Consider the following 121896-nt stretch of genomic DNA (forward strand, 5'->3'; position numbering starts at 1 on the left):
AGTAGAATGTCAGTCGCTGTATACACAAGCTCATGTTGGAGTTCACGGGGTCCTATTGAGTCACTATGAACCAGATGAAGATTCCTTTTTCACTGCATATCAGTCAAAGGAAAAATAAATCCTATTTCTAACTTTGTGGAAGTCAAAAGTGACTTCATCCGTAACAGTAGATCGTTGTCGTAGTTAAATGTTGGACTAAATAATTCCTACCACATCAAAGAGCTCAATATATAATATAAACCATTTATAAGCTCGAAATGACTATTCATTTTGATTCCATTACAGAAATGTAACACTTTCCATTTGAAATGAGCCAATGCCTCTGCCAAAATGTTCAAGCAAGGAATATCATTTGAATTAATCATCCATTAAAATCAACATTCATTTCCAAGATTATACCAGTTATCAGCTTATATTTTCTGATGGAATCATTAAGATGCACACACAGTTTAAAGATCACAAGTTGAAGATGCTTTCACCAGTAAAATTCTGTGAGTAAGCTATAACTTTATTCATTTCCTCCAGATATCCTCTCAAAGTATGGGAATAGTACAATAAAAAATCACAGCACATTAGTATCAGCTCATTGAATCAGATTGCTCAAGACCTCCTGTGAAACAACAAGGAGTCTTTTAAAGGCATTCCACTGCTAGGTTATAAACACATTATTGAAGTTAGCTATAGATTCTTATAGATGCTATGGGAAGTGGGGAGGAGTGCCTTCTGAGAACTTCCCTCCTGCCTTTGATACTGATTGCCTAGCAATCCTCTCCTGTGACCCCCCCCCCCCCCCCCCCCCCCCACATCCCCAAGATGACTTACCTGCGCCTGTCATTCCAGCAGCAATCATGGCCTCCTTGGTAGCATTGCTCAGTACAAGAGCTGCCAACCTCAGATTGACTGACAGCTCTCGCGAGGCAAGACTTCCGTTTCAGGTGTCTTGATTCCAGGGGAGGTCTGCCACCAGCCTTTCCACTGTCTGATTTGTGTGTGGTTCAGCAGGCCTTCCCAAAAAGAGGCAGCCCGGGTCTCTTTCTGACTCTCCTTCTGTCAGGCGAGGCACATGAGGCTTCGAGATTCAGCCCATCAGGTTGGAAGTGCATTGAAATACATGGTGCTATTTAAATACTGTTACCGTCACATATGTTGCTGGTCTCAGCGAACTAGTTTTAAGAGATAAAACTTTTTTAAAAATCTATAACATACTTTATAACCTTGCAACTCATGTGATTACTATCAATTACAATGAAGAATCTGAAATTTGGGAAACTCACATAAAAGAAGCTACCATTAACTGTTTCATTTAGCACCTTAGTTGAGAACTGCTTTTGTCCATTAAAATGAGACAGTGAGGTTAAGTATCAAGAGTATGTGGCCTTCTGACTGGAAGTCAAATGATCAGCTGCCTAAAGTACAATGTTACCATTAAGTGACATTTTTTAAACAATAGTAATATTTGCTATTCCAGATTGCCATATAGTCATTTTAAATGAAGCAGACTCATGTCCTGAATGGAACTTTCAAGATGTTGCATTTATGTTAGCCTTGAGGAAGGCATTATACTTCATAGATATAACAATGCTAAATATTAAATCATCAGCAATGAGATCTCTTGCTGTAGAATCATATGTTAGACCAAAATTTGCTGGAAAAATAATGGCAAGTCAGTAGTATGTAAATTGTCCATGCACTGTTCCGTCGTCAGCCTCACAAAATGCAATCTCAAAATCAACCTTTAAGTGAGTTTCAAGAAGTTGCTGTATTTTCACATGAATTATTAATTAAACACAGCTCAAGAAGTTGCATCTGGTACTTAACAGCATAAGGAGACTTTATAGTAGAGCTTTATATTCCTGCAATGCCATTTAATCTCACCAGCCAATAAGGGAACAATTGAAATTGTGGATTATCATTTCTGCAGGTTGTAAATTATTAGATTTTTTTTTCAAACCAATCTATTTTAAATTATTTTATTTTGATGTTGTGTCCTTTTTCTTTCTCTCAAACTAATCTTTCTTGCCCACTCTTTTTCTTTCTGTGCCTGATTTGACTTTAATTTGCCATGTTTCCTCCTCTGTCATTCCCTTTTTTCCCCCTTTAATCCTTAAATATCATTGGTTAAGGAAATACACTGTTGGCCCCATCATTCACCATGGCCATGTGGCATGTGCCACTATCAACTGGCACATATGGCAGTTTTTGAGCTGAAGAGTGAGAGCAAAAGTTGAACATTAGGGCAAAGCTGTCAGATTCTCAATCCTGCAAATTCTGGACCATTGAGTCTCTAGATTGTCCCCTTGCCCGGCATCTAATCACTGCACGAGTTACAGAAAATACGCTGACAGACACGAACCTTTGTACAATATCTCACACCAGAAAATATTACATTTTATAATTGATTTAATATGTGGACTGAAAATAGGAAGATCCCGAATGGATAGGAAAGCAACACTGTTAAATGTTAGTCATGTTCAAGCCAAAGGAAAAACTGTTTGATTTATTTTCATCCAGTCCTGGCACAGCTCTGACAGGGTCCAACAAATAATTTTTCCCAACACAAATACAAGTTTGAGATTATTCTCAGTTGCTCTTTGTTTCCTTTCCTTGCTTTTACTTTTCTGTGTTTCTTGCCCCGTTTCTTGTGGCTAGATTGATGAGTGCTACACCTTGTGCTTCTATTCAACTGCTATAAGATAAAAGGAAGATAACAAGTTATTCAGTATCTTTATGGGTAAAGCAGGAATTACATTTTTGATGCGAGATGAAAAATACTGTAAAGTCATATAAACTTTGAATCTACAGTGTAGGAGTTGCCAGAAGTTAAACCCGAAGTGCCGAGTGGATGATCCATCAGCATCACGGATGCCAGTCTTCAGCCAATTCGATTCACTCCACATGATATCAAGAAATGGCTGAAGGCACTGGATACTGCAAAAGCTATGGGCCCTGATGATATTCCGCCAATAGTCCTGAAGACTTGTGCCCTAGAACTTACCGTGCCCAGAGCCAAGCTGTTCCAGTACAGCTACAACACTGGCTACCGGGCAATGTGGAAAATTGCCAAGGTAGGTCCTGTACACAATTACCGCCCTATCAGTCTACTCTTGATCATCAGCAAAGTTACGGAAGGGGTCATCAACAGTGCTATCAAGCAGCACATACTTAGTAATTGCCTGCTTATGGAATCTCAGTTTGAGTTCCGCCAGGCTTACTCAGCTCCTGATCTCATTACAAGCTAGGTTCAAACATGGACAAAAAGCTGAATGCCAAAGGTGAGGTAAGAGTGACTGCATTTGACCGAGTATGCCATCGAGGAGCCCTAGAAAAGCTGGAGTCAATGGGAAAATAGGGGCGCAATTTAATGGCCTCGTCACACCTGACTTGGTGTCAGTACAAGGCCATTGACTCTCGCGAGAAGCCTCTTGCGAGATTTGCATCGACTCAAAACGCCTCACCAGATTTAATGGAGTCTCGCGAGACATCATTGGGCATGATCCAGATCAGCATATTTAAATGAACCATTAGGCTCATTTAAATATGTATTCGCAAGATTCCCTTGGCACTCTGGGACCTAAAGGCCATGCCTGGGAGACATCGTCAGGGTACCATTTAATATTGTTTTCCACAACTGTTAACCAGTGGTAATGGCATCTGGGGGGGTCTACCAGACCATTAGAGTCCACCGAGTGGTCAGGGACATGGCAGGGTGGCACTCCAGAACTTCCTCTTGCACTCCAGCACCTTGGTGCTACCAGTCTGCCCAGAGTGCCCGAGTGACCCTGCCAGACTGGCAAGAGCACTGCAGTGTGCTGAGATGGCAGTGCCAGAGTGCCCAGGTGCCAGGTTGGCATTGCCAGGGATTGGGCCTTGGGAGGGGGGGGGGGGGGGGATTACCAGGTGGCAAAGGGACAAGAGGGTGTTCCCGGGGCCTCGTCATTGTTGGGAGGGGGTTGAAAGGGGGAGTCTGAAAGGGGATGGAAGATCGGGGGAACAAGACAAAAGGGTGCCCCAATCTGTGAGGAGCCTTTCCTGCTGGGCTCACCAACAGAAAATGATTCTAAGTGCGACCTAGGTGGAGAGAAACTCCCCAAGGCCAAAATAAACGGCAAAGTGCCGCTGAACAGCGGGATGTTTCACGGCGCTGCAGCCACCAAGAAGAACCATGCTAAATGTGCCCAAAACCAGAGATTCTCTCCGGTTAAATTGAGCCCCTTGAGTCAGGGGGAAAACTCTCCAATGGTTGGAGTCATACCTGGCTCAAAGGAAGATGGTTGTGGTGGCTGGAGGTCAATCATCTCAACTCCAGGCCATCTCTGCAGGAGCTCCTCAGAGTAATGTCCTCAGCCCAACCATCTTCAGCTGCTTCATCAATTACCTCCCTTGCATCATAAGGTCAGAATTGGGGGTGTACGCTGATGATTGCACAATGTTCATCACCATTTGCGACTCCTCAGATAATGAAGCAGTCCTTGTTCAAATGCAGCAAGACCTGGACAACATCCAGGCTTGGGCTGATGAGTGGCAAATTACATTCATGCTATACAAGTGGCAGACAATGACTGTCACCAACATAGAGAATCTAACCATCGCCCCATGACATTCAATAGCATTACCATCGCTGAATCCCCCACTATCAATATCCTGGGGGTTACCATTGACCAGAAATTGAACTGGACTAGCCATCTCAATATTGTGGCTACCAGAGCAGGTCAAAGGCTAGGAATCCTGTGGTGAGTAATTCACCTACCTGACCCCCCCAAAGCCTATCCACTATCTACAAGGCACAAGTCGGGAATGTAATGGAATACTCTCCACTTCCCTGGATGAGTGCAACTCCAACACTCAAGAAGCTCGACATCATTCAAAACAAAGCAACCCGCTTGATTGCTACCCTTTCCACAAATATTTAATCTCTCCACGACCAACAAAATGTGGCAGCCATGTGTACTATCTACAAGATGCACTGCAGGAACTCACCAATGTTCCTTAGGCAGCATCTTCCAAACCTACAACCACTACCATCTAGAAGGACAAGAGCAGCAGATCATAGAATGCAAATAATACAGTGCTGAAGGAGGCCATTTGGCCCACTGATTCTGCACCGACCCCCTGAAAGAATATTCCACTCAAGCCCACTCCACCGCCCTATCTCAATAACCCTTTAAACTAACCTACACAACTTTGGACACTAAGGGGCAATTTTAGCACGGCAAATCCACCTAACCTACACAATGGGCTGGTTTAGCACACTGGGCTAAATCACTGGTTTTGAAAGCAGACCAAGGCAGGCCAACAGCACGGTTCAATTCCCGTACCAGCCTCCCCGAACGGGTGCCAGAATTTGGCGACTAGGGGCTTTTCACAGTAACTTCATTGAAGCCTACTCATGACAATAAGCGATTTTCATTTTCATCTGGGGACTGTGGGAGGAAACTGAAGCATCCAGAGGAAACCCATGCAGACACGGGCAGAACGTGCAAACTCCACAGTCACCCAAGATCGGAATTGAACCTGGTCCTTGGCGCTGTGAGGCAGCAGTGCCTCCCTCCAAGTCATTCACCGTCCTGACGTGGAAATATATCGTCGTTCTTTCACTGTCGCTGGGTCAAAATCCTGGAATTCGCTTGCTAACATTGTGGATATACCTACATCTCAGGGGCTGCAATGGTTCAAGAAGGCAGCTCATCGCCACCTTCTTAAGGAAAACTTGGGATGGACAATAAATGCTGGCCTATCCTCACATCCCGTAGAATATTACATACAAATGTACAAATTAGGAGCAGGAGTAGGCCGTATGGACGTTTGAGCCTGCACTGCCATTCAACAAGATCATGGCTCTTCTAATTATAACCTCAAGTACACATTCCTGCTGACCCCCCAATAGCCTATCACACTCTGACTCATCAAGAATCTGTCTACTTCTGCTTTAAAAGTATTCAAAGATTCTGCTTCCACCACATTTTTAGAAAGAGTTCCATTGACTCATAACCATCTGAGAGAGAACAAAATTCTCCTCATATCTGTCCTAAACGGGCAACCTCTTATTTTTAAACAGTGGTCCCTAGTACTAGATTCTCCCACAAGAGGAAACTCTGCAAATTGACCCAGTCAAGACCCCTCATGATCTTATACTTTTCTATCAAGTTGCCTCTTATTCTTCTAAGCTCCTTCAATTACATGTTTTTAATTCATTGAGATAGATGAGGAAAGTCATGCATCTTAGTTTGTCCACTGAGAAAAGCCCTGATATCAGGACATATTTTGGTGAATTTGTGGCTCAACACAGTATGGTTAAGAGTAATGGTGAATGGGGCAGCACGGTGGCCTAGTGGTTAGCACAACCGCCTCATGGCGCTGAGGTCCCAGGTTCGATCCCGGCTCTGGGTCACTGTCCGTGTGGAGTTTGCACATTCTCCCCGTGTCTGCGTGGGTTTCACCCCCACAACCCAAAAATGTGCAGAGTAGGTGGATTGGCCACGCTAAATTGCCCCTTAATTGGAAAAAATAATTGGGTAATCTAAATTTATAAAAAGAAAAAAAAAGAGTAATGGTGAATAATAGACTCATTTCACCTTGGCATTGGCATTTCTCGATCAAAATGATCAAAGCCAAGCAAAATAAAACTTGTAGGGTTATCTCTTTGCAAACAAAATGCTTATTCAAACACCTAAGACACACAATACTGCAATCTGTATTTCCACAGCAATCAGTCCTCCAGTAAAACAAACACAAGGGTAGGTTTTCATCCAGGCCTATTTTTGGGCCTTATCCATGTATTCAGGACAAGCTGCACAACTCGTTCAGCAGCAAAAACACAATTTCCAGACTTCAGCCTCATCAACCGCAGCCGTCAGGTAAATCACAGGAGGAGGGTTGGTGTGGATTCCATCGCGAGGAGTAAATCACGGTAACAGTGGAAATGGGGGAAGTGCAGCTGCTCTACATAGCTCTAGGGGGAAGTTATTTTAATCAAAATGGAAAGAAAATTGACAAAATCTTACATTTTGTTGGGGGTCATGTGAGCCTGCGAGCAGTGGGTGCAACATTAGACAGATTGGTGTGTGCTGTACTTTTTTATATGTCAGAAAATGGGAGCAATGTTCGTCAGTGTCAAAAGCTGCTGAACTGTGGCCAGTTTTTGGGCTGTATTCCCATCATTACTAACAACTAAATTTAGAATGCTTATGCTGATTGGGAACTAATCATGGCAGGATTAAAGAGGACATGGAATAAATTGACTGCATGTAAAGAGGGGGGGATGCTGAGGCTGGGGAAGGTAGAATGGACCTGCCTATCCAACCTAGAAGTGCAATGACAAATAGATCTAATAGTACAGATCAGCCAATCAGTTCACTGCGGCAACATCTAAGAACAACTTGTCTTCAATATATGCAGTATCAAAGACAAGTACTAAACTTATCAACTTAGCTTTAGTATTCTGGCACAGGCCTACTCATATTTGCACAGGAGCAATAAAAGCAGATTGTATGCTATCATGGAGTGTGAATGTGTCAAATCTGTCAGGACCTTTTTTAGTTGTCCGAGGCCGCTGCCTAAAATAGGCTATAGACCTCTAATTTCTGTAAATTGAGTTATGGGGTTGGGGGTGGTGTGGGTGGAAGGGGCAATAGTTGTGCAAATAAATGCCTGCCAAAGGGCCCCTTGCCAAAATTGCCTTTGGGAACAGATATAGAGCCTTCCCGCTCAAAATTCATCAGTGGTCTCACATCCACTAATGAAAGGTATAAAACTTTCCTTTTGTTTTGTTTAAAAAAAACTTGCTTTGGAGCTAGGAAGTGCAGATGTGCTTCCCTGACTCTAGTCATTGTGATCAGCTTCTCTCGCTGGAAGCCAACCAATCTACCTCCTGGGATTTACTTGAGGGCTGTAGTTGGTGAGGCTGGAAATTGAAGAGCTCTGTTTAGTGAGCTGCAGCTTGTCTTCAATAAATATATATATACTAAACGATGCCCAAACATAGGCCTGAATGAAAATCTACAAATCACAAAACTTTATTTTATTCTTTCCTGGAATGTGACATGGACAGCATTCATCGCTTATCCCTAATTGTCCTTGAGAAGGTGGTGGGCCACCTTTTTATACCACTGCAGTCCAACTTGTGCAGGCAAATTTATAGTGCTGTTAGAAAGGGAGCGCCAGGATTTTGACCTCGTGACAATGGCAGAACAGCAATCTTGGGTGGGATTCTCCCATACTTGGCGGGGCAGGGGGTCCCGCACCTTCAGGGGCTTGGCCGGTGCCGGAGTGATTTGCGCCCCGCCGGCTGGCGTGGAAGACCTTTGGCACCACACCAGCCGGGGCCGAAGGCGCTCCGCCGGCCGGCGTGAGTCCGCGCATGCGCGGGAGCGGGAGCGGCTGCTGACGTCATCCCTGTCCATGCGCGGGGGGGGGGGGGGGGGTCACCTACGTATTGGCCATCCCGGAGGCTGACACGGCCGACACGTAGGAAAAGAGTGCCCCCATGGCACAGGCCCGCCCACGGATCAGTGGGCCCCAATCGTGGGCCAGATTGCCCCACACACCCCGCAGGACCCCATAGCCCGCCCGCGCTGCCAGATCCCGCCGGTAAGGGACCTAGTCTAATCTACATCGGCGGGACTGGCAAAAAATCAGCAGGACTTCGGCCCATCGCGGGTCGGAGAACCGGCAGGGGGGCCGCTGTGAACGGCCGCCGACCGGCGCGGCACGATTCCCGCCCCCGCCGAATCTCCGGTGCTGGAGAATTCGGCAGACGGCAGGGGCGGGAGGGGGGTCGGAGAATCCCGCCCATAATTTCCAAGCCAGGATGGTGAGTGGGCTGGAAGTGGTGTCATTCCCATGCATCCACTGCCCTTGTCATTCTAGATGATAGAGGTCATGAGTTTGGAAGATGCTGCTCAAGGAGGGGTGGTGAGTTGCTACTTGTAATTTTTAGTGTGCCTTAGATGGGTTCCTGGAGCACAATTCCAGCTATCTTAGAGCCAAGAGCTGGGGAAACTCAAAGCTAAGTGCACATGATAAATTTAGATAGAGAGAAGTCAGGTGTGATTGGCGGACATGATGGGAAGAGACAGGACAGGAAAGCGTCATAAGGAATAAATGTGCTAATCAAAAGAAATGTGCGTATTCACAAAACTTTTAAGATATGATGATAGATAGAGAGTTGTTACCAACCTGGTGCACTTTGTTACAATGACATTTTATTACAGATTCCATTTGGTTACTTATTTTACACAAGGCTGAATCTATGTCAGTAGTCGCAGTGCAGTTGACTTGACCTTTTAGGAATAAAGTCATACAATAAATTGACTGAAGTATCTTTTGCTCCTAAAACACAAAAGTAGAAAATATTCTTAGTTTAAAATTTATTTTAATAGCTATGACACTATGAAACATTTCACTGTCCTCTAACACCTCTCCCTACTGGTCCAACTCCATCAACCCCAAATCTCTCAGTTACAGTCCTACTTGTCTCGATGCAGAAAAAGGGTAGAGTCAGGTGAGATGTCAAAATTTAAAAACATCTCAAACCCCACCTCCCAACCCATCTGCTTGTGGGTTGAACCGAGGCAGGAGCAGGTGCTGGGCAGCCAACCCACTCCCAGGAGATGGGCTGGCTATTTACAATTTGTAATGAGGGACAAGGCCTAATCATGTTTAACTTGTCTTCCAGATTGAACACTGGGAAATCAGACATCTGCGACATGAGATGTCTTTTGGCTTAAAGGAGGCAATAGCCTCCGATGTAATCTCCGCTGCCTTTCCACCTCCAAAATTGGGGGTCAGTTGCCCTCGGATTTGGACATCGACCCCCACCAGGATCAGAGATTGGAAAACAGGCCATTCAGAGATCAGAACCCACCTGTCCTTGGGCCAATTGTGGCCTTAGATGGCCAATTAAAGACCACTTAAAGGCCTCATCCCAGCCCTAACAGTATTTTACCTCTGGTAGGAGGAGGTTCATGTCATCTGGCAAGCCTGGCAGCTTAGGTTGTGTACTGGTGCAAGTGAAGGTGGAGGGAGCCCCATTTGCTGATCTTCTAGTCACTTACAAGACATTCTCCAAAGGTTAACCCTCCCTTTAACTCTTCCCCCGCCTCTTGAATCTGGCCCCACCCCTTCACCTCCATCATCCACTCACTTCCTCATCAGGATCGCTGAAACTGGGATTACCTGGGCTCCTTGGCGGGTTGGACTGCCTGTAGGCTGGTGCTGGGATGTTAGAACTTCTAGAGCTACAGGCCATCTGATTAGCCAGAAGCTCCCTAAGGCAGGACATCCTCCTGAGATAGGGCAGAGGTCTCACCTTAAAGCAATTAATGTTGTTCACAGTGTTGCAGATGTTGTGATTGTGAGCAGGCTCCCCTCACCTCTGTATTCATGTGTGTGAGTGTTTGTGGGGCGGGGCATGGAGGGGGGTGGTAGGTGCAGGGAGATTGGGACCTTGGCACCCTAGAAAATCCAGCTCTTAATATCCAAGGACTAGGTAGTCATCTTCAAGGCAGGTAGCAGGAGTAAGGACATTTCCTGGTTCGGTGTGCCTACCTGGGGAATAGTGTCAGCAAAAGCCGGGCGTGGGTGGGGGGAGGGGAGGGTTTTGAATTGCAGTCAGGTCAGCTAACCATGAAAAGAGGTCGGAGGCAGCCACAGGAGCTGCCGGGTGCCAAGGCAGGCTGTGAGAAAGGCCCCCTTCAGTACCCTGTGACATGTCCCAGTTATAATAGAAACAGTTAGGCCCATCCATGCCAACACATGTCCTTACACCCAACTCCATGATCTTTCATACCCCCGTGCCAGGCTATGGCATTTCCATGCACATTCACCCACAGTATTGTACCAATTAACTTTATCGTGACAATAGGATGTGTTTAAAAAAAAGTCATTCATAATCATCCACTTTCTTGAAAAAAAAATCCTTTTGCTGCCGGCCAATATAAGTGTTTTAAACCGAACCCTTTAAAGTATAATTAACTGAAATTGCAAGCACTTGCAAACTCTTTTTAGTGTGTAAATATAAACATTATGCAATTGACAGAAGAGATCAGAGAGCCAAAACTGCTAAGCAATCAGTATTTCCTCTAGGATTCAGTTGTTTCAAAAGTTTATTGGATGCCTGGGCTCTCAGGCTTAGAGAGGTATGGTACTTTTTTGGATATTGTCCCAGGAATCCTTTGGAACAGGCCAGATACTCTTTTGTAGATGTAATGTTCCCTTTGGGATCTCTAAAATTAGACATGAATGTGTGTAAAAAGTGCATATATAATTGGAACTATCAAGCTCATTAGAACTGCCAAGAACTGTTGCGTTATCAATCATTTTAAATATATTGCTATCTTGCCCATTATATATTAGGAGGGGAACTATATCTGCAATATATTTTTTAAAAGTGCGTGCTTTTTCTCTCTGTTGATATAAGTCTGACGTCTGTCATTACAGGATCTGTGCTGCACGATTGATTTCACAACCTGTCAATATCACACTGGGGTCCCTATTAGTTCACAGTTTGATTGACAGCTCCATGTGGGTATGAACTCTTTGAAGAGGGACTATAAATACAAATGCTTGTTTACATATGGGATGGAGTGACGTTTGTGTAGTGAATGGGTTTTTATCAGTGAGAATGTTTTTGTTTGAAATAGCGAACTCATTAATAAACACTTAAAGAACTTTATTTAAACTCAACATGGACCTGCCATAGGTGAATACTGGGTGAGTTGGCATGGAAGGTTGAAGTGCAAAAGGTCATGGCTGGGATATGGTTAGCATGAATTGGCACTAAGTTGGCATGGGGCAAAAAGGACCATGCGGTAGATGAAGGATCATAGGTTGGCTTGGATGGGGCATGGGAGTGTGTGAGAGGGCGAGGGGCGTGTGAGGGGTGAGGGCTGTTTCTTGCTTTATTGATTTTGTTATATCACCGACAAAATGTTGAAGCACCATGTAGATTTTCCTCTCAATCTGCCTCTGTCCCTGGCAGCCTCCAAACTCTTTCCAGGGTCACCCTAACCCTATTGCTGCATCCCCTCTGCCAATGGATGTGATGTCTCTGGCAAGACCAGCATTTGTTACCCATCCCTAATTGCCATAGAACTGACTGGCTTGCTAGGGCCATTTCAGAGGGCAGTTAAGAGTCAATCACATTGTTGTGATTCCCAAAAGATATGTAGGCCTGAACAGATGGCAGATTTTATTTCCTCAAGGACATTCATGAACTAGATGGGTTTGTAACACCATTTAATGAGAATTCCATGGTCAGCAGATAGTATCAATTCAATTCAAATTCTACCATCTGCCATGGTGAGATTTGAACCCATGTCCCAGAGCATTAGCTTGGACTTCTGATTTGCCAGTTCAGTGTCATTACCATCTCCCTCTGTCTCTCCGTCAAAGGCATGGGTTGACATGGAGGGAATGAGAAGCCATGGGGGTTGATGGAGGAGCATAGGTTGGCAAAGAGGTTTTGAAGGTTCGTGAGGGAATGGCTGGGAGGCATAGGTTGGATGGGGTTGAAATGATTGGGGCATGGAAAGTCTGAGGGGTGAATACTGGAAGGCTGTTTTCCATTTCATTGTTTTCGCCACAGTTGAGACAAAATGACATAGCACGGAGTCAGGCCTTTCATCCCAGCCTACCTCCATACCTGACAACCACTGTGCTACCTTCATACCGTTTCCAGTTTCATCCACCACAACTCCTAATTCACCCGTTCCCCCTCGCTACCCAGAAAGTGGGCTGTACCAGGGCAATTTTCCTGGGTCGGGTTTACAGAGCCAGGAATTCTCCTGACTCTGAGCTCTGACCCCGGGTGAGAATTCATGTCTGTGTTCTTAATCAGTTGAATCTTCCTTCAGCTCAGTATCAAATACTGAGATAATTGAATTCAGCTCGTCAATAATGTCAAACTCCCACCACCAACTACACCAACCTTTCTGGCTAATTCCTTGGACTGAGCCTGATGGTGCACAACCTCACCTGTTTTCTTGACCCCATGCTTCATTGTCATGACAGTCTAGTCACAGCTCTGAAGCATCCCTCGCTTACACCCTACTGCACCCATTTTATACCCAATACTGTCACTCATGCCATTAAATCAGTAATCAATTTCTAAATTGTTTTGTACACTAAGCTCTCCACTGCAACCTTTCATAAACTTCTGCTAACCTAATGGCCTAAATTCTCTCCCACATTAAGTCTCCCAACACCTCCATTGTCTCCCTAAGCTCCCATAAACTATTTTAAATCCCATCCTCGTATTTAAGTCTCTCCATGGCCATGCCTCACCTATTTTGGAAATCCTCTGTAGCCATTAGGTGCCCAGATTATTGCTTGTCCTCCTTCAGGCCCAGCTGTAGACTGATCTTTCGTTCATTGCCTTGGAGTTCTTTTTTTTAAAGTACTTTGCCTTACAAACTGTCTCCCTGCCTTCTAAAGCCCTCTGAAATCTTCACTCTTGGACCACCATTTCAGTCTTCTCCCTTTAAAGCAACTTGAGACACTATTTTACACAAGCAATACCATATCAATCCAAGTTAATCTTTAGGAAATAGAAATATACATCTATTAAATATCCTAATGCAAATTCCCATGGATAGGTGGTGGAATAGGATATTGTTACTGGACTAATAATCCAGAGGCCCAACATTACTAGGTTTGAATCCTTGATAATTATAGAATATTGAATTAAGAGTCAAATGATGACCATGACATTGTTAATTGGTTGATCTGGTTTACTAATGGCCATCAGGGAAGGAATTGCTGCCATCCTTACCTGGTCTGGCCTACATGTGACTCCAGATCCACAATCATAGAATAGAATCATAGAATCATAAAATCAGAGAATTTACAGTGCAGAAGGAGGTCATTCGGCTCATCGTGTCTGCACCGGCCCTTGGAAAGGGCTCTCTACTTAAGCCCACACCTCCACCCTATCCCTGTTACTCAGTAACCCCACCTCACCTTTTTTGACACTAAGGGCAATTTAGCATAGCCAATCCACCTAACCTGCACATCTTTGGACTGTGGGAGGAAACCGGAGCACCCGGAGGAAACCCAGGCAGACACAGACACAGACTCCGCTTAGACAGTGACCCAAGCCGGGAATCGAGCCTGGGACCCTGGAGCTGTGAAGCAACAGTGCTAACCATGTGCTACCGTGCCGCCCTGAACAACCGTGTGGTTGACTCTTAAATGCCCTCTGAAATGGCCAATCAGGACACTCAGTTCAAGAGCAATTAGGATGGGCTGTGCTGACCCGGCCAGTGATGCGCACAGCCAATGAATTAAAAAAATGTTCTTTGCATTTAAAATAAATCACCTGCGTGTTTCGATTACAGTATTCAAAAGAATGAATGGAGTTGTTAAGTGAGCCAATGCAATGGAAAGCAACTGTTAAACTGTACCTTATTTGATCGACAACTAAACATTTTTGGGTGCTTCAGCATTTCATTCTTTTCAGAGATTCCAGTGATATTTTTCTGCAATCAATGATAGGACAGTGTAAATCTGGTTATTTAATTTAATATTTCATAATGTTCATAAAATCCAAAAACTATGTACATACTAAGCTTCTTAATTCATCAAACATGACTGCTTTATAATTCTCTAGGATGACACCAATCTTGCACTTCTTCCCTTTGCACTTGCATGTGACTGAAGGCATCAGCAGCAACAGCAGAACAACACTGGTCACAAGCCTGGGACAAACTAGAGGAAAGTAACACAACAAGAAATGGTCATTTTCAAGACAGTACATAATTATCAAGGATTCTAATGCACATGCACACGCTTGACAGCACAGAAAGAGGCTATTTACCGCGTCACACCAGCGGTGGTGTTAATGCTTCAACTGGAGCTATTTATCCTACTCTCATGTCCCCGCTGTTGTCCTGTAAACTTTTACATTTTTCCTTTTCAAATATTTACCCAATTCATTTGAAATCTGGCAACGGCTTGCATCCTTACAAAGACGTTGTGTGGTTATTTTTTAACTTTATGTTGAAAATATAGAGCAGAACATACAAAGTAGATTAACCACCTTGAAATCCAATCTTTGAACACTACCTTTGCAATGAGTAAAATGAGATTTGAAACCAGTAAACGAGGTGAATGCATTCCTTTTTCATAGGATCCACTTGCAATTTGGATGGTATGCTAACCACAAGATCATAAGAAATAGTAGCGATAGTAGGTCATTTGGCCCATTGTGCCTGCTCCACCATTCAGTAAGATCATGGTTTATCTGTGGCCATAAATCTACTGTCCTGCACCCCCCCCCCTCCCACAGACCCCAAACCGCCTCCGAATCTCTGCCTTAAATAGGAGACTTCTTATTCATAAAGTGTGCCCCCCTCCACCTCAGTTCTAGATTGCCCCACAAGTGGAAATGTCCTCTTAGCACCTACCCTGTCAAGCCTTCTCCGAACCTGATATGTTTTAATAAATGCAACTCTCATTCTTCTAAACTCTAATGGGTATTGGCCCAACCTGCGTAACCTTTCCTCATAAGACAATTTCTTCATTGCAGGAACCAGTGCAGTGAACCTTCTCTGAACTGCTTCTCTAAAATAACCTAAGCTAATTCACTGTATGTACCTGCTACACTTCTTAATCAAGGCCTCTTCCCATTAGTTGGAATAAGATTGTAGAGCCTAACTTCCTTCATGTCCGAAAAAGACCAAGGGCGCAATTCTCCGACCCCCACGCCGGGTGGGAGAATCGCGGGAGTGCCGGGCGATTCCCGCCACGCCACCCTGGCACCCGCATGCGATTCTCCCATTCCCCCCCCAAAATGGCGTGCCGCGTTTCACGATAGGCCGCTCGGAGAATCGGCGCTCGCCCCACAGGCGAGCGGCGATTCTCCGGCCCGGATGGGCCGAGCGGCTTGCCCAATATGATGGGTTCACGCCGGCGCCAACCACACCTGGTCACTGCTGGCGGGAACAACGCACGAACGCTGATGGTGCGGCCTGTGGGGGGGGAGGGAGAATATCGAGCACCAGGGGGGTGTTCAGTAGGGGTCTGGCCAGCGATTGGTGCCCACCGATCGGCGGGCCGGCGTCTCTAAAGGACGCATTCTTTTCCTCTGCCGCCCCACAAGATCAATCCTCCATGTCTTCCGGGCGCCCGTGGGGAGGACGGCAACCGCGCATGCACAGGTTGGCACCGGCCAACCTGCGCATGTGCGGGTGACATCATTTACGTGCCGCTGGCCACGTAAATTGTGCGGCGCGTAATTGACGCGGCGCCGCTCCTAGCCCCGTGGGGGAGGGAGAATAGGGGGCGAGGAGCTGCCTCCGACGCCGGAGTGAAACACTCCAGTTTTCACTCTGGCGTCGGCACTTAGTCTCCTGATGGGAGAATTTCCAAATACCTTGATCTCATAAAAAGAAAATTACACTATAATAAGAAATAAATATTGCCAGTGACATTAGTCAGACTAACATGATCGTATCATAGAATTTACTGTGCAGAAGAAGGCCATTCAGCCCATCGTGTCTGCACAAGCCCTTCAGAAGAACACCCTATCCCGTTAACACAGTAGCACCAGTTAACCTTTTTGGATACTAAGGGTAATATAGCAAATCCAATCCACATAACCTGCACTTCTTTGGACTGTGGGCGGAAACCAGAGCACCCGGAGGAAACCCACGCCGACACGGGGAGAACGTGCAGACTCTGCACAGACATTGGCCCAAGCTGGGAATCAAACCTAGGACCCTGGAGCTGTGAAGCAACAGTTCTAACCACTGTGCTACAGTGCTGCCCTATTTATTCAGCTCAATATTCTCAGATAAGCATCAAATGTGTGGCTCAAACCCACCACTCTGGGATTAAGAGTCTCATGTTCTACCGACTGAGCTAGCCGGGCTAGTTCCTCTCCCCATATTAACAAGGACATTAATCTAATTGGCTCAATTAAATAGCAGACAATGAATGTTGTATGAGTGCTTTAAACATTTGCCCAGTAATGTCACAAGTAATACATCCTCACACTGTTTAACAAAGGGTACATTATTAAAACAAAAAAGCAAGTTCTGTTGTAAACATTAATGCTTAAAACCTAAAGAAATAAAGAGTGTTAGGATCCTAACATGTCAGTAAACTATTTGATCTTTACTTGTTGTATTCCATACATGCTTAACTATTTCTCATTGTAATACCCAATAAAGAAAAAGAAAACAAGGAATCAGTGTAATTTCCAGTTAAACACCCCTCTATGAAACAACTTCTCTATGCTCCAGCAGTTAGGTTAAAGCAACAATTGACAAACAGGTACATATTGCTGTAAGTAGTTACCCTCTATGAATCAGTGGACATGCTAGATTATTAGAATAACTTGCGGTTTCGTCAATTAGCTCTCATCCTACTATAATATGAATACAATTTGATTTATTTGACCAGCCAAACATTGCTTGGAATATGCGAGTGCCAAATATCCTTCCTGTGGCATCTGAATGGCTGAGCAGGTGGTTCGTTACTTCAAGTTCTATTTGGTCACCCCAGCTCACATCTCCAAAGTTTATTGTGATGGCAATGTCAGAGCTGTGATCTGAGTAGGAAACTGCTGTCATAGCTTCCTGTGCTAAAAGCAGTTGGTACATCATATTTGCTCCGAATCTCAGAATGTGTGTCAGTCAGTCTTCACATGCAAGGTAAAGGACCGAATATAGCATGTGGTCACAAATTCAATGAGTTGGGGTAAGATCAACGAATGTGCCATCTTCTGTTGAGTTTTATAGCAACCATGGGCTTAAAAGGGGATATGTGTTTCACTAACGCTTTTATTCCAGAATTATAAAAATGAAATAATGGCTGAAGAGTCCCAGGAATTTTCTATCATCATGAAGTTGGAAAGTGGAAATGGTTGTCATAGAGTGGTACTTAAGTCTAACATTGAAAATACAGAAAAATGTCACATTTGAAATATGGAAGTCTGGCAATATCTGGTCTTGAGAGGATACAGGGAAAGATCCCACAAAAGGTTAATAGCAGCTGTAAAGAGTAGGATTATAAAATGCAGATTATTTCTCACAAGCAGCCTTAGCAAACACACAGGATCCTTGTAGTAAGCTAAAACAATGGCTCACACCTTCATTAAATGTAACTATTTTAGGAAGTATCTGGAAAAGCATGGATGAGAGTTTCAATTGAATTAAGTGACGAATGTTTAAAACAGGCAGGTTTCAAGTCATAACCAAGTGAAATTTTAGCATACAGCTAAAAGCAAAGGTTTCACACCTTCACTGAAATTAACTCTCTTAGTAAACAGCTGGAAAGGATGGATGATGTTCAGTCAAATTTGGTGTTAACTCGAAGTGTGAAATTCTACTAACATCAAGTCAATTAAAAGAAAATTGGAGACGACCTGTCTACAAGAAACATAATTTAAAGTCAAAATCAAAGGCAAAGTTATGAGCTGGGGACATTTGGAAAATTAAACAATTCGAAATCACAGAATTAAAAGTAACACCTCTATTAAAAACAAAGGAACTTTGAACATCACAAAGGACAATGTAATCAGATCTGAGAGGTGAGGCCATGCCCAAAATAAATACTTAGTTGTATTAGAATGTTTACATCAAAGATACTTTTTAACAATCATAAAGTGAAATAAGTTAGTTTACAGTAAGGCTCTAAAAACTTAATAATTGGTAGAAAGAGAATATAAACCCAGGGAACAGAAGCAGACCAGCAACAGGACAGGAGGGGAGGAGAACTCAGAGAGAGAAGAGAAGCATATACAGCTCGGTCATGGGAAAGACAAGACAAGCAGCCGAGTTTAAGCAGCTATACATCTAAGGGAGACAAGAATTTAAACAGGAGTCAGAGTCAGCTGAGAGATAGCTAGCAGAGCCAGCTCTTATAGTTCAATACATGGATCGACAGGACACAAAAACCAAGCTAACCAGCGAATACATCTCAAGAAGACCAGACTTTAAAGAAGATTGATTGTCAAGGTGGGTCTGAAGGTCCCTTCAACCAACCAGCAGGATCCAGAAGCAAGATCTTTTTACCTTTCTGTAAAGAAAGTGTTTGCAGCTTTTAAAAGAAAAAATATAATAATAAAATAACTTAACTTAACCTGAAAAAGTGTTTTTTTCCTAAAGTCTACTTTACTTACTTAGCAGTGCAGGACCCAGGACATTGATGCTACCAAGTGGTAAGTAGATAAAAATCTTCGGTGAAGGTATGGGTTATACCGGGGGATAACTTGAAAATATAGTTTGACCTGAATAGCACCCACCGAAGCCTGCATCGGAGTCAGGGAGTGAGAATCTCTGTTCACCATTTAGAATGTCGGCCCTTTTTTGGTATAGGGGGAATTCTAAGAATAGTGGTGAGTTTTTAAAATCAAGTCCTATCAATGAAATGGATTCATCAAGCAGGCAATGCCAGATTCTGTTATCTATACATAGATCTGAGAATGGAATAGGAATCCTTTGCACCTGTAGTTGAACAGATTGTCTGTACAGCTTTGTGAAATGATAGTGCGGTTGGACACCTGAGGGGTTAACCTCTGGAAAATTGACCTTAATCATATCAATATTTTGGCCACGGTTTCCATTGGGAATCAACATGAAAAACTAGTTTTTAAAGCCTTGCCTCACAGCAGCCAGTAAAGGTTTATTATAAGTATCCCAAATGCATGCAAGTGCTATATTAAGCAGAAACACAGATTGGTATTCCCACAAGTCAACAGTTAAAATACTTGATTTTTTGTTACTACTGTTGCACTACTGACAAAAATAATTGAACAATGCAAATCATGCTTGACTATCCTTTTTAAAATGTATTTTATTTGCTCTCAAATTGAAAATGCATTATCCAAAGCTATATACAATTAATGCGCCAGAAGTGATTTAAGTAAGTTCACATAAACATATTTGACTCCAGCTGAGTTTCTTACTAAGAAATAATAAGTTGTGCAGTCTGAAAGACATCTGTGTTGTGGATTGTATTTGCTTTCAACTAATGCCAACAGATGAAATTTGAATCAGGGAAATAACATTTTTCACAATCATGCTAACTCTATCCCAATTTACTGTTCTGTTGTGTTACTTTGTTGCTCAAGTTTTGTGGTTTCCCAGTGTCTAGATAAACCATTTGATAAATTATTTGGATAAACCCAATTTTTACTTGTACAGAGTTCAGTTATTGGGCAGTGTTTGCAAGAACAACTTGGATTGTGTTTATAAAGCTGTAGTCAAAACAGACTTGCATTTTTGTCTCAGTGTACATACTGTTACACAGCAGTCAGTGCACGACATAAACACAGAACATTGAAAAAGGCGCAACATGAAACAACTGAGATACCAAACCTCATTGGCTTCAAAATGTTTTCCAACACTGTGAAATGTTTCTTTTAAACAATTTATTCGACTTAGTACACAGCAACAGGAGTAGGCCGTTCACCCTTTTAAGCCTATTCTGCTATTCGATCATATCATGGCTGATTTATACCTCAACTCCATTTACTCACCATTAATTCATATACTTTGATACACTTACCCAACAAATATCTTTCATTGTTGGTCGTGAAATTTTAATTAACCCAGCATCCAGTCTTTTGGGAGAGAGTTCCAGATATTTGCTACCCTTTCTGTGGAAAAAGTGTTCTAATTTAACAATTGTGCTCCCCTTGTTCTAGATATCCCCAGAAGAGGAATTGATTTATCTATATCTACCCTATTGATTCCCTGTATAATGTTTAACACCTCAGTTAAATCGGCATTGTAGACTCAAGATAACACAAGTCAGATTTATGCAACCTGTCTTCATAATTTCATTTTTTTATGCCCTGGTGTAATTCTGATAAATCTAAGCTGCACCTTCCATGAGGTCAACATATACTTCATGAAAAAATGAATGCGGTACTCCAGATGGGAACTAACCAAAGCTTCTCCCTTCCCCACTTTTTATTCCATCCCTTTTGAGATAAAGGCCATCTTTCCATCAGCTCTACTGATTATTTTTTGTACCTTTGTGCTTTTTATGATTTGGGTAGATGGACATCCAAATCCTTTTGCTTCTCCATAGCTCCTATTCTTACATGATTAAGAAACTTTTGATTTATTTCTGTTGGATTCAAATTGAACGGCGTCTGTTAACTTCATCTGCTACAGTTTGCCTCACTGACCTAGTCTGTCTATGCCTCATTGAAACTTCTGCTCCCACTGATATAACAAACTGCACTTCCTAACTTAAAGTTATCTCCAAACTTTAATATACAACCCGACTGTTTCACCCAAGTCATTAATACAAAAGATGAAAAGTTGAGGCTACGGTACAGATTCCTGGGGAACATCAGTTGTCACGTCTACTAATCAAAGTACATTCGATATATCCTATTGCTTGGCACTCAAATCCTAATTAATTACCAACACATATCACAAGGCTCCTCCAATACCACATACATTTGCTAACAATTTCATAGGGAACTTTATCAAATATTCATTTGATGTCTTTAAGTTCATAGCCAATAATAAGAAATAAAGTCAATTCTAGATTATGAGAATGACTTCCAAATCTTAGTGCATAGAAACTCAAGACATTAATCACATGATTTATTTGGCAATATACCCTCAAAATTAAGAACTGGATTGCAATTAAACCTGTAAGATGCAATCACGACATTAGCTCTTAACTCTTTGTTTCAGTTATCACAGAAACTCTCTAAATGGTTGTCCTCTGGGAAATATAGTAGTACTATGCAACAATTAAACATATTTTTGAAGTTTTATTTGGAAACTAATGATGATTAACATACTTGGTAGTGGGGTCAACATGATAGCAATAGAATGTAGCGCAGCAGGTGAATTACATAATTTGCATGTGCTACAGATCACACATGGAGTTTGAGTTGCTGTGGCAACGTGTCCTTTTAACATGCCTGTTGTAATGTGAAGGTGGACGTACATATACATTAGTTGAATGCCTGGCCGGAACTGACTTTGTTCAGCAACTGTTCTGAGATTGTAGCAACAAAATCAATTTTAGCACCAAGTTTTATACTCCCTGCATTGAGATCAAATTTTGATTGCCAGGATAATGTTCTGCACATCTGTACCTAGACATATCCATTTATATATCCATGCAGTTAAATGTGCACTGAGACTCGCCATTCACTGCTGAATTTTAAACACGCAGATTTGCAGCAATACCAAATTAGCAGTATATCTGGACCCAAAAATGCCACTGTATCTTTAAATATATAGGATGGTGTGGATAACATCCTCCTTATGTATCTGAAGATACTGTGGCATATTTGGATCCAGATATACTTTTAAAGAGGGAAATTCCACCCATGTGCTTGAAGACAGCATAAAAGATCCGATAAAACAAAAACTTGAATAAACTAAAGCTGAAACTCACAATTAGAAATTAGCTTCATCTGCCTTTAATTTTATGTTGCAGTGTTGTAATTTCTTTGGCAATAGGCCTTTTTAGTTCAGCTTTTTAACTAGAAAGACATGTTTTCAAAACCTACTTTGATTTACATTGATTCCCACATCAAATGCAAACCTGAACTTGCAAGTTATTGATTGAGAGATACAGGTAGCTGCCAGATTAAATTATCAATTAATAATAAATATACAAGCAAATCACATCCTTCCAAAGAAGAAACTCAATTTCTAAAAGTAAAATTAGACAGAAACTCAATTCCTTTGCTTACCATTTAGCATGGTATACTGAATAATCCACAATACCGTAAATCGAAGGTCAAGAAGTAATTACTGATCATTGTCAAGCTTCTCTGATGCAAAAGTTTCACTTCCACATATCCATGTCCCTTTCACACCAAACATGCAATTATGCAGATCATTGATACATTGATTAATTCTCTTTAGTAAACTTCATGCTGAAGCACCCTTGATCGCTGTTTCGCACTAAGTGCCATGACCAGAGAGACAGAATTGCCTGCTTACCCTCGATTTCATTCAGCTCAAGCTTGATTAACTTCAACAAACTTCCGTGACCGGTTGCCAGACTTTCACTTTCGTCAAATAAAAAAAAAACTTGCCACCACATTCTTCAACAATTCCTTGGCAAGCATTTTGAATTGTTTATCTGTAATGTAAAACCACCAGTCATGGGTACATTGGAAACTGCTTCTGTCAATTGATCTGATATTTTACCCATTAACTAATCAACACAATCTCATGATTTTAAAAGTTTTAAAAACTGAAAACAACAATGATTTTAAAAGTTTTAAAAACTGAAAACAACAATGTCACATTGGAGTTGAAAACAGGACTGAACATTTAACCATTCAAGTCAAAATATATTGCATTTTAAAAAATTATTTTTGAGAAATACTGCATTGAGCAATGAATTATGTTTGAATTATTGTATATAAAGATTCAAACTTTAAAGTGCAATTGTTATACAATGGCTACATTAAAACTTTTGCCAAACAGTGCAAATTACTTTTGGGCTTGGACCACCACAGACCCAATATATGTGCACACTAGGATCAAACAGGGCTGCGTCATCGCACCAATGCTCTTCGCCATCTTCCTCACAGCAACACTCCACCCATGCTACCCTGAAGCTCCCCGCTGGAGTGGAGCTAACCTACCAGACAAGCGGGAAACTGTTCAACCTCCGACGCCTCCAGACCACAACCAAGATCACCCAGCCTCTGTCATTGAGCTGCAGTACACAGATGATGCCTGTGTGTGCCCACACTCATAGGCCAAGTTAGAAACCAGCGTCAATGCATTCACCCAGGCATATGAGAGAATGGGTCTCAGACGAAACATCTGGAAAACAAAGGTTCTCTACCAGCCCACTCCTGTCCCCGACCATCAAGATCGACAGTGAGCCCTTGGACAATGTGGATCATTTCCCAAACTCGGGAGCCTTCTCTCAGCGCGAGCAGCCATTGCCGACGAAATCCAACATCGACTCCAATGCGCCAATGCAATCTTCAGACGCCTGAGGAACAGTGTTTGAAGAAACATGTACAGCATACAGAAGACACCTCAAAACCCTGGGGAGATATCACCAACATTGCCTCTGCAAAACCCTGCAAATCCACTGGCAGGATAGGCGTACCAATGTGAGTGTCCTCTCCCAGGCCAATCTCCTTAGTATTGAGGCCCTGGTCATGCTTGACCAGCTGCAAAAGGCGGGCCACAGTGCCCACATGCCTGACACCAGACTCTCAAAACAAGTGCTTTACTCCAAACTCCACAATGGCAGGCAATCACTAGGAGAGCAGAGGAAAGGCTACAAGGACACTCTGAAAGCCTCCCTAAATAAATGCACTAGAATGCACAAGAAAAGGCGCCAATCACCTTGAGCGTCGTAGGGTGGAGCACATGGAGGCCAAGCGTAAACAGTGGAAGGAGAGCGCAGAATACAGAGTGTCCCACCCACCCACCTCATCAAACACCACCTGCAAACCTATGGCGGAGTCTGCAGATCAAGAATTGGACTATTCACCCTCTGCAGAACCCACCTCCCCGGCGTGGAAGCAAGTTATCTTCACCACTGAGGGACTTCCAAAGAAGAGAAGACACCTGAACAGAAATGGGATCTATCCCTGCAAGCAGCTCAACTAGTGTTGTGAGGGAGGGGTTAAACTAACTTGGCAGGGAGTTGGACGCAAAGATGTAGGGCTGGATTCTCCATTATTGGGACTATGTCGCCCTTGCCGGCATCAAAACGGTGGAGGTTCACGCCAGAAAAAAAACGTGTGAAAGGGCCACTAATTCCGGACGGCGGGCGGGAGGCAGCCGCACAATGGAGGGCTCCCGTTCGGGAACGGCATTTTCGGGGCTTTAAGCCTGGTCCCAGGGTCCACGGAGGCAGCAACAGCAGGGAGAAGGCACAGTAAAGGAAAATGCCGAGGGTGAGCCAAAAAAACAGCCGTAAAAAAAACAGCTGAAGGCCCGTCGGGGAGTGGAAAGGTCACCGCGGGGTCACCAAGGAAAATGGAGGCTGGAGCACCAGGGGAGGCCGCATTGCTTACGGCTGAAGAAATAACTAAGGTGATGGCTGCGGAATTCGAAAGGCAGTTTACAAAATACATGGAGACAATGAGGAAGAAGATGAGGGAGGTTTTGAGTGCTGGTGGAGGAGGCGATTTCCCCGGTGATGACGGCGGTGGCGAGCGCAGTGGCGGAGGTGCGGGAGCAAGGGGAGGCGCAGAAGGAAGTGGAGGAGACATTGCAGCACGGTGATCAACTTACCTCGATGAGGAAGGAGAAGCGGAAGATGATGGAGATTAACAAGGATCTGCGAGGAAAAATGGAAGACCTGGAAAACAGATCCAGGCGACAGAATTTGAGGATTGTGGGGCTGCCCGAAGGAGTTGAAGGGCCGAGGCCGACTGAGTATTTTGCCGCGATGCTGGCAAAACTATTGGGGGAGGGGGAGGATCCCTCCCGATATGAACTGGATCGGGCTCATCAGTCGTGGAGGCCTGTACCAAAGGTGAGTGAGCTGCCAAGAGTAGTGACTCTGTGTTTCCGTAAGTACAGTGTAAAGGAGAAGGTCCTGTGCTGGGCCAAGCAGAAGCGGGTGGTGCAGTGGGCTGGAGCTGGTATACGTGTATACCAGGACTTTACGGTGGAGCTGGCGAGGAGGCGGGCTGCTTTCAACCGGGTGAAGAGGGCACTGTACATTAGCAAGGTGCAGTGCGGCATTGTATATCCAGCGAAGCTGAGGGTAACTTACAAGCTCAAGGACTTTTATTTTGGAACAGCGGAAGCAGCGGAGGAGTTTGCGAACACAGAAGGACTGTGGCAGAACTGAGAAATTGAGAAATGGCCATGTGCTGATGTAACCTCATGACTGTATTTTCTTCTTTTTTGTTTCACTGCGTGCGGGTGTATGGGTTAAGGGAGCCAATGTTGTATATATTTGGGCAAGGGAAGTGATGGGACTTTCACTCGAAGTGAGGGCTCTTTGGGGTGTAGGTGGATATGCGGGGTTTGTGTGCTAAAAGGGGATTTCTGGACTTTCCTAGGGCCGGGCAAGGGGGAAAGGGACCCGGGCGGGGGCCTCCACGCTGGCCGGTTTAACCGGCCAGTGAACGGGAGTGAGGTGGGGGGAGGGGCTGCAGCCATTGGAGCCTGGCAGAATAGGGTCTGAGTGGTCTAGCCGGGGTGGAAAGTTGGGGGGAAGGAACCGAGGTTGGGGGGAGGAGTTTTACAAGAGGCAGTGGACAGGAGGAGTTGGAGAGGGGGGGGGGGGGGGGGTGTTTACAACTCTTGGGTATCATGTACGGTACTCTTTCAGAGGTTGGACAGCGTTGGGCGTGGGGGGGGGGGGGGGGGGGGGGGGGGTGCGGAGTGGACTCTATGGTGACCATGGGCGGTCCCGGACTCCTTTTTCTTTTTCTCTTTTGTTTTTTTGTTTCCACCGTGGGAGGGTTTGTTTTATTGGATGCATATATTGACAGGTGGGCCGTTGTTTGGGGTGGTGCGGAGGATGGGATCGTTGTTATTGTTAAGGGGATTGATTTTGTATTTGTTACCGTTTACTGTCTGTGGGTGGGGTGTAAGTTTTGAAGGAAAATGTGTAAATGGAGAATAAAAATATTTAAAAAAAAAGAAAGGGCCACTAATTCCAAGCCCTGCAGGGGGCTAGCAGGGACCCAGTGTAGATCTCGTAGCTTTTGCTGCAGATACGGATCCCTGCACTTCCGGGTCGGAGGCTGCGCATGCGCACGGCGGCGACCTCCAGCAGACTGGCCGTGCTCCATGGCGGACTCGGACTGCGGAGCTGGACCCAAAAAAGAAACCCCCGATCGGCCACGTGCACGACTCTCAACATTTACCAGCCACCTATAAGGCCCCCCACCCACTCTCCGATCGGCCCTCCCCCGACCAGGGCGGCCGCGGACTGAGTGCACAGCCGCTACCCGAGTATCCGACCGGCTGGAGCACATTAGTTCCATGCCGTCGGGACTTCGGCCGGTCAGGGGCGGAGAATGGCAGAGCGCACCTCTGGCAATGGCCCCAGGTAGGTCCTAGGCGGCTCGCAGATTCGGGGAACTGGTGCCGGTCCCAATTCTTGGCGGGAAAATGGATTCTCCGCCCCGGCGCCAGCTGCGATTTCGACATCGGGGTGCGGAGAATCTAGCCCGTAGTATTAAAACCTAGGTGGAGGTAGGATGGGGAGAGAAGGGTATAATTAGAAATAATATAGAATTAGATGGGGTTATTGAAAATACAAAGAGGTTAAAGTTAGATTTGGAGTGCATCAGGAATTACTTCAAGCCTTGGAGAGGGTACAGAAGGGATTTACTGGAATGGTATTAGGCATGAGGAATTATAGTTATGCAGAGAGTCTGGAGAAGCTGGGTTGACTCTCCTTAGAGCAGAGACTGTTAAAAGAGGATGTTATGAAGGTGTTCAAAATTCTGAACATTTTTTATGGAGTAAAAAGAAACTGTTTCCAGGTAACACAACATAGATGTAATGTGGTAACTGAAAGGAAATGAGATGGCATGACAATTTCTCTTTCATGCCGTCATGATCCAGAATCCAAAGGGAGAGGAAGCAGATTCAATATTGTCGCAAAATGGAATTGTGAAATTTTTTTAACAGGATGACGTGAATAGAATAGGCGAACAAGACTTATTTGATACCTCTACCAAAGAGGCAGCACAGGTGTCATGGGCCGAATGTCCTCCTTCTGTGTCAGATTGTTCTATGATATCTGAAAGTAGATAATCAAATTTGGAACAAAACATTCATGCCATTTAAGCAGATTACGGCTATCTTTAATAAAAGCAAAATCTTCAAGTTTGCCTTCTCATATATTGTTGGTACATGAAAGTGTGCAGAATGAATGCAATTCTGCAACTGCATTTTTGTATTGATCGAGAAAAACAATCCGCATGTCTGCTATCCAAATGGCATCAAAAGTGGAAAAGCAACAGCATAACAAAATATCGCTTGGCATTGAAAATGGCAAAGGCTTATCACCTGCAGCACTGATCAACTTGGAGCAGCCCATGGAAATACCAGTTCTGAAGGGAAAACATTAGGATGGGAATCTCACTCAGGGACTAGGTGGTGAATTTCTGAGTCAATGCAGAAAGTACATATCTGCACATCTTGTGTGGATTTCATATTTCGCTCTGTTACGTGAAGTTTTTCAACTTGGAATATGTGGGCTCACTATACACTTTCTCACATTTGTTTGGTGTTACATTATCAATCTTATTAATTGTGCATGAAATGTGCACTGCAATTGTTGAAGTGCTGCAATTGTAATTCAAAGTACCAAGGGAAGAACTAACTTACTTGACTTCAGAAGGAAAACTGGTTGTTCTCAAAAAACCCATATTCCAAGACCAGGACCATATCTTTTTATTAAAACAGTAAAAAATATATACTTTTAAAAAATAAATTTAGAGTACCCAATTAATTTTTTCCAATTAAGGGGCAATTTAGCGTGGCCAATCCGCCTACCCTGCACATCTTTGGGTTGTGGGGGTGAAACCCACGCAAACATGGGGAGAACGTGCAAACTCCACACGGACAGTGACCCAGGGCCGGGATCGAACCTGGGACCTCGGCGCATGAGGCAGCAGTGCTAACCCACTGCGCCACCGTGCCGCCCTGTAAAAAATATATATAAGGCCAAATGGTACAGACACTAATTTTGTGTTGGAGAAACAGGGTATCCTCCCCATAGTATCAACATACGGGAGGGGGGGGGGGGGGGGGGGGGGGGAGAGATACTCGGATTATTAAAACAGTTCACAACACAGTTACATAGAACAGTACAGCACAGAACAGGCCCTTCGGCCCTCGATGTTGTGCCGAACAATGATCACCCTACTTAAACCCACGTAACCCATATACCCGTAACCCAACAATCCCCCCATTAACCTTACACTATGGGCAATTTAGCATGGCCAATCCACCTAACCCGCACATCTTTGGACTGTGGGAGGAAACCGGAGCACCCGGAGGAAACCCACGCACACACGGGGAGGACGTGCAGACTCCACACAGACAGTGACCCAGCCGGGAATCGAACCTGGGACCCTGGAGCTGTGAAGCATTGATGCTAACCACCATGCTACCGTGAGGCCCCAGTTGTATAAAAAACAAACAGCACAAGCACTGAACTTTGCGCTGGAGAGACCAGATACCCTCTCCTCTGTACCAATAGAAGGGAAAGGAAGGTGGGGTGGTGGGGAGAGAGGGGAAAGGAGGATGATGGGGAGGGAAGGAGTCAGGGTGTTGGTGGAGGGGGGCCCAATAAGACACTGCCTGAACTATCTACGGAGGCATAAAAAAAAACATTCAATTATGATGTGCCAGATTCCGGGAGTCCCCCAGAGGGGGTGAGGGGCGACACAGTGTCAGGCACGAGTGAGCCCTGCACCCCACTGCAGAGAGCCTCATGTGCACCCTCCGCAAGAGTTCCAGATTTTGTTTTAGGAGGGCTGGCGTTTTACAATCTGAACAGGCAATAATGAAGCATAATTGCTACTTGCTTTCGCATTCATGATGCTCCAGTACTGGCTTGCACTCCAATAAATATCATGAGGTGGAACATCATTTAATACAAGCACTGTGCATTTAAATGCCAAAGAGGAGCCGGTTCACTTAGTTGGAGATGCAGCATGCTCATTCTGTACACAGCTGCTGGAATCATTTGCTGACAAAGCTGTCTTCCCCCACGGCAATAATATTCAATCATAAGCTGTGGAGTCACTATTGGTGATTGAGCAAGCTATTGGTAGACTGTAAGCATTTTGGAAATGTTTCCGGCAATGTAACTATATCCATATTCCATTATTGCTCATAATAATTACACGCAATATTCCACATAACATACGCAGGCTGCATAGGTAAGTGTTCTCTGTATAAAGGCAAAGTCGCCATAGTCCCAAATGACCATAGGCTGCTTTTTTTGAGGGGGAAGAGCTTACTGATGGTGGTTTAACCTGAGGATCACCACCCACCTCAGGTGAGGGGAGAAGTTGAGGCCTTCATGAATAATCTCAGCTGGTCCGGGAATAAGGGGCGGGATGTACTGGCTGATGACCCTGACGGGAAATTCTGGTCCCACGCCGGCGCAAGGGTTTCCCAGGGACGAGGGGTGCTGTCAACGGAAAATCCCGTTGACAATGGCGGGACTGGTAGATCCCGCTGGCCAGCTGCCACCGAAAATCCCACCCAAGGAGTCTGAAGAAGTAACGAGTGGTGCATCAGCCAGGTATATTGCAAGAAGCTAATGTGGATGTACAGGTTTAACTGCAGTATGGTGTCAATATTGTGGTTTAGTTTTGTGACAGGGTAAGATGTGTCCAGTGATTTCTACAAACTGTCTGATATCCTAGTCAATTTTAGCCCCTTACACATTGGCCTTCAATGGATCCATTGATTTGTGACACCTGGGTCTTGGTCAACTTCTAGTGATCCCAACACAAATTTGCCCCCTTATCTGAGCACATGTATGTTTTATTCAATTCATGGGATGTGGGTATTATTGGTTGGGCCCACTTTTATTGCCTATCCCTCATATTTGTGACTGATCTTACAGAATTTGGTAAGACAACTTTGGAGATAGAATTTGAATTTGCAGTGCAGAAGGAGGCCATTTGGCCCATCGAGTCTGCACCGGCTCTTGGAAAGAGCACCCTACCCAAGGTCAACACCGCCACCCTATCCCCATAACCCCATCCAACACTAAAGGCAATTTTGGACACTAAGGGCAATTTATCAGGGTCAATCTACCTAACCTGCACATCTTTGGACTGTGGGAGGAAACCGGAGCACCCGGAGGAAACCCACGCACACACGGGGAGGATGTGCAGACTCCGCACAGACGGTGGCCCAAGCCGGAATCAAACCTGTGACCCTGGAGCTGTGAAGCAGTTGTGCTATCCACAATGCTACCGTGCTGCTCGATACATGGGAACTGAGCATCTGAAACTAGTAGTGAAGCATTTCTCATGCCAATGCGCTTCTCCATCTTCCTTGCAGCAACATTCCACCCCATCACCCTGAAGCTCCCCGCTGGAGTGGAACTAATCTACTGGACAAGCAGGAAACTGTTCAACCTCCGACGCTTCCAGGCCAGAACCAAGACCACCCCGACATCTGTCATCGAGCTGCAGTACACAGATGACGTCTGTGTGTGTGTGCACATTCAGAGGCCAAGTTACAAATCAAGGGGCAGCATGGTAGCATGGTGGTTAGCATAAATGCTTCACAGCTCCAGGGTCCCAGGTTCGGTTCCCGGCTGGGTCACTGTCTGTGCGGAGTCTGCACGTTCTCCCCGTGTTTGCGTGGGTTTCCTCCGGGTGCTCCGGTTTCCTCCCACAGTTCAAAGATGTGCGGGTTAGGTGGATTGGCCATGCTAAATTGCCCGTAGTGTCCTAAAAAGTAAGGTTAAGGGGGGGGTTGTTGGGTTACGGGTATAGGGTGGATACGTGGGTTTGAGTAGGGTGATCATTGCTTGGCACAACATCGAGGGCCGAAGGGCCTGTTCTGTGCTGTACTGTTCTATGTTCTATTGTCAATGCATTCACCGAGGTATGAGAGAATGGGTCTCAGACTAAACATCTGGAAAACAAAGGTTCTCTATCAGCTCTCTACCATGCAAATGCCAATGTAAAAACAATAACTGATATCTAGTAACCAAGTGGTCACACATTCAACAACATAAATAAAATCATATCTGTTAGCATAAGGCTATTAATAATAAAACATAAGTATAATATTATTGAGATTTGCTTTTTTGCTGATCCATATTGCTCAACTCTTCAGTTGGAAGTTTGGTGTTCATTTGATTTGATTAGATTTGTCATGTGGACCGAGGTACAGTGAAAAGTATTGCTCTGCGTACAGTCCAGACAGATCATTCCAATAATTAAAAACATAGGGGGCGGGATTCTTCGACCCCCCGCCGGGTCAGAGAATCGCCGGGGGTCGGCGTGAATCCAGCCCCAGCTGGCCTCTGAATTCTCCCATCTCCCCAAAAATCCACGCCGCAGCGTGAATCGCGCCACTTGCCTCGGCGAATGGCGGGGACCGGCGCGACTCAATGGGTCCCGGGGCCGCCTGAATTCTCAGCCCGCTATGGGCTGAGTTCCCACCTGTTTTTGCCGGGTCCCGCCGGCGTAAATGAAGATAGGTCCTTACCGGCAGGACCTAGCTCCGTGGGCGGCCTACGGGGTCCTCGGGGGGGAGGCGATCTGGCCCTGGGGGGTGCCCGCACGGTGGCATGGCCCGCGGTCAGGGCCCACCGATCCGCAGGCGGGCCTGTGCCGTGGGGGCACTCTATTCCTATGCGCTGGCCGTGTAGGCCTCCGCAATGGCTGGCGCGTAGGTGAACCCCCGCCCCCCCCCCCCACCCCCCGTGCATGCACGGGGATGACGTCAGCAGACTCTGACGCTCCCGTGCATGCGTGGACCCATGCCAGCCAATGGAGTCCCTTCGGCTGGCACGGCATCAAAGGCCTTCCACGCCGGCCGGCGGGGCGCAAACCACTCCGGCGCCGTCCTAGTCCCTTTGGGGAGGTCCGACGCCGGAGTGGTTCCCGCCACTCCACTGCGCGTTTCTGCCCGCCCCTCAAATTCCTGGAGAATCCTGCCCAGGATATACGATAAATACACAATGTAAATACATAGAATTAGACGTTGGGTGAAGCATACAGAGTACAGTGCCACTTAATAGAGGTGTGTGGAGGGATCTGTTCAGTCTATGAGTCTGGTAACAGCAGTGAAGAAGCTGTTTTTGAACCTGTTAGTGCGTGTTCTTAGACTTTTGTAGCTCCTGACTGATGGAAGAGGTTGGGTGGGAGTGGTCTTTAATTATGCTGCCCACTTTCCCAAGGCAGTGGGAGATACAGACAGAGTTGATGGACAGGAGTGGGTTCGTATGATGGACTGGGCTGTGTTCACGACTCTGTAATTTCTTACGGTTTTGGGCCGAGCAGTTGCCATACCAGGCTGTGATGCAGCCAGATAGGATGCTGTCTATGGTGCATCTGCCATGAATCGCGCCGCATGCCTCGGAGAATGACGGGGATCGGCGTGACTCTATGGGCCCTGGGGCTGCCCGAATTCTCCCGGGCGGATGGGCCGAAGTCCCGCTGACGTAACCATGGGTCACGTCGGCGTAAATTAAAACACCTATTTAACAGCGTCAACCAGTTCCGACGGTCAGCGCGGAGGTAGGTCTTGGCATAGGGTGGCCGCAGAAGTGACAGCGCGGCCGCAGTCGGTGTGGAAGGGGGTGTGTGGGGGGGGGGGGGGGAATGTGTGTGTGTGTGTGTGGGGGGGGGGGGGTGTGTGGAGGGTGTGTGTGTATAGAGGGTGTGTGTGTATGCGTAGACGGGTCCGTGTATGGAGGGGTGTGTGTGTATGGAGGGGTGTGTGTGTGTATATAGAGGGGTGCGTGTATGGAGGGGGGGGTGTGTGTGGAAGTGGGGATGTTTGTGGAGCGGGGGGGGGGGAGAAGAGTTGGAGGGGAGGGGGCGAGTGCCGGGGAGGGAGGAGAGGGCGAGTGCCGGGGAGGGAGGAGAGGGCGAGTGCCGGGGAGGGAGGAGAGGGCGAGTGCCGGGGAGGGAGGAGAGGGCGAGTGCCGGGGAGGGAGGAGAGGGCGAGTGCCGGGGAGGGAGGAGAGGGCGAGTGCCGGGGAGGGAGGAGAGGGGCGAGTGCCGGGGAGGGAGGAGAGGGCGAGTGCCGGGGAGGGAGGAGAGGGCGAGTGCCGGGGAGGAGGAGAGGGCGAGTGCCGGGGAGGGAGGAGAGGGTGAGTGCCGGGGAGGGAGGAGAGGGCGAGTGCCGGGGAGGGAGGAGAGGGCGAGTGCCGGGGAGGGAGGAGAGGGCGAGTGCCGGGGAGGGAGGAGAGGGCGAGTGCCGGGGAGGGAGGAGAGGGCGAGTGCCGGGGAGGGAGGAGAGGGCGAGTGCCGGGGAGGGAGGAGGGGGCGGGTGCCGGGGAGGGAGGAGAGGGCGAGTGCCGGGGAGGGAGGAGAGGGCGAGTGCCGGGGAGGGAGGAGAGGGCGAGTGCCGGGGAGGGAGGAGAGGGCGAGTGCCGGGGAGGGAGGAGAGGGCGAGTGCCGGGGAGGGAGGAGAGGGCGAGTGCCGGGGAGGGAGGAGAGGGCGAGTGCCGGGGAGGGAGGAGAGGGCGAGTGCCGGGGAGGGAGGAGAGGGCGAGTGCCGGGGAGGGAGGAGAGGGCGAGTGCCGGGGAGGGAGGAGAGGGCGAGTGCCGGGGAGGGAGGAGAGGGCGAGTGCCGGGGAGGGAGGAGAGGGCGAGTGCCGGGGAGGGAGGAGAGGGCGAGTGCCGGGGAGGGAGGAGAGGGCGAGTGCCGGGGAGGGAGGAGAGGGCGAGTGTAGGGGAGGAGAGGGCGAGTGCCGGGGAGGGAGGAGAGGGCGAGTGTAGGGGAGGAGAGGGCGAGTGCCGGGGAGGGGGGAGAGGGCGAGTGCCGGGGAGGAGAGGGTGAGTGCCGGGGAAGAGAGGGTGAGTGCCGGGGAAGAGAGGGTGAGTGCCGAGGAAGGGAGGAGAGGGCGAGTGCCGGGGAGGGAGGAGAGGGCGAGTGCCGGGGAGGGAGGAGAGGGCGAGTGCCGGGGAAGGGAGAGAGGGCGAGTGCCGGGGAGGGAGGAGAGGGCGAGTGCCGGGGAGGGAGGAGTGGGCGAGTGCCGGGGAGGGAGGAGTGGGCGAGTGCTGGGGAGGGGGGAGAGAGCGAGTGCCTGGAGGAGAGGGTGAGTGCTGGGGAGGGGGGAGTTGGGGAGGTTGTCCGCCTGGTGAGTTGCCAGCTTCCAACAGTCGCGACCATGCAGCCCATGGCACCTGGTTTTGGGGGGGGGGGGGGGGGGGGGGTTACGGGCAATGATGGCACCTCGTCCCCCACCCCCCCCAACCCCTGCAGGCCCTTATGTTTGCTGATCAGCCAGCGATGTTGGCCGCCGTGGCGGGAGCTGCACTTCTACATGTTGCCCAGGGGGAGCAGGAGCATGCCAGGGAGGCGGCGGAGGCTGCCGCAGAGGAGCATGCTGCAGAGGGGCAGGTGGCAGCTGCCCAGGCTGGAGTGCTGCCCGCCTGACAGGACAAGGAGCACGAGGAGGGGGAGGAGGAGGAGCACCACACTTTAAGGCTGTCCCAGCAACACACCAGCCACATTTCGTAAGTCACTAGGAAGTGATGGCTGTCAAGAAATCCACCTCCAAGTTTTCAGACACCTCCCTGGGGTGACTGCACAATACTAGCCTATCACTCTGCAGACTTATCTTCAGAGGGAATAAGAGATGATTGTGCCCAAGTAGTGTTGACGTACTATTCAGATAGTTGTCCCTAATCTACATTGTTAGTGTTGTTGCTTCCCTCGCTTTCATTAGATTGTTGTGGCTGATCCCTCCAGAAACAACATTGGATGCAGAATTCACTGGACAGAGACCTCCAAATGCATTTGAGCAAATAAACCAGTTCCATGCAATTCATCATAAAACTAGCATTTTAAGATTTCTGCACTCTTGCACTTTGGACTAGCTCAATAGCAATACAATCCTGCATCATTCTTTTAAATTATTACACTTGCATTTTGCTACACATCTTGCTACACATTTCGGCGTAAATATGCATGCAATGACTATGTATGAAAATAGCATTCCGAATTGCTAACAGGCCCTTGATTTAATCTTTATTTCAAATGGTTCCACAACAATGCACAGAAAATGATCTACCACGCAATTTAGGAAAAGTTAATTGCATATAGGAATCATGACTGCAGCAACTGGAAGGCAGCATCAAAATGCCTATCCTCAAATTCAACACAATTTGACCTCTATTTGGGATAGCATAATTTCATGTCAATATCCTGAATTAAATACTTGAAGTCAGAGATGAAACAATTTATATGGAGTCCCATTTTCTCTTTGAACTTTATTAAAAAGTATTCAGACTGAATAGGCTTACAAGTCCTTTTACAGGTAACATGGTAATTTAAACAACTTGCTCGGACAACAAATACATATATATGATTTTCTCTGGACATTTATACACATTTCCTGTAGCAACCTATTTAATGTTATACTTTCTATCTTCTCTAACAGTTAACAGCTATGACACCTCAACCAGCATCAAATTATCAGTTAATAAAAATATAGTATTCACTGGTTAATAAAAGTTGGATCTTGCTCATTTTTTTATGGTACTGTACACAACATAGAAATCATGCCACCCAGGAAAAAAATCTTGGATAAATTACATGTAACTAAAACAATGCAGATACAGATTTCCACACTGAAGTACAAATCTATTCCAAAAAAAATAAAAAAAAATGTTTAGACACACCAAGATCTTCAAACAGAATTTCAAAATGTATTTTTGATTTGAGCAGCGACAAGCATAAGAATCTCTCCAATCTTTCTTTGCCAGTTCTTGATGTCTTTTGATACTTCACACCATAACTCTCCGTGTCTTGGCTCTGCATTTTCACATCGCCGTTTCACATCCTCATGCTGTTCCTGTACAGGGAATAGAAGAAAGTGCATTTGAACCTTTGATTTATTTTGTTGAAAAAGCCACTCAAATATGACACATGATACGTGTGGCCTTACTTGAAAGTTGTCATCAAATCACAGAACAGTTTTGACCCAACACTAGTAGCAGTAGTATATTTTTTTGTGAGCTAGATTTTGGTTTGCTCTGAAGGGGGAGTTTTGGATTACAGCTATCCTACGTTAAACCGAAGAACATTGAACTGCAAAGTTATGCATCCTCTATCTTAAATTCACCAAAATCCATTTTAAATAACAATCTCTTACAGAATCAGGGATCACCAGCTATTTAGAATTGTTTTTTTATGAACACCATTCATATTTTACATTGTTACGATACAGGATCATAAGACCAGAAGGTATAGGAGCAGAATTAGGCCATTTAAGGTAATATTTGGGGTTTCAGAGAAGCTGGAGCTCATGGAGAGGAGGCCGATGTCCTGGCCTTCGCCTCTCTGATTGCACGGCGGCAAATGTTGCTGGAGTGGTGGTCGGCATCGCTACCGGGGGTAGCGGTTTGGTTGGATGACCTGTACGACTTCCTGCGATTAGAGAAGATAAAGTATGAGTTAAGGGGCTTTCAAGGGGCTTTGAGGAAAGATGGGGGATGTTTGCGACTGTGTTTGAGGGGCTGTTCGTCGCAGGGGGGTAGGGGTACAGTGAAAAAGGGGAAAAATCTGTATCGTTGATTGTTGGGAAGTATGTTGCCCGGGGTGTTTGTTCACTGTAAACTGTTTTGATACATATTTGTAATAAAATACATGTTTAAAAAAGAGAAAAAAATAATAATTTGGCTGTTTAGCCCAACGAGTCTGCTCCGCCATTCAATCATGGCTGTTATGTTTTTCATCCTCAATCCCCAACCTCCACCCCTTATTAATGAAGAACCCATCTATCTTTGTCTTAAAGGCACTGAGTGATTTGGCTTGCTTCTGCCAGTCAACCAATCCTCTATCCATGCCAGGAACATCATGGGCTCTTATCTTATTTAGCAGCCTCCTGTTTGGTACCTTGTCAAAGGCCTTCTGGAAATCCAAATAGGTCACATCCACTGGTTCTCCTTCAGCTAACTTCCTTGTTACCTCCTCAAAGAACAAATTTGTCAGACAGAACTCTGCCCTATTTTACCATGCACTTCAAATACTCCGCAATTTCATCTTTAATAATGGACTCTAAAATCTTACCAATAACCAAAGTCAGGCTAACGCGGCCTATAATCTTCCGTCTTCTGCCTCCCTTCCTTCTTAAACAGGGGTATTACATTAGCCATTTTCCAGTGCTCTGGGACCTTCACCGACTCCAGTGATGCATGAAAGATCACCACTAATGCCTCCACAATCTCCTCAGCTATCCCTTTCAGAACCCTGGAGTGTAGTCCATCCGGTCCTGGTGATTTATCCACCCTTCAGACCTTTCGGCTTCCACAGCACCTTCTTCTTAGTGATGGTCACTCAATTACCTCTGACCCGGACTATCGAGGCTCTGGTATGCCACTGGTGTCTCCCATTGTGAAGACTGATGCAAAGTACCTATTCAGTTCCTCTGCCATTCTTTGTTCCCCATTACTTCTCCAGCCTAATTTTTCAGTGGTCCAATGCCCATTCTTACCTCTTATAGAAAAAAACCTCTTGGAACCATCTTTTATATTACTAGCTAGCTTACACTCATATTACATCTTCTACGCCCTTATTGCTTTTTTAAAACTTGTCCTCTGCTTGCTTGTAAATGCTTTTCAATCCTCTGGCTTCCCACTAATCCTAGCCACATTGTATGCTCTTTCTTTTATGCTGATCCTGATTTCCCTTGTCAGCCTCGTCCTCCCCTCAGCATATTTCTCCTCCTTGGGATGAATTTCTATTGCCCCTCCCATATACCCCCCAAAAACTCCTGCCATTGTTGTGACACTATCTTCCTTGCTAGGCTCCCCTTCCAATCAGCTCTGGCCAGCTCCTCCCTCACATCTAAAACTATTACATCAGATTCCAGCTTCACCCTCTTGATCTGCAGGGTGAATTCTATAATATTGTGGTCACTGCCCCCTACCAGTTAACATAGAACATAGAACGATACAGCGCAGTACAGGCCCTTCGGCCCTCGATGTTGCACCGACATGGAAAAAAAAAACTAAAGGCCATCTAACCTACACTATGCCCTTATCATCCATATGCTTATCCAATAAATTTTTAAATGCCCTCAATGTTGGCGAGTTCACTACTGTTGCAGGTAGGGCATTCCACGGCCTCACCACTCTTTGCGTAAAAAACCCACCTCTGACCTCTGTCCTATATCTATTACCCCTCAATTTAAGGCTATGTCCCCTCGTGCTAGCCACCTCCATCCGCGGGAGAAGGCTCTCGCTGTCCACCCTATCTAACCCTCTGATCATTTTGTATGCCTCTATTAAGTCACCTCTTAACCTTCTTCTCTCTAACGAAAACAACCTCAAGTCCATCAGCCTTTCCTCATAAGATTTTCCCTCCATACCAGGCAACATCCTGGTAAATCTCCTCTGCACCCGTTCCAAAGCTTCCACGTCCTTCCTATAATGAGGCGACCAGAACTGTACGCAATACTCCAAATGCGGCCGTACCAGAGTTTGGTACAGCTGCATCATGACCTCATGGCTCCGGAACTCAATTCCTCTACCAATAAAGGCCAACACACCATAGGCCTTCTTCACAACCCTATCAACCTGGGTGGCAACTTTCAGGGATCTATGTACATGGACACCGAGATCCCTCTGCTCATCCACACTACCAAGAATTTTACCATTAGCCAAATATTCCGCATTCCTGTTATTCTTTCCAAAGTGAATCACCTCACACTTCTCCACATTAAACTCCATTTGCCACCTCTCAGCCCAGCTCTGCAGCTTATCTATGTCCCTCTGTAACCTGCAACATCCTTCCGCACTGTCTACAACTCCACCGACTTTAGTGTCGTCTGCAAATTTACTCACCCATCCTTCTGCGCCCTCCTCTAGGTCATTTATAAAAATGACAAACAGCAACGGCCCCAGAACAGATCCTTGTGGTACGCCACTCGTAACTGAACTCCATTCTGAACATTTCCCATCAACTACCACTCTCTGTCTTCTTTCAACTAGCCAATTTCTGATCCACATCTCTAAATCACCCTCAATCCCCAGCCTCCGTATTTTCTGCAATAGCCGACCGTGGGGAACCTTATCAAACGCTTTACTGAAATCCATATACACCACATCAACTGCTCTACCCTCGTCTACCTGTTCAGTCACCTTCTCAAAGAACTCGATAAGGTTTGTGAGGCATGACCTACCCTTCACAAAACCATGCTGACTATCCCTAATCATATTATTCCTATCTAGATGATTATAAATCGTATCTTTTATAATCCTCTCCAAGTTCCTTCACCTAAGATCCCTAATCAACTCTGTTTCATTACACATCATCAAATCTAGAATTACATGCTCCCTGGTGCTCCAAAAAAACATATAAACATCATTCCACAAATTCCCATTCTTAGGATCCACTGCCCACCTGATTTCCCTAATCAACCTGCATATTGAAGTTCCCAATGATTATTGTAATATCACCTTTCTTACAAGCCTTTTCTATCTTCTGATTTATTTTCTGCCCTACATCCTGACTACTGCCAAGAGGCCTGTACATAACTCCCATCAGGGTCCTTTTTCCTTTGATTTCTCAACTCTACCCACACACATCCTGCACCTTACCTATCACGCTTCTTGCTACCAATTTAATTTCATTTGTTACTAACAGTGCAACCCCAAACCCTCTGCCTATCTGCCTGTCCCTTTGATAGGACACATATCCTTGGATATTTAGATCCCAGCCCTGATCCCCCTGCAATATCGCTGTGATGCCTACAACATCGTACCTGCCAATTTCAATGTGTGCTACAAGTTCATTTAGCTTGTTTCGTATACTGCGCACATTTAGGTACAACATACTCAATCCTGCATTGACCGTTCCCCCTTCTCATAGATATCCCATTATCTGCTGTGCCTGAAGTTAGATATCTGCTACTTTCCATACTCCGTTCCATTACTTGTTCTTGAAACTTTACTGACCCCTCCCAACTAGTTTAAAGTCCTCATCATTAACCTGCATCCCTACCATCTACTTTCACTTTCTAATTCTCCATAAAACTGAACCTGCCCTCTATCCCATTCAGTTTAAAGCCCCATCTATAACATGAACCGAGGTCTCCAGTGTGTTACCCTTGGTGTCTGCTTTACTAGTCCAACAACTGCAATAAACTATTATGCAAAATTGTTATTTTAATATTGTTCTGGCTGAACTGAGATCAAATATTTTATTATAATTGTATTGTTTTGGGGTTGTTTTTCATTGCCCCAATCTCAAAGAAAGGAGTGACGCAAACTCTATTATAAATTTTCAAAGGGCCATTTGAAATCAAACACTCCCCGTACACCTTGATTGTTGCATGTTTCAAATTTAACATCAAACAAAAAGATTCAGGATTCAGTTCAGCCAAAGACTCAGCTTCATTGCAAGCTGATCTTTTAAAAATATGTGGCAAAGAGAAGTTTCAAATATATCTCCAGTGTTTTTTTAAGGAAGGTACATTCTCTTGAATTTACGAGGTTCATTTCCTCACCTGTGAAACATTTGGGAATTGAGTAGTGAATCCAAAGAGAAATGACACAAAACAACCTTTGTTGGTAAATACATCTCTACAAGTTTTTCCAGAAAATTAAACCCACCAACCTAGTCAGATCAATCTGACAGTAGAACCTCTCATTCCGTACGAACATTAACATTTAAAATAGGAATTGTTAAATTGACATTGAATGACAGTACACAGGGCAGTCACCGAAGTTAAACATACCAAAGTGCTGCCACATGACTCATGTGGCTCTCCATAGGGCCAGTGGAAAGGTACAAAAGAAATCTTGCGACAGTTCTGGAACTAAATGTTGATCATCTTGAACCCCACCCCCCCATCTTTACCCACTCCAGCACAGTCATGAGATCTTTTTTGTTGTTGCCCCAGGTGAAGCCGCGTGACGCTCAGCGGCTATTTTCTCTAGCTCCCTAACCCACTCGCTCACTGCTGACTTCCAACTTGCAGCTTCTGTCTGGAAAGGGAGGAAACAGTTTAAAATGGAACAGGGGTCTACTGTATTGGGACTGAGGTGCTCATTGTTCAGTAGGTGGTTACAGCTTTTTAAAAAAAAAGTAAAATCAATGTTTTCTAAATCTCTTGACTGATTTTTCATATTGGAAGAGCAACGGCTGCAAAAGTCAGTTAAGCGGTGAGCATTGCCAGCTCTGATGCGTATCAGAGAAGATGATTTGTTTTTGTCACAATGAGCATAATGTGAAGAAATCCTGGATGAACCGAAAAGTTTGTGGTAGGGACGGTGGAAGAGTTAAACAGGAAAGAAAATGAAGATTTAAGTGTTAAGCCTGTTTACAGCCTTGATAACATTAGACGGATTTTCAAGACTTACAGTAAGGATGGAGACCAACAAAGCTTCCACGAGCAGTAATTAGCTATCCACTTGTGCTACCATGCGGCATTGCATATGCGCAAAACAATTCCTGCTTAAGATTGAAGATTCCTGGCTCATGTCTATTCCTGAATGTTTAAGTTCATGCATATTATTTATTACATGGTTATTGTGTTATACATGGTTATAGATAAATATTAAAACCCCACTGGAGACCATATACTACATTCACTTTTTAGTCCATTACACCACTGCTATGTACTTTCACCTGCACTTCTGCAGTGCTTGAGAACCACTCCTTTTGCTGTCAGATTAATGACCCCTGCCCCACCCTTCTTTTAAAGTTCCAAGAACTTTTGCTGGGGCCTGGGTCTACTTCAGCACTTATTTAATTGTACGAAAACCTATTCGACAAAATTGTACCATGTATGCACAACATCTACCCTATGCACCCCAGAACTCCAAAACATCATACAGGAAAACATGCACAACGTACCAACATGGGAGTGTGCGTGTGTAAGGTATGTTCAGTTAATTATTCTCAATTTGGTAAGCCATAGTTTTGTACAAATACAAGTTTAGTGCATCTTCACCATACTTTCAAGCCTCTATCCTTCAGGCATACTGATTTCCATATCCTATTTTCGCAATATTACATAACCAAAAGGCTCTTTTGACTGGATAATATAGTAACTTACTGACAAGTTTTTGAATTTCCGGAACTTCCGGTGTGCACCATGGAGTGAGCGATCACACAGAGGCAGCTCCTGCCCAAGGTTACAGAAAATAGCTCTTTTTTAAGCAACACGGGTTGGAATTTCGATGAAAAAGCGTAAGTGAATGTTGGAGGAGTACTTTCCCCCAGGAATAGTACGTTTCTTGGTTATCAGACCCTCAGAAACAGTGCAAGATTTGGCTGAAGCAGCAGCAGACAAAGCCTCTGCAAGCATGCAGGCGGGGGAAGGGCCAGCTTAGAGGCCTCAAGCTGACTTGAGGGCCTTTATGAAAGCTGAATTCTAGCAGCAGAGGGAAGAACTGTGAAAAGATCTCACCAAGGCCATTGAAGAAGCAGGGACGGACCTCCGGTTGCGGTGATGCGAAGCTAAGCCGCACGTTCAGTGGCTCCCGCTATTTTCGGACTTTGGGGCTCTTTTAAGGGCTCATAGTGGTGCTGTTTGGACTTTTCCCCGTGTGGGAACACTCCTTCTCAGATTCTCCACCGGTGGATGGCCTGGAGTAGGAGTGGAGCGGCCAGAAAATTGGCTTTGGAGACTTCTGGTTGTGGCTATGTGGAGCTAAGCCGCACATTCGGCAGCTCCCGCTACTTAAGGACTTTTGGGCCGATTTGAGGGCCCCAAACGGCGCTGTATCGACGAATCCCGGTGGGGGAAGGTGTCTAGAGGAGCATTCCCCATAATTTATGGTGCTCACCCGGAGTGGGGCAAAGGAAAAAGCTGCAGCAGCTCCCCAAGAAAAGCGGGGGAAGAAGGACAAAATGGCGGCCGGCGGAACACCCGAGGACTGGTGGAAGTGGGCGCAGGAGCAGCAAGCCTCTCTTCTGCGCTGTTTTGCGGAGCTGAAGGCTGAGTTGCTGGACTCCCTGAATGCGACTACCAACAAGCTGCTTGGGACCCAGGCGGCCCAGGAGGTGTCCATTCGGGAGTTGCAGCAGCAGGCCGCTGAGCGGGAGGAGGAGGCCGTGGTCCTCGTGGGGAAAGTGGAGTTGCACGAGGCACTTCACAAAAAGTGGCAAGACCGCTTGGAGGAGCTGGACGTTCGCACGAGGCGAAAGAATTTGAGGATCCTGGGCTTGGCAGAGGGGCTAGAGGGGTCGGATCTCCCGTCGTCCGTGACCACGATGTTGAGCTCGTTGATGGGAGCGGGGTCCTTCCATTTGACCCTGGAGCTCGAGGGAGCCCACAGAGTGCTGGCCAGGAGGCCTAAGGCAAATGAACCCCCGCGGGTGGTGCTGGTGCGGTTCCATCGATTTAGTGACGGGGAGTGTGTGCTGCGCTGGGCCAAGAAAGAGAGGAGCAGCAAGTGGGAGAATTCGGTAGTGCGAATCTACCAGGACTGGAGTGCGGAGGTGGCAAAGCGGCGGGCCGGGTTCAACCGGACGAAGGCGGTGCTGCATGCCAAGCAGGTCAGATTTGGAATGCTGCAGCCTGGGCATCTGTGGGTGACATATAAGGACCGGCACCACTACTTCGAGTCCCCGGAGGAGGCGTGGGCCTTTGTACAGGCGGAGAAGCTGGACTCGAACTAGGGTCTGGGGACACACTATGGCCGTTGCTGTTTTCGCTGTTGCTGTTCTTCAATTTTGACACGTGTTTTTTTTATGCTGGTTTTCTTTTTGCTCTGTTTCCGGGTGGGTTTGTCTGTTGGGTATGGGTGTGGGGTATGTGGGGAACGTTGGGGGTATGTGCTTTATATGTTCTCTTCTGTACGGGGCTGGGGTGAAACTGGATTTTGGGGAGCTGCGTCAGAAGAGTGGGGTGTGGCAGTGTGAAAGCGCGGGCTTTCCTCTGGTTTCCCGCGCTGCGGGGCGGGGGGGGCGGAGCTGGAGGTGGGGGCGTGGCCTCTACTGGTTTTCTTTCCCGCGCTGAAGCGGTGCCAAGGAGATGTGACAAGAGGGGGATGACCCAATGCCGGGAGGGGATGGGTTTTGGCGGGAACTGCCAGGTCAGCAGAAGTCAGCTGACTCAAGGAAGTACCATGGAGGGTGCGTCGCGGCTAGGAGGGGTCCTAGCCTGGGGGGGGTGGGGGGGGATACCGGGTTGCTGCTGGAATGGCCAGGAAGGAGCTGGTGTGGGCCGGGGCGGGGTAGAGGAGAGGCGTTATCTCCATGGGGAACGGGTCAGGTGGGGCGAGCTGGCCTGGGGCGAGCAGTCGATAAGCTATGGCTAGCCGGCGGGGGAGAGGGGCGGGTTGCCCTCTGATCCGGCTGATTACCTGGAACGTGAGGGGGCTGAATGGGCCGGTTAAGAGAACTAGGGTATTTTCTCATCTGAAGGGGCTGAAGGCGGACGTGGCTATGCTCCAGGAGACCCACTTGAAGGTGGCGGACCAGGTTCGTCTGAGGAAGGGGTGGGTGGGGCAGGTTTTTCACTCAGGATTGGACGCGAAGAACCGGGGGGTGGCGATTCTGGTGGGGAAGGGGGTGGCGTTCGAGGCGGCTGAGGTGGTGTCGGACAAGGAGGGCAGATATATTATGGTGAAGGGTAGGCTGCAGGGAGAGAAGGTGGTGCTGGTAAATGTATATGCCCCGAATTGGGATGATGCCGGCTTCATGAGGCGCTTGTTGGGCCGCATTCCGGACCTGGAGGCAGGGGGCCTGATCATGGGGGGAGACTTTAACACAGTGCTGGATCCCCCACTGGACCGGTCCAGTTCCAGGACGGGTAGGAGACCGGCGGCGGCCAAAGTGCTGAGGGGGTTTATGGACCAGATGGGAGGGGTGGATCCCTGGAGGTTTGGGAGGCCGGGAGTATTCCTTTTTCTCCCATGTCCATAGGGTCTATTCCCGAATAGATTTTTTCGTCATGAGCAGGGGGATTGATCCCGAAGGTGCAGGATGCCGAGTATTCGGCCATAGCGATTTCAGACCATGCTCCGCACTGGGTTGATCTGAGAGTTTCAGATACCTGGGGGTGCAGGTGGCCAGGAGTTGGGGGACTCTCCATAAGCTTAATTTTTACCAGGCTGGTGGAGCAGATGGAGGAGGAATTTAAAAGGTGGGACATGGTGCCGCTATCGTTGGCGGGTAGAGTGCAGTCCGTCAAAATGACGGTTCTCCCGAGGTTCTTGTTCCTTTTTCAGTGTTTGCCCATCTTTATCCCTAGGGCCTTTTTTAGAAGGGTGACTAGCAGCATCATGAGCTTTGTTTGGGCGCATGGGACCCCGAGGGTGAAGAGGGTCTTCTTGGAGCGGGGTAGAGATGGGGGGGGGGGCTGGCATTACCCAATCTCTCGAGGTATTATTGGGCGGCCAATGTGTCGATGGTGCGCAAGTGGGTAATGGAGGGGGAGGGGGCAGCATGGAAACGGATGGAGAGGGCGTCCTGTGGAGATACAAGCCTGGAGGCCCTGGTAACGGCGCCGTGGCCGCTCTCTCCTACGGGTATACCACGGGTCCAGTGGTGGCGGCTACCCTCAAGATTTGGGGGCAGTGGAGGCGACATAGGGGAGAAGTGGGGGGCTCGATGGAGGCTCCGTTAAGGGGGAACCATAGGTTCGTCCCGGGGAACATTGATGGGGGATTTCAGGGTTGGCACAGAGCGGGCATCAGACAGCTGAGGGACCTGTTTATTGATGGGAGGTTTGCGAGCCTGGGGGAGTTGGAGGAGAAATTTGGGCTCCCCCGAGAAACATGTTCAGGTATCTGCAGGTAAAGGCATTTGCTAGACGGCAGGTGGAGGGATTCCCTTCGCTTCCCGCGAAGGGGGTGAGTGACAGGATGCTTTCGGGGGTCTGGGTCGGAGAGGGGACGATATCTGATATCTACAAGGTTATGCAGGAGGCGGAGGAGGCGTCAGTAGAGGAGCTGAAAGCTAAGTGGGAGGGGGAACTGGGGGAACAGATCGAAGACGGGACATGGGCTGATGCCTTGGAGAGGGTTAATTCTTCCTCCTCGTGTGCGCGGCTTAGCCTCATCCAATTCAAAGTGCTGCACCGGGCCCACATGACTGGGACGAGGATGAGTAGGTTCTTTGGGGGTGAAGACAGGTGTGTCAGGTGCTCGGGGAGTCCAGCGAACCATGCCCATATGTTCTGGGCATGCCCGGCACTGGAGGAGTTCTGGAAGGGGCTGGCGAGGACGGTGTCGAGGGTGGTGGGATCCAGGGTCAAGCCAGGATGGGGACTCGCGATTTTTGGGGTTGGGGTGGAGCCGGAAGTGCAGGAGGCGAAAGAGGCCGGTGTGCTGGCCTTTGCGTCCCTAGTAACCCGGCGAAGGATCTTGCTCCAATGGAAAGATGCGAGGCCCCCAAGCGTGGAGACCTGGATCAATGACATGGCGGGTTTCATTAAGCTAGAGAAGGTCAAATTCGCCCTGAGAGGGTCGGTACAAGGGTTATTTAGGCGGTGGCAACCTTTCCTCGACTTTCTGGCTCAACGATAGGGTACGGGGACAGTAGCAGCAGCAACCCGGGGGGGGGAGAGACGATGACTATGTTTGTTTATTTAATTTAAATTTATTTTAAAGTTCTTTTGTTGTTCATTGGGGTTGGGGGGGGGGGGGGGGGATGTGATACATGCGTCGATACGGTCTGGGGGGTGTTACAGTTATTATGGGTTATTCTGTTGCATTTCATTGTTTGTCGTTATGTTTTATATTTTCTGTAAAAAATTCCAATAAAAATTATTTAAAAAAAAAAGTTTTTGAATTTCCCATTTGGTTTATTTCCCCCATACATGCAATTCACCATGATCCAGTCCTGAAGATGGGCAAGTACCCAGTTTTAGCACATGGCTTTAGAAATCACTTAACAATCCACCAATGCAAGGCTCTCAAAAATATACAACGCTGACCCTAATGAGATTCAAACATAATAATGAAAATATAAACTCAGGTATTTCTTTCTTTGTAATGCAGATTACAAAATTCTTCAGTTCACATGTTGATGACTACTTATCAGTTACCTCAGTACCATGCTGCAGCTCAAATTTGTAAAACAGAGCCCAAGCATCTCCAAGATCAGGATCAATTTTTACAGTTCTGTGGAACCACTCTCTGGCCTTGGTTATTTTGCGTTCACTCCAAAACAGCCTGAAATAAAAGGAAAGAAATATTGAAATAGAGAACGTATTGGTTGCCATAAAGAGAAGATTCTGCCATGCTAACCTTTTTGGATCCAACTTTCAAAAACAAGGTCATTAGTGAATACCTAAAAAACTGGAAATTGCTCAATTGATTTAGAAGTACTTAATGCACAGAAGCTGCATGAACTTCAAGGAATAACAGAATTAATTATGAGAGCATTCCAAAGCAACGATACATGAAATGTGTACGTTTCAAATTGATGGATTTGTCTTCATTTAAATGATCTTATAATTAAAATTGTTGGCATCATGTTATTTCCATTCCTCTAAATTATTGGACAAGCCATTTTTTAAACCACCCCCCCCCCCCCCCCCCCCCACCACCGCAAGATAGAATATAAACATTTAACGGAAATCTGAACATAATACATTAAATTATATCACAAATTTACCATAAAATTGTTTCAATCTTTCCTCCTAACGTGTTGAATACACACTAGAACTGACAAATTTCAAGGAAATTTTTTTCAATTAAGGGGCAATGTAGCGTGGCCAACCCACCTAACCTGCACATCTTTGGATTGTGGGGGAAAAACCCATGCAAACACAGGGAGAATGTGCAAATTCCACACGGACAGTGGCCCAGAGCTGGGATTGAACCTGGAACCGTGGCGCTGTGAGGCAGCAATGCTAATCACTGCGCTGCCCATGTTTCAAGGAAACTTAACTGAAATAGTTATAATCAATTCAAAGAAAAATTATGCTGGATGTATTGAATGTTGCTTTCACAATTCTTACCTCATACTACTGGAGTTCCATTTACACTACATGTTCAGAGACTGTGCTAATTTCACTTTGAAGTGTGCAAGCAGAAATGCAGTCCAACAAGACTCCAGATATAAGCTCCTGCTCCAGGAATCATGCTCAATTTTATTCTGGGATCAAGTCAATCCCCACTTCCAGGTTTAGGCTACGTTCATGCAAGAAGCAATACTGAAGTGAATTGGTTCACTTTGCAGCAATGCTAACTTGAACAATTAGAAGCTTCTATACGTCATTACTACTACATTCAACCAAAATAATTAAAATAGTAACTTACTTTGCCACTGCTAGGAGGACATGAGGATCATGCTCACATTTCTTCAGAGCATCTACGCTTTTGGTCTTTCTTTGTGGTCTTGCTTCCAGGAAAACGGCCTCAGCCCAAAGAATACCTACAATTAAAACACTTGCGATATTTATTGGAAAAATGCAATTCCTTTATAACTAATAGAAACAAAATATATTCATATTATAGCTCATTTTCCTATTGCACAACTCACTGGTATTCTAGGACCAGTGAGGTTTGAGCTGTTTATTATGGTCCTCTTACTGTCTAAACTAAATTCAGCCTTCATTATACAAAAGAGTAAACTACCAAAGAAACCATTTGATCCAAGCCTGTAATTTGCTTTGGAAACAGAAATCAAGCAGGTTGTATAATGTGGTGGCCAATCTGATGGCGTCTGTTTGGCAAGCTTGGAGGTGAAACTTTAGCTACTGCTTACATCCCCAAAACATCTGCAGTTACTCACATTTTAAACTAGGCAATGGCACGATCTCCTAATATAAATTTGCAGCTTCTGCTGGAGATGTTTCCATCCACTGTGCATGATTATAAAAGAGACTTTTTCCCCACCCCTTATTTACATTGCGGATTTGTAATTTTTGCTGTATACTATTGGTGCTAGACGACCTATTTATTGAGCTGGCATTCACAATGTTTCAGGCTTGGCAGTGCCGAGCTCAAAAGCCCATTGTCAACATCAAGGTCGCTATAAAGCCTCCCTTCCTCTAGCTCAATTTTAACATAATTGTTACAATAATTATGTAACATTTTGCAAACATATAAAATTTTTTCCAATTGTGCCTCAACCTAAAAAATTCTGCCTTAAGGTATACATGTAATGGACTGTTACAATAAATTCTGTGTGCTGCTCTGTTCTGCATAAAATGCAAAGAAACTACCACTTCCATGAAGCATCATAAGTACATAATGCTGGACTATATTAGGGGCAGCACGGTAGCATGGTGGTTAGCATAAATGCTTCACAGCTCCAGGGTCCCAGGTTCGATTCCCGGCTGGGTCACTGTCTGTGCGGATTCTGCACGTTCTCCCCGAGTGTGCGTGGGTTTCCTCCGGGTGCTCCGGTTTCCTCCCACAGTCCAATGATGTGCGGGTTAGGTGGATTGGCCATGCTAAATTGCCCGTAGTGTCCTAAAAAGTAAGGTTAAGGGGGGAGTTGTTGGGTTACGGGTATAGGGTGGATACGTGGGTTTGAGTAGGGTGATCATGGCTCGGCACAACATCGAGGGCCGAAGGGCCTGTTCTGTGCTGTACTGTTCTATGTTCTATATATGTCAAGAGCAGGCAGAGGTTCAATTTCAGTGGTGGGTCCATCTCTGGCTTGCTGCACTTTAAATTTTTTTGGGAACTGGCCTTTTAATTTGGAGGTGGGACTTCAGTCTGGCTCCAGGAAGAAGTGCTGGATCAGAGCTGTCAGCCAATCAGCATAATGGTCAATGCCACTATTTCAGGACAGTAAGAAGTCTTACAACACCAGGTTAAAGTCCAAGAGGTTTGATTCAAACACGAGCTTTCGGAGCGCAGCTCCTTCCTCAGATGAGGAAGAGGTCTCCACATCATGGCTACTATTTCAGGAGGCCCAGGAGGAAAAGTAATCATGGATGCCTGCAGACATAAGGATCAGAGGGCATCTGGGTTACCAGGTCGCAGTGAGGGAAGACATGTTGGGAAGGGCAGTGGGACAAAGCTGCAGAGTGGATGCAAGGAGGTAAAACTGTGGGGATGGTGTGGCTCGCAGGTACTTTAATTGGCACAGGGACACTTGGGAATGAGGCACTGCACCTTTCACTGACCAATAGTCCATAGAATTAAATATGCCAGGCTACATATAAAGGGCCTAAATTTGGCCACGGGCAGGTAGTCCACCCGTCCCCCTTCCGCTAATGCTGAACCCCTGCTCGGGAGAGATTTTTCTGAGAGGTCTTATCAAGACCTCTAAGACTCCGGGTGGAGGGGGTCGGGTTTGCCATCCGGGGGTCGGACGGCGGCTTCCGCGGAGCGTGGGGGCCGTTCATGCAGCTGTTCCGGGACCTGTTTGTGGCCAATGTACAAGAGGAAGAATAGTCGGGGGAAGGTAATGGGAGGGGGGGGGGGGGGGGCTACAGGTTCGGTACGGGGGTTCGATGGCTAGCTAAGGCCCAAAACCAAACTAAATAAACATGTTGAGGGGGGGGGGGGGGGGGGGGGGCGCAGTTACTACTACGAAGATGCTTACCTGTAAATATGTATGTTAATTTTTGCGTGTTTGTTTGTTTTTTTTGTTTTTTTTTCTCTCCTAACAATTTGTAATTTGTTCAATATAAAATATGAAAACTGAATAAAAACATTTATAAAAAAAAAAGACCTCTAAGACAATTTGTGCGGCGCTTATAATTAAAATCTTTGAGACATCTATCAAGGACTACCTTGCAGGATTCCACAAGATCAATCCAAGCAATACATCAGTCAACACACTGATGCAGGAATGAATCTCAATATAAGCATTGTTCCATTTGTGCTCTGTACAAAGCATTAGAAGTCAAATTTGTGTCAATACACAGCCTTGAAGTTACTCTGTCAGTATGTCGAATGGAACATCAGTGGGGTAGCACCCCTACCTCGGAACCAGAAACTCTGGGTCTGAGTCGCACCCCAGGACTTGATGGCAAAAGTTCATAGCGCAGCCAAAAGGTCGAGTACCAACCTGAAAATCCTTCCAACACGCCAATGGCTGGTGGTACTAACAGGAGACACTACTGGTGAAACTGAACGTACAGTATAGAAATATACAAACTGTCAAAGAATAACATGATCTGCATAATAGGTTAAATTTTGTGACTGAAACAATGGTGCATCAGTGTTCACACAATCATTTAAGTAAAAGTGGGCAGCAACCTCTAGTGAATGCATACATGCGGTTAAACACAAAAAATCCAGAAGGTGCTTTCAAGAGTTACTATGCTGTTCCAGAAGCTAAGTGATACTAGTATGTCACTGAGAAAGTCAGCATTCAAATACATGAAATGGCATCAGATTGCTGTACTTACGTGAACTATACCCACTAAACTCGCCAAAAAAAGATAGGTTTTGTCTATTCCAGTGTAAGTGAACTTTTAATGGCGGGATAAACCTTAATTGCTGCTACTGAAAATTAACTTTTACAAGTCTCAAGTTTCATTCTTTCAAATATTATTGAATTTTTTAAAAATAAGAAGCTTTTTCTCCGTCTCTTATGTTCTCTCTCAACCCCATCTTTATTAATTTTTTAGTACAGAACATGAAGCTATCCTACGATAGGTGCAAGAATACCAAATGTTAAAGGGACCAAAAATTTATACTGTATGAGAAAAGGGTGTTAACTGGTTGGCAAGTCGACTCGGATTGATTGGCCGAAGCATTGCCCTGGAAAATGCACCAGGAAACCATTGTCCCCCGACAGTTTTGTTAAGGCACAATGCCTGGATATGTTCCTCTTGTCGGCAAAGGGCAAGTCTCTGCATATGCATATGAATATACGTAATCTCTAGCATGCACAAGTGAGTTACATTGCAAGCCCCCACAATCCTGCACATCTTTGGATTGTGGGGGTGAGACCCACACAGACACAGGGAGAATGTGAAAACTCCACACGGACAGTGACCCGGGGCCAGGATCAAACCCGGGTCCTTGGCGCCGTGAGGCAGCAGTTCTAACCACTGCGCCATGATGCCGCCAGGGTTTAATCTTAATCAATTAATTCACCAACTAAACCGAAATTGCAGCATTCAGAGAAATCAATTTTAAACATGAACAAATGTTTAGCCACCAATTTTTTAAAAAACAAAATACTCACCCGTTGACAGGTTTTTGCTTTCTAAGCATCAAGTTAAATAAAAATTGGCCTCCACCTTAGAAGCCCCAAATGGGTCGCTACCTGTACAACCTTTTGAATGTGACAGAGATTTTTGATTGATCACCATAAATACCTTGCTTCACTCGTATTGAATTACACGCAGGAAAAGTAAACCAATTTCCCAGAGAAAAGGAAAGAAAACCATTTAGAATGCACTTGGGTGTAACCAGCCGTACTACTTAATGACAAGGCAAAGTGGACAAAATTACCAAACAGGGAAGCACAAATACTGGCGGAAATATAAACTAAATTAATTCATGAGGAACATTGTTTGTATTTCCCCCAAAAAATCTAATTATTGCGATGACTAAAACTCGAACCTTCATACTGTGTAAATTGTGAATTAATGCATCTTTACTTAAAAACATGCTACCATTTCCTGCATTTAGAATCTCATTTTCACGGTCAATTAGCTCAGTAGGGCTACTGTAGTTAGGCTACTGTGCAAAGTAATGCCAACACTGTGGGTTCAACCCCAGTACAGGCCGAGGCAATTCCTGCTGTGTACCTCTATGCCTTGCCCCACAATGATATCATGGCATAGGCCATGACTAGCAACGTTTGGTCAATGACGGTGCTCACAAAGGGAGAGAGAATTTTATTTGCTTTGCTGCAGTCAAATTTTGAAGTCTTTCCGCACATTGTGCAACCAGCTGGGACAGCTACTTTTAAACAGTTTTAACTGGGGGGCTTTTTGACAAGACATCATTTCAAATGCTCAATGTTGAACGGAAATCAAAGATCACTGCTATTACTTACTCGTCCAAACTGGAGCAGCGCTGAAAAGCTGCAAAGCCCACTATTTTCTAAATACAAGGTGACTTGAATATACTCAATGATAGTGCACTCATACCACTCTGGAATAAGGAATTCCAAAGATTCACAAACTGTGATTGGGAAACCTCGCTCTATTCAGGCAGCACAAGTGACAGCATTGTGGCTTCACAGCGACAGGATCCCAGGTTCGATTCCCCGCTGGGTCACTGCCTGTGCGGAGTCTGCACGTTCTCCCCGTGTCTGCGTGTGTTTCCTCCGGGTGCTCCGGTTTCCTCCCATAGTCCAAAGACGTGCAGGTTAGGTGGATTGGCCATGATGAATTGCCCTTAGTGACCAAAAAGGTTAGGAGGGGTTATTGGGTTACGGGGATAGGGTGGAAGTGAGGACTTAAGTGGGTCGGTGCAGACTCGATGTGCCGAATGGCTTTCTTCCGCACTGTATGTTCTATGTTCTCAGCGCCGGCCCTAGGGTTGCTGGCGCCCCGGGCAAGCTGAACTTCGGCGCCCTTGGGGAGGGGGGGGGGCGGGGCCTGGGAGGGGGGCGGACCCGAGGGAGGGATGCCGCCCTGGGGGAGGGGTGTGGTACGTTTCAGCGCCGCCGCTTCAGCGCTGCCGTTTCAGCGCCAGGACTTTTCAGCGACAGGACATTTCAGCACCAGAAAAAAAAAATCATACAGCAGGAAAAACAAGACCTTGGGGAACTGCCCCTCATAAGCATCCTCCAGAAGGAACATCCCAAGTACCCAGGGACAACAGGATACTGGCCATATCATTGGACCTGCACCCCATCCAAATCTCTCCCGTCCCAGCAGGGAAAATGTACTGTCCCCATTCATATTAAGAGGAAAAGGATAATCACTCCAGCCCCAGCCAGGGGGACCCCGGGAAACTAACCCGACCAACAGAGTGCACCATGATTAGAAATAACACCCTCAAGAGAGATGAAAAGAATGAAAGGAGCGGGATGCAGTCATAATAATAGTCCTTGGGGGGAGTGATAATTGATTATTGATTATTGAAACCGCATGAGCAGATGGTAAATTGTTTTCTAACCTACACCAGATGACATGTAGTTCAACGGAGGGTTTTTCAAAACTCTCACTGACAGTTTCAGCTTTTTCTCCCCTATGTTTAAAGAGCATGGGATTTTTATCCCCATGTTTAAAGAGAAGCAAATTTTAAAAGCTTCAGACATGACATTTAAGCAGACCTTGGGGGTGAGGCTTCTGTATCTGGGTTCTGCACACCACTTAGCACACAGTAATAAAACTCCAAAAAAAGGCCAAATAACTAAGTGTTATAACTAAGTATACCTGTGTCACCACCTTTGCACTGCAGCTTTTTGGCTCCCCTGTTAATCTCGTTGCGCTTGTAAAGTGACCTGTGAATGAATGAGCGCTGGCCAGCTGAAATTTTTGGCGCTGAAACGGCAGCGCTGAAATTTTTGACGCTGAAACGTCCAGGCGCTGAAACGTCGGCGCTGAACTGTCCCATTCCCCTGGGGGAGGGCGGCCACAGCGGGGGAGGGCGGCCACCGCGCATGCGCTGGTTGGCACCGGCCCAACTGCGCATGCGCGGGACCCGAGTCTGGCGCCCCCTAGCACATGGCGCCCCGGGCGACTGCCCGAGTTGCCGGTGCCTTGAGCCGGCCCTGTATGTTCTAAATAGCTGATCACTTTTTCTGGAGACCGAGACCTCTAATTCTAGACACCCCATCCAATTCTCGCAGCATCTAAACTGTCAAGCTCGGTCGAACTTTACATTTCAGCTAGATCACCTAATTGGACTAAAATCTAGGAAATATTCCTCACAGAACAATGTCATGCTCCCAGAAACCAATCCAGTGAACCTTTGTTGCACTCTCAGGCAAATATATCTGCCCTGAAGTAAAGTGAGCAAAAATGCACACAAGGTTCGATACAATTGTAGCAAAGCTTCTTTGCTCTTACACTCGAATCCCTTTGAAATAAAAGTCAGTACATTATTTGCTAATTGCTTGCTCTGCCTGTATGTGAACTATGTATGTTGTGTAGAGGGATACAGAGGTCCTTCTGAATGACATTTTCCAGTCTCACACCATACAAAAAATATCTGCTTTTTACTTCTTGTATCAAAGTGCTTTTGAATCTGGGGACCTTCTGCATCTGAAGCAAACATGATAACCACAACAACTACAGACACACTGCCTTTTAATGTCACATTTTTCCACTTCATCTGCCAGATTTTTGCCCCCTCACTTAACCGATCTAAATATTTTTGCAATTGCTCTGCTTCCTCCTCACAGCTTATTTTCACACCTAAGTTTGTATCATCAATACACTTGGTTCCCTTATCCAAGTCACAAATGTAGATTATAAATAGCTGAGGCCCAAGCAATGAAACCAGCTTTACTCCACTAGTGTTTCTGTCCATTAAACAACTCTAAATCCAAGCTAATATCCCAGTGCCATGAGCCCTATTAACCTCTTGTGCAGCAACATATCAAATGTTAATCTAAATGAAAATCTAAATACAGACCCACTGGTTCACCTTGTTCGAACTATCAGCTACATGTACCAGTTACAAAAAATGCATTATAATTTTTATTAGTGTCACAGGTAGGCTTACATTAACACTTCAATGAAGTTATTGTGAAAATCTCCTAGTCGTCACACTCCTGCGCTTGTTCGGGTTACACGGAGGAAAACCGGAGCACCCAGACGAAACCCATGCAGACACGGGGAGATTGTGCACACTTCGCACAGAGCGACCCAAGCCAGGAATTGAACCCGAGTTCCTGGCGCTGTAAAGCAACAGTGCTAACCACTGTGTAACCAAATGGCCTAACAAAATTCAACTGTCCTATAATTATAACTATAGATTTTAGCATTTTCCTATTAATGGTGTCAGGCTAATTAGTGTATAGTTCCCTATTTTCTCTCTTCCTCCATTCTTGAACACTAGGGTTGCATTTGCTACCTTCCATTCCAGAAAGATCATTCTAGAATCTAGGGAATTCTGTGATTTAAAAAACATTGCATACAATATCTCTGTTAAAACACCAAGGTGTAAGCCATCATGTCCAAGGAATTCCTAGCTTTTAGTTCCATTAATTTCTCCAGTAGTATTTCTTTACTAATACTAATGTACACAAGTCCTTCTCACAGTAGAACATGAATTCAGCAGCAGGAAGGATTCCCAACCAGTGCTATTTAAAGTGCCTAACTACTTAAAAGGTTCGGGGCTGGTTGATTTATTTTGACCGTTACAACAATTCTATCAATGCTTGGCACTTTCTATTGATGTTTCATTTTGCAAACATTACAGGAACTGGTGTGGCAGGTGAAGGACTTCAAAGCTTCTGCACAAACCAGTTGCTCCCAGATATGGGTGCATAAACAGGCATTCCCTTGGAAAACACCATGATTTGGATGAATGAACAGAAATCATGCAGATTAGGACAAGCTCATGGAACAGAGAGGTGGAGGAGAGAAGTGGGACTCTGAGCAGGTCTCATCTGTTCAAGGAACACCTTTCTTACCTGAATCTCAACCAGGAACAATGCATATGATGTCTGCACTTCAGTAAGGATGTCACCTGAAGTCTGCCACCTGATGCAGCCACAATTGCAACCTCTTACACAGAACATACAGTGCAGGAGGCCATTCGGCCCATCGAGTCTGCACTGACCCACTTAAGCCCTCACTTCCACCTTATCCCCGTAACCCAATAACCCCATCTACCCTTTTTGGTCACGAAGGACAATTTATCATGGCCAATCCACCTAACCTGCACGTCTTTGGACTGTGGGATGAAGCTGGAGCACCCGGAGGACACCCACATAGACTTGGGGAGAACGTACAGACTCCGCACAGACAGTGACCCAGCGGGGAATTGAACCTGGGACCCTGGCGCTGTGAAGCCACAGTGCTATCCACTTTTGCTACCGTGATGCCTTAGTAGACAGTATTCCAGTGACTGGCAATTAACTTTTGCACACTTGGTTCTTTAAAGGCTGAAAGTCATACGACCACACAAAATGTAACAAATACAGATAACTGCATGCTGATCCAATGCTTCAACTGCCCAGACCAATCTGGAGGAGCCTGCGCTTGGCAGAATGGGTGCCAAATTCAGGAATGTGTGTTACATGCTATGCAGCCTTGCCATCATGAGGGGATGGCCCTTGCAACCAATCGTGCAGCGAGCCACTGAGAGCAAGAGGGAAGATGAAAAACAGGAACGGATGAGGCTATTAAAATGGCCCTTTTCTGACTGGGTTGTCCATGACACAACTAACTGTGATAACAGAAACACAGCTTCAACACCCCACTTACCAACAATCCCACATATTACCTTCCCTGTCATTGAGGTGCCTCATAGCATCTGCCTGGCCACAATGCAAAAATAAATAAAATACTCCAAACCAAATTTATGAAATCATGTCATTTTGTATACAAAAATCAACTAATCTCTCGTGTGCGCTATTTTAATGCCCATCATATGTGCCTTTTCCTTTCCTAATGGACACCCTCACACACTGCTCTCCTAGTGTCTGCAGCATGCTGGTGGGAAGCTGCGGATTTCCACTAGCGAAGACTGCAGATGGCTTTGGAATGGATCCTGGAACCTTGAGCAGCTGCAGTCTCAGAAGGCCCACATGCAGACTGCAACATCTCAGCTTAGGTGTCAGCAGTCTAGGTTGGTTGGCTAGCAGGCAATAGATGATGACTGGTGGAATACGAGGATAATTATGGTCTTCCTGAGAAAAAACAGCAGGTTTCTATCCCATAGAGCCACGACTATTTCCTCTGGTGCGGTGCCTCGGCAATTCTATTAACCGGTTTGACAACAGATCGCTTGTGCTGTTGTGACACACTTTTTGTACACTGTAATCACAACTATGATGAAAGCCGTCTGTGCTGGCACAGCTGATGCTGTAACATTGGATTTCACACAAGTATGTGAATGGAATTGGCCACCACCTCCATCTGGAAAAGGATGGGCTCAAAGTCTTTTGCCATGTTGGTGCTGACTGCTCCATGCCCCTGGACATTGACGACAGGCTTCCCAATGCACCAGGCATTTTGTTATGCATACTGTTGGCATTCTTCTGCAGGATGTCCTATTAAGTACTCATCTGAGTTTTCTTCAGTGAATTCACATCATTGACTTCTGGCAATTTGGCACCTGCACCATCTTTGTACCCTGCTCTGGTTGTTGCTCAGCTGAGCCTTGTGGTTCATTATGTGCAGTTTCTGTCTAAGGTACATGCCGTTCCAGTATCTGAGCTGATGGCTGAGCATAAAGTGGTGGCATTGTATCTTTATCATAATTCCCTTTTTGGGTGTTTTGCCACTGTGTTCAGGTTACACTCTTAGGTGTCGGAAGCAAAAAAGACACAAAGGTAATGCTGTGATGCAGGGATCAAAGGGGTGGGAAAATAAGAGGTGTATGCTTACACCTTTGAGTGTGTGGGCGAAGGATTAGGTACTAGATAGTGCAGCCACAAAAAGTATACAGGTAGAGTGGGTAATCAAGAAGACTAAGTGAATGTTCTCCTTTATTCAGAGAGGAATTGAACATGAAAGTAAGGATGTTATGCTTCAGTTTTACAGGGCAAGACCACATCTCGAATACTGTGTGCAGATTTGGTCTTCTTATTTAAGGAAGGATGGAAATGCGTTGTGGTTCAGAGAAGGGTTACCAGATTGATACCTGGAATGAACAGATTGTCTTTTGAGGAAAGGTTGGAGGGGCTGGGTCTGTTTCCACGAGAGTTTGGAAGAGTGAGAGGTGAATTAATTGAAGTATGTAAGATCCTGAATGATCGTGACAAGATGGATATGGAAAGAATGTCCCGTCTTGTGGGCGCGTCCAGAACAAGGGGGCACAGTTTTAAAATTAGGGGACCCTTTTAGGTCAGAAATTAGAAGAACTTTTTCCCTCAGAGGGCTGTGTGACTTTGGAACTCTCTGCCTCAGTAGGCAGCGGATGGAGGGTAACTGAATATTTATAAGGCGGAAGTAGATAAATTTGTGCCACACAAGGGATCCAAAGTTTATCAGTTGTAAATGAGAATGTAGAACTGGAAACATTAACAGGTCAGCCATAATCTTATTGAATGGTGAAACAGGCTCAAGGGACCAAATGGCCTACTTCAGTGGCTATTTTGTATGCCTGCATGACATAATCATCACTGGCCATGGACTCAGCAACATGCATCTCAATAATGGCTAGCAGTTGTTTCTTCACAGGTGTCAGGACATCCAGACGTCTCAGTTCCCAACCCCTACCCTGGTTGGCTCCTGCTGCTCGGCTTGTGTGACACCTTGTCCTTCAGGAAACCAAAGTCCAACGATGACTATGGTGCAATGGCTTGGGTGATGTGGAATGGATTGGGTGAAATGGAAGTACCAAGCAGTTTGTCTGCTTTATAACTGAAATATCTGAAATGAACTCACCAGAACTGGTACATTCTTGAAGAGCCTTTGCCATTAATGTATTGTCACGGGTGATCAGCAGGCAGCACTTTTTAAAATATAAATTTAGAGTACCCAATTATTTTTTTTCCAATTAAGGGGAAATTTAGCATGGCCAATCCACCTACCCTGCACATGTTTTGGGTTGTGGGGGTAAAACCCACAGACATGGGGAGAATATGCAAATTCCACACAGTGACCCAGGGCCAGGATTCGAACCCGGGTCCGCAGCGCCATAGGCAGCATTGCTAACCACTGTGCCGCCTCGCAGGAAGCACTTATAAGGTTTGAGATGTGGGTAAAAGGCTTGCAGCAAGCTAAGCACACAAGGAAAAGCTTATGACCGCTAAATGTGAGTTGTGATTGAGATTGGTGGCGAGTGATAGAGATGTGATGCATTGAGCAATATCAGGGGCTAGTGGTGCAGGAAGTAGGATATGGCATGTGATCTATTTACTATGATCACCAAATGAGATCACTGGCCTTCTTGCAGTACAGCATCTAGGTCGCCGCTGCGTAACACTTGGCATTGACCGCCACAGTTACCTGTCTCCACTGTCTTTGCAGCACATCCAGAGGGCCTCCTTCAGGAAATGTCTCTTACTTTCCACCTCCTCAACCAAGACCTCCAGTGCAGTTCTGAAAACTCGGAAGTCCACCCTCCCCCATGTTGTGCAATTCTTCAATTGAACTGATAGGGGGTGGGGGACCACGTTTTGGGGACTATCCAAATTTAGTTCTCATTGAATTCAACAGCTATGTCAATTATTTAAGCAGCAAGCTGTTTTTTGGTCTCTGATGTATGTTATATGAATTTGTTAAGTCGAGAAAAAAAATCCTTAAATACCAAAAGGTGACCAATTTGAATGCAAGCTTTGGTAAGTAAATGGAAGTACCGAGCAGTTTGTCTGCTTTATAACTGAAATATTTGAAATGAACTCACCAGAACTGGAACATTCTTGAAGAGCCTTTGCCATTAATGTATTGGAAATATTTTTCAGTCCAGCCCTATATTCCAGTCTTACAGATTCCAACCTGATGCGTAACAGAAATTTGCAAATTATTTCAGTATACTAAACATCCAAAAAATCAAAAGCTACTTTAAGTAAATGAAATGAATGGAGCAATCCGCAACACTTAGTCAGAGAAGCAGATGTGATTTTATTGGTCAAGCAAGTCTGTGTGTGCCCTGCTTTCATCTGAACTTTATTAAAAGAAACAATTATAAAGGATTTCATGTGCCTTTTTCTCAAAACATGTGTATATTTCTCACAGGCACTTGCTAATTGTAATGCAGTATGTTACTAATTAAAGCATTGCATGTTTTTTCCTCCTACCATAATTCCGGATTTTGTGGATTTTTCAGCCGTGCTTTTTCTAAAATGGCTCTTGCTCTTGTAAGATTACCAGCTTTCTCTTCAAGTCTGGATAGAAGCAACCAAAGGGGACTGGAATGTGGACATTTCTTTAACTGTTCAGACAAAATAGGCAATACAAAACAATTTAATGGAACATAATATCTATATAGAAGCAGTGTCAGATTACATTAGCAAAATTTATAGAAAATTATTTCTAAGGGAGAGTCGGTTTATGTATGACTTGGGAGTTAAGAAAAAGGGAAGCAGCGAATTGCATCTGTTTATGTAGTTAGAGATTTTCTTTAAATGCTCACAATCTGTTAGATCATTGTACATTTAACAGTCACAAAACGTACATACCCCTTGGTTGTAAGACTCCCGGGCTTTCTCTATATTTTCAACTTGGTCTTCAATTTGACCCTTCATCATCCATAGTTTTGGGAAGTCTTCATAATGTTTCAGTGCTTCATCACACAACTCCCGAGCTCGAGTTATGTCTCCCAACACCCACTCTAATTTCACAGATTTCATGAATACCTATACCACAGAAGAGAAACATTAATTGCTACTTTACCTGGAGTGGGGCAGCAAAGATTTGAATAATAAATTCCATATACTTGCCAATAAGAGACTAATGTAATACAGGCCGTAATTACATTCATCTGTACTCTCCCATTAAAATATATTTCCCAATCTCTACCCCCATTTTTGTTGGGTGGGCGAGAAATGGATGGAACTAAGTTGTCATTGGATAATAGCAAAATGTTAGTGAAGGTAGTTATTTCTGATTCAAAGGAAATTGTGCATTAAAATCAATTGCACTTGATTGTTACACCAGTTAAGTATCCAAACAAGTTTCAACAAGCAGCATGTCAGGTCACAAACAAGATCAGAGAATACTGGAAATATACAGGAAGTCCATCAGCATCTGCAAAGAGCTGTGACCTGTAAAAGCTCAAAACGGTCTCATTTCAAACATTTGTATTTCCAGTACTTTCCATTTATATTTCACATTTCCCATTTTTAAAAATCAGAACAGGCAGACTGGCAGAAACTTTAAATTAGCTTCCCTGATGCATAATAGCCAAAATACATCACACAGAGTGATATTAAGTTTGACACTTGCTTAGCTAAATCCACTGCTTTCAGCAGAGACAATGGTGAAGATTATCCCAGTCTATGCCACAATAGAGTCAATACTTAAACAAAAAAAAACAAATCAATTATTAAATAAATTGCTACTCCTTGAACGATACTGTAGTTTGGGTAGGTTTAAGCAAATATGCCATTCTTCAATCTTGAGCTTCTTAATTGAATTATAAACGGCTTCCGAGTGAATTAGAAATGGCTTTCAGAATCAGCTTTTAGCTAAACTCGGTTTAAAAAAAAAGAAAATTCCTCCCACATTTGGGGTTACTGCTCTTTATAAGTTAATACAGTTATTTGAGGATGGAACATTGAGCAGTTTGAATCACAAATGGAGTGCAGGAGATGATGATGTTAACCTCCTATCTGGATTGGATTGGTTTGGTTAAGTGGACAGAGTGTTCTTGCTCAACACATAGCTATAATGCCACAAAATAGGCATATGAATGAAGAGCTTGGATGACATGGCATTGTGCTTGAAATAAAACAGAAAAAAGCCACAAATGTCTGTGACTAGGCAGTTAAAACTGTTGGCTTGGTGTTGCCAAGCACTGAAAGAAAGCAAATGAAATGTTTGAATGATTAGTTAAATCTAAAGACAGGATCTTACATTTGTATCAAACCTTAGGTGAAACTTAATGCAGTTGCTTCAATTTTTGAGTCTGTGTTACAGGAAAATGTTGAATTATTGCATGGAGTCATAGACATAGAATTTACAGTGCAGAAGGAGACCATTTGGCCCATCGAGTCCGCACCGGAAAGACCAACCCACCCAAGCACACACCTCCACCCTATTCCAACAACCCAGTAACCCCCCTAACCTTTTTTGAACATTATGGGCAATTCAGTATGGCCAATCCACCTAACCTGCACATCTTTGGACTGTGGGAGGAAACCGGAGCACCCGGAGGAAACCCACGCAGACACAGGGAGAACGTGCAGATTCCGCATAGACAGTGACCCAAGCTGGGAATTGAACCTGGGACCCTGGAGCTGTGACGCAAATGTGTTAACCACTGTGCTACCGTGCAAAGGGTCAAAAGGCAAAATTGATCCCTACATTAAGGGGGCTAAAGTATAAAGGGCCTGTAACATTTGAAATGAAAATGCAACTTTTTAACATTTAGAAATGTGTTCCTGAATATGGCCAATGCTAGCAAGGCCAGCATCTATTGTTCATTTCCCAGTGAGTGGCAGTGCCCTGCCTTCTTGAACTGCTGCAACCCACGTGGTCAGTGCACGTATTCCTATAGTGCAATTAGGTAAAGGGTTGCAGAATGATGAAGGAACAGTAATATATCCCCAAATCAGGACTGTGCAAGACTTGCAACTGCCAAGGTTTCAATGCTCCTACAGATCTTGTCCTTTAGGTAGTGCCTTAAGGTGATGTCAAAGGAGGCTTGGTGTGTTGCTGCAGAACATTCTGCACATTTAAAAAAAATTGTTCTTGGGATGCAAACATTGCTGACAAAGCCAGCATTTATTGCTCATCCTCATTTGCCCGAGAAGATGGTGGTGAGCCCTCTTTTTAGATAGTTCTTTAGGGTCGAGGATGATTTGCTTCCACACCATAAATTAATTCTCAGATGATTAAAGAGTCCAACCTACATGTGTAAAACCAAGTGTAAAAATGTTAAAAAGACAAGACACGACCTACATGTGTAAAACCAAGTGTAAAAATGTTAAAATGACAAGTCTAAAGGCACTGTACGTAAATCACAGAGCATTTGCAATAAGGTAAACAGATTAACAACACAAATTAGTATACACGGGGACAATCTGATTGCGATCATGAAGATATGACTGTATGGTGTCCAAGGCTGGGAACTGAATATCCAAGGGTATTTGATATTTAGGAAGGACACGTAAAAAGGGAAAGGAGATGGAGCGGCTTTGTTAGTTAAGGTTGGAATCAGAGCAATAGTGAGAGAGGATATCGGCTCAGAAAATCTAGATGTAGCATCAGCCTGGGTGGAGCTAAGAGGCAACAAGGGGCGGAAAACATTAGTGAAAGTTGTTTATAGGCTTCCAAACAGTAGTGATAAGGCAGGGGATGGCATTAAACAGGAAATTAGAGTTGCATGTATCAAGGGTCCTTACAGTGACTCAAATCTACATATAGATTGGGCAAACCTACAATTCGATTGGGCAGATGAATTCCTGGAGGGTGTACAAGAAGGTTTTTTAGACCAGCAAGTTCAGTAACACTAGGCAACATGCTATCTTAGATTTGGTATCATTAGAAAGGTTATAATTAATAATCTTGTTGTTTGAGGCCCTTCAGGGAAAGGTGATCATAACATGATAGAATTCTTCATCATTTGGATGGAAAGTGAAGAAGTCTGATCTGAAACTAGGGTCCTACATTTAAACAAAGGAAACCATGAAGGTTTGAGGTGTGAGTTAGCGAAAATAGACTTGGCAAACTTCATTGCATGACGGTGGATAGACAATGGCTAGTATTTAAGGCATGAATGTATGCTTTGAAACAATTGTATATTCCTTTCTAGTTGAAAAACACAAGAAGAAAAACACAAGAAAAATAGCCCAACCATGGCTTACAAAATAGTTTAAAGATAGTATTAGATCCATAGAGAAGTCAAATAAAGTTGCGAGAAAAAGTAGCAAGTTTGAGGATTGAGAACAGTTCAGAATTCCGAGGTCAAAGAGATTGATTAAGGGGGAAAAAATAGAGTGCAAGAGTAAACTTTTAAAAAATAAATTTAGAGTACCCAATTCATTTTTTCCAATTAAGGGGCAATTTAGTGTGGTCAATCCACCTACCCTCCACATCTTTGGGTTGTGGGGGTGAAACCGATGCAAACACTGGGAGAATGTGCAAACCACACGGACAGTGACCCACTCCCTCGACCTATCCCCATAACCCCACGCATTGATCATAGATGTAAATTGTCAGGCCCTGGGAATTTACCGACCCAGAGCCGGGATCGAACCTGGAACCTCAGCGCCGTGAGGCTACTCACAGCGCCACCGTGCTGCCTGCAAAAGTAAACTTGAAAGTAACATAAAAATGGACTCTCAAAGCTTCTATAAATATCTAAAACGATTAGTGAAAAAAATGTAGGAAAATAGTGCTGGAAAAATTAATGGGACTGAAAGCCAATAAATTCCCAGGGCCTGACAATTTATATCTATGATCAATGCACGGGGTTATGGGGATAGGTCGAGGGAGTGGACCTCGGTAGAGTGCTCTTTCGGAGAGTCAGTGCAGTCGCAATGGCCTCCTTTTGCACTGAAGGGATTCTATGGTACAGACTGGTTAGCCTATCAATAGAGAATATGCTGGAGTCTATTATAAAGGATGCGATAAAAGAACACTTAGAAAATATCAACAGGATTAGACAAAGTCAACATAGATTTATGAAAGGGAAATCACGTTTGACAAACGGAGAGTTTTTTTGAGGCTTTAACTGGTCGACTAGATAAGGGTAAACCAGTGGATATAGTGTATTTGGATTTTCAGAAAGCTTATGATAAAAACCCACATGTGCAAAATTAAAGCACATGGAATTGGGGCTTACATTTTAGCATGGATTGAGAATAGGTTAGCAAACAGGAAGCCGAGAATAGGAATAAATGGGTCTTTTTTGAAGTGGCAGGCAGTGACTTAGTGGAGTTTGCAGGATCAGTGCTTGGACCCCAGCTATTCATAATATAGATCAATGATTCGGATGAGGGAACCAAAAGTAATATATCCAAGTTTAAAAAAAACGCATTTTATTCAAACTTGTATCAAAGTAGGTTACAGCAAATAAACACCCCGGGAAGCATTCTTCCCAACAATCAACTATACAGTTTGTACAGATTTTTCTCCCTTTTCAACCCCCCTCCCCATCAAACCCCCCATCCACCCCCGCGACGAACAGCTCCTCAAACATGGTCACAAACATCCCCCACCTTTTCTCAAACCCTCCTGCTGAGCCCCTTAACTCATAATCTTCTCTAACTGCAGGGAGTCATACAGGTCACCCAACCATGCTGCTATCCCCGGTGGCAATGCCTCCTGCCACTCCAGCAAAATTTGTCGCCATGCAATCAGAGAGGTGAAGGCTATGACATCGGCCTTCCTCCTCTCCATGAGCTCCGGCTTCTCTGAAAGCCCAAATATCGCCACTAAAGGGTCCGGGTCCACTCCCTCCTCCACTATCCTGGCTAAGACCGCGAACATTCCCGCTCAGAATCTTCCCAATTTTTCACAACCCCAAATCATGGGCGCATGATTCGCTGGTCCCGCCCACACCTCTCACACTCATCTGCTATCCCCTGAAATAACCCACTCATTCTTGCCCAAGTCATATGCACCCTGTGCACCACCTTAAATTATATCAGGCTCATTCTTGCACAAGAGGAGGTCCCGTTTACCTTTCAGAGTGCCTCACTCCATACTCCCCAATTGATCTCCATTCCCAACTCCGCTTCCCATTTCTCCTTTATCTTCACCACCTGCTCGCCTCCCCGCTCCCCCAGCTACTTATATATATATCCCCAATTCTTCCCCCCTTCCACATCCGGAAGCAGCAGTCGCTCCAGCAGGGTGTATCCCTGGAAATCTAGGGAACCCCTTCCAGACCCTTCGTGCAAAGTCCCTAACCTGTAGATACCTGAACTCACTACCACTCGGCAGCTCTACCTTCTCCCTTAGCTATTTCCAAGTTTGTTGATGACATAAAACTTGGTGTGAAAGTAGTGGTGGGGAGGATGCTAAAATGCTTCAAGCTGATTTAGACAAGTTGAGTGAGTGGGTAAATAGAGGGCAGCTGCAGTATAATGTGGATAAATGTGAAGTTATCTACTTCGGATGGAGAAACAAAATGGCAGAGTATTATTTAAATGGTGATAGATTAGGAAATATTGAATAAAGGGGGACCTGGATATTCTTGCACACCAATCACAAAGTAAGCATGCAGGTACAGCAAGCAGTTGGGAAGGCAAATGTCTGTTGGCCTTCATTGCAAGAGGACTTGAGTGCAGGAGCAAGGATGATTACTGCAGTTGTACAAGTCATTGGTGAGACCACATCTGGATTAAAATGTGCAATTTTGGTCTCCTTATCTAAGAAAGGATATACTTGCCAAAGAGGGAATGCAGCGAAGGTTCACAAGCCTGATTCATGAGTGGCAGGATTTTCATACGAGAAGAGGTTGGGTTGACTGGGCATGCAGTCACTGAAATTCAGAAGAATGAGGAGGCATCTAATGGGAATGGATAAAATTCTGACAGGACTGGATGCAGGAATGTGGTTTCCTTTGGCAGGGGTCAAGAACTGACTCTTACAAGGTGTCACGGACTGAGGTGAAGAGAAAAAAGCCAATTACTGCGGATGCTGGAATCTGAAACGATAGAGAAAATGCTGGAAAATCTCAGCAGGTCTGGCAGCATCTGTAGGGACAGAAAAGAGCTAACGTTTCAAGTCCAATGATTCTTTGTCAAAACAGCTTTGACAGAGTCATTGGACTCTAAACTGCAGCTCTCTTTACTCCCTACAGATGCTGCCAGACCTGCTGAGATTTTCCAGCATTTTCTCTTTCATTTGAGGTGAAGAGAAACCTCTTCACTCAAGAGGGTGATAAACTGGTGGAATTCTCCACCATAGAAGATTGTGGGGGCACGCCACTGAATATATTTAAGAAGGAAATAGATTTCTAGACTCTAAAGGTGTCAAGGGGTATAGAGTCATAGAATCCTACAGAAGGGGGCCATTCAGCCCATAAAGTCTGTATCGACCCTCTGAAAGAGCACCATATGTCGGCCCAAACCACACCCTATCTCCATAACCCCGAGGGGCAATTTAACATGTTCCGATCCATCTAATCTGCACCCCGCCCTATGTTTCAGACTCTGTTACAGGTAGGCAAGTGTTTGGAGGAGCGGGTGGGTGGGGTTCCTGGATTATCACACGTTCCATTAGCCGGCGACGTTTGACTTCAGATTTCTTTCAGCGATGAAACGAGTTGTTCAGCTCCTTCCTTAATGCTTTTTCTCCACTTTGGACCGTCTTGGGTTAGGGATTCCCAGGTGTTGGTGGGGATGTTGCATTTTTCAAGGAGGCACCAAGGGTTTCCTTGAAGTGTTTCCACTGCCCTACTGGTGTTTGCTTGCCGTGTTGAAGCTCCCAGTGGAGCGCTTGTTTTGGAGTCTGACATCAGGCATACGAAGCCTTGGAGTGTGCACAAACGTAAGCATTATCTGCATAATGTAGTTCAATGATAGAGGATGGAACGACCTTGGAGCGGGCCTGCAGGTGCCGAGGTTGAACAGATTCCTGTTTGTCTGTAGTTTAGGTCCACTCCAGTGGGGAGTTGGCTGAGGGTGAGATGGAGCATCGCAACAAGGAAGAGAGAGAAAACACACCCTTGCTTGACCACAGTAAGAACGTGAATTGGGTCTGTGGTGGACCCATTGGTCAGGACCACAGCTTGCATGTTATTGTGGAGCAGGAAGAGAATGGTGACAAACGTTTGGGGGCCAGCCGAAACGGAGCAGGACGCTCCATAATCCCTTGCAGTTGACAGTGTCGAAGGCCTTTGTGAGGTCCAAGGTAGCCATGCAGAAGTGTTGATGCTGTTCTCTGCATTTTCTTGTAGTTGCCTAACAGTGAAGTTCCTGTCCTTTGTGCCCATAGTGGGCGTTTTCAAGGAGGAGCTCTTCAGCCGCAGGGAGGTGGTGATTAAGGAGGACTTTTGCAATGACCTTCATTGTGGCCCCATACCCAGTACCTTCCCATGCAACTGCAGGTGTAACACCTGCCCCTTTACCTCTTCCATGCTGAACATCCCAGGCGCAAAACACCCATTCCAGGTTAAGCAGCGTTTCACTTGCATCTCTTTCAATTTGGTCTATTGCATTCGCTGCTCCCAATGTGGTCTCCTCTATATCGGAAAGACCAAAAACAGACTGGGTGATCGCTTTGCCGAGCATCTTCGGTCTGTGCGCATTCAGGACCCTGACCTTCCCGTTGCTTGCCATTTTAACACAAGACCTTGCTCCCATGCCTGCCCTTGGCTTGCTGCAATGTTCCAGTGAAGCTCAACGCAAACTGGAGGAACAACATCTCATCTTCTGGTTAGGCACGCTACTGCTTCGGATCCGGTATCAACATTGAATTCAACAACTTCAGATGGTTAGCTCTACCCCACCTCAACCCATTTGTTTTCATCTCATTTCATTTCAATTGTCTTTGCCATTTCTTTCTTTCTTGTCTTTCTTAATATTTATTTAACTGCCCCCCTCATCTTATCCACCTTTCTTTACCCTTTCTCCTCTTTGCTTCCCCCTTCCCCACCCCCACATCTACAGTTCACCCTCTGATGTTAGTTTCTCTGCTGTTTGTCCTTTCACATCTTTTGTTCTCTCTGGGGACTTCATTTAGCATTCTTTCCCCTTGGTTTCTGTGGCTGTGACTTATCTTTCATTCTCACTCCACAGTATAAATATTTCCCACTTTCTCTGTCTGTTAGCTTTGACAAAGAGTCATCGGACTCGAAACGTGAGCTCTTTTCTCTCCCTACAGATGCTGCCAGACCTGCTGAGATTTTCCAGCATTTTCTCTTTCCTTGCATAATTAAGCCTTGTAGGAGAAAAAATACTAGGCAAAAGTTAAGAGAATTGGAGCTGACCAAATAGTAACCTAGTTATTAATATAATTATGATTTTAATACATGTAAGAGAGTTTAATTCAATTAATTCCAGTTTTGAAAGTTAGTAAATATACTATACAATATTTATTTAAAGCAACAAAATAGGTTATGCACTTGTCATAGATGCTTCCATCCCAAGCAATACTGATTATATCAAGTTTAAATTTTAAGTGCTCTAGGTTTACTTACTCTTGCAGTAGGAGCACTACTCCTAGCTTTAGCCAGGAGTCTTCGCGCTCTTTCATATTCATTATTCTCAGACTCCAGCTTAACTGCAGCCAACCAAATCTCTTCACTGTTAGGGTTAGCCTATTAGAGAACAAAAATGTATTTACTGAAAAAATCAAAATCAATGTTTCACTTGAACTTGAGTTGAACTTCACCGAAGTATTTCATGGCACATCAAAATGAATTCCATTAATCCAATGCTCAATACATCTTTCTGAAGTGGCTCAAAGTGCTTTACATGCAATTGCCATGGAATGGTAAGACTACTATATATTCAAAATCAACTTTTACAAATGTAATACCCCACAGCCATGTAATGGTGTAGATTGCATGCAGCAGGGGGTGGGGTGAGAGGAGAGAGAGAGAGAGAGAGAGAGCGAGAGGATCTTGGCCAGAGCACCACAACATTCTGCTTTTGAACCTTCGGCATCCTGCTGAATCACAAGTAGCCTCAGTTTTATGTCTTCGCTGAAAGACACCTCACTGGCGGCAACATAGATTATGTGCTCCAGGCCTGGAAGGGAGTTTGTCCCCATACCATCTAACTTTGAAAGTGCACTACTAACTAATCCAACCTGATATCCACTGTATTTTTATTATTGCTCTCTAATGCATGTATAATACATCAAAATTATGCAATGCAATAATCTTCAGAGGTACAAAAATTAAACTTTTATTCATCCAAATCAAAAATGCCTCCAATGCTAGAAAGACCTGTATATCTCTGAATTTACACAATTTCTTGTATACTCCCACGAGGTGGCTACTAAAATGAAACACAGATCCAATTCCAGCTCTGCCAGCAGTCAGAAAGTCCGCTCTGTCCCATATTCCTACTTGGAAGATGGAGTTTGGATAATGAAGATACCAGTAGAGGAATGGGAGAAGTGAAAAAGAGGAATGAGGGAGAAAAAAAAGACAAAAAAGTAAAAGCTATTGGGAAAAATTATTGCAACCGAATTATATCAACTTTTGATGCAAGATCACCAAACTGAAATGTATCTGTTCCTCTCTCTAGATGCGGCCTGACCTGTTGCATCTTCCAGTACTTTTTGTTTCTTTTTCAGTTTTACATGCAGCCACAGTATTTTACTTTTTCTATTATTGTTGTGAATACAATGTATGCCAGTTGGAAATTCAAAGCACAGTCTCAAACTCTCAGCAAAGAACATAAACTTCATTCATACAGACCTGAAAAGCAAGTGCGAGAATGCTTCTAGCTGCAGGCACATCTCCAGCTAACCATTTGGACTTAGCCCCCATTAACCAAAGGACTTCTGCTTTTGGACAGTGAGCCACAGCTCTCTGTAAAAGGGCCTCCAAAGATTCCCTGAAATAAAATAAGGTAATTTCATATAACTATGATTAAACATGGCTCTCATGGTCAATCCAAGCAAGCATCTGTTGTATTTAAGCTAGATACAAGTGTAATGATTGGCAGTAGTTCATTACAGCTTCACATCTTGAGATTTATTTGACATTTTAAAAAAAGGCAAAATATTATGCAACCATCACCATGCAAGATATTTCACAACAGAGTTGGCACACATTTACTTTATTACTGTCCAGATACATAAATTAACAAAAATATAATTGCAGTACGAGTCCTTTCCCAAATAGTGCACATTATTCATCAGAAAGGTCTTACAGTTGCAAACTCAAAGCTGATGGGCAAAATTTCAAGCGCACAGGAAATGGCACAAATGTTTGGGTGCTGTGTTCACATAGAATGCCTTCCACGGTTAAGTTCAAGGAAGCGAGAGGCTCCTTCCAATGCTCCTGGCGGTGAACCAGCTGGGAAATTTGGAAGGCTGTGACAAACTGTACTTCAGTGTAGACGACCTGGTTCATGACATGAGATTAACACACCAGGAGTGCTATTGAATTGGGTCAAAGGCAACTTTAAGGCGATTTTAGAAATAGGCATAATAAGACAAGCTAAAGAGAAAAGAGAATGCAAGAATTATTCTAGCTGCAGGCACGTCCTGGACTTAGCCCCCATTAATCAAAGGACTTGAAATTCTGCCCATGTGAACTTCAAATTTCTTTTAAACTTAGTATTTTTTTTTCTTTATTCACTTTGTTGCCCAACCTGAACTGCCCTTGAACTAAGTGACTTGTTAGATAATTTCAGAGGGCAGTGGGTCTTGAGTCACATACCAGGTAAGGAAGGCAGATTTCCTACCCTAAGGGCATCAGCGACCAAGATGGGTTCTTACAACAATCAATGGTCAAGGTCACTGCTATTGAGAACAGCTTTCATTCCAAATTATATGATTTGAATTTAAATTTAAATTCCAGCAGCTGCCATGGTGAGATTTGCCTGGGACTTTGGATTGCTAGTTAGTGACATTACGGGCAGCACAGTGGTCAACACTGCTGCCTCAGTGCCAGGGACCCGGGTTCAATTCCGGCCTTGGGTGACTGTGTGAAATTTGCACTTTCTCCCCGTGTCTGTGTGGAGTTTCCTCCAGGTGCTGCAGTTTCCTCCCACAGTCCAAAGTAGTGCAGGTTAGGTAAATTACACTCCATCCTAAATTGCCCTCAAGTGTCCAGAGATGTGCAGATTAGATGGGGTAATGGGGATAGGGTGGGGGATTGGGCCTAGATAGGATCCTCTTTCAGAGGGCTGGTGCAAACTCGATGGGACGAATGGCCTCCTTCTGTACTGTCGGAATTGATGGTACCATTATCTCCCCTGTCTAATCTACTCAAAGTAGAATTCAAATGAAGAAAAATACAAAACAGTTGAATTTAACCCAATTTCCATCTTGAGATGAGAAGTGGGACACACATCTAGGATAAAACTACCATATTTAATATTATGGATGAAGAACTGCACCACAATGTTTAAGTGCTTGTGCAAAATTTAGAGACACAGAATTCTGACTTATAGGTGTTTTAAGTGTAATTAAACTTACTCCAACCAGGATTTGTGACAGAAGCTTACTCCTAGCAACCAAAACCAATGCCTGAATAATAAAATGATCCCCCAAAAAACAGAAGTTCTTGTAGCAATACAAGAATGTCATTTTGTGATCATTTTTGCCAGACATGATAATGCCATAATCATACCTGGTGCCATAATTCTTTTCAAAGTAGGCAGCTCTCAACCATACACTCTTTTTGCTTGGGAAGACTTGGAGTGAGTGTGCATAGATTGCTCTTGCACATTCAAGTGCTCCATGGGAAATGCACTGAGGAACGAATCAGAATTAAACATGGAAGTAAAATGAATGACAATCTCACATAACTAAGAGGAAAACAAACAGGCATTGACATGTTTATAAAGCTAGAAGTTCAAACTGTTCTGAATGTGAAGAAACAAATTCAATTTCAGTTGCTATGCTCCGATCGCATTTAGCATTGATGGCACTTTGGTCACAGGGTAAATGGTAAATTACAGGGTGTTTGCTACTGAGTTTATTTTCTGTGTCAACAGCTTGGAAGAAAAACTTGCAAAATTATACATGGGCCGGAATTCTCTGGCTGTTGGGATTCTCTGTTCCCGCCAGCAGCGCACTCCCACCTGCGGGTTTCCAGCCGACATGGGGTGGCTTCAATGGGAAATTGACAAGAAGATAGAATCCCGCCGCCGGCGAATGGTGCCCCACTGAGACACGCAGCTGGGGGGACCGGAGTATCCAGCCCACTGCATTTCAAGCCCTCACATGACCCAAAGCACTTTTATAGTGTAGGAATCATAGCTGTCGATTTGCACATTGAAATGCCATGGGATCTTACATATCTAACCTTAGAAAGCAGACAGTGCCTCAGTTTTAACATCTCGTCCAAAACCATCCAGTACTGCACTGTTAGCTTAATTGTTTGAGCTCATGTTTCTGGAGTGGAACTTGAACTCATGACCTTCTGACTCAGAGGCAAGGTGCTACCAATTGAGCAAGGCCTTTGAAGCAGCTTTCTGTAGCAAATTTAGATTAAACACAATTATTATCCAGACATACGGGTTAGATATACTAAGGAAGGTGTAATTCACCGATGCCGCACTGCTATGCAGCCGTAGCAGTTTACGGTAATACGGTAGAAGGGTCAGTTACAAAGAATGGTTTTAATTGGGCAAGTTTTGAAGTTACGAAAAATAAAGTGAGTAAAAAATAAAGGATAAAACACCTGCACATGCACATAAAAGACAAAGGTTTGAATTGTGCAGTTAAGTGGCCATAGTCATCAATTGAAGTAGAGACAGTATCAAGCTAAATGATTAGGGTTACAAAAATGTAAAGAAATGTGGAAATCCAGCAGATAGAGCTACAGAGCAACAAGATACAAAGAAACTGACGAGGGGCTAAAACAATGTCAAAGTAAACTTGGTAACGGGTTGAGTACATTAAAGGTAGACCATAATGGACAATAAAGAAACGGTAACTTGAAAAAAGCACTTTGCCTGTTCTCCTCGGTAGCACATTTGGTCAATTGCTGCTTTGGGTATAGTTTTTCAATAAAAATATTCTCTGCACTTACGCTTTCTGCATCCTCCATCCATGCATGCTTCCGGTCTTCCTCTTCAACACCAATTCCAATAACTGCACGAATAATGGCCTGACAGGTAGCAACACTTCCTGCTCTATCACATTCTTCAGCATCCTATTCATATTATATAAACAGAATCAGTTTTGTAGGATGAAGAATTCTTAACCGAAAGTGGTTTTAATAGTGAATATTTACTTGTCATTAAATTGCATTTCAAACAAACAACATTGCCAATAAATGTGCTTGTATATTTATTTCGAACATTGTTTATGGCACACAATCCTCTACCCATTTAGTTACTCAGATTTTTGACACTGAAACTTAGGAGAAAGCCAATTTGTTGAGCATGAGGGTCCAAAGTTATTTTTAGTTTCGTAGAGAATTCCACAGCAAACTCTCTCTGCAAATTTCTGGCATACAAGCAAAGAGGTATCCTGGAGGGAACAGGTAGAAAACATAAGGTAGGATCGTGCTGATATATCAGAGTATTTTAACGTGTGCCCTTGAAAATTCCCCAACATTTAATATCTTAAGAGAAAAAAGCAAACAACAGAGATGCACTAAATTTACTGCTATTCGTTTGCTAAAGATTTTTTAAAAAGATGTTTCTGCCTCTTTATTCTATGACCGGGCATTAAAGATTCCAATTACTAAATGTAAATGGATGATCTGCTATGAAGACATGTACCACTGAAACAAACAGTTGGATTGATGAAATTGAATAAAGAAAATTCAGTAATTATCTGTTGTATGGTGCAATCTTTCTTTCAAAAGCACAACTCATGTTAAATACTCCATAAAAGTAATTACACAATCCCAGCAGGGAGTCACACTTGCAGGCAGCACAGCCAGAAAATCTGAGCCACAATGGTGTACTTCTTTCAACAAGTTACCACCCATCAAGCATGCCTCCCCACGTGGAGCACTGGAATAGAATTAGCCTGCATCCGTATTTCCATATTTTAAGTGGGAAGACATAGTAGGACTGCAAAGAAAAAATGCAATTACTGGACTACCAGCTTCCCAATTAAATGTGTGCAGAATCAGAAGATTGTCAAAAACTTAACAGCAGCGGTCTATCACTGACACTACAACTGGCTAGAAGAATATAGATGTACGTTTATGCCTTATCCTACAATAAACAAAGAGGTAAATACACATTTTTTGGTGCTGATTTACCAAGGAAAGTTGGGCTGCACACAAAAGAGAAACCCCTGCAGTGCTTCAAATGGTCCCACAGAACCTTTTATTCCAGACACACAATGACTTGGTTTTGCATTTCACCCAAAAGATACTTTGGTTAATGCAGTGCTCCCTCTGCATGCCAATGAAGGTGGTGTGTTAAAGTTCTGGAGTGAAGCCTGTACCCACTTCCCCATCATTCAAGTATAAGAGTGTGAAAAAATGAAATGCAGCACCAATTAAAATGTAAATACTGCTCACAATGACTGCTTTCAAATCCTATAGCAGCACTATGCCAGGTAGTATGTTACATTAATCATGTATTCATTCCAGTAAAAGTGTCCCAAAACAAAAAAAACTATTTACCTACAATAGAAATAGTCCCATGATCTCATAGCCCCAATTTTAAGAAAGAACCAGTCAGGTTGGCTGCTACATTTACACTCCATCTCATTTTCAGCTCCAGTGAAATCAATTGAGCACAATAGGGCAGTATATAAATCAAATGACTGACCCAAATGCACCTTGCTCCTATTAGGTCAAATTCAGGGCTACAGCTTCATAATTTAAGTGGTGTGTTAACTTTAAATTAAAAACCAGAGAAGCAATGCCATTTTTGTTGGTTGTATTCGGGTTATTACTGAGAATTGCAGTTATTACTGAGAAATGAATGGAATCATAGATCACAGCATTGAAACACAAGTAAAACCTCTGCAAAATCCTACACTCCCACACATTTGCAGTCACCATTAACCTAAAGCCAGGATTACAAGTGGAACAATCATGGAAACTGGTCACTAAAAAGGGCAGCAAGGTAGCACAGTGGTTAGCATAGTTGCTTCACAGCTCCAGAGTCCCAGGTTCAATTCCTGACTTGGGTCATTGTCTGTGCGGAGTCTGCACATTCTCCCAGTGTCTGCTTGGGTTTCCTCCGGGTGCTCTGGTTCCCTCCCACAGTCCAAACATGTGCGGGTTAGGTGGATTGGCTATGCCAAATTGCCCTTCGTGTCCAAAAAGGTTAAGTGGGGTTACTGAGTTACAGGGAGGGTGGGGTGTGGACTTGGGTAGGGTGCTCTTTCCAAGGCCCGGTGCAGACTCGATGGGCGAATGGCCTCCTTCAGCACTGTAAATTCTATGGTTCTATGAAAATGCTGACAAAAGCCTGGAATCCGCCATGATAAAATAAAATTGAACTTATTCAGGTTACCATAAACCTTTGTTATGCTGAAACACCAAGAACGGGATTTTCCACCCAAGCTGCTGTTGTATCACGGCGGCGGAGGCAGCCTGCTATCGGCCAGCTACAGGATTTGCTGGTCCCACCATTGTCAACAGGGTTTCCCCACTGAGTGCACCCCTCGCCGTCCGGAGACATGTGGCAGAGGTGTGTCGGCAGCGGGACTGGAAGTTCCCACCGGTGAGAACAGCCGGAACATTTCGGCTAAAGACCAGAAATTGCAAAGAAGGAAATCGGCATAAGATAGAGAGCAAAAGCACTCAACACCCAGAAAACTAGAATATGTTTTGCTAAACTCATCTGCTTCAAAATAGGAAAGTTAATATCAAAGGCAAAATGTTATATTAGTTCAGCATAGACACAACTGATTTTGGCATACATCTGGGGGTTCAAGATATTTGCCAATGGTAGGTCATGTTTCGTACATTCAAACTGATGTACTTCAAACTGCTGCTTCATACCTCACTATTAAAGCATATACATCCAGAACACAGGGCTGTTCAATCCTAGAGAAAGCAGGAAATCAAGACTGTAGGCAAGTAAAGAAACATAAAGGTTATATGAAGGCAAGTTAACTCAGCTTCCTGTGGTGCTGAACAAAAATGTCTGTCCCACTTAAGCCAACTAAAGGTTTGAAAGCGCGATAAAGACATTTGGGCAATTCACATTTTCACCAGTGCTAGGAACACTTCAAGCAAGAACAGTGTTACAAGATGGATCTATACTTGGTCATGAAAGGATTCAGAAGTGTGAAGAAAACATATGAAACAATATGACGGCATAGGCACAGAATAGATGAGAGTGGAGAGATGAGTGAACACTACTTCCATTATATTTATAAATCAAATCTTATTATGCAACTTTCCCTCTTGTTATTGCACCATTTAAGTATATCAGAGTCGCAGGTGATGCCGTAGCAGGTCAGAATATTTCAACAATCGCATATCCTTCTCCCTAACAACTGAGGATCAAACACACCATTTTCAACCTTGATGCCATATGTGGACCAAGATGAGCTTCCAATCATGTATTTGCACCATGACTAAGACTGCCTACTTCCATCTCCGTACCTAGCTTGACTCCACCGCATCTCAACTTATCAGTTGCTGAAACCATCATCCATATCTGTCACCTCCAGACTGAACTATTGCAATACATGCCCGGCCAGGCTATTTCACCTTCCATAAACTTGAAGTCAACCAAAATTCTGCTACCCACGTTCTAATGCTCCCCAAATTCCATCACTCACAGACTTACAGGTTTAAAAACATGTCTCCATTTAAAAAAAAATGATTTTCAATTCTCTTCACCGCCTCACCCATTCCTACTTCTGTAATCCTATGCAGTTGTGAAACCCTCACATCTGCACTCCTCTAATTCTGGTCTCTTGAGTGCCCTTTACTTTTAATTGCTCCAGTATTTGCGGTTGCTTCTTTGACTGCCAAGACCCTAGGTTTGAATTTGGTCCCCATGGCTGATCTGTGCGTCTGGATGAAGAACTTGTTGTCGAAGGTGAAGACGTTGTGATCCAGAATGAAGCGGATGAGTTGCAGAATTGCGAAGGTGAAGACACCTCGACAACAAGACAACAAGTCCAATCTCCAAACACAATTCTGCAACTCACCCACTTCATTCTGGATCAGAACGTCTTCACCTTCGACAACAAGTCCAATCTCCAAACACAATTCTGCAACTCACCCACTTCATTCTGGATCACAACGTCTTCACCTTCGACAACAAGTACTCCCTGCGCTGGAGATCTCTACTGCCTCCCGAAAATACACAAGGCCAACACACTAGGCCGTCCTATCGTCTCAGGCAATGGGTCCCCGTGTGAGAACCTCTTTGGCTATATCGAGGGCATCTTGAAACCCATCGTAAAAGGAACGCCCAGCTTCTGTCGCGACGGGACAGACTTGCTACAGAAACATCCGCTTCATTCTGGATCACAACGTCTTCACCTTCGACAAGTTCTTCATCCAGACGCACGGAACAGCCATGGGGACCAGATTCGCACCTCAATATGCCAACATCTTCATGCACAAGTTTGAACAAGACCTCCTCACCACACAGGACCTTCAACCGACGTTATACACCAGATACATCGATGAGATTTTTTTCCTTTGGACCCACAGCAAAGAATCACTGAAACAACTACACAATGACATCAATAAGTTCTATCCCACCATCAGACTCACCATGGACTACTCGCCAAAATCGGTTGCATTCTTGGACACACTCATCTCCATCAAGGACGGTCACCTCAGCACTTTGCTTTACCGCAAGCCCACGGATAACCTCACGATGCTCGACTTCTCCAGCTTTCCAGCCTAAACACATTAAAGAAGCCATCCCCAATAGACAATCTCTCCGTATGCACAGGATCTGCTCAGACGAGCATAACAGACACTGAAAGATGTTCTCGTACGAATGGGATATGGTGCTCAACTCATCGATCGACAGTTCCAATGCGCCACAGAAAGAAACTGCACCGACCTCCTCAGAAGACAAACAAGGACACAAACGACAGAGTACCCTTCGTTGTCCAGTACTTCCCTGGAGCGGAGAAACTACGATATCTTCTTTGCAGCCTTCAACACGTCATCGATGAAGATAAACATCTTGCCAAGGTCATCCCCACACCCCCACTACTTGCCTTCAAACAACCGTGCAACCTCAAACAAACCATTGTTTGCAGCAAACTGCCCATCCTTCAGAACAGCGACCACGGCACCACAGAACCCTGCCATGGCAATCTCTGCAAGACGTGCCAGATCATCGACATGGGTACCACCGTGAGAACACCACCTACCAGGTATGCGGTACATACCCATACGACTCGGCCAACGTTGTCTACTTCATACGCTGCAGGAAAGGATGTCCTGAAGCGTGGTACATTGTCGAGACCATGCAGATGCTGCGACAACGGATGAACGGACATCGCGCGACAATCGCCAGGCAGGAACGTCAGGCAACACTTCAGCAGTCAAGGACATTCAGCCTCTGATCTCCCGGTAAGCGTTCTACAAGGTGGCCTTCAGGACTCCCGACAACGCAAAATCGCCGAGCAGAAACTTATAGTCAAGATCCGCACACTTGAGTGCAGCCTCAACCGGGACATTGGATTCATGTCGCATTATATTCACCCCCACCATCTGGCCTGTGCTAGCAAAATCCTACCAACTGTCCTGGCTTGAGACAATTCACACCTCTTTAACCTGGGGTTACCCCTATCTTTGAATCTGTAAAGACTTAATTAGCTGCAAATTCTCGCTTTCAAAGTATTGTTTTGCATCTTTGACTTTGTCTGTATATATGTTTCTGGAACATCCTTCTTCATTCACCTGAGGAAGGAGCAATGCTCCGAAAGCTCGTGATTTGAAACAAACCTGTTAGACTTTAACCTGGTGTTGTAAGACTTCTTACTAATATCTCAGTATGTGGTGCCGTGTCAGTGTTCTTTATAAACACTTGCGAAACATCTTAGGACATTTTGTACTTATCTACCACTTTTACCACTGCAGGTTGCTGTTGCGGTAATTGGAAGAAAGTAAAAAAATTGGGTTTGGCTGCCTAGTGGTCATGGCAGCCAACTAGAAACTCACAAATAGCACAAATCCCACCAACTATGAAAATAAATTCAATAAATCTGACAATGTGTGGGGTAGCACGAGAGAAATTGGCCACAAATACAGCCAGATTGCTCAAAAAACTCAATGTGCTTCAAAGAAGAGACCTGCCATTCCTACACAATCTTAGCCCAAGTGTGACCTCAACTTTACACAAGATGGTTAACTCTTAATGCTTTCAGGGCAATTAGGCTGGGTGTTAAATACTGCCATGCTAGTGTAACCCATATTCCAAAAGAAAACAAAGGAACAGTATTTATTTTCTTAATTCAGATAAAAATGGATATTTGATTTTTTTTTTAAAAAGAGTACCCAATTCATTTTTTCCAATTAAGGGGCAATTTAGCATGGCCAATCCACCTACCGTGCACATATTTTGGGTTGTGGGGGCAAAACCTATGCAAACACAGGAAGGATGTGCAAACTCCACATGGACAGTGACCCACAGCCAGGATCGAACCTGGCACCGTGAGAGAGCAAAAAAAGGAAATTTGTATGTAAAACTTGAAGTCATCCCTAAATCATAAAATAGGACAAATATAGAAATTACCTTAGCAGACTAGTACTTAACTATGCAACACTCCAATATCTACCATTTAAATAGACAGTAACCATTCATTTCAAATAGGTGCTTCCACTAAAATTGCAGACTGAGCAATGTCATACAAGCACAAAACAAACCGATTATTAATATAAAAAATAGTAATTTCTAGATTACTAACTCAGACTTATAATTACAAGAACTTACATTATTATATTGCTGAACTTTTTAGTACAAGTTCAGTAAACGCAATATAATCTAGCACTCTACCAACCAGAACACTCTAGTAATCAGAATTTATGAAAATATTTTAAAAATAACGGCCAGTTACTTTCAATGTTCAGACAACAGACTCTTTAAAAAACTATTAATAACAGTAGATTACAAATCCGCAGACGTTCTTGGGCTTTACATTGAAAATATCAAGTTGTTTGGTCAGTTTTGTCTATTGTGCCTGGATAAAGATATAGCAACTGTTAGTGAGACTGATCACTCGATAACTTTTTTTTTAAAAAAGCCGGTCTGTCTGATGTTATGGTTTCAGTTTTGGTGTCAGCTTCGTCTTCAGCTGTGGTGGTTTTACCATGTTGCCCTGCTGTGCTTGAGCCCTTGACCTCCGCCAGTTGCTTCCCCTCTTCCCTGAACTTCAGCACCTTGCATCTGAAGTAATGCAATTCACTGTTAACCACCATTTTTGATCAGCTAACAGCACCAATTTCTGGAGCATGCTGGATAACAGATTTAACTGCACTACAAAACAATTGCACCAAATTATTTGCAAATTTTGATGACACAAACTACTTTATTCAGTTCAGGTAATAAAATCTGATTACATTTATAAATGAGGACAAATCATAAAATTATCAATGTAGTTGCATGGTTACAATACATTGATGAATTAAAGCATAGTTTTAAAAGCAACCCCAAAGAATGCTGAAACTAAACCATGGTGATGTCTTATTAAAAAAATTGTAATGCTCAAAACATCCAATGTCTGCCATAACATCTGGAGGAAGTTCACTAGCGAGTCAGAGACTAAGCAAACATTTTACCATCAAATGTGTCTTTGATCAACTGAAGCAGTGAGCCAAATCTAAAAGCATTACAATCAGTTCTGCATGCAATTGACAGGGAGTGACAAACTTTACATTTCTTTATCATGTTTAAATAAAATTTTACTAGCTTCAAATTGCAGTACAGGTCCATTCGGCCGAGAATTGTAAAGTCACTTAAACAGGTTTCTAAATATTCAAGTTGTTGGGTAATATCCTCAGAGGTTAAACCAGCAAGTTTCCAACAAGCAAACTAAAAACAACTGCCTGAGAAGGCAACCAAAGTTAGTCATCTTTACATTTCTCACCACACTAGCACACATTATATTTTAGTTTAGACAGCAGTAGCTTAGATCATGAGCTTCTAAACAGCCAATCAAATCTTTTGGATGCAATTTGGTTGCCATATTGATCTGCAGAGTGAAGCACTTTCGTGAATACAATAAGGCACAGAAGTATTTTTATTTTCTTACTTTGAAATATTTCTTAACAACAGAAATTACTTCCATATTCTCTACAGCCTCTGCCCATGGCTCATGCAAAGGAATTATGTGAGCAATGAGCATCGGAAAAACTTATTAAAACTTAAATCTAGGCAATAACTACTGAAGCTTGCACAGCAAAATGATGCTTAGAAAATTACCTCTGCACAGGAAAATCCCCAACCCCATTACACTGTCACCTGCAAAGTTAAGTTCACCAATTCATTTGCAGTTAATGGTGTACAGTGCAACAGGATGGTGTTCCTCGATCATTTTGCTAATTATGAAACAGTATTTGTGATTTGGTAAAATAAAGAAACAATTGCAATGATTCTGTGCATTTAAGCTTCGTTTAGTTTTTGACAGCACACATGAAAATATTCAATGTGGTGCAAGGATTTTGGTAAAAAAGGATTCTGCGAGTCCTGATATATACTAAACGTTAGAAATTCCAAGAGAAAAGATCTCAAAATATATATATATTTTAAATCTTGTGACATTTGATGGTGTCTTGCTTCCCTTTTAGAAAGGCTTTGTACTTAAATTACCTTCCAACATTTAACCTGGGGAAATGTGAGAACTAATTTGCTCTTACTCACCTTAAACACCATTAGCTTTTCAGTGTTATCTCCAATATCACATCTGCAGTTTCCTAATACCTGAAATGTTATGATCACTACTTGCCTGCAGCATGTTATGCTCAGAAACATACAATGGTAGACGGCCATTACCTTTTTGTTTAGGTCTCCTACATTGTATCAGATTCAACTGACTTAACAGAATTCAGCTAGTGATTCAACTCAATTGAAAAGGTCTGCCTGGTACCAGCGTTAAGTCGGGCAATTACCTGAATCCATTGTTCGCGATTAATTTCCACTCCATTAGCTCTAAGGGAAGTAATAGCTCTGTCAATGATTTTTTCCACCATCTGAGTATTTCCATTAGCCTCTTCTAGTTTTGCTGCAGTAATCCAAATATGCCTGTCTGTTGGGATGTTTTCTCTTGCTTTGTTGAGCACTTTCCGAGCATTCTCATAGGTTTCCAATCTGGCTAAAGCAAGCCAAAGCTGCAACAGAAAAACAATTTCAACTTCAGATTCACAACTGTAAAACTTGTGTGTTTAAGACGACTATGGGTGAGATTTCCAAGACACCCTCCCCCCGGCTTTACTGCGACGGCAGAGGCAGCTTGCCATTGGCCATTGGTGCGATCCTCCGGCCCTGCCGGGGTCTATGGCGGTGTGCGTGGCTTGCCCATCCTGAAACTGGGGAAACCGCCAGAAGGGAGTCACCTTCGGCGGCTTGAAAATCTTGCGACTGGAAGGGCCAGAATTCCTACCCATTTCCTCCTTAATTTGGGTACCCATTACATAGAATATAACGCATCACTGTTCTATCTTTCTAAAAAAAAAAATCTTGACCACTGCATACTTACTTCAACACTTGTAGGGCAGCATTCAACAGCTCTACTGAGCATAATCCGTGCATCTTCAGGTTCCTCCAATTCAACTGCTGCTTTCCACAAACGCACTGAATTTGGCACATGTTCCAGGGCTGAAGAAAACAAAAACATTTTATTTTACTGAGCCATGTGATATTCCTAGACTAAATAGGTACAACATAAAACTGCTACTGGAAATACACAGATCACCCAGCATCTGTAAAGGGAAAGAACAATTTTAGTTTTCTCTTTGGTTGCACTAAATTCTCCCCCTCCCTCTACGAGTGTGCATGCAAACGAGATGAATTCAGGGTACTTTCCTCTGCAGGTGCCCCATGCTCTCCCCTTCTGCTCACACTGGCAATAGGGCCCTTGGCCATTGCACTGAGGTGCTCAGATAAATGGAGGGGGATAGTGGGGGGATGATCTGCTGTTATGTATCTCCAATCTGGGCTCGTCAGCGGGGGATATAATAGGACAGCTTAGGAAATTTGGGGTGTTTTCAGGCTACAAGTTAAATTTGGGAAAAAGCAAGTGTTTTGTGGTATCTTCTCCAGGGGCAGGAGCTTGGGGGGGTTTGCCATTTTGGGTGACAACAACCCACTTTAGGTATCTGGGAGTGCAGGTGGCTTGGGACTGAGCTCAGCTGCGTAAGGTGAACTTCACAAGTTTGGTGGGCAGAGTTATGGTGGATTTGCTTAGATGGAATAGCCTTCCCTCATCGTTGGCATGCCGCGGGTGCAGGCGGTTAAGTTGAACATTTTGCCTATTCTTGTTTCAGTGCCCACTGGTCTTTCTGCAAAAATTGTTTTTAATGAGGGTGGAGAGGCTGATTTTGTCGACTATGAACGCTGAGAAGGCACAGGGCTGAAGTAGGAAGACGGAGTCTTTGTGGGCGAAGATGGAGGCACGTTTTGGTAAGGGGTTGAGGTTGTGTGCATTGGCAACGGCGCTGCTTTGCTCAGGGGAGGTATGCAGGGAGTCCAGTGGTAGTGGCCAGGCTGAAAATACGTAGGCAGTTTCGGCAGCACTTTCAAGTTGGGTGCAGGGTCAAAGTTGATGCCGATTCGGGGGAACCATGGGTTTGAGCCTGGGAGCATGGATGTGAGGTTTCAGGAATGGGAGTAGAGAGGGGTGGTGGAAATAAAGGATCTGTTCCCAGAAGAACAGTTTGCGAGTCTGGAGGAGTTGGGGGTGAAATTTGGGGTGCCACAAGGGGACGGTTTCCGATACATGCAGTTGCGGGATTTTGTGAAGGTCTGTCAGACCTTTCCAATTGCACCGCCCGCCTCGTTGCTGGGGTTGGAAGTCGTCGTCGTCTCCGCGATTAATGGGAGGGTTTTGAAGGATGACATGGCGTCTCTGGAGGGGGTTACGGTCAAGTGGGAAGAGGAGCTGGGGATGGCGCTAGAGGAGGGACTGTGGAGTGAAGTGCTGCGGAGGATAAATGTCTCAACCTCTCGCTCGCGGCTGGGGCTGATACAGCTATAGGTAGTGCACAGAGTGTACCTTTATGAAGTAGAGGATGAGCCGGTTGTTTGAGGGGTGGAGGATATTTGCGAGCAGTGTTGGAGGGGCACAGCCAATCGTGTATACATGCTCTGGTCCTGTCCAAAGTTGGGAGATGTTTTGGGGGCCAGCATACAGCACCATGCCGGTAATTATATACGTGGACTTAAGAGCCTAGTTCCCTGGGGGCCATATTCGGGGTGTCGGGCTTACCGGATTTGCAGACGGAAATGGAGACAGATGTTTTAGCCTTCGCCTCATTGATCGTTGCCTTGGTATGGCTGGGGAGGGTGGGATCTAATGGAAATCTTGTATTTGGAGAAAGTGAAATTTGCTCTGAGGGGGTGAGTGAGAGGTTCCACAAGAGATGGGGTGTTGGTTGCCACCAACTGCGAGGGGGTGGTTTGTTTTATTTTGGGTTGGTTGTATTTTGTAAATGTTGTGTGCGTGATGTGTTTAATTGTTAAAATTTGAGAAAAAAAAAAAATTTTCTAAACAAAATAGGGTCAATTTTAACAGAACTACCAAAGCCAAAAGATCAACAGATACCAAATAAACTATTGTACAGCAAGAAACAATTTACATAATAAATAATTTTACTGTAGAGTTTGGTTCTATTTTATAGCCAATTAATTTCTTTATCACTAAATTTTGATTCTATGCTAAACGATTGGAAGAAGTAAATGCATATACTTGAAAAAGTAAAATCTTAAACTACTGTTTAGCCAAGTTTCAGGAATCAACAGATCTTAATTGTTCTGTAGGTTAAAAACAATGCTTCAGATATGTGAAAGCAATGTAGCCAAAACAAACATTAAAAATTGAAAGTAATTTTGAATCTTTCATTTAATGTTTTGTCTAGTCTTTAAAACAATGTTGAATGTACCATGGCACCTGGTAATATTTAATAATTAAATGCCATCTTAACTATTAGAACGCAAGCTTACATTTGTCTGATCAAATTTGTTAAAGATACAACTGAAGCCATCGTCACTAATTGTGCATACTTTTAGATTAATAAAACTCACCAAACACAAGAAATTAGATAGCAATCAGTTTATGGAAGCATTTGAATTTATAAATTCTGTGCCTACCAGTTGCATTTCAAAAAAAATACACTATAAAAATCTTCTTTGCAAAAACAAATCATCTCCCTTCCATTAAAACAAATTCAAAATGAACATTTCCTGTGTGGTGTGGCTGGGCTTTGTTACTATTAATTTTAAAAGTTCCTTTCTGTGTCACTACAAAATCACAAACCATCTGAAAGCATAGAAGAACCATCCTCTGAACTTTGGAAAAATCAAAACGTTGATGACTTCAACTGAAAAATAAAACATCCATTTCCCCAGAATACAGCACACAGTATCCAATACAATTCTAATTACAAATGAATGCAGTCAATTCTCCTAAAAGTTCTAGAGAAGATTTAAAGTCTGTCTAATTGGTTCTGAGATCACCCCACTGATAATTTTCCCAATATGAAGTGGGACAGTGCCAGAAACTGACAATTCACAGAAGATGAAAAAAAACTCAGAAAAGGCAGTTTTGCCAACCCAGGTAATTGATCGTTTTCCAATTTTGTGTTTCTTCAAGCTAAATTTAAATGTTACATAGTGCTTTAGCAGTAAAATACCAACTTAAAATGGCCTGCCTTTCAAATTTACATTGCAACGTGAAGTGGATTAATGTTGACAAGACTGAAGGAAAACAATGAAAGCATTTAAATTTTATTGGAGAATTTTATTTTGTACATATTCGTTCATGATGCGAGCACTATTGGCAAGGTCAGTATTTGTTACCCATCTACAATACAACTGAATGTCTTGCCAGCCCATTTCAGAGGACAGTTAAGAGTCAACCAGATTGCTGTGGGTCTGAAGCCACATATAGACCAGACCAGGTAAGGATGGTAGATTTTCATCCCTAAAGAACAGACGGGTTTTTATAACAATTCAATTATCCATAGTCCTCATTACTGAGACTAACTTCTGTTTTTGTTCCAGATTTATTAATTAACTGAACTTAAATTCCACCAACTGCCACGGACGGTTTTGATTCAGATATCCAATGTTAGTTTGAACCTCTGCATTATTCACCCACATTGTCGCATTACCACCACACTGCCGCAATTGCAAGACAGGAGTCCAAATTCAATTTTGGCAGGGGCGCAAAACAGATGGTAACAGACTGGTCTGTTACACGCTCTACAGATTTTTTTTTCATTGGCAATTTTTTACAATTTCTCCATTGGACATCCTTTTGATCTAAGACAGAAATTGGCTATTCAGTGCCTGTGTCAACAGCTGTTCTGGGGAACGACATCCATGAAGAAACATGTAGAAAATGGCTAATGATTTTGGAAAGGACCCTTACTGCTAACAAAGAAAAAAAATGCTACCTGTTTCTCTTCAGTTATTTGGTGGATTTTGTTTTTAAAAAGTACAGGTGCATAGACCAAAATGTTTAATTGTAAATTTGATACTCACCTTTCCTCAAAACTCGTTTCTTGGCTCTAATGTCCGTTTCCAATTCTGCAGCGCGTATGTATATACGGACAGACTGTGGCAGGTGTCTGACAGCATTTGCTACCACTGCTTTAGCTGTATCACCAGGCTGCAATCGGGCTGCTTCCAACCAAACATCTTCACTCTAGAAATGCACAATATTGGAAAAACACACTAACTTGGGTTTACTTTTATGCAACTTAAATTATTTTATGGCTATGATTGCCTTCACTGGCGGACAGCACAGTGGTGCAGTGGTCAGCACTGCTGACTCACGACACTGAGGTTCCAAGTTTGATCCCGGCCCTGGGTCACTGTCCGTGTGGAGTTTGCACATTCTCTCTGTGTCTGCGTCGGTTTCACCCCCACAACCCAAAGATGTGCAGGGTAGGTGAATTGGCCACGCTAAATTGGCCCTTAATTGGCAAAAATGCATTGGGTACTCTAAATTTATTTTTTTAAATTATTGCCTTTACTGACAAGCAGCAATTTTCACAGCCTTCTAACAACTGAATCTTTAACTCGTTCATCTCCTTTTCCCAAGTGGTCAGTGGCAAACCTTTTAGCCAGCTTGGCCCTGTGTTCTGGAATTCTCTTTCTTATCCTACACCATACTATATTCCCTCCCCATGTTCAAAATTTACCACTTCAACAAAGTATTTAAGACCTCTCCTAGCATTTTCTCTGTCTATTTCTCTTACCTTCTGTGACACACTTTAGAATTTTAAGCTATGTTAAAGAAGATGCATTACGTGCAAATTGCTGTTCCTTTTAAAATCAGCATAAAAGCAGCCCTGATTTTGCAAGAGATCACCGCAAGGAAGAGAGGAGAAATAAATTCCAGCAAAGCTTAGAGAAAAATGAATCACAGGAACAAACAGTCTCATTATGGCCATGAAACCATTGATTATCATAAAAAAACACCTGGTTCACTAACGTCCTTTAGGGAAGGAAAGCCGCCTTCCTCGCCTGGTCTGGCCTACATGTCACTCCAAGTCCACAGCAATGTGGTTGACACTTAAATGCCACTCAGTTTGAGGGTTATTAGGGACTGGCAACAAATTCTGGCCGTACCTGCAACGCCCACATTCCATAAAAGAAAAAAAAAATGAAGTTTATCCTCAGTATAAGAGGCCTGGAGCATTGAAGGTGGCAAGGGGACCTCAAAATTAGTAAGAGCCCTAGTTAGAGTGAAAATAGAGACAGCAGGATAGGCATTTATTTGCAAATTTGGAAATGAAAGAAAATGAAACAATGAAAATCACTTATTGTCACGAGTAGGTTTCAAATGAAGTTACTGTGAAAAGCCCCTAGTCGCCACATTCCGGCACCTGTCCGGGGAGGCTGGTACGGGAATCGAACCGTGCTGCTGGCCTGCTTTAAAAGCCAGCGATTTAGCCGAGTGAGCTAAACCATGGATATATAAAACTACAGAAAGATACTGCAACTTCTGGACTCAACCAACATGTCAAGCTATCAAAGAATGTATGCACTACATTCTTTATACATTATTAGAGAATGAAATACATACTATATGATGAAATACAATCTGATAAAACAATATGGTCGGCATGGTGACACAGTACTGCTGCCTCACAGCACCAGGGACCCGGTTTCAATACCGGCCTCGGGTGACTGTCTGTGGAGTTTGCACTTTCTCCCAGTGTCTGCGTGGGATTCTGCTGAGTACTCCGGTTTACTCCCATAGTCCAAAGATATGCAGGTTAGGTGAATTGGCCATGCTAAATTGCCCCTTAGCACCCAAAAGGTTTAGGTGGGGGTTACTGCGATTGGGTGAAGGCTTAGGCTTAAGTAGGGTATTCTTTGCAAAGGCCGGTGCAGACATGATGGGCCAAACGGCCTCCTTCTGCACTGTAGGGATTCTATGATATGGAATAAAGATCTGATAAAATTAAATATTTGAATGAAAAGTACATTAAATACACAACATCAAGCCACCTGAAAACACAGAATACCTTTGGGCACATCTCCGTTCCTTTCATAATTAGATTCCTGGCCACCTGCAGTTTGCCTGTTACTTCCTCAAGTCTTGCAGATGCAATCCATGCTGGGGGATGATGAGGGTTGGTCTCACGTACTGACTTAAGTAGCAATCTGGCCTTTTTAATGTCACTGTCACAAGAACATAATATCTAACTGTAAACAGATATTTTGCAAACCATTAAACACATTTTGACAAAGTAGCACACTGAAAAGAAATCACAACAGCAAGGGCTTCAGGTCTTTTAGCACAATGCGTTACACAGTTGGATTTCTCATGATGGTCAAAGGTGGGTGGGAGGTGGGGAGTGAGTGTTAAGATTTAGTTATAAATAAATTTGGGCCTTACCAACAAAGCTATTGTTGTTAATCAGTGTAATATGTCTGTGATTAACGGTGGCAGAATCCTAGGATAAATTGCTGGCTAGGTACTTGACTTCAAGCACAAGTCTCCAACACTTAACGTCCAGGCTAAAGCTGCCATTAAGGAATACATGATTTTTCTCATGTTTACATGATCATAAGTCAGTGAATGTAAAGAAATCTTTCAACACTGAAATAATTATTAACATAATTTCAGGTTTACCCTCCAAACTGGGATTTTCCTTCTTTTCAGGAAGGGTAGGAAATAAATCCAACAAAGTCTGAATTTTTACTTTAATGAATGGTTACTTTAAGTACTGAAATCGTAAATGGAAAATACAGCCAGCGAGTACAGTAACTCGGATTAAGCATCTGAATGAACTCTTGTATTCTGTACAACAATTGCTGCTCGCTACAAGTGTAATTTCTTTACACTTCCAAGATATTGCAACCACAAATCCTAGCCACTTACTTTATATCTCCACCATGTGTTGGAATCATAGAATTCAAGTCAGTCAGATAGCCTTTAGGGTCAACAACAGTTTGTCCACTGACAGAATCAGACACCTCAAAAGAAATAGAACAGTTAAATGCATTTACATCGTCCAAAAATAATCCAGGTAAATTCTTAGAAATATTTTTAAGGATACATCTTGTTTAATGCTGTAAATATTTAGTCACATCATTAACTAGACTGTCATTCACCTACTTGGCTCAGTCTCATGTCCATCAAGGTGTTTCGAGCTTGACCAATTTTTCTCATGTCCAATTCTCCTGATCCAGGCGTCATCAAACCTGGCGTCATTCCACCTGGATATGGTGAATTCAAGCCACCAGGGTACGGCGATGTCAAGCCAGAAAATTGCTACAATTAAAACATCACATATCAAACTCTGGACTGGAGTATAGTGAAGAATAAACAACTGTAATAACAAATCCAATATTTTCAGTTTAAATAACACTATGTTTTTCTCTACTGAAAACAAAAGTGAAATAAAATTTGGTTTAATATATCATATCCCATTTCAGACTGTCAGATTTAATTTTAATTAAATCTATTTTTTAAACTGAAAAATACCCAACTGAAAGTCAGAAGTACACTTGATGTCCAGCAATTGACTGACAAAACTGTCAATTGATAAACCATTCGTGGAAATAAAATTATGTTAGGTACAAGACAAAGTTTCTAATTTTGAGATTGCACAACCATTCACTCAGTTAAAGGACAATCTTACAATTTACAATTTTTTTTTTTATAAATGTTTTTATTCTCCATTTCACATTTTCCTTCAAACTTTACACCCCACCCACAGACAGCAAACGGTAACAAATACAAAATCAATCCCCTTAACAGTAACAACGATCCCATCCTCCCACCACCCAAAACAACGGCCCACCTGTCAATATATGCATCCAAGAAAACAAACCCTCCCACGGTGGAAACAAAAAACAAAGGAGAAAAAGAAAAAAGGAGTCCAGGACCACCCATGGTCACCATAGAGTCCACTCTCCCTCTCTTTCCCCCCCCCCTCCCCCACCACCACCACTATACACACACACATACTCAATGCCGTCCGACCTCTGAAAGAGTACCGTACATGATACCCAAGAGTTGTAAACCCCCCACTCCTCCTGTCCACTGCCTCTTGTAAAACCCCTTCCCCCAACCTCGGTTCCTTCCCCCCAACTTTCCACCCCGGCTAGACCATTGTCTGTTCTGCCAGGCTCCGATGGCCGCAGCCCCTCCCCCCACCGCACTCCCGTTCACTGGCCGGCATAGACCTGCCATCGTGGAGGCACCGCCCGAGTCCCTTTCCCCCTTGCCTGACCCTGGGAAAGCCCAAAAATTCCCTTTTAGCACACAAACCCCGCATATCCACCTACACCCCAAAGAGCCCTCACTTCGATGAAAGTCCCATCTTGTCCAAATATATACAACACCGGCTCCTTTAGCCCATACACCCGCACGCAGTGAAACAAACAAACAAAAAAATAAAAATAAAATACAGTCCATGAGGTTACATCGGCACAGGCCATTTCTCAATTCTGCCACAGTCCCTCTGCCTTTGCAAACTCCTCCACTGCCTCCGCCGTTCCAAAATAAAAGTCCTTGAGCTTGTAAGTCACCCTCAGCTTCGCTGGATATACAATGCCGCACTGCACCTTGCTAATGTACAGTGCCCTCTTCACCCGGTTGAAACCAGCCCGCCTCCTCGCCAGCTCCACCATAAAGTCCTGGTATACATGAAAACCAGCTCCAGCCCGCTGCACAGCACGCTTCTGCTTGGCCCAGCACAGGACCTTCTCCTTCACACTGTACCTACGGAAGCAGAGTCACTACCCTTGGCAGCTCACTCGCCTTTGGTACAGGCCTCCACGACCGATGAGCCCGATCCAGTTCATATCGTGAGGAATCCTCCCCCAATAGTTTCGCCAGCATCGCGGCAAAATACTCAGTCGGCCTCGGCCCTTCAACTCCTTCGGGCAGCCCCACAATCCTCAAATTCTGTCGCCTGGATCTGTTTTCCAGGTCTTCCATTTTTCCTCGCAGATCCTTGTTAATCTCCATCACCTTCCGCATCTCCACCCCCATCGATATAAGTTGATCACAATGCTGCAATAATGTCTCCTCCACTTCCTTCAACACCTCCCCTTGCTCCCGCACCTCCGCTACTGCGCTCGTCAATGCCGTCGTCACCGGGGAAATTGCCTCCTCCACCAGCACACTCAAAACCTCCCTCATCTCCTTCCTCATTGTCTCCATGTATTTTGCAAACTGCCTTTAGAATTCCGCAGCTATTACCTTAGTTATTTCTTCAGCCGTAAGCAATGCGGCCTCCCCTGGTGCTCCAGCCTCCATTTTCCTTGATGACCCCGCGGTGACCTTTCGACTCCCCGACGAACTTTCAGCTGTTTTCACAGCCGTTTTCTTACTGGACCTTGACATATCCCTTCCCTGCGCTTTCTCCTGGCCTTCGCTGCCCCTAGGACCGGACGTAAATCCCTCACAATGCCACTCCCGAATGGGAGCCCTCCAACGCGCGGCTGCCTCCCGCCCGCCGTCACCGGAAGTCAGCCGTCACCGCTTCTTCAATGGCCTTGGTGAGATCTTTTTACAGTTGTTCCCTCTGCTGCTAGAATTCAACTTTAATAAAAGCCCTCAAGTCAGCTTGAGGGCCTTTAAACTCGCCCTTCCCCCGCCTACAGGCTTTTGTCTTTGCTGCAGCTTCAGCCAAATCTTTCACTGTTTCTGCGGGTCTGGTAACCAAGAAACAAACCATTCCTGGGGGAAAGTACTCCTCCAAAATTCACCTATGCCTTTCCATCAAAATTCCACCCCGTATTGATTAAAAAAAGAGCTCTTTTCTGTAACCTTGGGCAGGAGCTGCCTTGTGTGTGACCACTTACTCCAGGGGTGGGCAAACTTTTCCGTGCAAGGGCCACATTCAAAAATTCACAATTTTAAAGGGCCCAATAGTATATTAAGTAAAATAATTATATCACCCGTTTATGGTTCTGGGCGCCTCATATAGAACATAGAACAGTACAGCACAGAACAGGCCCTTCGGCCCTCGATGTTGTGCCGAGCAATGATTATTTTTTATTTTATGACTTGGTGGGCCGCATAAAGACCTTTGGCGGGCCGTAGTTTTCCCACCCCTGACTTACTCCATGGTACACACCGGAAGCCCCAAATTACAATTATAATGCTTTATCTCATCCAGACACCAATCAAAGCCCTTAATATGTGTTTAATTAGTTCTCAACATACACTCCCCGATTTGTGTCTTGTAGATGGCAGACAGGCCTTTTGGGGGGGTGGGGTCCAGGAGGTGAGTTACGCAGGGCAGGATTCCTAGCCGTTGCTCTGTCCAGGTAGCCACAGTATTAATATGGCTAATCCAGTTCAGTTTCTCATCAATGGTAACCCCAGGATATTGGTTGTGGGGATTCACCGATGGTAATGCCATTAAATGTCTAGTGGCGGTGGTTAGATCCTCGCTTGTAGGAGATGGACATTGCCTGGCACTTGTGTGGCGTGAATGAAACTTGCCATTTGCCTGCCCAAGCCTGGATATTGTCCAGGTCTTGCTGCATTTGGACAAGGACTGCTTTATTATCTGAGGAATCGCTAATGATGCTGAACATTGGGCAGTCATCCGCAAACATCCCCACTTCTGATCTTATGAAGGAAAGGAGGTCATTGATGAAGCGGCTGAAGATGGTTGGGCCTAGGAGACTACCCGAGGAACTCCTGCCTCGCCTCTGGCATTCAGCTCTTTTGTCCATGTATGAACCACGGCTGTAATGAGGTCAGGAGCTGAGTGACCCTGGCGGAACCCAAACTAAGCTTTCGTGAACAGGTTATTGCTGAGTGCCACTTGATAGCACTGTTGATGACTCCTTCCATCACTTTGCTGATGGAGAATAGACTGATAGGTTGGTGATTGGCATGATTGGATTTGTCCTCTTTCTCGTGTACAGGACGCACCCGGGCAATTTTCCACATTGCCGGGTAGATACCAGTGTTGTAGCTGTACTGCAACAGCTGGCTAGGGGTGCTGCAGAGAGGTTGAATAAACTTGGTTTGTTCTTACTGGAATGACGGAGGCTGAGGGGCGACCTGATAGAGGTCTACAAAATTATGAAGGCATAGACAGAATGGATAATCAGAGACTTTTTCCCAGGGTAGAGGGGTCAATTACTAGGGGGCATAGGTTTAAGGTGCGAGGGACAAAGTCGAGAGGAGATGTACACGGTAAGTTTTTTTACACAGAGGGTAGTGGGTGCCTGGAACTCGCTGCGGAGGTAGTGGTGGAAGTAGGGACGATAGTGACGTTTAAGGGGCATCTTGACAAATACATGAATAGGATGGGAATAGAGGGATACGGACCCCGGAAGTGTAGAAGATTTTAGTTTAGACAGGCAGCATGGTCGGCGCAGGCTTGGAGGGCCGAAGGGCCTGTTCCTGTATTTTATTCTTTGTTCTTTTCATGTCACTTGGGAGTGAATCAAATTAGCTGAAGATTGGTATCTATGATGCTGAGGACCTCTGGAGATCGAGATAGATCATTCACTCGGCACTTCTGGCTGAAGTTTGATGCGAGTGCCGTAGCCTGGTCTTTTGCACAAAAATGCTGGGCTCCCCCATCAATTGAGGATGGGGATATTTGTGGAGTCGCCTCCTCCAGTGAGTTATTTAATTGTCAACCACCATTCTGTGAGTATGACTATGTCAGGCTGTTGCTCTCCCAACTTTGGCACAAGCCCCCAGATGTTAGTAAGGACGACTTTGCAGGGTCGCAGGGCTGGGTTTGCTGTAGGTCTGGAGTCACATGTAGGCCAGACCAGGTAAGGATGGCAGATTTCCTTCCCTAAAGGACATTAGTGAACCAGATGGGTTTTTACAACAATCAACAATGGTTTCATGATCATTAGACTTTTATTTCCAGGTATTTTATTGAGTTTAAATTCATCACCTGACCCAGCTCATTACCCTGCGTCTCTGGTTTACTAGTCCAGTGACAATTCCACTATGCCATCTCCTCCTGTATAATTTTTTGATTATACTGCTTAGATGGGCTTTTTGGTTGGCATGGACCAGTTTGGGTCGTACGGCCTGTCTCCGTACCGTAGATTCTATGATTATGAATAGTGGTGTCTGGTTCGGTGCGGTTACCCGGCTCGGCTCAGAATGACTTTCAAGGGGGAGAGCTATTTACTTGATGAGCCAGGAGAGACAGACTCCTTTGTTGGGCACAGCGTGACTACATTTTTGGGTGTTGGGAATGGACATGCTGAATTGTTGCATTGTTGGGTTCCATGTTTATTCTTGCATTTTCTTGTTGGGGTTGATTTTTTATAATTTGGGTTTAGAACTGGAGTTTTGTTCTATTTGTTATGATAATATATTAGGAACACATAGTATATTTGGATGCATTGGGACGCATTCAACTCTTTGACCTATTTTACTGTGTCAATTGGCTTATGGCTCAGGTAGTAATTCAGCTATTACCTCTATGATTCTGTTTTAGCTCCTAGCTGCTCAGACTACCTCAGTAGAACTGTGTTCTTAGTCCTACCTATGACATTGGTACCCATGTGCACCATGACATCTGGATCCTGCCCCTCCCACTCCAAGTTCCTCTTCCAGATGGAGATGTCCTTTCCCCTGGCACCAGGCAACATAGCATTCAGACAAAATTCTATCTATCCTGCTAACTAGCTGTCACCTACTCCAACTATATTCCTTTCTACTCTCTCAACTTGAATGGCTCCCTGCACCATGGTGCTGCGACCCCATTCGCTTGTCCACCCTGCAGTCCCCACTCGTCCACGCAAGCTGCAAGAACCTAAAACCTTTTGGACAATTGCAGCGGCAATTTACATCTACGAAAGCAAGCCAACATGGTCTTGGTTTAACAGCTCATGCAAAACATTGCACCCGCCCCACCCCCAAATAAATGCAGCACTCCCTCAGTACTACATTGAACTGCCAGCCTTGATTACATTTTAAGTCTTGCTGCCGTGAACCCAAGGCTGGCCGACTCAGATACACAGGTACTACCAATTGAACTAAACTAACAGTTATTTAAAGTTCCAAACATTATACTTGTGTAAATTTTCCATAACCAATTTTAATCACATCTGTTACTGTACCATGACTCAAGCCAGCCACTAGCTGTCACCTATTTGATCCCCCCCCCGAAGTATTTGTATACTTATGTCTGCGTGTACATATCCCGCAATATGCAGAAAACAGTGTGCCTTTACGATAAATGATATGCTACTCCAAGTTCATTTGATAATTACAATTAATACAATACAACTAATTGCCAAATGCCAAAAATGTTAATACTTGCACTGCCATCTGGTGGTTAAGTAAACTTACACAACAAAAAAGTCAGATTTCTGCACTGAAGTACATTCAAATAATAATAATAATGATCGTTATTAGTGTCACAAGTAGGCTTACAGTAACAGTGCAATGAAGTTACTGTGAAAAGCCCCTAGTCGCCACACTCCGGCAGTCTTGCCCACATCCCAAAAGTATATTTTAAAATATACTTTTGGGATGTGGGCACGACTGCCAATTATTGCCAATCCTTTGCTATCCTTGTGAAGGTGGTGGGCAATTGCTGAGTCCATATGGAAAAGGTTCATAGTGCAAACAAAAACAAAATTTCAAGTAGCCTTTCTGATTATTTTCGGTACCTGACTTGGCATTTTAATTGTGTGCACCTGGACCACTAAATCTCTTTGGACCTCCACTGCTTCTAGCCTTCCACCATTTCGAAAATATCCAATTGTAACCCTTTTAGGTCCAACATGAAAGGGGGAGGTTAGTGTTAGATTAGCATAGTGGTGATGTACTATTAATCCAGAGGTCCAAGCTAATGTCCTGAGGACATGGTGGAATTTAAAATAAAATAAAATCTGGAACTGAAAGCTAGACCGTTAAAATTTCACTGATTGCCATGAAAAATAAACATCTGTTTCATTAGTGTCCTTTAAGGGACGTAATTTGCCATCTTCATCTGGTCCGATTCCAAGTCCAGAGTAATGTGATTGACTTAGCCTAGCAAGCCGCTCATTAAAAGGGCAATTAGGTACGGGTAACAAAAACGCCTTGCTAGCGGCATCCACATTCACAAAAGAATTAAAAACCTCACTTGTTCCCGCAGTAAAATCCATTTACCACAGCTTCGGCCATTCACTTAATCTATTAATAGTGCTTTGTAATTTTATGCTTCATTGACACCGATTACAATATCTCCCTTTTTGTGTTACTGGCAATTTTGGACATGTGACTTTCTCACCCATTGTCTAAATCGCTAATGAATACAGTGAATAGTTGAGGCCCCCAACAGAAGTCCTTGTGGGACATCCTGCAAATTAGAATACTGGCCCATCATTCCTAATTTGTCGCCCTGAGCCAATAATCTGACTTCAATTCCAGAGCGCCATCTTCAGCTAACAGGTTACTAGGAGGGATTTCATCCAATGCCTTCTCGTAGTTTATATAAATAACATTCAAATACATTCACCTGCCCAATTTTTAATCAGGTTTGCCAAATATGATCTACCCTTCACAAATCCCAAGCTGGCACTTGGCTGGAGACTTTCAAGGTGTCCAGTCATTTTATCCTAATTTGTAGACTTCAGCAACGTCCCGAAAACAAGTGTTAAGCTAACTGATTTATCTAGTTTCGCTCGGTTATCTTTTTTAAATAGCAGTGACTATACGCTTTTCCAATCTAAAGGAATAGTTCCTAAAATTAGAGAACTTCAAAACGTTTTAATTAAACCACCCACAATGGTCTCAGCTATTTCCTTTAAAACCCTGCGATGGGAAACCTTCTGATCCTGGGACTGCCATTTTTGAGTGCTATTAATTTTGTATCTTACTGCTATTTTACTTAGGTTAATTTTATTGGGTCTCTGTCCTTCATTCAATAATGTTTACCTGGGATAGCTGACAGGAAGTAATTATTCAACATTTCCCTCCATTTCCATATAATTGGCATCATCGTCATCAGTTTTCAAGGAGCCAAAATTGCTTCTGACCAACCTGGTTCTTTAACGTAATTATACAAAATTGTGATGTTGAAATCCCTTGCCGGTTTCTTTTCATGCTCCTTTTTGTAGCTCTTATCATGCTGCTTTCTGTATCTGTCCCATTCACAAGGATCTGTGTTTTTCTTTGTAATTGTGTTTTGTCTTTTAGTTTTATGCTTTAATGCACAAATCCCATGTCCATTCAAGCATAATTCAGCACTATAATGATACAATTTACCCACTGACTTTTTCAAGAATAGGCAATTTTCTCGGTTTCACATCTATTATAACATCCATAGAACAATGATCCATCTCCATCAAGTTCTGATTAGATTTCTCAGTGTGAAAAATGTTATAAAATACACAAGAATAATCAGTCATGAAGTCACAATGCAATCCAATAAATTTGCTACCCTTCAGCTTTGGATACCCTTGCTCATCTGAATAGTGATAGGTTTTATATTTGGTTATACTACCGTTTGTCTAGGATCCACAGACGTGTGTTGCTCTCCAGTTTGCAAATGTTTGGCAAAGAAACTGTCTGGTACAGGTGTCAATTTCTCATAGCGAGGATTTCGCTGACGTTTGTTACGGGCATCCCCAACTTCCGGAATACTCAACCATTCTTCTTCTGTAACTTCTGACAGTTTTCTCTGAAGGGATATTTTAAAAATATGTTACATCAACATTACTAAAAATGGTAATATAATTTACTTACAAATCAAGAGATACCAGTGCATTAGACTCCAGACACATTAAGTGACAAACTGATAAAACGCTGTTCCAGATTTACTATACTTCATCTGGGTTCTCAATTTCAACCATGCCATGCCACCTTAAGCTGAGGCAAACAACATTTCCCACAGAAGCAAAGGAGGGCCCATCTGGACTCTTGGCCACCGAACTCAGGGTCTTAGCTAAGATGTTCCATTGCACAGGGAATTCAATGGAGAGCCAAAAGACAGAAAAATCTTAAAGAGATGGAGTTTTATGCTGAAAGGCAAGAGAACGCACCTTCAGATCAGAAAACTGTTGCTGGATTTTTGGACGTTCCATACGGTACTTTTCAATTTCTTCCTTTTCACGCTGTTCCCTGTTTACGGAGAATGCAATTTAAAATTTAAAATGAACTAACATGAATTGAAAACATCAACACTCAATTCATATAATTAAACAGGTTGAAACAAATTTCCAATAACTACTCCAAGAAATGACAGTGCAAAGAGAATCTGCTCAAAATTTGGTCTCTAAAATCAAATCTTCTTCGAAACTCTTTGCATTTAATTTTTACAGAGAATTTTTAACAGTAACTAACAGTATACATGCAAGGTTAATAGTAAGGAGAGATACACCATAAATCAAATGCAGGAATTGAGAAAGATTCAGACCAATTTATTTTGTAATCTTTCTTGCTACATTGGTCCATTGTTTAAAACACAACATCTGCTCATCCATTGATCAATTGTGTGTCTTGTCTGCAGGGATTTTGTCAATGTTAATCTTTTCGAAGATGTGGAGATGCCGGCGTTGGACTGGGGTGAGCACATGTCCTGAAGCGTGGTACATTGGCGAGACCATGCAGACACTGCGACAACGAATGAACGGGCATCGTGCGACAATCACCAGGCAGGAATGTTCCCTTCCAGTCGGGGAACACTTCAGCAGTCAAGGGCATTCAGTCTCTGATCTCCGGCTAAGCGTTCTCCAAGGCGGTCTGCAGGACACGCAACAACGCAGAATTGCCGAGCAAAAACTTACAGCTAAGTTCCGCACGCATGAGTGCGGCCTCAACCGGGATCATGGATTCACGTCGCATTACATTCACCCCCCACCATCTGGCCTGGACTTGCAAAATCCTACCAACTGTCCGGACTTGAAACAATTCACACCTCTTTAACCTGGGATTACCCCCTATCTCTGGATCTGTAATTATTTGATTACCCGCAAATGCTCGCAGTCCAAGCCTTGTCTGGCATCTCGGACTTTGTCTATATAAATGTTTCTGGAACATAACTCTCCATTCACCTGAGGAAGGAGCAGTGCTCCGAAAGCTCGTGTTTGAAACAAACCTGTTGGACTTTAACTTTTAACTTCTTACTAACCTTTTCGAAGGAAACATAACCACTCCAACCAAGATAGTGCCATTAACAAAAAGAACATGTCACGTACAATTAAAACACATTTGTAAAGAAAACGTACCCAGCCATTAGTGACTAACTGATTGCTAATCTCACAATTGTAGCATATCTGTGTAGCGTATCGTGAACTCATTTTACTGTGTAAGCTTTGTATCTAGTTTAACAGCTCACCAAATATACTACAGTAATCTAACTACTCAATAAATCAGAACGTTATTTCTTTTTTTTAAAAGTTGATGACTGCTGCATCAGCTTTATAGTTAGCATCAAGAGTCATTCCACGCAGAACTCAAACAGGAAATTCAAAGAAACATCTTCACCCAGAGCGAGCAGTGAGATTGTAAAATGCATTAGCACAAGGAGTGGCTGAAGTGATTAGTCTAGATTTGTCTAAAAGGAATCCTGATAAGCATGAGGGAGAAAGAAATAGCGGGTTATGTTGATTTGAATTAGGTGAAGAAAGCTGGGAGAAGGGGCAAGTGGAGCTGGTATGGACTAGTTGGGTCAAATGGTCTGTTTCTGTGCCGTAAGTGTTGTATAAATTCATACCTTCTATCTTTCCTTCTTTCATCCATTCTCTTATCCAACGCAGCATAGATTGCATCAGCCTCTTCATCATCTTTTTCATATGGTCCACTTGAGAACAAACTTCCAGCATATCCATTAAACTTAAAAAAAATTTGAGATGTTAAAGTTAAGTGAAGATAATCAGAAAACAAGGGCATTACGTTTTGTGGTTTACTTGAAAAATGGAATGTACAATGCTTCCACTTAAGTACATTAGTGCTGATAACAAATGGAATTGAATCTTTACTCAAACATAGACTTAAAAATCATCCAGAAAACAAATATATTTTTTTAAAAGTCATCATGGATTCCAATAGGCAAAGTCATGTTTGATCTACCTTATTGAATTCTTTGAAAACCTAACATAACGAGTAGATAAGGGTAATGCTGTAGATGTAATATGAAAACAAAATATTGCGAAAGCTAAAAATCTAAAAGAAAAACAGATTGAGGGAAATGCTAAGCAGGTCAGACAGCACCTGTGAAGAGAGAAACAAAGTCAACGCTTCAGGTCACAGCAGTGTTGCAAGGTTCCAGTCACTGCCCCATCTCTTCCATTTTAAAAAAAAAGTGTCTTTGATAAGGATTGCAGACTCACGTCTACTGCTAGTGAATGTGAAAATATGGGTGCCATGGCAGAATGGATAGCAAGTTGTCTACAGAAAAGACTGTAAGGAGTTATTCAGAGTAGCAAAAAGCAGCAAGTGGGTTTTTACAGGTACTTTGCATAAACAATTTGGGACTTGAGAATCAGCAGCCAAACGTCACAATTTTCAAACAACACCAAATTGGGGAGGATACGGGTACAGTTAATTCTGAGAAGACAGTGACAAAATACAAGATTTTAATAAGCCTGCAGATCAACCATCTAAATGGTAAATATATTTCAATTACGTGTGAGGTGGTGAAAATTTTAAGAATAAGGAGGTCACATATTCTTTGAAAAATAAGCGTTTAAATTGAGAAGACAAGCATAGGAACTGTTTTAAAGTACTGTTTACAGTGTGACGCCATTTTTGTGTTTATATGTGGTTCTATTCGAGTTATTTTTTCTTTTTCTTTATTTTTTTAGTAAACATATGCATTACAATAAAATTACCACAAGTAGCTGGGGGCATCTTTTGCCGGTTTCAGAACCCATACTACACAGATTGCAAAAATGTTTTGGCAGCTGTTTCAAGTTTCCCTTCCGGGATTTGAGCAGCTCAGAATTTGCCATCGGCTATGCCATACTAAATTCTATGTAAATCTGGCTGTTTCAAAATACAGTAAATGGCAGCAATATTTGAAAGACTGGAAAGCACAGAAGATCAAAAGTTAGAAGTGATTTTACACAAGTGGCGGCAAGTAAAAGGCTAACTATCAAACAAAAGCAAAATTAACACTTGCAAATGGCTTACCATAGCATTCAGAAATATGTATTTCTGGTCATAACTTCTCAATTTCTTTTCAATTACTGAGGCAGTAATAATATTTAACATAAACATTAAATACAGATAACACCGTTTTATCACCTCATCATAGTTAGTGTCATTCAAATCTTCATCATCGTCATCTGCCTGGTTCTTTTTCATTTGATCGCCAACAGTTCTTTTTCCTGGGGGAGCATGACGGTCATCAACTGGGTCATTGGCATCTCGAGCAGGACCAATATCAGAACGTGTTGTGAAACCAGTAGCACTGGATCAAGTACAAGATTTAAATGAACAACCAGATCACAAAATAATGTTAAACTTGCAGTAAATCACAGTGGAGTAGTATTAGCGTTCGCTTTTATTCCTTTGGATGCAAAGTCAACCAGTATCGGCACAAAGGTAATTTCATCATTGATTTTGTCTATGGTGATCAACACAGGTGCATTATACCGTAAGCTTCTTTTGCATGACAAAAGTAATGTTTACCTTTTGGGAGAGGTTTCGTATTTGTAATTTTATTTCAACTTGGAATTGTCTTCTACATAATCCTAATCCTATGTTTTCATTAATAGCTGCATGCTTTTTAAATATTGTCAGTAAACCTATCCCACGCTGAGCACACACCTGCTTTCTGCAATATTATTTAATGCAGCTAAATCAAAACTGCACACAATCTGGTTATCCAACTCATGAAATTCATGCAACACGATCCAATTTATGCTTGTATATGTTATTAAAAATATTGCAATGGGCGCACTCTCCTTTTTCAAATCTTGTCACAATTTCTGATCACGACAACACGTCTGTTCCAATTTTGTTTTTGCTATGTGATTTGCCATGTTAATGTTGCTGCAGGCATTGTGGATAATTGGTGCCGCTTTGGACCAAGTATCTCGAAACAGTGTTGCTATAATAAAACTCATCTACTGGCTCTGGGCTATTTACTGGTATTTATTCTTTTTTTTTCTGTAGTAATCTTGCCCAGATATTCAGAAAGTGGCATTCTTAATACTGTTGCTTCACTGATGAATCATATAGTCAAATGAAATAGTCTCCAATTAACGAGAATATGAATTAAATACTATGTACTCTAAGTCAGTGCTTCTCAAAGTGTGGTACGCGTGCCGGTACTCGAGCCATCGTCTGCCGGTACTTGGAGTGTTTCCAGAAAAGAAAGAGATAGTAATCCTGGATTGGCTTGTTTCGCTTACCGGTCCCTGGCACATTGAAAAAAAAAACTGCCGGTACACCACATCAGATAGTTTGAGATGCACTGCTCTAAGTGATCCAAGGACAAAGAGTTTGGAAGGTCATTCTCCAAATTATCTGCATTTCTATGGAAGGTATCTTTTGTTCGTACCTTGTTTCAAATTCATAAATGTCATCAACTTACAGCAAAAATCTAACCCATTGCTTCATCTTTAATAGAACTCCACACTTGAGGTGTTGAGCCAAGGCTGGAAGTACAACTGAAATACTGAGTTTAGTTGTGGGCATCAAACCTGAGCAAGCCTTGTAAAGTTTAAAGCACAAATTTACAAGAATTATATCAAACTGCAAAGGTTTAAAGGTAGACACTTAAATTGCTTAGGGAATGGTCCAATGTTTGAGGTGTTGTATTTCAGAAAGACATTAAACCGAGGATTCATCTACCCTCCTCATTTGACTGCAAAATAATAATAATAGCTTATTGTCACAAGTTGGCTTCAATGAAGTTACTGCAAAAAGCCCCTAGTCGCCACATTCTGCCGCCTGTTCGGGAAGGCCGGTACGGGAATTGAACCCATGCTGCTGCCTTGTTCGGCATTACAAGACAGCTATTTAGCCCAATGTGCTAAACCAGCCCCTAAATATCTCATGGCACCATTTCAACAAAAGCTAAGGGATGTATGTATCTCTGGTGTCTTGGTCAACATTTATTTCTCATCAGCACAGACAAATAATCTGTTTTAATGATTATCACACTGATGTTTGTGGAAGAGTGCTGTTGTCCAAGTGGTATTGATAAACCCATAAGTGCTGTTAGAGAGAGAATTCCATAGGGAGGGAATTCCATAAACTGAAGAGATTGTGAACGAATGGCGATATAGCTCCAAGTCAGGATAGTGTGCGGCTTGGAGGGGAACTTGCAAGTGCTGGTGTTCTCATGCATCTGGTGCCCTTGTCCTTCCAGGTGGTAGAGATTGTGGGTTTGGAAGGAGACTTTGACTTTGCAATGCACCTTGCGAATGGTACATACTGCTGCCAGTGCCTTGTTGGTGGAAGGAGGGAATGTTTGTGGATGGGGTGTCAATCAAGCTGGATGCCTTGTATTTAAATAGTGTGAAGCTTCGAGTGTTGATGGAACTGCACTCATTCAGGCAAGTGGAGAGTATTCCCGTACCGGCCTCCCCGAATAGACGCCGGAATGTGACGACTAGGGGCTTTTCTCAGTAACTTCATTGAAACCTACTTATGACAATAACCGATTATTATTCCATCACACTCTTGACTTGTGCCCTGTAGGTGGTAGACAGGCTTTGGGGAATCAGGTGGTGGGTTGCTCTCTGCACACTCTGCCCTTGTAGCCATAGTATTGATATGGATGGTCCAGTTCAGTTTCTGGTCAATGGCAACTCCAGGATGGGGGATTCTGTGATGGTATTGCCATTAAATGTCATGGGGAGATAGCTGGATTCTCTATTTTTGGAGATGCCTATTGCATCGTGCAAATTTTACTTGCCACTTATCAGCCCAAGCCTGAATGTTGTCCAGGTCTTATTGCATATGGGCATAGACTGCTTCAGTAACTGAGTTACAAAATGCGCTGAACATCAGCAATCATTCCCACTTCTGACCTTATAATGCAGGGAAGGAAATTAATGATGCAGCTGAAGATGGTTGGACACGATCTTGAGGAATTCTTGCTGTGATGTTCAGCGACTGAGATGATGTGACTCCCAACAATCACCTTTCCTGGTGCTAGCTATGGCTCCAACTAACCATAGTGGAGGGTTTTTCCCTGATTCGGAGAGCTGTCTCATAATAGTAATCAGATAACTGCCTGATCGTCATACTCACAGAACCACACCACCATCACTGGGTATGTCCTGTCCCACCAGCAGGTCACACCCGGTAGAAGTGGCAGCACATTTGTATACAGTTGGGAGGGAGATCCTTTGGGTATCCTCAAAATTGACTCTGGTAGCCATGAAATCTCATGACCCTGGTCAAACATGGGCAAGGAAACCTCCTTTGATTATCAAACACCATCCATCCTCAGCTGATGAATGACTACCCCCCTTCATCTTGTACAGCATTTGGAGGAACACTGAACATGGTAAGGACACCGAATGTACTCGGTAGGCAACCTCAACATCTGTTACCAAGAGTGGCTCAGTAGCACCACAATGGATCAAGATGGTTGGCTCCTAAACGATATAGCTCTTAGACTGGGTCTGCAGGTGAGCAAATCAACAAGAGGGGAAAAACATACTGAGTTCATCCTCACCAATCTACCTGCTGCAGATGCATCTGCCTATGATAATATTGGTAGGAGTGACCTCCTCACAAACCTTTTAGAGGAAAAATACCACCTTCATTTTGACGATATCCTCCATCTTGCTCTGTAGCATTACGCCCATGCTAAATTGGACAGACTTCTAACAGATTTAGCAACTCAAAATTGGGCATCCATGAGGTGCTATGGGCCATCAGCCTCCTGGCCCAGCAGATCCCCACAATACCATTCCCCACCAGGCAGGCATACCTAAAAATGAGGTGGCAACCTGAAGCTACAACACAGGACTACTTGAATACCAAACAGTATAAACAGCAAGTAATAGACAAAGCTATGCAACTCCAAAACCAATAGATCAGATCTAAGCTCTGCAGCCCTGCCACATCCAGCCATAAATGGTGGTGGACAAATATCCCCACTCACAAAAATGGAAGAGCCGAACACATTCAGTGCAAATTATAAGATTGAAGCGTTCTCAACAATCTTCAGCCAGAAGTGCCGAGATGATGATCCATCGCAGCCTCCATGGGAGCCAGTATCACAGATGCCAGTTTTCAGCCATTACTCCCATGAGATATTAAGAAACGGCTGAAGGTCGATACTGCATGAACTATGGGCCCTGACAATATTCCACTAATCGTACGAAGACTCCTGCTCCAGAACGAGCCACTCCCCTAGCCAAGCTGCTCCAGTGCAGCTGCAACACTGGCATATACCCTGCAATGTGGAAAATTGTCCATGTATGCCCTGTTCCCAAAAAAGCAGGACAAATCTAACCCAGCCAATTAATACCCCATCTACTCTCGATCATTAATAAAATGGTGGAAGGGGTCATCAACAGTGCTACCAAGTGGCACCTACTTAATAATAAACTGTTCACTGATGCTGTTTGGGTTTCAGCAAGGTCACTCAGCTCCTGATTCATTACAATCTTTGTTCAAATATGGACAAAAAGCTGAATTCCAGAGGTGAGGGGAGTGTGACATCACTGCAGCATTTGACCAAGTAAAAATGGAGTCTAAGGGAATCAAGGGAAATCCCCTCTCCTGGTTGGAGTCAGGCCCGACACATAGGAATATGGTTGCGGTGGTTGGAGATCAATCATCTCAGCTCCAGGACATCACTGCAGGCATTCTTCAGGGTAGTGTGCTGTGCACAACCATCATCAGCAATGACCTTCCTATATCAGAAGGTTAAAGTTAGGGACATTCACTGAAGACTGCACAATGTTCAGTACCATTAGCGATCCCATAGATATTGAAACAGTCCATGTCCAAATGCAACAAGACCTGGACAATATCCAAGCTTGGGCTGGCAAGTAACATTTGCGCCATACACGTGCCAGGTCAAATGGAGAGAATCTAACCATTGCCTCTTGACATTCAATGAAGTTATCATTTAATTCCCCCACTACCAACATCCTGGGGTGGTGGGAGAGAGAATAACATTGACCAGAAACTAAACTGAACTAGCCATTGAAGCACAGTTGCTTACAAGAGTTTAGAGGCCAGGGATTCTACAGTGGCATGATTGGCACCCCTCCCACAAACATTCACTCCCTCCACCACTGCAACAGTAGATGTACCATCTGCAAAATGCCCTGCAGGAACTCACCAAGGTTCCTTAGGCAGCACCTTCCAATCCCATGACCACAAAGGACAAGGTCAGCAGACACCAGGACCTGAACGTTGCCCTCCAAGTCACTCATTATCCCGACTTGGGAATACATAGTTGTTCCTTCACTATTGCTGGGTCAAAAACCAGGAACTCCCTGCCGAACAGCTACATGGATATACCTACGCAACAGGGACTGCAGTGATTCAAGAAGATAGCTCACCACCAACTCAAGGGCAATTAGGGATGGGCAATAAATGCTGGCATAACTGGAGACGCCCACCTCCCATAAATACATTTTTTTTTAAAAATTGGCTTACATAGAACAGTACAGCACAGAACAGGCCCTTCGGCCCTCAATGTTGTGCCGAGCCATGATCGCCCTACTCAAACCCACGTATCCACCCTATACCCGTAACCCAACAACCCCCCCCCCCCCCTTAACCTTACTTTTATTAGGACACTACGGGCAATTTAGCATGGCCAATCCACCTAACCCGCACATCTTTGGACTTAGTTTTGCTAGGGCTCTTGATGCCACATTCGGTCAAATGCTACCTTGACATCAAGGGCAGCCACTCTCGCCTCACCTGTTGGGTTCATTGTCCATGTGAATTCCGGCGTTCAGTGGCCCTGGCAGTACCTGAACTGAGCATCAGTGAACAGCTTCTAAGCAAATGCCGCTTGATAACACTGTTGATTACATCTTCCATCGCTTTCCTTGATCGACTGTAGTCTCTGATGGGGCAGTCATTGGCAGATTTCCTTCCCTAAAGGACATTAGTGAACCAGGCGGGTTTTTACGATATTCGACAATGGCTTCATGGCCATCATTAGACTTTTTAAATTCCAGATTTTAATTGAATTCAAATTTCACCATCTGTCGTGGCGGGATTTGAACCTCGGTCCCACAGCATTACACTGGATATCTGGTTCACTAGTCCAGTGACAATACCACTATGCCACCTCCTCCCCTATTCTAGCCTGTTTTTTAGAATAGTGGGACAGTACATACCTGGGCAGTGTTCCACATTACCAGGTAAACGCCAGTGATGTAGTTGTAATGCAACAGTTTTGCCAAGAGCGCAGCTTGTTTCGGAGCACAAGTCTTCAGTACTATTGCTAGAATAGGGGAGGCGGTGGTATTGTGGTATTGTCACTGGACTAGTGAACCAGATATCCAGATATCCAGAGTAATGTTCTGGGGACCCAGGTTCAAATCCTGCCACTGCAGATGGAGAGATTTGAATTCAATTAAAATCTGGAATTTAAAAAGTCTAATGGTGACCATGAAGGCATTGTCAAATATCGTAAAAACCCATCTGGTTCACTAATTTCCTTTAGGGAGGAGGTGGCATAGTGGTATTGTGTCTGGTGAATTGATGACACATGTTTCCGATATGAATCTAGGCTTTAATCAACTTACTTCAGAGCCAGCCTGTTACCTGTTGATGAACTCTGTGAACTGCAGGGCTGACTCTGGACAAGGGTATTCATACAGCAGCACTAGGGGGAGGAGTTGTGGGCGGAGCCAAGGGTGAAGCCCTGTACAAGCTCCTGAGCATTCCCAGAGCTACCCCCCTAGTGGTCGGGTAACGCTACTGCGCTTACAATATATAGTGTGAATTTACCATGTTATACCTCGTGCTGCATGTATTACCATGCATTACCATGTTATACCTTGGGCAGCACGGTAGCATGGTGGTTAGAATAAATGCTTCACAGCTCCAGGGTCCCAGGTACGGTTCCCGGCTGGGTCACTGTCTGTGCGGAGTCTGCATGTCCTCCCCGTGTGTGCGTGGGTTTCCTCCGGGTGCTCCGGTTTCCTCCCACAGTCCAAAGATGTGCGGGTTAGGTGGATTGGCCATGCTAAATTGCCCGTAGTGTCCTAAAAAGTAAGGTTAGGGGGGTTGTTGGGTTACGGGTATAGGGTGGATACGTGGGTTTGAGTAGGGTGATCATTGCTCGGCACAACATCGAGGGCCGAAGGGCCTGTTCTGTGCTGTACTGTTCTAAGTTCTATATTCACCCCCTGCAAAAAAATCAAGTCCGGCGGGGGTGGTGGTTTACAAAGTCAGTCTGTCCGGTGGTCGAACAGTCCGAATCGAGCGAGATAGTTTGCTGCACGGGGAAAACGGGGAGCGAACAGCGTCTTACCAGGTCTGGATGTATGAAGCTCTCAGTGCTCCCGGAGTCGAAGAGGCATGGCGTTTTGTACCCGTTGATATGGACCTCTTCCATCGAATTTCGCAGATGCTTCAGGCGTGAATGGTCCAGAGTGACTGCGCTGAGTTGCGGGTAGTCGGCAGCTCGATCAGCTGTGCTGGAGTGGCCCCGTGATGACTGCCCTCTTGAGTTCATAGTCATACTCTTCCGAGGAGTTGTCCGAGCGTGGAGATGCCGGTCGGGCCCGTGGATCGCACGTGGTGGGAGGCGAGGAAGATGGCGGCCACCATGAGTCACACATGGCCGGCCGCATGGTGGAGGTTTTCCAAGATGGCGGCCCCCATGGATCGCACGTGGCGGGAGGGGGCGGAGTCGGGGCATAGAGCGCAGCGTTTCGGGCCCCGCGGGAGTGGGGAGCGATTAATTTGTGCCGCTGGGGAGTTGGAAGCTGGGGCTCTTTTAGCGAGGCACACTCTTGCGTAGTGGCCTTTCCGCCCGCAGCTGCTGCAGGTCGCGTCGCGGTCCGGGCAGCGCTTCCGCGGGTACTGGTTCTGGCCGCAGAAATGGCAGGCTGGAGCAGCATAGTGGCTGGCTGGGGCAGCGTAGTGGCTGGCTGGGGCAGCATGGTGGCTGGGCGGCCGCGTAGCAGAGGCCTGGGGGAGTTGCTGGTCGGGGCCCATGATTGGGTCGCGGGGTCTGCGGGGAACGAGTTAAGGCTGCGGAAGGAGACCTCCATCGTGGTCGCAGTTAGTCGCTTCTAAGTCTTGGGCCCCCTTTTCCAGCAGCCGTTGGCGCACATAATTAGACCAGAGGCCCGCTACAAAAACATCGCGTGCAGCAAGTTAACTGTGATCAGCCGCAGTAATCGCTTGATAATTAGTCATTTGACAAGTTATTGAGTTCCCATAAAAATTCAGCAAGTGATTCTGTAGGCCGCTGGCGGCGAGTCATGAACACATGGCGTGCGTAAACTTCGTTAATAGGCCTTACATAAATTTTATCGAGAACTGCTAGCGCTGCAGTATATGAACCGGCCGAGTTTAGTTGCGTAGAGATTCTGTGGCTCACCCTCTCGTCCAGTAGACTTAGCTTCTGTTCTTCTGTCGTTTTGGCTGTGCTCGCTTCTGCCAGGTAGGCCTTAAAGCACCGCATCCAGTGGGAGAAGATTTCTTTAGCCTCTGCATCCTGTGAGTCGAGTTCCAGGCGTCCAGGCTTGAGGGCCGATTCCATGATCGATCTTTACTGTTCTTAAGTTGATTAAATTTATGGAGCCATCAATTCACCAGACACGTGTTTCCGATATGAATCTAGGCTTTAATCAACTTACTTCAGAGCCAGCCTGTTACCTGTTGATGAACTCTCTGTGAACTGCAGGCTTACTCTGGACAAGGGTATTTATACAGCAGCACTGGAGGGGGGGGGGGGGGGGGGTCGTGGGCGGAGCCAAGGGTGAAGCCCTGTACAAGCTCCTGAGCATTCCCAGAGCTACTCCCCCTGGTGGTCGGGTAACGCTACTGCGCTTACAATATACAGTGTGAATTTACCATGTTATATTCACCACAGGAAGGAAATCTGCCACCCATACCTGGTATGACCTACCTGGGACTCCAGACCCACAGCAATGTGGTTTACTCTTAACTGCCCCTTCAAGTGACAGTAGGGATGGGCAATAAATACTGGCACAGCCTGCGATACCCACACCCCATGAACAATTTTTAAAAAAATGTCAGGTACCATAGCCTTAGTCAAATGCCTTCAGTTGTTTCTTGATATCACGTGGAGTGAATTGGCTGAAGATTGGCATCTGTGATGCTGGTGTCCTCAGGGGGAGGCTGAGATGGATCATTCTCTTGGCGCTTCTGGTTGAAAATTGCTGCAAATGCTTCAGCTTCATTTTTTACACTGATGTGCTTGGCTCCCCCATCATTCAGGATGGGATATCCTTCTCCAGTGAGTTCTTCAATTGTTTACAGCTAGATGTGGCAGGACTGCAGAGCTTAGATCTGATCCATTGGTTATGGGATCGCTTAGCTATGTCTATCGCTTGCCGCTTTCACTGTGCGGCATGCAAGCCGTCCTGTGATTTGGCTATACCAGGTTGAGACCTCTGAGAAGCCTTGTGCTTCTCCTGGCATGCACAAATGCACTCTTCATTGAACAAGGCTTGAAGGTTATGTCAGGCCATGAGGTTGCAGATTGCAGTTGTGTACAATTCTGCTGTTGATGGTCCACAGCACCTCATGATGCCCAGTTGAGTTGCTAGGCCTGTTCGGGATCTATCACATTTAGCACGGTGGTAGTGCCACACACAAACAACGGAGGATTTCCTCAATGTGAAGGCAGGACTTAATCTCCACAAGAAATATGCAGTCGTCGTTCTTATCAATACTGTTATGGGGCGACACATCTGTGACGAGATTGGTGAGGATGGGTTCAAGGAAGCTATTCCCTTTTGGTGGTTCCTTCATCAGCTACTGCAGACCCAGTCTGACAGCTGTGCCCTTTAGGAGGACTCAGCAGCTCAGTCAGTAGGGGTGCTCATCATTCTTGGTAATGGACATTGAAGCCCCCACACAGAGGATAGTTCTGTTACCACCCTCAGTGCTTTCTCCAAATGCTGTTCAGCTATTGATCCATTGCCTGGGGAAAGCTGTAGGTGGCAAACAGGTTTCCTTACCAATACTTGACTCAGTGCCCTGAGATTTCATGGGGTTCAGAGTCAACGTTGAGAACTCCCAGAGCACCTCCCTTCAGACTGCACACCAGAATGATGGTGGTATCTGGGACATATGATTTTGTGATTACGACTGTCAGGCTGTTGCTTATCTGGCCTATGGGACAGTTCTCCCAATTTTGGTACAATCCCCTAGATGTTAGTAAGCTGAGTTTGCTGTCTTGTGGCAGTTTGATACAACTGAGTCTTCCTGGGCAATTTCAGGGAACATTTAAGCATATTACGGTTGGTAGTCACATGTTGGCCAGATTGTAGATTTCCTTCCCCAAAGGACATTTGTGAACTAGATACATTTATAACAATCGATTATGGTTTTATGGTCACTATTAGATCATAGAATGTACAGTGCAGGAGGCGACCATTCGGCCCATCGTGTCTGCACCTGCCCTTGGAAAGAGCACCCTACCCAAGCCCACCCGATTCCCATAATGGAGCAACCCCACCCCACCGTTTGGACACTAAGGGCAATTTATCATAGCAATCCACCTAACCTGCACATCTTTGGACTGTGGGAGGAAACTGGAGCACCCGGAGGAAACCCACGTAGACACAGGGAGAACGTGCAGACTCCGCACAGACAGTTACCCAAGCCGGAATCGAACCTGGGACCCTGGAGCTGTGAAGCAATTGTGCTAACCACTATGCCACCGTGCTGCCCCAGATGAACGGAGTTTAATTCCACCAGGTGTCATGTGAAACTGTGAGCATTAACTTGGGTCTCTGGAATACTAGTGTACTGACGTTACCCCAACCTCCCCATTATGTTAACCTCTATTTGTACAGGGCTTAATTGGATCAATGACCTGTTGGAAAAACAGCCTGACCCAAAATTTCAGCCCTCCTTTAGGGTCAGGACTTTAGTCCTGAAACTGATGCGCAATATGCCCTTGATGCAGGTGCAACATGTTCCACTTTTTAACTCCCTGAAATCCATACAGCCTATGATCCCAGCTGCAAAGTGTGAGCACAAGATAGGATGGGACTGGATCTGTTTCATCACCCAGCTGAGCATCCTGTTGTATTCATGAGGAATGGAGAACTGGGCCAGGCAGCCATATGCATTAGCCAAAATGACAGTCCACAGTAGCATTTATACATTTAGACCATTGCGTGCATCAAAGATGACCTTTCAGGTCCTGCCTGGACAGTGGTCGTTTGCCTCTGAGGCGTTCAGTTTATCTTCCTTGCGGTCAGCACTCGTCCCACTGCTGACTGTGTGTGTGTTTGTTTGAGACTTCGCCACGCAGGAAAAACATAAACTGGGAATACACTCACCCTCTGCCCAAGCCTGGCACATAGCCCAGCGGCGCCGGCATGCCAAGAAACGGTTTCTTCTTCTTGTTGAGGGTCCCGGTGAGGGACGGACCCCCCGAGCTAATCCCGGTCGGTGCTGCTGCAGCGGCCGCCATCTTGGATGCTGTCCCAGCAGCCTCTGCGTCCGTCGACTAGGGGGCACGTGCCCATCTCATTAGCATATCCAGACGCCTCATTTACGTACGGCCGGCCTCATTAACATAACGGAGCAGCTCGAGGGGGGGGGCGCAGCTGCACAGCAACACAACGGTTAATCTTTCCAAGTGAGCACAAATTACAGAGGAGAAAGGCCGTTCAGCCCATCTCAGCTCAACCAGTCAGGATGAAGACCCTAAAAGGGACCTCAAAACGTGACCCAGTCGTCTTACTCCCAAATTGAGTCTGCTAGAATCTTGTTTTCATATTTGCGCTTTCGGACCGAGCTGTGAGGAAAAATACTTTATCACTGGTTTGGGTCTGGAATGCACTCCCTGGAAGTGTGGGGGAGGCAGGTTCAATTTGGGCGTTCAAGAGGGCATCGATGATGACTGGAACTGCAGGTGATACGAGGAAAAGGCACCGGAATGGCACTAAGTCATGATGGGTGGCACGGTGGTTAGCACTGTTGCTTCACAGCACCAGGTTCGATTCCAGTTTGGGTCACTGCCTGTGCGGAGTCTGCACATTGTCCCCGTGTCTACGCGGCTTTCCTCCCACAAGTCCCAAAAGACGTGCTTGTTAGGTGAATTGGACATTCCGAATTCTCCCTCGGTGTACCCGAAGTACCGTAATGTGGTGACTAGGGGATTTTCACAGTAACTTCATTGCAGTGTTAATGTAAGCCTACTTGTGACAATAATAAAGATTATTATTATTGTGCTCATTTGGAGAACTGGTGCAGACACAATGACCAAATGGCCTTCTGCACTGTAACAATTCTGTGATTATTCTGCCACATTGGACTAATGCTTTGTTTCTTTGCTGCAGCAATTACCACTCCCTCTGTGTTATTTGGGAACTCCCTCCAGGCCACTTCCTTGTTAATGATTTGTTTCAGAACTTGAGCAGCAGCTGGCTTCCCTGTTGTGAATGTGAGTCATAGGGTTTTATAGCTCAGAATGAGGCCCTTTAGCCCATCATGTCTGCGCTAGCTGCAGTTCAAGGATTTGTGCATAGCACTTTTATAGATGTTGTCAACCTGCAACTTATGAGTTTGCAGGGAGAGAATAATGGGTGATCACCTTACAGTTAAGAGGCAGGTAGGTAGAGCAGGAGTCCCACAATTGCAATCCGCTGTCCAACCAGTGTTCAGTTCTGAATACTGATGAGAGTGATGGTTCATCTGTAGAGTGCCGTCAGTGCCAAGTCCATGGGTGGCCGAATGTGTACAGTGGGTAATATTGACAGGTGATTCAATAGTTAGGGGATTAGACAGGTATTTCTGCAACCTCAGATGTGAATCCATAATGGTATGTTGTCAAAGGATCTTCTGGACTCAAAATCTTAGCTCTTTTCTCTCCCTACAGATGCTGACAGACCTGCTGAGATTTTCCAACATTTTCTCTTTGGTATGTTGTCTATCTGGTGACAGGGTCAAGGATGTCACTGAATGACGACAGAGCACTCTGAAGGGGGTGGGTGAAAAACCAACCAGAAAATTGTCCACATTGGTACAAATGACAGGCAGAAAGAGGGAGCTGGCCCTTTAGTGAGAAATCAGTGAGTTAGGTACATAATTCACAATCAGGACCTCAAAAATATTAATCTTCAGATTATTCCCAGTACCAAGCCTAAATAAGTATCATAGGAGAATAAAGCAGATTAATGCATGGCTGGAAAGATGGTGCAGAAGAGAGAGCTTGAGCTTCAAGGGACATTAAAACCACCTCTGTGTGAGATAGGACCTGTAAACTGGACATGTTGCACGTTAATATAGCAGGGACTGAGTTGCTTGTGGGACAATTTGTTAGTGCGAAAGGGAGGTTTAAACTAACTTGACAGTGGTGTGGGAACCAGGAGGAAATATTAAAGTGAAATACAAGGTGCACAGAATAGTGCGAGAAGAGGCATAGATAACACTAGAGTAGGGAATAGTTAGCTCTTTAGTTCGGTCAAGATAAGAGCGAAAATAATAAATTTTAAATCAGTGTTAATGTACATGTATATGAATGCATGTATGTGAATGCACAGAGTGTGGTCAATACGATTGTTGAGTTACACATGCTGGTTGACATGTAGAAATATGGGGTGCAATTTAATCAAAAAAAATCAAAGAGTTTGTTCTGGGCGGGATTATCGAGTTCATTAGCAGGAATGATCCCGCTATCTAATGGCACATTGTTGATCCCCCCCCCCCCCCCCCCCCCCCCGAGTACCACGTAGCATCACTTACTGCACTGAGGAGATTTAAAATTGTGTGCCAATATCTCGAACCCCGCTCACCGATGCGTCGTGAACACGGCCAAGTTTCACGACGGCATCAGAGACCGCTCCTCGCACCCGATTCACACCCCCCCCCCCAAGGGGGCTAGGAGCGGCGTTGTGAGAAACTCGGCCGCCGGGCCTTGATGCTTGCGTCAAAGCGGCGCGCCGAGAATGACGCGACGGCGGCGCCTTAGTGATGTCAGCCGTGCATGCGCAGATTGGCCTGCTCCAACCCGCGCATGCGCGGTTGCCGTCTTCCCCTCCATTACCCCGCAAGACATGGCGGCTTAACCTTGCGGGGCGGCGGAGGGGATAGAGTGTGTCTCTTAGAGACGCCGGCCCGACGATCGGTGGGCACCGATCGCGGGCCAGTCATCTCCCGAGCACGCCCGTGGTGCTCGTTCTTTTCTCCACCCCCCACAGGCCCCACATTTACCTGTTGTGCTATGTTCACGCCGGCAGTGACCAGGTGTGGTTGGCGCCGGCGTGACGCGGTCGGGTTCGTCAAGCCGCTCGGACCATGTGGGCCGGAGAATCGCCAATCGTCGTGAAAAGCGGCGACCGGCGATTCCGCGACACGCCAATTTGGGGGGGGTGGGAGAATCGCGGGGGGTGCCAGGGCGGCAGTGTCGTGATTCACCCGGCCCTCCCGCGATTCTCCCACCTGGCATGGGGAGCGGAGAATCGCGCCCAGAATCTATTTACCGAGAGCTAAGGAACAAAATCATAGCATCATGGAATCCTTTCAGTGGAAAAGGAGGCCATTTGGCCCATCGAGTCAACACTGACCTCCGAAAGAGCATCCTACCCAGACTGCTGCCCCAACCCCGTAAACCCCACCTAACCTTTTGGACACTAGGGCAATTTTGCATGGCCAATCCACCTAGCCTACACATCTTTGGACTGTGGGAGGAAACTGGAGCACCCGGAGGAAACCCACGCAGACACAGGAATAATATGTAAACATCACACAGAATGTCACCCGAGGTCGGAATTGAACTTGGATCCCTGGTACTGTGGGGCAGCTATGCTAACCACTGCCACCCAACAACATACAATTACATAGCTCAGTGTAACCTCTAGACCACCAACTAGTGGGATGGATGTAGAAGAACAAATTTGCAAGGAAATTACAAATAGGTGCAATAATTATGGAGTAGTTATTATCAGGACTTTAATAGTCTGAACATAGACTGGAGTGATAGTCGTGTAAAAGTCAGAGAGGGGCAAGAGTTCCGAGAGTGTGTTCAGAAAGGTTTTCTATAGCAACATGTTTCCAGTCCAATGAAAAAGGCATTGCCTTATTCTTGGGCATAAGGTGGACCAATCAAGAAAATGGATCTAGTGTCAATAGGAGAACATTTAAAGGGAATTGATCATTGTATCATATGTTTTAGGCTGGCTATGGAAAATCACAAAGAACAATCCAGAGTAAGAATAATTAACTGGGGATAAGAATGGGCGTGGGCTGAACAAATTGGAATCAAAGGTAGGCAGTAAAAATGGTACCTGAACAATAGGCTATGATCAAAGAAGAAAAAGTACTAATCCTGTACATGACCACTATGCCACTGTCCCCCCCTTTGCATCTGTCTTTACCAGGGAGGAAGATACAACCTAGATCATGGTGAAAGAGGGGTTAATTAATACATCAGAAGGATTTAAAATTACTAAGGAGAAGGTATTTGATGGGCTGTATATACTTAAATTTGATAAAGCACTAGGACCGACTGAGATGCAAGGGAAGTAAGAGTGGAAACTGCAGAAGCACTGGCCATAAATTTCCAGTCTTCCTTTAACACATTGGGGCCAGAGGACAGGCGAATTGCAAACTACATGCTTGTTCCAAAAGGTGCAAAGATCAGCTTGGCAAATGCAGACCAGTCAGTTTAACCTTGGTGAGAAAACTTCTAGAAACAATCATTTGGGACAAAATTAATAGTTACATGGTCATACACAACACACTTGTGGAAAGTTAGAGCTCATGAAATAAAATGGACAGTAGCAACACAGACACAAAATTGACAGGAAACAGAGAGTGCTGATTGATAGATGGTTTTTGGGCTGGAGTAAGATATTTAGTGGAATTCCCTAGGGGTCAGTTTTGTGACCCTTACTCTTCCTGTCATAGTAATGACATTGGCCTTGGTGTACAGGTCTCAATTTCAAAGTTTGTTGATGAAATGAACTTGGAGGCATTGTGAACTGTGAGGAGGGTAGTGTAGAATTTCAAAAGGTGGTAGGCATGATGATGGATTGGGCAGACAAATGCTGGGTAAAGTTCAATGTAGAGAAATGTGAAGTGATTCTTTTTGGAGGAAGAATATGGAGAGACAATATAAAATAAAGGGTGCAACTCTAAAGGGGGCACAGAGCAGAGATACTAGGGTATATAAACACAAGTCATTGAAGGTGGCAGGAGAGGTTGCGAGAGCGGTTAAAAATGAATACAGTATCATAGGCTTTATTAATAGGAACATTGAGCACAAGAGCAGGGAGGCAATATTGAACTTGTATAATTGCCAGTCCAGCCTTGCATCCAGTTCTGGGCTTTGCACTGAAGGAAAGATGTGAAAGCATTGGAGAGAGTGCAAAAAAGCTTCATGAGAGTGATTCCAGGGATGAGGAACTTCAGTTATGAATGTAGATTGGAGGCAGTTCAATTGAAGCATTCAAAAGTATTCAGATTGTTAACTGAAAAGGAAGAATCTATTTTCACTCGCACCAGACTCTGCACCTTCCCCAGTAGTCCTACATTGTCTATTTCCACTTCTTCACTTCAGCTAATTGAGTTGCTAGCAGTCCGATTTGACTGGGACAAATTCATTGGTTCTTTGCTCTGTCCAGCTGATTCAAAGGACCTTTTTTACAATAAAATGGAATTAGCTACTGTAAGCAAGGCTACAACACTTCATAATTCATGGAACAGAAGTAGTTCTGACAGAATGCCCTGAGCCAGACTCTCCTCTTTGGAGACTTCCAAATCAGCTCCAATCTCAACCTATTTTCTTGGGTTGGAAGTCATTATTAATGCATGGTGGACTCCCAGTTAGACTCCAATTTGGAACAATAGGAAGCACAGATATGCGTTCAAAAGGATCATCATAGCATTATATTTTAAAAATAAATTTAGAGTACTCAATTATTTTTTCCAACTCAGGGGCAATTTAGCATGGCCAATTCACCTGCCCTGCACATCTTTTTGGGTTGTGGGGGTGAGACCCATGCAGACACGGGGAGAATGTGAAAACTCCATCCAGAAAGTGACCTGGGGCTGGGATTGAACCCCTGGGCTGTGAGGCAACAGTGCTAACCACTGAGCCACCATGCTGCCCTTAACCATAGCATTATTAAGCAAAGGGTTGCTCATGGAAAAAAATGTTGTACTGTCCAGAAGTTATTGGATTTCACATAAATAGGGGATAGAAAGACCACTTAGCAGCTTTGAAAGTTAAAAGACTTGGGGCGCGATTCTCCGCACTCCCGACGGTGCGAAGAATAGCGTGGCTCGTAAAATTTTACGGCCACGCTGTTCCGACGCCCTCCCGCTATTCTCCCCCCCCCCCACGCCCGACTCCCGATACGAATCGCTGCCGCCGTTTTTTTACGGCCGGCAGCGATTCTCAGCTGATGGATGGGCCGAGTTCCCAGCCCTTTACGGCTGTTTTTACGAACGGCAAACACAGCTGGTCTGGCCGTTTGTAAAAAGGGCCGTAAACTGTCGATTTTTAAAACCATGGCACCGATTGGCACGGCAGTACCACGGCCGTGCCAAGGGTGCCATGGGCCCGCGATCGGTGGGCACCGATCGCAGGCAGCGGGCCCGATGCCCGCGCACTCTTTGTCCTTCCGCCGCCCCGCAGTATCCATTCGCGGGGCGGCTGAGGGGCATCCCGGCCTGCGCATGCGCGGGTTGGAGTCTTCCAATCCGCGCATGCGCGGCTGACGTCATATGACATGTCAGCCGGCGCTAACTCTGGCAAGCGGGCTTAACGAAATTCGTTAAGCCCGCGATGCCGGAGTTTACGGCGTCGGGATGCTAGCCCCGACCGGGGACCAGAATCGGTTCCCGGTCGGGAAGGGGGGGGCTGGCGTCAAACCCGCCCGGATTTGACGCCAGCCTTACGATTTCTCCCCATATGGGAGAATCGCGCCCTTGAAGTTGTGATTCACAATAAGGTAAACGAGAGGTGCTATTGAGGGGTTTAAGTGTTTAGTTCTAGATTGGACTGTTTTCTCAAATTGCTCTTGCTGGCAGGCCAATGGCGAATAGAAATATAAAAAGTATCGTCAGAAATGATGAAGCAGAGAGCAATTGCTGGGGGCAGGAAGATAACATCTGTTCAGATAAAACAGGGTCCACTGAACCAAACTGGCACCAATATTAGTGTAGTAGGGGTAGATAGTGTAATGGGGATATTTAGGATTGTAAAGTGAGCTTGGAGTTGGGTGGGGTGGTGAGGATCGTGTTGGTGTTGAGGGCCAAATAAAACAAGTCAAAAAGAAGTGATGGCAATCGACAACAGAAAGATCAATGCAAAGGGAATATTTTGAATCAGAAGAAATGTCAGATACAAAGTATTGGAGTTTATCTGAAGCTAGATGGTGGGCACGATTTAACGGGGGAAAAAAAGTTCTGTTTCAGGTGCATTTAGCGCTTGGAGAGCTAAGAACAGCCCTGCTATTAAATGGGACTCTTATTTTTTCAAGC

At 44.6% G+C, this 121896-nt stretch overlaps 2 protein-coding genes across 3 annotated transcripts; both read right to left on the bottom strand.

The window, feature by feature from the left end:
• Positions 1–2382: 2382 nt before the first annotated feature.
• LOC119969541 lies at positions 2383–23043 on the bottom strand. Of its 2 annotated transcripts, none has more exons than XM_038803287.1 (5): positions 22926–23043; positions 14561–14703; positions 14400–14474; positions 9175–9327; positions 2383–2686 (listed from the first exon to the last, which is right to left on the bottom strand). In XM_038803287.1, exons 1-5 carry the CDS (start codon positions 23026–23028, stop codon positions 2504–2506), a joined length of 657 nt encoding a protein of 218 aa, XP_038659215.1. In that variant the 5' UTR covers positions 23029–23043; the 3' UTR covers positions 2383–2503. The 2 variants fall into 2 exon arrangements, with proteins under 2 accessions (XP_038659215.1, XP_038659217.1); XM_038803289.1 differs by lacking the exon at positions 22926–23043 and adding an exon at positions 22673–22918.
• A 12789-nt stretch (positions 23044–35832) lies between these two features.
• Positions 35833–114928, bottom strand: prpf6 (PRP6 pre-mRNA processing factor 6 homolog (S. cerevisiae)). The gene is made up of 21 exons (XM_038803290.1): positions 114744–114928; positions 103555–103720; positions 102023–102141; positions 100350–100428; positions 99812–99988; positions 91486–91641; positions 91249–91343; positions 90389–90545; positions 88395–88557; positions 84391–84509; positions 83804–84022; positions 74825–74947; positions 73418–73539; positions 71534–71672; positions 70304–70423; positions 61671–61847; positions 61290–61423; positions 60896–60987; positions 48818–48932; positions 47599–47725; positions 35833–36447 (listed from the first exon to the last, which is right to left on the bottom strand). Exons 1-21 carry the CDS (start codon positions 114875–114877, stop codon positions 36295–36297), a joined length of 2886 nt encoding a protein of 961 aa, XP_038659218.1. The 5' UTR covers positions 114878–114928; the 3' UTR covers positions 35833–36294.
• Positions 114929–121896: the final 6968 nt, after the last annotated feature.

Source organism: Scyliorhinus canicula, chromosome 7 (genome assembly GCF_902713615.1).
Source record: "Scyliorhinus canicula chromosome 7, sScyCan1.1, whole genome shotgun sequence".
NCBI lineage: Eukaryota > Metazoa > Chordata > Chondrichthyes > Carcharhiniformes > Scyliorhinidae > Scyliorhinus > Scyliorhinus canicula.

Excerpts from the sequence above, each read along its gene's own strand:
- LOC119969541 (XM_038803287.1), bottom strand. The coding sequence starts at position 23,028 with ATGTGGTGGCAAGTTTTTTTTTTATTTGACGAAAGTGAAAGTCTGGCA. Across the intron at positions 14,704-22,925 it reads TGAGCTGAATGAAATCGAGG|TTTGTCCCAGGCTTGTGACC; the intron begins GTAAGCAGGCAA and ends ACTTTCCTCTAG. Across the intron at positions 9,328-14,399 it reads TTAGTTGTCGATCAAATAAG|GAGCAAAAGATACTTCAGTC; the intron begins GTACAGTTTAAC and ends TTTGTGTTTTAG.
- prpf6 (XM_038803290.1), bottom strand. The coding sequence starts at position 114,877 with ATGGCGGCCGCTGCAGCAGCACCGACCGGGATTAGCTCGGGGGGTCCG. Across the intron at positions 100,429-102,022 it reads GAAAGAAGGAAAGATAGAAG|GGAACAGCGTGAAAAGGAAG; the intron begins GTATGAATTTAT and ends CTCCGTAAACAG. Across the intron at positions 88,558-90,388 it reads GAACGGAGATGTGCCCAAAG|AGTGAAGATGTTTGGTTGGA; the intron begins GTATTCTGTGTT and ends GTGCATTTCTAG.